The sequence below is a fragment of the Myiozetetes cayanensis genome, unplaced genomic scaffold (assembly GCF_022539395.1).
Source record: "Myiozetetes cayanensis isolate MyiCay16 unplaced genomic scaffold, myiCay2020 scf2-11, whole genome shotgun sequence".
Taxonomy (NCBI): domain Eukaryota; kingdom Metazoa; phylum Chordata; class Aves; order Passeriformes; family Tyrannidae; genus Myiozetetes; species Myiozetetes cayanensis.
This window is the reverse complement of record NW_026087411.1, coordinates 51,554,534-51,698,712: the sequence shown is the minus strand read 5'-3', so window position 1 is coordinate 51,698,712 and position 144,179 is coordinate 51,554,534. Positions and strand designations below refer to the sequence as shown.

At 36.6% G+C, this 144,179-nt stretch overlaps 1 long non-coding RNA gene across 1 annotated transcript; it reads right to left on the bottom strand.

Annotated features, from left to right (window-relative positions):
* Positions 1–55,758: 55,758 nt before the first annotated feature.
* On the bottom strand, positions 55,759–128,874 carry LOC126639734 (uncharacterized). The gene is made up of 5 exons (XR_007628876.1): positions 128,718–128,874; positions 121,214–121,248; positions 110,479–110,541; positions 78,750–78,878; positions 55,759–55,853 (listed from the first exon to the last, which is right to left on the bottom strand). It is a non-coding gene; the product is annotated as an uncharacterized LOC126639734 (long non-coding RNA).
* Between the last annotated feature and the right edge of the window lie 15,305 nt (positions 128,875–144,179).

Sequence of the window (144,179 nt, the reverse complement as noted above, 5' to 3'; positions counted from 1 at the left end):
GTGCTTTGTTCCACAGGATCAGCATTCATGTTGGTTAAAACAACATAACTTACTTCAGAGCACAAAGGAGCTGAAGAGCTGGTGGCAGATGGTGGGGACAAGCCTGCCTAATCTCAGTTTGGTGTAGTTATCAGGAATATTTCATAATGTAAGGGTTTCAGCATAATTTAAAAAGGAATTTGTATAACGTACATTTGGGAAGCTAGCTATTGATATTATTTTTCATGCCAGTTGACATCTTGTTATCTATGAAATATCTGTGCATGTTTTTTGCCCCAAAATTTTATTTATGAGGAAGCACATATCCTAACATTTCTCATTAGTGAATGCAAAATTAGGGCTCAGTTGCTTTTTCCTTACAGCAAATTTCTTGACTGCCTGGAATCAGGTTGCCATAAAAACAGTAAAGGTGTATACCTCACAGGCTACATGATTGTGAGCTGTGAGGAGGGCCATCTTCCAAGATGTGTTGTCCTGTTTCTATATGCTGTCCAGTTTTAGTAGCAATCCTGCTCCTGCACAGTAGGAAAAATCCATGAAGCCGTGGTAGTCCAATGGATGAGAGGGATAGGGTTCAGTAGACTGTAAAAGATTTTTTTCTCTTTTGGCCAGGATAACTCCTTCCTTCTTGAGTCTGGCTGGAGAACTCTCCCCCAGTCCAAGTCTCCAGTATGAGGGCTGCTATGCCCCTTAGAAATGTCCAAAAGAACTTTCCACAAAAAAGAGGGTTGTCCAAAGAGCTTAGATGAGAGAAGGGTACTTTTTGGAGCCCCTTCTGAGCAGGCATAGTGCCTGCTGAGATCCTGCTGATGGAGGAGGCTTTTTTTTTCTGATGTCTAAGCTGGCACAGGCAGTGACTGAGGCTGGAGATCACATGCAGGAAGGAGCAGGAGAGTGGGCTTGGGGGCTCTCCCAGCTTCTGAGGAATTTTTGAGGATTGGATTCAAGTCATCCTGAGCTGGTCCAGTGCCATGGCATCCATGCTGCTTATAAGAGGAGAGTTTGAATTTGATGCAGGCCACGTCGCGTGCTTAAATGTCATTGGTGGCCAAGGCAACTGTGGCATTTCAGAAAAGCCAAGATGAGAAGTGCATGTAGGCAGTGTTGGATCCTGGGATTGATCAGGTAATACAGTGTCTGAGGCAATCCTTGGGAAACCACTGCAGCTGGAGTCATACAGAGAAGCTTACACTCATTTTAAGGATATTTTTACAGAGTCCATGGGATTATCAAAACAATATTTAAAACTAATAGTTCCTAGGCTGTATCTGAAGTATTGAGGTCAGAATTAGTATAACCAGACATTCAGCCAATGGGAAATTTTCCATTTGGCCATTTCCCAGCTGAATATGAGTAAGATGAGTAGCAAAATTTGCACTTCTCACTGTTGCTTACTCTTTTTTGTGACCATTAGGCAATGCAGTAGCACATCTGCTGAACAAATGGAAACCTTCAACTACTGTCAACTTCCTGAGCAGCACCATATGGGTTATATTTACTCAACTGGCTTATACTTGGCTTATAATTACTGCTAAGCATTTTATACAGATAGAAAGGTCACTCAAACTAGCTGGATTTTAATGGTAATAAGGATATCAACTTTGCAGTAACAAAATATAACAATTATGTGTGTGTGATCAGATACATTTTTTTCCAGTTACCCATAATAGTATTTTGTAAGCACCAATAAAAACAGTGATACGACTCACGTTCTTTTCATGCAGAGGAGATGTAGGGATTTCCAGCACTTTCAGGGCAATGTGGTCCCGAGCGCATTTTGAGATTGAGACAATTTGTGCCTGCAATTGGTTATTCAAGCATTATTACAAAGGAAATGGCATTTCAAGTATCTGCATGCTAACCATAACAGCCATTATTCACACTTCTTCAGAGAAATAAACATAAAATTGACTTCAGGAATAAAAATTCTTTGAGATAGCTTGTGAATTCTGTTAGTAGCTTGTGGTATAAACACCACTTATAATTCTGATAATGGATTTTGACAGGACTTGTTAAATGCAATGATAAGATCTCTTTGGTCCCCTCAGTGACTAGGTATTAAACTAGGGGGAGCTGGTGGAAGAGCTCGCCAAACCACTCTCCATCATTTACCAACAGTCCTGAATCTCTGGAGATCCCAGATGATTGGGCGTTGGGGAATGTCACATCGATCCACAAAAAGGGCTGCAAGGAGGACCCAGGAAACTACAGGCCTGTCAGCCTGACCTCACTGCCTGACAAGGTTATGGAGCAGATCATCCCAAGTGCAATCACCCAGTACCTACAGGATGGACAAGGCATCAGACCCAGGCAGCACAGGTTTAGGAAGGGCAGGTCCTGTCTGACCAACCTGATCTCCTTTTATGATCAGGTGACCCACCTGGTGGATGAGAGGAAGGCTGTGGATGTGGTCTATATGGACCTCAGATAGACAGTTTCCCATACCATACTCTGGAAAAAGCTGCAGCCCATGGCTTGGACAGGGGCACTCTGTGCTGGGTTAGGAACTGGCTGGAGGGCCGGGCACAGAGAGTGCTGGTGAATGGGACTGCATCCAGTTGGCAGTAGACCACCAGTGGTGTCCTGCAGGGATCAGTGTTGGGCCCAATACTGTTTTATATCTGTATTGATGATCTGGATGAGGGGATTACCATTAGCAAATTTACAGACACCAAGTTGATCTGCTTGAAGGTAGGAGGGCTCTGCAGAGGGACCTGGACAAGCTGGAGAGATGGCCTTGCTGAATCACATCCTGTTGGAATCAAACCAAGTGCCGGGTCCTGCACTTTGGCCACAACAACACCTGCAGAGCTATAGGATGGGCACAGAGTGGCTGGAGAGCAGTCAGGCAGAAAAGGACCTGGGAGTTTGGATTGACAGGAGGCTGAACATGAGCCAGCAGAGTGCCCAGGTGGCCAAGAAGGCCAATGGCATCCTGGCCTGGATCAGGAACAGTGTGGCCAGCAGGAGCAAGGGAAGTGATTCTTCTTCTGTACTCAGCACCGGTGAGGCCACATCTTGAGTGCTGTGTCCAGTTCTGGGCCCCTCAGTTCAGGAAGGATATTGAGGTGCTGGAGCAGGTCCAGAGAAGAGCAACCAGGCTGGTGAAGGAACTTGAACACAAGCCCTATGAGGAGAGGCTGAGGGAGCTGAGGTTGTTTAGTCTGGAGAAGAGGAGGCTCAGGGGAGACCTCATTACTCTGCAGCTACCTGAAAGGAGGTTGTAGCCAGGTGGGGTTGGTCTCTTCTCCCAGGCAACCAGCAGCAGGACAAGAGGGCATGGTCTTAAGCTGTGCCAGGGAGGTTTTGGTTGGATATTAGGAAAAAATATTTTACAGAGAGAGTAATCAGACATCGGAATGGGCTGCCCATGGATTCTGCCTTGCTGGAGGTAATTAAGATGAGACTGGATGTGGCACTTGGTGTCATGGTCTAGTAACCACTGCAGTGTTGGATCAAGGGTTGAACTTGATGATCTCAGAGGTCTTTTTCAAGTCAGTTGATTCTATGATTTTATGGCTTTTTGAGTCAGGAAAAAAGAGATAAACAGACAATTTAGTGAATGGGAACTTAGTTAATAAACTTGAAAAACAAACTGACTAGTTCATCCAGGATGTGCAGTGTCAGAAAAAAAAAAAAGTTAACATCTGCTACAAATTACATGGAAATTTATTAGAAATACATGTATTTGGTGAGAGTTTGTTTTGGTTTAGTTTGTTTGTTGGGGGCTTTTTTGGTTTTTTTTTTATTTGGTTTTGTTTTGGTTTTTTTAATGGAGAAAGAAAGAGAAGGATGACAGAGCAACCTGGGTTTCAAAGGAGCAGTAGAAAGGTAAAAGCTGTAGTGAGGGTAGAATCATTGAGATGGGAGCATCCATAGCTCCAGCAGACAAATGCACTCATCCACTGAGCACTGATAGGGAGTGTACAGGAGGAAAAACTGGCAGCCCAGAATTCCATTAATTTGCCTGAATATATCCTTTGCCAAATTAATAAGGAAGGTCGTCTCACTTTATAAACTGTAATGGATTCTGTGAGACAAGAAACAAACCTGCAGTTTTAAGATAAAAACAAGCTTGGAAAAAAAAGCAGGGGAACAGTCTGCAGTTCTCTGGAGTGTGGACTGAAAGGTCTGGTTCATACCTCAAAACTCAGACACATTCTTCACCGCAGCTTATTTATTTGTGAAAATAGTGCACCATGCAGTGAATTCAAAGAGGCTTTCCTAAATATCACTCTTCACAGACTTCACTTGGGAAAGCCAATGTCAAACATGGGATATTTTGCTCATTTAATCTTTACCGCAGAAAATTTCAAGGCATTGTCCCCAGTTTATAAGTTACAGCAGAAGAGTCACAATCTGATAAGAATTTATAAAAGTAAATATAACATATACCCTAGATAGGTAACCAATATGAAGGACAAGCTTGCAAAGCTTTGGAATCATTCTGCAATCTTATTAAATCAGTACAATGGGACATAGGCAGTGGGTCTTGAGATCTCAGCTGACGGATGCAGTCACTGCAGAGTGCTCAGTGGAGAGTCTCAAGGGAATTGCCTGCCATGTCTGTGAGCAATAACTTGAAGTTTTGAGACTTGGGGTTCACCTAAACTGAAAATTAAGGAATCAGATATTAAAAGTAAGAAAAAAAATGGAAAAAGATGAATGTGACAACTTTTAGATAGCTAAACAGATGCAATTATTTCTATAAAACAGCATAACTAGACATTAAAGGACACATTGTAATTGAAGAATAGAATAGATAAACTATTTTAAAATTGTGAAATTTACATAAGATATACCCGTCATAATAAAACTGCTTTGAGAACACTGTTTGCATTACTAAAAAAAAATCACATAAAAACCGCCCACATAAGTGAGCCCTAATAAGCTCATTTTGTTAGAAATCCCTTTACATTTTATTTATCTTATTTTAAATTCCCAGTGTTTTTGTATTCCATTATCTGCCAATATTATTATTATAAACTTGCCTGAATATTCTACTCAGTAGAGGAACTTTCTTAAGGTGGAAAAGGCCTATTTAGTTTTATTTCTACTGATATTCTCATGAATCAACAACAATGCTCTTTTAATCTAATTATTTGGAGTAATTTTCTATCTTTCTATGTTTTCTTATCTGAGAAATCCTTTAGTTATTTGCCTTAGTGGATTCCAATTGAGTTTTCTATTTGGTGACAAGAAAAGCACACTGTCAAATGTCATATTTGATGAAGATGTTACCATTTCTGTTGCTGAAGGATTTTTATTTTGTTTTACTCTAATTTAATTGAGAATACCTTCTCCCTTTGTACATCACCTATGAGATAAGGCTGACAGACAACCATGTCTTCAAAGAGATCTAGACACTTCACCAAGATTAAAATATATAGGATCATTCTGGACAGAACAGCAGTTCATTAACCTATCTCAATTTCTACTGTTTTCAGGTATTTGTGGGGCTCCATGGTATCTCTTTATATGCTGTCTCCAGGAATTTCAATAGAACTTGTCCTTTCCTATGACCTGACTTCATTTTAGCTTCAAGTGCTACTCCAGTTTGAGGATCTATTTGTGACTTTCTAATTACCAGCAAGGTTCAAAACCCTCACTGCCCTTCCTGTAAGCTTTCAATTTGCCTTTAGCAAGCCCAGAAGCTTATTTCTTTTTCAAATCCAGTTCCTCCATTAAGGACAACTGCCTTCTCTTCCTCTTAGTTTTCAGTTGCACAGATAAAGATTTGGATTAGTAATCTAAGTAAATCAACAGGAAAAATCTCACAGCAAAAGTTTGTGATTTTGCAATCTCTTTTTAGCATTTCTTTTCTAGGTATCTAAACTTGTGGAAACCTAACAAATATAGTAAATTCTTATTCTCCCTCCTTTCTTTCTTTCTTTCTTTCACTGAAAGAGGGCAACCAGTTCTATAGGTTTTCTGGTGCACTTTGGTAGAGCGTTAATGGAAGTAAATAGGAAGGAATGATATTTGGTGCTTTCAGAGCAGGAACACCTCTTTGGGAATTCTAATTGGGCATAGGGATGAAAAAGATTTCTTCACGAAAGATAATAGTGCAGCTAAATAGAGCAACCAGGGTGGAGGAGCTGTTATCACCAGCTGCATTCTCAGAAAACCTGGAATAGTTGCTGCATAATTGTTTCTGAAATCACAGCATTGAAAACATGTGACAAACCATGCTAAATATCCATTACTGCTCACTCAGTATCATATATTAGATTACTAAAAAATACCTCATTTATGTGATCATTGTGACCCTGACTCAGAAATACATCTACTGTTAAAAAGAGACACCTTAACACCAACCCTGGAATAGTTTAAACAATTCAGGGCACCAACAGAGAAGCATAGCAGAGTACCTCATCAGGCTGAAGTGTGAACATATTTCATGAACCACAGTGCAATAGGTAATTTAATCACACAATGCTAGGGAAACATGGGTACCAAAGTATACAGTAAAAAGTTCAGATGCTGCCTATTTCAATGTTACTTAACATAAAAAATCAAACATTTCATGAGAAGAGCAAAGGTAAACCAGAAAACTCAAAATCAACTTTTCTCACAAATGCTGCAGCATTGTATCAGTTATGTAAGTGTCCATCTAGCAAATGTTTGATCTACCAAAAATAAATAAATAAATAAATAACCCTATGGACGTCTTGTGTTGGCTTTGATATTTTTTTTTTTAATTAGTTTTTTCCTGATCTGAAATGTGTTATCAGAATGACTTTGAGTGCCTAATCAGACACATAAGTTAAGCACCTTCAAGCACTGTGCCTCCCCAAGTGTGGGTACCCCTTACTCAACAGCCAGCTGCAGTCAATTGCAAGCCCTTCAGAAGGAAAGATGCATGTGTAAAGGAAGAGGAGAATTTACAAGTCAAATTATGGCCCTGACTCTTACAACTGATCAGCTGAAGCCCTGAAGAATGAGATCTGATTATAATCACAGTCCTAATGAAAAGATGAAGTGTTTTGAGGGCATGCTGAGGGCAATGAAATCTATCCTGCGCTATTTGGACTTAGCAGATGAAAAAGGAAACAGGATGACTCAGTTCTCGTGGTTTTGGATGCAGACAGAATACCTCCCCAAAGTGAGGTTAAAGAATAATTCTGAACAAAATGTGGGCTTGCTTTATTTAAAGTTCTGATTTTAAAATACATGTTTTTCTGGAGATGGAAAAAGAGATAGGGACTTAATGTTAATTACATGATGACTTCCTTTAGTTTTTTCCCTTTAATTGGGAATGGGGACAGAGTGCCTGAGAGAGGGAAAGGAAGAGATATATTCAGTAACTTTGTTATATACTTGAGTTTGAAATACTTGGTATTTAAAAACAGGCTTATCCTTTCAATTTTGGGGTTTATTGTTATTTTAACACTGCATGTTTGAGTTGCTACTTCTCTGTGACTCTGCTCCTGACTTACTCTGTTTTTTACTTTTATTGAGATGCATCTCTCCTACTGGCACAGGAGAAAAAGAAGATTTTCCTCTAGGTAATTATTAATTAGACCATCATTATTTATGTTAGTGCAGTAAACTAAAGACATTAGGTCTAGACCAGCATCAGGAATTGAGGCACAACATATAAATTAGCCCTGCTCCAGAAAGTTTGTAGTCCAGTCACGAGACAAGAAACATACCATAGCAGATGGTATGTTTCCTAGTATTCATCTCAGTGATGACATTCATTTCTTTCATCAGCCTTTTGTCAGTCTGTTGTTCAGTATGTGCTAGGTGGATTTTAATGGCAACTGAAAACAATCTTTTGAAATTATTTATCCAGAAAAATGCACTGTTAAACACAGTGAGACATACTAGCAATCAGCCAGCCACCTACAATGTTAAGTTTATATCAAAACTATTAGGAACTGAGAGGAACCATTAGGAACTTAATAGCCTTTGCATTCTGCTACATGACTTCAGGTGAAGGATAACTGAGGATAATCACAAGCTTGTAAAAGTACAAGTCATATTAGGTCAAAAGTTGTATCTGAATAGCATTCTCTTTCTTCAAGAATGTAGCCTGAATATCCCAATGTGGTCTTAAGATAGTGATCAGTTTCTGTGAAGCTTCAAAATCTTTAACCATTCATGACATTTTTTTTTTTCTTTAAGCACAAACCTCAGGGAAAAACTCTCTAAAAAAGAATGCTTATATAGAAGAAGTAAAGAGATAGGATTTGTTGTTAATCTGTTAGATGAGGTAGTCTTCCTTCAGGAACAGACTGCTTCAGCCTGGTTTCACCACAAGCAGAGTCACAGGTCCTGCAAGCAAACCTGCTCCAGCACAGGCCTAACATGGGGTCACAGTCTCTTTTGGACATCCACCTGCTCCAGTGTGGGATCCTCCACGTGCTGCAAGCAGATGTCAGTTCCAGCATGGACCTCCATGGGCTCCAAGGGGACATCCTGCCTCACCATGGTCTTCACCATGGGCGGCAGGAGAATCTGTGCTCTGGCACCTGTGGTACTTCCTCCCTCTCCTTCACCGACCTCGGTGTCTGCAGAGTTGGTTCTCTCGCATATTCTCAATCCTGTCTCCTTCTGCAATTGCTCCCACACAGTAAGTTTCTCCCTACTTAAATATGATATCCCAGAGATTCCACCACCATAGTTAATGGGCTCAGACTTGGCCAGTGGTGGGTGGAAGCTTCTGGCAGCTTCTCACAGAAACCACCCATGTAGCCTCTCTCTACACCAACCCAATACAGCCTTGGACACAACAACTGGACACAGCAGTCCAACTGTGGCTTCACCAATGCTGAGGCATTCCAATACAGTCTAGACTTACCTCAGTACAAAAACTACTACTATATTCAAAATGCTGCTTCAAGGATTGTGCTCAGTTAAAAAAAATATTTTTCAGAAAATGATGGTAGCTTTCCTATTACTTGTTACTTCTTGAAAATAGTAAAATAATTCCACTGTGAAACCCAAGTAGAGTCTGTCTATACAACAATTACAGTGAATTTTGAAATTGAGACACCCATTTTACACCAGGTGTTCTGAGAAAAATCTATTTATTTATTTGATCATTTAGGTTCTATCAATCTATCCAGAGCAGTCCTATTTCCTATGTTTATTTTTGAAACTAAATATAAGAGAATGATCCATCTAGGTTTTGCTACATAAATTACCAGCAGGTTTTAACAGTTTGCGTTTTCCTTCAGGTAATGAGGCCACTGATTTGAAGTTAAAAAGATGCTTGTGCAGAAGTTCTAGATGTCCTGCAGCAAAGCTTAACCCACAGAAAGCCATAATTTGAACAGGAACAATCAGTAACTCAGTTTGGATAAATAACCCTATTCACAAAGCTTCTTTTCACCACTGTGCTCGGGGATGTCAGGCAATGTGGTCTTCTACAAAAGCCCTAGAAAATGCCAATTATAGTTGGAGTTGTCATAAGAACTGGTGAATCATTGTAAGACAGAAGATGTTTCTCAGTTTTGTTCCCACTCTCAGTGCCAAGGCAACCTAATAAAGAAGTGCACATAAAAATTGTGCCTTCATTTTCACTAAACCAGTGGATTTTATTGATTTTTTTTTTTAAATTTCCCCATGATGCTGCAGATATGGCTCTGGCTATAGCTTTGGCCTGTCTATGCTGCCTGGTAGGAAAGGTGAAGAGTAGGTTCTGCTGCCCTCTTTATCATCATCTGCTTCTGAAATGGAAGATTTTTGTAAATCCTTTGTCAGTCCCTTTGCTGTCAGAAAACTGGTTTACTATCTCAAGCTTTTAAAATCTATATGCATACCCACTATGTCATGGTCTTTGCCTATTCATGGTGTGTTGGTTGAGGAAGTGCAGTTGGTCTGCTACATTAATTTTTAGAAATATTGATTTAAAACACAGGACCATGAAGGTTAGTAGAGACTGCAGTGTGCTCGTGTGTTTTGCCAATTGATGTGAGATAGAGAGGACACCAACAGAGGGAATGGTCTTACTTCACCAGCAAAATTAAGGCAACACAAAACCAAAAGAATGAATTTAATATGGCAATAAGCAGTAAGTTTTGGCAACACAAACTGAGCAAGGTAATGTATCTAATCATTACTATAGAAGAAAAGAATGGTGATTAGAAAAGATATACCACCAGTTACCCTGCTAATAATACATTATCATCATCTAGACTGCTTTGTTTGTTGGGGAGCCCAGATCACAGCAAAGGGTTGGAGAATCACTCCTGGTAACTGGGAAATCCTACACAGTGCATCCACTCGTAGGTGAGGTCTCCATCTTTACTGTAAGGGTGTCCAGCTTTTATAGGGCCAAATTGACACGTCAGAATGACTTACCTATTTTGTCATGCAAAAAACGTCTGGTGACAGTCTTCTCGACCATCTGAGATCAGGGCTTGGCCAGAGCCCAGGTTTTGGCTGGGAGAGGTTCCTGGGTGAGGTTCCTAAAGGTCCCTAAAATATCTTGCAGACAGTCACAAGAATATACCTCAATTTCTTAAGCATCCAGTTTAACAGACAAGATTTAGCAAAAGATATGGTTTGACATAATAATGCTTAGCATAAGCAGTTTAGCTAACCTATGTACAAGGTTCATACTTAGCACAGGTAATCTAACTGAGCTATATGTGAGGTTTGCCCATTTTCCTATATCAAGTAGGCACAGTACAGGATTCACCTGTAAGTCAGTTCTGGCCTGTCTCAGGCCCTACCACTTCATCAGGACACTTCAGTCAAGAAATTCTTTTTAACAAACGCTGAAAGAATGTCTCATAGATAAGATTTCCAATTTACTAGGCCAAAAGTACGACAAGATAAGATTCTGGACTGGAAATTTGAGAAAGACCTTTTCCTTGGTTTTGTGTTTTGAAAACTGAAAGTTGTTTGAAGCATAAAAGACTCAATACAAGTGAAGTAAAAAGGATAGGACCACTATAAGTGCAGCACTCTTCTTGAGAAAGGTTTTCTTTCAGAACTGTGAAGTACAAGGAACATGAGTTATTCTTTCCTTATCTGATTTTCAAATCTTTAAATGCCGAGATTTGCCATGGTGTAATGTTGATTTAATGGAGGTTGTTTCTACTTACGGGGAATAAGATCAAACTACATCTGGTAATAAAATAGATTCAGGTGATTTCACCAATAACTGAGTTGTAAAAAAAAAAAAAAAAAAAAAAAAAAAAAAAAAAGAAAAAACCCCAACCTGTCAAATTTGAACATAAATTATATTTGCAGACTCAATAAAAATAATGATGCTTCGGTTAACTAACTTTGCAGAAAAGAATAGAACGTCATTAAGCTGACCTTTTAATGAAAACCAAGTGTTGCATCAAATATGTTGTATCACATTAAAATATTACACTAAATTTCAAACAAGTAGCTGTTTGAAAGAGAATTAAAATTGTGAAACGTAAGATATCAAATGATAAGCAATGCCAGTAAAATATGTAGTTTAAGCCTTTGTGCATATCTCAGATAAGCAGTTCAGTACTAACAGGTTGATAAACTGACTTCTCATAGGCATGTGGTAGAGCACACCTGCAGATGAGCTGCTTTATCTGTAGGAAAGCTGTTGCTGTGACATCCTCACCTACAATGCTGATAGCAGAGAATTATTTAGGAAAGGAAAGAATTTTTTTAGGAAGATGAAGTATGATCTCAGGATGAAATAATTCGATACTGCCCTAGATTATATAGCCTGTATAGTTGTATAACCATTGCACAATTGAGGATTTTGGAACCAGAATAGTTTTTTGCAACTCTCTTAAATCCATGTCTGTGATTCTCTAAGAATTTGATATTACATACTTAGATATTTGCAGTGGAATGGTTTTATATTTTGCAAAAATATAGATGGAGAGAGAAAGAAAATATGCACAAAAAGAGAGTTCGAAATTGCTGTAGTAAATAAGGCATAAGAACATAAGCTAATGACTGAATATAAAGCAGAACCGTGTAAAGACATTAAGTCACTCACAGCCTGAAGTCCCTAATATGCAAACTGGAGCAAAGTGAAGCCTAATTCATAATTCTGATAAGTCATAGTTTATTAAATATCATAGTTTCTGCTGCTGCTGCATTAGAGTCAATATTATGAGAAAGTGAAAAATGTCAGTTTCCTAAGATATAATCAGCTAAACTTGAAAAGGCGTGCAACCATTTCAGACTTGCTTCCTAATACCTTTGAAGTCACAGAAATGCACTATTTTTCCAGCTACTTTTAAAGCAGATAAGAGAAATAAACAAACATTCATTTAAATACTTATTTCCCATTAGTTTTTGTGGGTTTTTCATGTGTCAAGGCACATTCAACATATCAATAAAGTGTCTTACTGTGACACAAAACAGTTCTTGGATTCTTAATTTGAGAGAAAGATGAGGAAAAAAATTGTTTTTAAAAACTCCTTTGAAGAAAAGAGCTGGAACAGGAGATGATCCTACTTTCATTAAATATAGTAAAAACTATATGCAGAGTCTGTCAGGGAGATGTATAATTAGATGATGGGGCTGCCTGTGGATTGAAGGCAATACAGTCCTTGAATTGGAGTTAAATTACAGACCTTACCACTCAAAGAAAAAAAAAAATAAATAAAAAGGAAAGAGTAAACTTGAAAGTCGTTCAGTATAGAAGGTGAATCTCTATGCTTCCCTCTTCAATCACATTTCATGTATTTATGTATTCATGTATTTCATGTATTCATTGCAAAAATCACAAACACTGTCTAGAAGACCAGACTAGATAGACTAGACTAGATTATTTCAGTGTAATTCCTCTGTAAAGAAATATCCTGAACACCTGCAGTAAAGACAGCTCTTGTGGCACTTGGGAAGATATTTAATTACAAAATGGCTGCCAGTAATAAAATAGTCATCAGTATCACCTTATGGACATTTCAGAGGTGATCCCTTAGCAAATATTTTTCATCTTAGAAAGTATATTGTAAAACTTGAATCTGACAGTATAGCTGTCTCGTATCAGACACTCAAAGTTACCATTGCTGCTATTCAGATTATGAAATTAATGTATCAGAGGTGATTCATCCATCACTCAGAGATAGTAATATTTTTCCATTATGCTTGGAAACTAGTGCAGTTACTTCTGGTTGTACTACTGTAGGTTTTACCTGTTGGTGCCCGTGTAGTGCTTACTCCTCATTTAATATCTTTTGCATCAATCTCAAAAGTGAAGCCCACAGATCTGGCTTTCTTGGAATGTGAAGAGCCCTATAAAGTCCTGGGACTTTTGTGTGTTTCTTTTTTTGTTGTTTTTGGTTGTTTGGCTTTTGCGGTTTTTTGTTTTGTGATTTTTTAAATGTTAATATAGATGGCAGATGTTCTCCTATGACAAACGATGTTTTAGTGACAACAGAGTACATGGGAGTAGGAAAAGGATCCTTTAGCAAATTTTGCTGTGGCAGCAACCACCATACTATTATCACCATCTAGTCAAATGAGGTATTTAATTTACAGCACCTTCAACAGTATAATATGTTAAGACACTGATGAAGTGAAATTATACTCTTCTATAATTTTCCTACAACCATTTAGGTGACTTCAGTTATAAGTATCACACAAATTCTGCTTTAGAACAATTTCATATTAAGCTATAGACCCTAATCCTTGAACTAGAGAGACCCCTTAAATTTCATAAAATGCTGCTGTCCTTCCTTGAAAACTATTGCACTTTCTTGCCAATGGGTTTAGATTTTCATGGAAATACATTTTTCACTTTAGAGTAACTGCTACATCCAATAAAATAAGGTGTTTTCAGTTTCTTCCAGCCAATTTATGCTCAAATATCAAATACGTAGATAAGCAATGAATCATACTTTCTGTTATTGCATACACATATATGCAAAGTCAATTTAAAAATTACATTCAGTCCCTAATACTTTATCTTTAAATGTGTTTCTTATAACTCCAAAACAAAACAGAAAGGCATCCATTAGAAATGTAGGCTCTTAATCCATAAGATACTCAGAAGCACATGCTTTTACCACCCATGCAGGAAGCTCATCTGAGACACGAGGTTAAGCACTGTCTTTAGAATATGTATCATCATATGGTGTTTACCACTTACAAAAGAGATTCTTGCAAATAAATCACTACTAGATGAAAGAGAAGACAAATGCAAGACAAAAGTTTATAATAACTTAAAGTCAAAGATAAAGTTTGGCATCTATATGAAAGGAGAAAAGGGAAAACAGTAAAACAGTAGGCAGATTCACAACAGTATGCATACTCTAAAAACGAGTATACAGCTTTGGTGTCAGATCTGGTCTCAGGTTCTTTAATATAGAAATTTAAATCTGCAATTATTTTGTTCTGCAGTACAGCACAGTCCATAGAGGTTAATACATGTAAATTTTCCAGATATACAAGCTCAGTAAAACCCTACTAAAATATTGAAGATTCATATAGCAACTTCTCTCTCTGTGTTTTCCTATTAATTTATTTTTTACCCAATCCTCAACTAATGAAATATATGAAGAGTTTGCCTATTAAACAAAAAGAACCACTAGTGGCTTGAAAACTTCTTAGCTTACACTGTCATTTTTTTCTTTTTTTCTTCAGTTAATATCAAATTTGTAACATGACAGAATAAACCTGTCAACCATCTTAGTCAATTTAAGAAAGTAATGAGACAAGAAGAAACATAAATATATGCATACACTGCATCATATTAAGAAACCAAAAAAAAATGTATCAGTGGAAAGTTCATGTTAAGCTCATATTTTCAATTAAATTACTAAATTTAGATGATTAAATCATTATCTCAGCATAGAATAATTCTATTAAATTTGATTTTGAAACTTGAAGGGGAATTATTTTGTGTTTATTTTTAATTTAAAAACACACAAACCCCCTCAAACATCAAAGAATTGAGGAAGAACAAATTTTCTTTCCATCCAATACATCCGTTAAAATACCTTTCAGCAAATTTTAGGAAATTACTTTTGAAAAATCATGTAAACACAGGCAGATGCAGAACTAATTAGTCTGATGTGTGATGCAATGGTCCTGAACACATAGTGGATGTACAAAACATCTGGGATTAAAAGGTTTAGATCACATAAATAACTCTGGACTCATACAAGCAACTCTGGCCAGTTCAATTTCCATAATAAAGAAATATTTAATATTGCTGTATAAAAATGAGAATAACAAGTTGAAGCAATGTAGAAATCCCATAATGACAGGTTGAGAAAGGGTCATTAGGCTAGCTGAAAGAAAGTCTTCAAACTTTGATGTTAAAACAAAGTAACTGATTGAAGAAAACTATTTATTTTCACATATGAAAAATGAGATTTTGTCAGTATATGTAGCTGAGCTTTTGGGAAGTCTCATATTGATGGAGAACATTGGTAATTTCACTATTATGAAAGAGGTAAACTTACTGAAAAGTTGATCAACTTAGTACATGCTACATAAATTGCAAACATTCAGACCTACTTGAACTGCCAAGACTTCAGTGCAAGGAATTCAGTTTTGTTCATTAGCCCCAAAGCTGAAATGGCAGCACATAATTTCGGTTTAAAAGAGATTTTATTTATTATGAGGAAAAGCTCTGGTGTGGAAAGAAACCACTATGTCCAGTTGCTGAAATGAAGATTAAGCAGTCTACACAACTAGCTTAAAAAAATCCATGTTGTTGGGAAAGGGGAGTTCCATGCTCATTTTTGGCATCAAATTGAACTCACTTCCATAAAGCATATAAAAAGTTTTTTCCAGCCACTCCTGGCGTCTCTACTGAAAATGTCATATGCCACAAGCAATTATTGTGGCAATCTACATTTGAAAAGAGATCCTGACAAACAAATTACTCTTCAAAACTTTTAATTGGTTTTTAATACTTTGGTAATAAGCTAAATCCAAATCACTGAAAGAAGATTTTCCAGTTGTGTAAATAGCTGTATGATTCATTCTGCAAATAAAACAGTGGTAAATGGGAAAGTCTAACTTTCATTATTTTCTCTTCAAGTAATTAAGCAATTCTATATAGTTAAATGTGACAAACACTTGGAAGAATTTTTATAGACACTCAACAACAGCATGAAATAATTTCTAGAAATCTATAGCATTGTAATTTCCTTAAACTCCTAAACGTAACATAGCTGTTGTTCATCTTGTAAATATTGTTCATACAATATTTAATATAGTCAAGAGATTCAGGCATGCAGTGTGCTGCTGTGAAGGATAGCTCAATGGGCCCTAGGGTGTCCACAATTTATGGACTAATGTGATTGATTTCTATTCATATTTGCATATCAGCCATATTTCAGTTGGCCTATGCTCAACTAGAACTCAGCAAGATTTATCATCCTTAGCTAATGTATGTTATCTGTCTTCCCAGAGACCAACTGCAGCCAGATGGAGCAATCAGGACCATCACTGGTGTCTACTGCTTAAGCAGAACAAGGGCAGGGGGGAGACACACCATCACACGAGGTGTGAAAACAATTAAAGCCTTCCTCACTTCATTTCTCTGCCAGGTTCAGGGATGAAACAAATACTTTGCATACGTATGTACTATATTAGTATTGCCAAACTGGTACTGAAACTTTGATAATGCCCAATACAACTTTATATTTTGATAACTTGCCTGCATATCAAAATTTTATTGCTGTTGATCAATAAATACTGGTGTCAGCTGCTGTGCTTTTAATACAAAACGCCTGCATTCCCTAAAGTGCCTTTTGCCTATGAAAACATCAAGACATTCAAAGTAAGGTGTCTTACCCAAAGATAAATCATGTTATATCATATATTTACTGATACAATTTCACGTTACAAAAAATATGACTTAGAGGCAGAATTTTGAGGCAAAAATAAAAATACATATAATCTTAATCTGTTTATTATAAGTCATTGTAGCATTTACAAATATGCGATCTTCAGATATTGAATTAATATTTTTGTATGTAGTGAGTTTTATTTTTTTCCCATTTTGCAGAGTCAAAATTCAACAATTCCCATAATAAATATTGCTGAGCATTTTGTTTCTTAGATTAGATACATATGTTAACTTTGGCATATACAAGAAATAATTCATCTGTGTATATGAATACTTGCTGTTAAAAGCAAGAACAATTTTTGCAGTTTTTTTGTCTTTTACAAGACAAGAAATATATATAACAACTATTAACGTTGTTTGCTGTTTGACCTGAATCATAGAAGCGATGTTGCAGAAGTGGGAGAGGTAGTCTTTAAACCAGATTGTTGTGCAACCATTGAGAATGACCTTCAAAAGATGGAGAAATGGACTGACAGAAGCCTCATGAATTTCAGCAAGTAGAAATGCTGAGTCTTAGCCTTAGGGACAAATAACTCCAATCACCAGTACGGGCTGAGACTGGTTGTAGAGCACTTCATCAGAGAAGCTTGTGGTGGTGCTGGTGGACACCAAGCAGAATTGAAGCCAGCAACGTGCCCTCACAATTAAAAATGACAACAACCTGCTGGGCTGCAACAGGAGGAGTGCTGCCAACAGGTCAAGGGAGGTAATCCTTCCCTCTACCCTGCTCCACTGATATACATCAATGAAATGGGTTTCTGAAAAAAAGCTGAGCTCACTGATGAGATCCTTGTTTCAAGGCAGCAGTGACCATGCTGGAGTGAGTCCAGTTAAAGGCTATGAAGATGAATAAGCAACTGGAGTATATGTGTTAAGAGGAGAGACTGAAAGAGTTGGAGCCGTTCAGCCTGGAGAGGAGTGATCTTATTAATGTGTATAAATGCCTGATCAGGGGGAATAAAGAGGAGAGAAACAGAAACATTGAACATCTCAAGTTGGAAGGGACTATAAGGATGTCCAACTCCCTGCTTATTGCAATGACTACCTAAAATTAAACCATATGACTATAAGCACTATCCAGATATTCCTTGAACTCTGACAGGCTTGGTACTATGACCACTTCTCTGGAGAGCCTATTCCAGTGGCCAACCAACCCGTCAGTGAAAAATTTTTTCCTAATGTCACATCTGAACTTCCTCTGAGGTAGCTTTATTCCATTTCCTTGTATCCTATTGCTCATCATTAGAGAGAAGAGATCAGCACTCTCTTCCTCTGCTGTCCCCCTTGAGAAAGTTGTAGATTGTGATGATGTTACACTTCAGCCTTCTTTTCTCCAAACTGAACAAGCCAAGTGACCTCAGTCATTCCTCATAAGTCTTGTCCTTGAAAATTTTCACCATCTTGGTTGTTGTCATTTGGACACATTCTAATAGTTTGATGTCCCTCTTATACTGAAGTGCCCAAAACTGCACCCAGCAGTCGGGGTAGGGCTGCACCAGCACAGTGCAGAGCAAGGTGAAACAATCACCTTCCTCAACCAGATGGCAATGCTATGCCTGATACACCTGAAGACATGATTGGTCCTTTTGAATGTCAGGGCATAGTGTTGACTCATGTTCAATGTGACATTGAACTGGACTCGCAGATCTCTTTCCGTGGGGCTGTTCTTCAGCTTCTTGTCCCACAATTTGTACATATAACCAGAACTGCCCCATTTCAGGAGGAGAATCCAGCATTTGATCTTGTCAAATTTCATAGGGTTGGTGATTGTCCAGCTCCCTAGTCTATCCAGATATCTCCATAAGGCCTCTCTACCCTCAAAGGAGTCCACAGTCCGAAGCTCCTCCCAGTTTAGTACTGTCAGAAAAATTACTTAATGTACATTTGATTAAATGTATGTGATTCTTCTCAGTGACAGGATAAGAGGCAATGGGCACAAACTGAAACATAGAAAAAATTTCCAGTTAAGTGTAAGAAAATACTTTTTACTATGAGAGTGATGAAACACTAGCAAAGGTTACCTGAAGATATTGTTGGGTCTTCACATTTGGTTATATTCAAAATCCAGTGGGACATAACTGTGAGTGTCCTGCTGTAGGTGATGACCCTGGTTTGTGCAGGAGGTTGTATTAGGTGATCTTTAGAGGTCTCTTCCCACTTCAATCATTCTGCAATTCCAACTTTATGACAAGAGGTGAAATTAAGAGTTTCTAAGTGTGTTATGGATAGTAACCAAAAAAATTACAACAAAGGTTAAAAAAGCTTCTGTTGGACATTAAGGAGGTTCTTTTGCCCTTATACATTAAAGCACCTTATTGCAAAGATGTTTCAGGGCTTGCAGTTTAAATGATGAATGGAGTTTATCAATTTAAGGAATGTTTCTTTAGTTGGACTTTCAAAGCTTTATAAATGTTTAGAGATCATTATAGTTTTTGAATGGACCTCATCCAGTATCCCACCATCTGTAAGTTTTGCCTTGATTTAAGGATTATGTGTGTAAAAATACTGCTATGTGCAATAACAGTTCTCTGAGCAGCTGAAATTACAGTCACCATTGTCCATCCAGCTCTGCACTAGATATTAAATAAACAACTAAAAGACTCAGAGGAAAAATTGCAAAAAACCAAAATTCACTTTATTAGTCAAAAAATTTTAAATAATGTCTCTCTCTCTTCATCTATGAGCTGACAAAAAATCAACATACATTCTGAAATTAGGGGTTTGGAATAAATTGATCAGAAAATAATTTTCTTATGTAGATATCTGCACAGTCATTCTTATTTAGTGTGCAAATTATCTACATGATCTGTGATGAGGTTTGGGAAGCTGGTCAGTGCCTGAACCAGGTAATTCCTACCTTGTCAGGTGTAGCAAGAGGGGTTTATTAAAATTCCTATTTTGTCAGGTGCAGTGAGCAGGGTTTATTAAAAAAATAAATAGAAAACCAAAAAATACTGGGGAGTGGGAGAATTGGCAAGAAAGATTCAGCATTATAAGACAGAAAGTAGAAGAAAACAGAGAGCAGAAGGTGAACAGCAAATGGAATAGCTTTAAATAGTCCAGAGATAAAGGAAGATCAGTATTTTCAATGTGCTGCTAAAAGAAAGTTGAAAGAAGTTTATCGATAAGCATATGATGAAGTGTTTTCCTGACAAGACGTTGTCCTAGTTAATAAAAGTTCAGAATATCCCACTTGTGAGAAGGTTACCATGATATTCACCACAACACAAGAAAATCTGTGCATGGCAGAATGCTCTGTGATTAACAACGCTTTTTGTAAAGGTGTCTGGAGACAGACAGCTATGTGTCTGCACTACTCTAAGCTGTAATAAGGGAGTAGCTGTATTCAAAGAACAAAGCTTGACATTTATCTTCTCTGAAAAATAGAAAGATTGAAAGCAAACAGAGTTTTGGTTTGTTGGTTTTTTGTTTTATTCTGACAGCACTGAAACTCCTTCGTGATTAGCTAGAGAAAAATATTAAATATCACTAAAAGGTCATAAGAACTTACATGGTCTGAAAACTAGGGGGAGCACAAATTGATAAAGAGCTTTGGAGAAAAATATTTTTAAAATAATACAGTAACAAATTACATTCTTTTTTTGAAAGAAGAAACTGGTAGAGATGAGGAAGCATAAATTGCCTTTCATTTTATTTTGAAAAAATCTTTGTATAGAAAAGGAAAAAAATTGCCATAAAACCTCAAGTACTTTTACAGTAATATAAATAGTTGGTATGAATAGAAAATCAACCTTCATTTTGTTACAAAAAGTGACATTTCTCAAATAGTAAATCAACACTTTATAAAACCTCCATCCCCTTTAGTCAGTCACAAATTACAGAATAGAAATAAATATTTTAAACTTTCTAATGATAATTTCATGGGGTTTGCACTGCACAAACATTCTTTGTATAAGTATGAGCTCAACAACTTCATATTTTCATTGTAGATATAAAGATGTTTTGACATTTTATTCTCTACAATTTAATTCATGTTCATCTAAAAAAAAATAAAAAGGGAATTTTTATTTTTTCAGAGATTCCTAGACCTTTCTGCTTTATTGAAGAATTCTTCTTTCAGAGACAGGGGAAATATCTTTCTTTTTCTGAACTTAACAGTCAGAGATTTTAACTCTAAGCATGGTCAGTTGCTGCAGTTCAAAACCTTTAAATTAAGTACCATTAATACAGAGAATAAGTTAAAAGCAGCTTGATTCAAGTTGGAAGGGTTATTTTATTGAAATAAATGTATTAAGTCAGAATTTATAAAACTATCAGATTAAAAAAAAGTATCAAAAGTCACAATATAACTTTTTAAACATTTTTGCCAATGGATTTCCCAAGAAAATGGGAAGCATGAAGAAACTTGTATAAGTCTGTAATAAATAAGATTACAAAACTTCTTCATGGCAAGGGTTTTTAAAGCTTTGAACTCAAGACCTTCTCAAACATTTTCCTTTCATTTTGCTTTAGCAAAAAGTCCAGCAGTTCTTCATAAATATCAGCTCATATCTTCATTAAAACAAAAAGTGAAGAAGATCAGAAGAGCAAATTATTGAACCACTAGATTCTTTGCTGTCCATAAATTTGTTTAGCTCCTTTTTGAACCTCAAAATACTTCCTCTTTTAATGAACTCCTGTGGCAGCAAGCTTCAGATATTCATGACCTGCTGTATAAAACCATACTTTCTTTTGTCTCTTTTGGAATTACTATCTATCAGTTTTACCAATTGTCCCCAAGTTCCAGAACTGTAAGAAATGGTGAGTAAAAGTTCCAATGTCATGTCATACAATACCTTCACGGGTCTGTAAATCTGTTATCATATATCTCTTCAGGGTTTTCCTCTGTAAACCAGAAAACCTAAGGTATTTGTTCATTCATGACTGGTGAAGATTCCTCCAAAGTGTGTTAAACTGATCATGACTTGAAAATACTAATTCACAATGGTCTTTAACTGGTCTCTCCATAGATTAAAACCCATTTTGCTAAATCATTTTTGCAGAAATGGTTGACTCCTATTTGCTTTTGCATAAAATTGATAAGACATGAATTAATTCAAAGGACTCCTGCTACCTAGATAGGAAAATGTTATCTCTATTTTTCAGATGGAGAAACTGAAAAGAGGCTTCCTAAGGCCACAGGGTAAGGTAAGGACAGAGCTGGTGCTTCAGCTCCCCAATGCCTCCAATATAGAATTATAAATGTCAAACATCCTGCATAGTTAATGCACAGTTAATAGATAGGATAATAGTAGATAGATTTTGCCCACGTGGAAAATATAGAATAAATACAAAATTTTATATCAATCAGTTACCATGTCTGGCATTTTCAACAGATATTCAGAGTGTGGGAGGAGAAGTGAAAGGGTAGTTTTTATCTTCCTGGCAGCCTATACTCAAACAGACTTTTTCACTGACTGCAAGCTTACTTCCTTTACAGAGTTCAAATTTGAAGGAACTTTGCTTCCTGACTACTTCTTATTCATATTCAAAGATTTTCATTCTGTGGTTATAGTTCTCAAGTATGAACTTACATGTTATTAAGAAGTATCAAACTAACAACTCTGGAGAATAAAGTTTCATATTTATACCTAGACTAGATACTGTACAGCTTTTTCAAAAGGTTGTTAGCTATAGGTGTAAAAATGACCCAGATCAAGCAGCAAAGTAGTGATCAAAGTACTGATTCTGTCCCCGACTTCCTACAGGTACTGCACAGCAAGTATCCGGACTTTCTTCTCAGTTTAAAAGTGTGATGCCAAAGATTATTTCCCCTGTAATACTTATGTTTAAAAGCATTACTTTTCAGGAAAGACATAAAGTAACAAAATGCAGCTGAAGTACCTAGAACGTCCTCTTTGTAGAATATGAGGAATCGCAAGAGTCACTTAATCACTGCTTTCACAGATGGTAGGCTTACTGTCACACCAAAGCCAACCAAATTTCCCATAGGAAAATCCTTAATCATTGGTAATCTTAATAACAATTAGCAATTATGATAGTATACTATACAATGATTACCCCAATATGGAAACCTGAGCACTATTCTTTGTTTAAATGTAATTAATTCCAATATGAGAATGAAACAAAGTGAAAAAACACCACCCATAGGAAACAAGTACTGGCATAAATGAGTGCAAAGAGAAAAAAATTACCATCTCTAGAACCAGATAGAAATTGAAGGACTGTATTTTAAGAATAATATTAAAAAAAAAAAAAAGAATAGAGGAAAAAAATTGGAAAAGTAAAAGAAATGAAGTTATTGCTGTTCAGCTTCTGGTCAGTGGAAAATGAACATCTTGTTGTGTCACTTTTTGTGAAACAGGGAGTTGCATGTTTGTATACACAAACCAAATAGGTGATGGAAAAACATGGTTCTACTTTGATAGTTTCAGCTATTGAAAGGTCATATTGAAAGAGAAAGAAACAATTCTATGCCAGATGCTCAAGCTTTGGTAGAAATATTGCAAATATGGAAGTGCTGCATACAATTTAACAAGTACTGAAATAGAAGCTGGATGGTTCTTTCTCCTATCTACTGATCACCCTGAGGAGGCTTTGTCCTTTGAAGTATTTGAAAGAATTGACTTTACAGAAGAGTGTGTTTATATTTTTCTTAAGGAGTCTAAAAAGCCATGACTTAAACAACCTTGCATAACTGGCACAAATTATAACAACATTGACCTTTGCAGAGCATTATACAAGCTTTCCACATGGACACCTGTTCAATGCTAGGTGACACATATTCAAAGACTGGATTTTCCTTTTAATTATTTTCCTGAGGATAAAGTGGTTATTATGGCCAGTCACTGAACAGTTTTTCAAAGAGGCAGGTCAGAGACAGAAGCAACTGTTGCTTTAGCGGCCCCACTGCATCCTCATTGTGCCTGAGGCTGGGTAGGGCAGAACAGGCTCCCCAGGTGTGCTCCTGTGCCCTGCCTTATATGGTGTTTGTAGAGCTACATGGGGGCCAAACTGCTCCTCAGCATCCAGAGATGCCGTGCAAGAGTTTGGAAGAAGAAAAAAATCAAGGTTAGTAATGAAAAAGTAGATACAGTGCAACTGTGCAGTAGATAATGACTCACATTCTAAAAACTGCACCACAGGAAATTGCCTCTGTTGCTGAATTATGGCAACAACACATGATATCATTAAGAATTTCTCATTAAAGACTTCTCTATGAGCATGAGTGGAACTTGATCTTGCTTAGTCTGTGGTATTTAATGACATACTCATTTATTGTACCAGAGTCTGTTAAGAAAGAAAAATAAAGTGCTGAAGGTCTAAATTGCACTGACCTATATAGGAAACCTCAGGCACCTACAGTCAGAATGGATTTATGGCCATTGGTTACGCTGGCAACAGCTTTCTCCTTGTTTTTACCATGTGATATGTTCTTCCTGAATATACCACATCATCATTCACGGGCTTACTGTGAATGTCCTATTAATGTAATAAGTATTTTTTCCTCTTATTGACTAAAGCTATTTATTTTGTCTCCTTCTAAACCATGCCATACATATGCATCTTCATCCTGTATTTACAGACACCTTCTCCTCCTGATGAAAAATACTTTTGTGTTCCTGAAACCATAGCTTCAACAGAGAGGAATAACAATTCAATCACCCTTCATAGGTGTCAATAAAAACAGAATTTATCATGAGCAGAGTTTCTTTTGTTTAAAGTAGGTACTGTATATTGAGCACATGGTTTTCCATAGGGTATTCCACATAGTTTTTGCAGGATATTATAAAGCAAACTGAGAGCAATTACTGATGATGAAAAATACTGCTAATACAAAATTATCTGCATGCAATCACGAAATATCACTTTGTTGAACTTGATGTTCTGTTGGCACAACATCTCTGTTCAGGTCACCAACACTGGAAGGCTCTTGCCCACCACTGACATTTACTTAATGCTATGTCGGTCAGTTCAAAGCAATATCTGATCTTTAATTAAGACATAAATTATGGAAGACATAATTCATGTCAAGACAAATTAGAGTCTTTTCAGTACACAGTACATAACATGTTCTAATAATATTAACATTTTGATCTATTCATTAGAGGCATGAATCTCAGAATTAATTATTCTACTTAAACAGTGAAAAAGACCTTAAGATCAGAGAATACAGAGAGATTCAGAATTATATTTTGTATCAACAACATATATAATTCTGTGTTTAATACTTATCTTTTGGGGGGTTGATACTTCAATTTAAAATTATTTTGGTATTACAGTAGATGTTACTGCTTTCCTGGTTTAATTTTACATACATTTCTTAAAACCTTCCTGTGTTTGCTTTCTTTATTGCTATTTGCTTTCAAGGTGACACTGAATTTTTTAAAAGATAAAATCTATTACAGACCTTCAAAAATGTTTTCTGCTGACCCAATGCCAAAAAACACAGAATCTCCCTAGGGATTCATCAAACACCTTCAAATAGCGTGAAACATTAAAAGCGTTAGGATGGTTTGCTTTTGGTCATGCAGCTGAATTGCTTGGGGTTTATTCACTATTTAAAACAAATAAAATCCATCTAACAGACATGGGCTAATATTTTCTGGTACTATGCTGTAAGCTGTGCTGTACAGATAAGCTTTAGAAAATACTGAAAAATAAATTTAGCCCAAATAGTTTTTGCTGTACATACTTCTCTGTCACCCTCTGAATGTCAACGCAATTGCTATTACTTTGTCAGAAATTAACTTATGTACTGTCCATCTTTGTTGTCTGCTGTCATCCTCATCTTTCTTTTACTTGGAATTCAATTAGTCTCATTTTAGTGGTAAAGGAATCATTCATTGGCAAGTTCAGCTAAGTAAATTTTCCTTTCCTAAAACAAAACTTGAAAATGCCTCAGAACAATTTACTGTTATATTATTCCCACAGAATAAATGTCATCACATCATCTTCATGATCATAAGACTTTGACTAGACAGCAATCCTTAATCCTATCTAGATATTCAGAGGACATCTGCTAAACTGAAGGGTTTTCTGCAGTCATTTCATATGGCTACATAGTATCTGGATTTTGTAACATACTAAGGTTGTGTATTTATTCTTCAATCATCATAATCCATCCCAGGGATAACTGTATGCTAAGTTAGGGCCTTTTGATGGTTTGAGCATGTCATGTCATTAGTAGATGAGTGGTATGTTGTTTAAACATTGACTGTTTTAATGCTGTAGGAGCTGGAGGCATTAGGTAGCGCAGGTTGTAGTAAATCAGAAATGAAACAGAAGATATAATTTCCTTGGTCTTTGGATTCTCAGTCCCAGAATTAAGTATCTGCCAGAGGATTTGGAATAGGTTGGAGGACATTTTCTGCTTGGCATACTGCAGAACTGATGACAAGCAGCCTGCATTTCTTCTCAGAAAATGCCAAAGGAAGGTAGAAGCTACAAAAAACACCAGTGGAATAATAAAGGCAAGTGATTAGAAAAGGCAGATCAGGGGTAAGTCAGGCTGGGGAAGACAACTCCTAGAGAATTTTAATTAAAGCCCTTGAGATCAAAGTTATGTCAGGTTTTCAAAATATTTATTAAATGGATTTACCTCCAAACCAATAACTTTCATGATTTTTTTTTCTTTTGTATCCAGGTCAACTACTCAGTATAAAAATTAAGCAAGTATGATACTCAAGATGATCAGAAATGAAAAAGTTTACAGACTCCATGCCTTTGTATTCCAATGTGTATTGTACTGTCTAGGAAAGACCTATGTCTGGAAATACACTTTCTCTCCTTTATTTCTTTCCAGACTATTTACTGTGAACAGCCAGTGCCAAAAGTATAATTAGCCTTACTTGGAAAGTGGAGGCTACAATGGCAGTTGTCCATGTGTATAATCAAAATGCTTTTTAGGGGAAAATATAAGACTAGTAAAATAATCCAACAGTGTTTTAGGAAAATAATGGAGTTCTTATGTATTATACAACACCACTAAACTCAAAGAATGGAAAATATGGTTTACGGTTTTAAAGAACTATTTATATTATTGAGTATATAAATCTCAAATAACATTATTTTGCTATCACTGAGTTTAAGATTAATAAGTAACAAATATCAAAGACCATTATCTTGCTGTAATTTAAAATCTCTATTACTTTAGAGTTTCTAAGATGGACTTGAATGGAGATCTCAGGATAGCAATTTAGCTGCTCTTAAGATCTTTCCCTTTATGTTAAATATATGGTTCTGACTATTGTCTAAGGAATTTTTTAAGCCCTTAAATTACATGAGATACTATGCAGTATGAAGAAGATGGACTTCTTTGCAGTATTTTAATACTGATTCATCGAAAAATAATTCAATTTTAAAAAAAAGGAGAGCCTATAGTCTTTCATTATTAGAACACTAAATTGCACAGACTCACATGACTTCCTTCTAGGGCCTTTTGTTTGGTCCTCCTTCTCTGTTCCAAATGCAATATAATTGAATTCATAGTAAATACGTTTGCGTGAGGAGGAATGGTAAACTAGCCAAAATAAAACTATGTCTAAACTAAAATGTTCATAGAATGATTCAGAACCAATGGGCAAAAAAGAGTACAGGTTATATATTGGGCTGAAGTGGTGTTATGACATAGTTTCAAGCAGTTCTAAGAGGTAAAACTATAGAATGTTTGCTCATTTAGACATCCAGAAAAAATGACACAGTTTGGCAGTGCAACAAAGCAGTCTTTGGGACTCTTTTTGCTGTATCAAATACATGGCAATCACAACAGCGGGTGCTGGTTAAAAGTCACCCAAGGGCCAGCAGATCAGTTCATAAGATCAAGCTTTTTAAAATGTCAGGTAACATCTGTCCACAGCAAGGAATCTGCTTCAGATCAGGTTTCGAATGTCTTTCTACTACCATATAAAACTGACAGACTTTGAAGGGGGATAGGGAGGAGGACTCCAAGTTAGAGGCTTTTCCCTTTACCTCTAGTCCTGGAGTGGGAGGTGCTCCCTCCCCTCCCAACCACCACAAGGTCCCCATGGCCCCTGCAGAGACCACAGGACACAGCAGCAGCGAGGAGAGAGGCAGAGAGAGTTTATTGTCTTGGGTAGCAACTTAAATAGCTCTTGGGGGGATTGCAAAGTGACCACTGGGAGTCCAGGAGGTCTTACAAAAAACCAATGATAACAAAGGGTTAACAACCAATAGGGAGACTTTCAACTATCTCTCGGGACATTCCAAGGTAGAGATAAGGACAGAGGAACCTTGGGAAGAAGAAGGATGAGTTTACAAAAAGACTGTAAAAGCCGTTTTGAAAACATGTTCACTTAAACAACATTAAAAACTTCTGCATCCTTTTATATATTGCACAACTTTCACAACATAAAACCATCATAAATTTTGATTTGTGTGCTTTAGTATACACCAATGCAGTCACGTGTACCCAATTGTTTTGTATCTCATTGGCTCTATTGAAGAGTTACTTGTGACTGTGCAGGTGCCATTTTATGGTTGTGTAACATGTTGGTATGATAATTTAGAAAATCAACCCACTGCAGTCAAGAAGACAAAAGATGATGCTACCTTTTCAATCTTGTTCCTGCTTTCGTATTCAGTCCTTTCAGTGTATTCTTTCTTCATATATGACTTTATTACTTGTCCTGAGTCCTGTAGACTAACCAGTTCAAGATCTAAATAATACCATTCTCTTCAGTTTTATATCGTCATTCTGAACTTGAATTTTGTCCAGAAGCTCATATAATCAATAACCAGTGTTGTTTGAACAAGATTCACTTCTATTTAAAAAAAAAAAAAAAAGTGAAAAAAAAAAAGTAGAGGAATGAAGTAAAATGAAGTAAAAGATCCTGCACCTCTTGTTGGTCTTGTAATTATAAATGCTCTACTGAGAATTATTATAGACTCGCCAGTTGTCCTTGGCCCTATAAGATACACAAAAATGGAACCATTCTAACCTATTCTTTCACTTCAACCAAATATTTGAACTGATGAAGAGAGAAAAAATGTATTTCAGAGTGGAAACTGATTATTGGGAAATGGTTAACAAATGCCTTGAAAGTCTTGAAGGTCCAGGGACATGACATCAACCTTTTGTGTCCAATGACGGACAGATCAATGTGGCTGCTCTTCTAATTCACATCCCTCTCTCTTCAGCTGCTAGACTAATCCTGGTAAATTTACCAGAGAAAAGACTTTAGCATGCACCTATAATAATAGAAGTATCCACATCTGAATGTTTAAACACTGGATCTTTACAAAGCAAATTACACAATGTGCCATAGTTACCTTTCATTTACTAATGTCGTTTCAGTCTGTGACCAATATACCAACTATGCTACCAAAAATGTATATGCACTAAATTAGCACTGAAATACCATGGTAACCACTATTCTCTGTCAGCTGTTTCCCTGACCACAGAGTCTAACAATTCTATGGATACTATTTTCTTCTTGCACCCTGTTGTGTTTTTCACATTCATTAATTTCATACGTGTTTTCTCTTCTGGGGACACTGTTTTTTTATCTTGAGTATAAGATTATATAGTCAGCATAAATATTACTGGTTTACTGTGTGCTGTGTTTATTCTAAGTCCACTAGAGAGCCACTTTATTGATTTTAATTGTCCCTCTCAGGGTGAATTTTGGTTTCTTTGAAAACCTTAAAAGAAATTAAAAAACCCAACGCTTCAGTTTTTCAGCTATAGGCTATCTCATTTCAGCAACCTAATATGCTGGTATTCTGTTTTATTGAGAAATTCCAGGACAAAAAGATAAGTCAAAGTTTCCTGAAGCCATAAGAAGTTGCACTTGTTGAGTTTTCCATGCTAAAATTAACATTGGTATAAAACAATGCCAAGGTAACTAACTTCCATGTCAAGTAACTAACTTCATGTAAGAATACAAGTTTTAGTTTATTAGTCTTGTGACCTTCAACCTCCCTTGAAGGAGCAAATTTTCTCTGAATATATATTCCATTAAATGCTTCTAGTTAAATGTAAGAAATCACTTTCCTATTGTGTGGGTGGTGAAACACAATCATGAGTTACCAGGAGAGGTTGTGGAGTCTCAGACCTTGGAGGTACTAAAAATCCGACTGGATGCAGATTTTGTGCAAACTTCTGTAAGTGACTATACTTTGTGAAGGGGAATTGGATTAGGGGATCTCCTGAGGGCATTCCCACCTCAGCTAGTCTGTGATTTTCTGAACTGCAAATTCTCTGGAAGTGCTCTGATTCCAAGCACCATAGGACAGAACAATACTACATTGCCTCAGGGGCACCTCTCTGCACAGTCTTGGTGTTGACCAAGTTGAAGAGAATCATTGCTCAAAAGCAGCCAGCTTTTCTCAAGTATAAGCCACCTATCCAAAGGGAGAAAAGTTAGACTAAAAGGGATGTAAAAAAACCAATAAGTAAGATTTAGATTAACTCTTGACCTTTTTTACTGCTTCAAACTGCATCTCTTTTTCCCATTAGTTCTTCTATTTTCTCCTTTTCCTGGAAAATAATGTTTTTGTCATTTAGATAGGCTTAATGAAGGAAATCCACAGATAAGCCTGCAGAAACAGAAAAGAGGCGACAAAATAGATTGCTTAAGTGGAAAACAACCTTTGTTTCCTAAGTTCTTGTTTTTCTACTTATCTCTCTTTGTCAGGCTTTGTACAGTACAAAGCTCACCTGAATTCTGGCTCAGTTAGAGTAGAAAGGCAGAGATGATGAGATTGTCCAGACTTGAAGGATGCCCCTAAATAACAGCATGTGCTACTTTCAGGAGTAATAAGCTTGGGCTATTCAAGCTCAGTACACTATAACACAAAATATTTTGGAGATTTGCTGACCAGATGGAGGTTCACCTTTCCATACCTTATAGCTAATACAGATCAGAAAAAAAAGTGTTCTAAAGAAGCTGTCAAAATTTCAGGAAATGCAGAAGAAAAAGATACAGAGGAAACCCATAATATTTTACCTGCTAAAGTGAGAACATCATGTCAGTGAGAAATCAGTCTTGTATTAGAAATTTACTCTGATCTCCTGTAATCACATTCTTCACTCTGCTTTTCCTAATCAAATTTTGCCATCATCCCAATGATACAAGTGAACAAAAATTAGCTAAATGTTACCTACACAGACGGGAAAAAAATTTGCACTGTCTGCATGGAACAGGTAGGTGCTACCTCCTTTTTGCAAGTTTGAAAAGAAATAGATTCTGTCTCATTTATTATCTATGTAAGTGGGATAAGAAAAAAATCTGAGTGACTTTTTTGACTTGGGCTGGTATATTATACCCTGATATAATTCTCAATAAAAGGCTATATAGATTCCTCAAATTCTGCATGGTACAGTAGGATTTAGTGTAGAAACAGCGAAAGGTTAAGTACAAAGGAGCAGTGTGAGGCTGTTCTCACCTACACTAGTATTTACTTGAGCTCATTGTACAGGGCTTGAATGTATTTGCAGTTTCAACTTGACAGGACTTGGGACTGAAAGTGGGGAGAGAGGTGATCATAAGCTGAACACAATATAGAAGAAGAGAACAGAAAGTACCTTAGTTAAAGCTTTATTTAGGTAGTAGGAGGAACAGGGGAACAAGAGATGAAAAAGAAGAGTAATCCTTCATCTGTTCTATATATGACAGAGAGACATTCCTCTTCAAAATTGTGCTGGGACTTATACTATCAGACAATTTTCTTTCTACTCAAAATAAAACCAAACAAGAAAGAACTTTTAATGAGTACCTTCAGTCTACATCCATTTAAATTATGCTTCAGAAAGTTCTTAAGGCAAACAAAACAATTCAGGTGAAAATCTCCCAATTTAATCATGGGTATTTGAACAACAAATAAATTGCACTTACCTTGGTAGACACTGAATCAGCTTAGCAACAAACACTGCAATATTAACTATTCTGATCCAACCTTCTCCTAATTCAGACAGAGAGACACGAGGGCAGAGCTGATAATACAAATGCAGCATAATAACACTTCAAGTATTTATCCTCTGAGATTCTGAGGTGTTTCTCTTTAACATACACACATTTTTTCCATGCCCATTACAAGTTTTGACAGAAATGTTCTCTGCTGACTTAAAAGCATTCTTCTGAAGGCAAGGAGTACTTTATCCCCTGCATCCAACTTAGACTGTGTCTCATGTAACTGTTCTACCTCATTTCTACCAGCTTAATTTTTCAGAAATTAGGCACCAGTAAGCTTGTATTGTATTCTTTTGCTTATTCTTGCAAAAAGTAATTAGGTGTAATTACATGGAAAAAGTGTTGATTGAAAAATGTATATTTGCAAACCTGACTTTTGAATTACATTTAAAACATAGATTCTCTGATCCCTTTATTCTCCAAACACAGCATGAAATTACAGTGCATACTATTTTGTTCAGTGCAACAGATCTTAGGATAGCTGTAAAAAGGGTTGTGTTCTATGCAGTCACATTCAACTTTGAATAGGGCGTTTTTAATAGGGCATTCAAAAATAGAGGCATTCACTGCATAGAGAAACTGACTTGCAGGTTCTAGAAATAGAATGATGCAACTATAAAATCATAATTTCCTGTGTGCATTCTTTGTTTCAGCTTAGTTACTCTGTTTCGGAAGTCACTTACTGAGGAATTTTACTGTGCCACAGGGACAAAATTACTTCTACAGCATATTTCTCTGTGTAGACAATTACTTATGCTTTATTCTTTCAATGAAAATGCAGACTTTCAATATGAACTTAGGTATCTATTTCACTATCTTGCACAAAAACTAAGAAACAGCCTATCTAAACTGTAGAATATGTAAGAAAACATCTTATGTGTGATATTTAAAAAGTTTATGTTTTACTGTTACAGTAGAAACAACACAAAATATAAAAATGACAGTAATTGCATGTTATGATTAAATAGGAAGTCCACATACAACTAAAAACTAAAGGATTTTGTCTACTCCCTTGATGTCGCCTTTGAGATTTTGATAAAATAACAATGGACAAAAGTGCAAATGTTCAGAACTTATTTCTTTATAGCTTCTCTGAACCCTTTCTGCTCTTTAAGGAACTGAAGAAGAAAAAGAAAATTTTTTTAGAATTTTTTCTGTACTATACAAAAAATTCAATATAACCATGAAGCACCTCTTTCTATTGTGTAATTAAATCCATTTCAAGAAGGAAATAATAAGTTTGTTTTTGCTCTAGGGAAATATAATTTTAATATTTCCATCTCAGATCTTTGTTTCACAGATAAAAAAGACAATTTGTTCTAGCTGAGGATAAAGTTAAAGAACATTTATTACAAATTAACAGAATCATCTTACAGATTCTAAATATAATCCTACACATAATGAACATTATAACTCAACATATGATAAATGAAATTAATTCTGATTAAAGATGTGGAAGCACAAAAAAACCCACTTGGAATATCACTAGCAGTAGCATACTTATTCATGTTTGTATAACATTCCAACAAGCTATTGTTTGTTGCTGTAAGCTATCTCTTGTGTGCCAATAAAAGTGGCTATTTAGTTCAGCCCAGTGCTGGGAACATCTTCAGCTGGGAGTTAGCTTGTGATCAAAGTTTTCAAACATGCATCATTTAAATATCAGATTCTTAAATCCATAAGGTATTAACTTTGAGCGTCTCTGTGAACCACTACAAATAATGCAAAACAGTGCAAATTGTCTTCAACTCATTTAGCAACTTTATATTTAACTCCAAATTAGAAAATTTAATCAAATCTGGTCTTGGTTCTTCTATTTTCAAAATAGTATATTGTCCATAACTACTGTCACATGGAAGGCTGAAGTTTAGGTTTTTGCCTGACAGTACCCCCAGGAAAGTTGAGACCCCAGTGTCCAACAGTCAGCATCTCGTAATGAGACTCTTCACCAACAGATTCACAAGGTTGGAGGGTACCTCAACCACCCTTGTTAGGGGGGACTCAACAGTGGAAAAAGTGCTCAGCAGGTCCTGCCAAGGTGTTGTCTACTGCCAGTAACTGCAAGGACTCACTTTAACAGTTTACGGAATAACACTTTTTATTGATATAATTTGTGACGGGTTAATAAGGTTCGAAGGTTGTGGGTGAAAGTGCCTACTGCAAAAATACGATTTAAAGCAATCTACTGATAAATATATTAAGCAAGCACAAGCTCTGATATGAAGCAATCTACTATTATGCTATGGAGTAAGCACAAGCAATAGCTCTAGTCCTAAAAGCCACATTTAATGCATGTAGAGCGTATTTCTCACCCAAGGCATCCCTCTGGGGGAAGGGAGAAGATAAACACAGCCTGTTGACTGATCCCAGCAGTTTCGGTGGAGATCTTCTCCCAGTTTCCCTCTGTCCCCAAATTACTTTTATTCTCTTTTCTTTATGTTTGGGTGAAGTTTGGGTGGCTGTAGTCATAAATCCCTTTTATTTCTGATTGGTGTACCTAAAGGGAGGGGGGGTGGTTGTGGCTTGGCACCTGAGGAGGGGATTCAACAGGCTTGTTGGCTTCAGCAGCAAAACATCTTGATTCCCCTTTGTCATACAGGTGCTCTATGATCTCAATACCACAGTGTTGTCCCATTCTGCTGGGATTACAGTGGAGTGGGGGAGCACATGGTCTCCACTTCATTCCCCACTCCGTTCTGTTTCTCTGAGCAGATGTTTATCATTTTATTGGGGAGCATGTCGACTTTGGTCCATCCAGGGATTTGCAGCTGCTTTTTACTCTAAAATTCTGAATCCCCCCTAGGTTTAACTCTCTCCATCATCCCACAACTAATACAAGATTTTATGAATTTCATCATATATGGTAAATGATTTTGGAAGAGTATTAGAAAATTGCATATATGGTGAGAAAAGAAAAATTTTTATGCACTTTTTCTGTCTTGAAGCAGAGTTTTGTTATCTGACACAAAGAAATCTCTGCCAAAGCATGTGGACACTCAAGTCTGGACAAAGCAGAGTGTGTGTAGAGAACTTTACATGCTAAACTACACACAGTGAATACTAACTATCTGTAATGAAGGAAGATCAATTAGAGAGCACTGAAGCAATGGGCATGGAACCTAATGCATCTAAGCTGAAGCTTTATCAATATCACTGGAAGGTTGCTCTTTGGTCCTTGTCAGCCCAAAGCACAAAAGACTGAGTAGAGATGCTGTTGCTGTATAAAGCTACCTAATAATGGACTGTCACTTGAAATAATGGAGAGAAGACTTTTCTTGGAATTGAACGGTTAAAAGCAAAGGGGCTATGAACACAAATTGCAGTATGACAAGTTCATGTTAGGCATTAGTAAAAGAGGGTCATCAAACATTGAAACTGGTTTCTCAGAGAGATTGTGGAATCACCTACATTGGAGACAGCTGACTCAACTTCACATGAACTGGAGCAATCTGATAAAACCTTGGAATTATTCCTAATTTTTAAACTGGCCCTGCCTTGACTTGGGGATTGGACTTTGTGATTCCCAGAGACTCCTTCCAACTTGAAACATTCTAGTATTTTGTGATAAATCTTGGAGTCAGGTTTTGAGACATAGCTCATACAGGCATGTAGCTTGAGATATAGAGAATTTGAAGCAGAGGGCAACACTAAACAACTAAGCAGCATTTACTCGTATAAAACAAGATGCCCTGTGTAATGTTAGAATATTTCTCAAGAAATTGTCTGCTGCCATTATGGATGAAAGAGTGAATCAGTATTAGAATAATTTGAGGGTGGAACTGTGATTAGCAATAGAGTGGTTTCTTCACTTGTTTTGTAATGCTTACAGACCTATGTTCTTTCATGCTAAAATAGAGGTTTATCTACATGCCCTTAGGTTACTCTGAGTACTGGATTTGTACCTTGTTGACACGATCTATAAATGTTTGATTATACTTGCAACTAGCTGATGGAAAGAAGTATTTCCTAAGCAACATCTCATCACTTCATATTTGTGATTTGTGGTAAAAAATAGGCTCAACCTATTTAAGCTCTTTGACAGTAAACATTATCATATGTTTTTCCCTGAGGGTTTCATTATTTCAAGTGACAGATTTTGGCATTAAGAGTGCACTCAAAGGGGGTTTGAAAAGTCCAGGTAAGTTAAAAAGCTGTTTTGCATAATGAGAAATCTTAGAGGATTTTGAATAAGATAATTTTCAAACCTATGTGAGAATCTTTGAGAATCAACTATGAACGACAGTGACAGCAAAGAGAAAGGTGAAAGTAATTAATTTCCACATGTTCTTACAGAACAGCTTTTTCTATGCTGTTTGTCATTATGGTATCTGAAGTACTTGGACATATCAGAGGCAGAGGTGACTAATAGAATAATAAGTGCTCTAGCATGGAATAGCCACCAGCCTAGCTAAGGTCAGAAACAAATGTAAAAAACCTGAGAGAGTAGGAGAGGTGATTTTTTGAAATATCTGGGGAAAGCTCTTCAGTGTAGATCTGAAGGCTGATCTTGGGTGATACATGTTTACTTTATGTTATAGGAACAGCCCATGTGCAACAAAAAGCATTTACAGAATTCCTCTGCAATGTACTCTCACAGAATGTACTGCAAAAAGGCAGGGTATGAATGCCAGATACATGAGAAACTCACACATAAATGTGTTCAGATCTGAGGGAAGGGTTACAACTCATTTTGTATTTAGGGAAAGTAGTGTCATTGGTATTCCATTCCCTCTTCTTCTGAGTCTCACTGAGGATATGTCTCCAATGGTAAATTCAGGGCTGCAGTTCTACCCTCCTCAAATAAATATATCTGAAAATATAACCATTTATCTGTTTGTAAAGGTCTTAATCACTTTGACTGAGTTCTCTGTACTAATTGAAAACCCTTTAGGATATAAGCAAAACATTTATATATCTGTTCCATTTTTTTTTTATGTTCCTTAAAGAAACATCTGTTTTATAAAGACAAATCTGTTTGCTGAGTAACTTGATAAAAGAATAGCTGTGAGGGCATTTCTCAGAAATATTATGCATGCAGTTTAGTTTGTCCGTACTGAATAAATACAATAATGTTTTTATATTTGATGCTACTGCTACTGCTAAAAGCAGCAGTATAATGTTTATTTTCAGTGCTATGGAATATTCGGCCAGTTACCAAGGAATTAAAGAATAGCTATGAAATAGTCAACTACCTCATGTCAATTGCACAAAATTATTACCTAAACTCTTAGAAAGAACTTTTCTAAAAAATTTATTGAAATCTATAGGTGATAGCTGCCTTACCTGGAACATATGTTTAGACCAAGATAATGTGAATGATACATGTTAATGTGCATGCTGATCATTGTAAGAAGACATTGAGAGGCAGTATATCTTATATCTGAAATGGTGACAAAACTTTTTTTTCTTCAATAATCAGAATTACACTGTCTGCAATGGAAATGGGGTGAGCATTATAAAATTATTTTGAGTCTTACTTTATACAATCCAGCCTAAGCAATCAGATGAAAGTACTTCAAACCCTTTGATAGACACATTTAGGTAAGTGGAACATAATCAGCACTGCTGTTAAAGTAGTTTGAAGCACCTCTTCTGAGTCTTATAATTTCTGATTACTACAGGGGTCAGACTTTTACAGACACATTTTTGCTTTTCCTTTTTACTGTGACTATGAGGATTGATGACTGCAGACACACAATTGCAAACACACTTGCAAACTGTCCAACACTTGCAAATAAAAGTATATCCTTTTCTTGACAGTGTTACCTGCTTTACTTTCACTGTAGCTCCACTTATCTTCGCATCCATCTTTATCACTCAGCAGAAAAGTTGTGTTGCTAAATAGTGCATAGCTTTGACACTCAATCTGTGTACAGTCAATAAATTTCTCTATAATGGACATTTCTTTATTTTAATCAAGGGAAAGAAGACTCTACATCAAAAATGCCTGAGTTGACAGTGGAAAGGATCCTGTATACACATGCTGGGATGAACAATGTGGGTGAAGCTGCGTTCCCACAAGCTCAGGATTTGGCAAGAGAAGATATTAAGACAAAAATGCAATAAATGTGTGTCCTGGTTTCAGCTGAGATACTTTCTTCTGAGTAGGTGGTACACTGTTGTGTTTTAGATTCAGTATGAAAATAATGTTGATAACACACTGATGTTTTGGTTGTTGCTAAGCAGTGTTTGTCCTCAGTCAAGGACATTATTGTCTCATGCTCTGCCAGTGAGGAGGTGAATGAAAGAGATGGGAAGTGGCACAACCAAGACAGTTGACCTGAACTGGCCAAAGAGATATTCCACACCAAAAAACGTCGTGTCCGATACATAAAATTTTGGTGTTACCCACAAGTGGGGCCAATCAGGGTTTGGGGACAGGGTCTGCCATCAGTCACTGTGTGGTGAGCAATTGTATTGTGTGTCAATTGTTATTTTCCTTGGGATTTTTTTTTATTATTATAATTGTTATGGTTTACTATGATTATGGTATTTTATTTTGTTTCAGTTATTAAACTGTTCTTACCTCAAATGAGAGGTCTGACTTTTGATTCTTCTCCCCATTCCACCTGAGGTTGGGGAGGTGAATGAGCAGCTGCGTGGTGCTTAGCTCTGCCAGCTGGGCTTAAACCACTACAATGGAAAAAAGAACATGGATAATTTTTAGGGAAAAAATGGAAATATGGCAAGAAAGCAGTGTAACTAGGTGGTTGGACTGACTTAGGCAACATTTTATAAACAGCGTCAAGCTGTAAAAACATCCAAAGGTTTTGGTTAACAGAGCAAAAATTTGCCTACAAGTGTTTAAGCCCTTGGAATCACAATATTCCAAAAACAATTTAATATAATATCCATAAATATAATAAAATTTATATAATATTACTTGGGACTCTGCTTGTCATAAGTTAAACATATTCATAGTCCAAGACTGAGGGGAACTGGGAAGAGTCATGAACTTGCTATGTGAATATAGAGAAGAAAAATCTCTTCCACTTCAGTGAAGTACATGCAATGTTAAAGGTGCTGATTACTCTGTTTGATGTGACACAGAAAGGCAATAGGATGCTATGGCTAAGAGGATGATGCAAGACCAATACAGATTGATTTGAAAGGAACCAGTGCTTTTCTTCAAAGTCGAAGTACAGAATTTACAGTTCAGGCAAACTGTCTGCATAACAAAAGCCTTTAGTGTGATATTCAATTCCTCTGAAGACGAACTGCAAAGGATTAAGCTGATAGTAACTTATTTGTCCTTTGTAGTTCAAACATAAAAGTAATGTTAACTCTGACTAATCTAATATTTTGTGTACAGGCATCCCTAAATCTTTTCCAGCACATTAAGTCTTACAGGTCCTTAGACAAGCATATTCAGTCCCAGAATAAATTGAAATAACCTGTGAGACTTTATTACTTATTCAGACTAAATTAATTTTCCCATGCACAGAATTGCAAATGCCTAACTTTTTCACCTGTCAAGGTAAGCTGTTATTGTGTATGGCAGAAAATGAAGAAAGCAAAGAAAGCTTTGTTGACAGAAGATGTTTCTGAAGGTTGTTTTGGTTTTGTTTGCGTTTTTTTTTTACTGTCTAAAAGTATAGGTCTTTGAAAATTCGTGTTGTTCTTAAAAGGCATTTGAATGACAGCTATGACAAGGACAGGGGTTAAGACCATGGGGGCACCAACAGCCTTGATTGTCCCTGCCCTTCCCTTTGGGACTGCTCCTGAGGAGCCACTGGCCTTGACAGTGCCCTAACAGTTCATTCTGGCAGACCCAATAGACATGAATTGTCCTCCTTTTCAAAGAAAGACAGCAGTGGTAAAAACCTGTTTACAGAAGATATTCAGATATCTGATGGGAAATGATGCTCTGGAAACCACATTGCTATGCTGTGTACTGATGAAATGATTTTAAGAGGAAATCCATTCACAATTTTATTTACGTTAGGAAAACATAAGGAACCAAGAAAAAAACCCAAGAAAACAGTAGGAGTTCTTGTGATTTTGTAACACTTTTATCCTAATTTGCCTTGAGAAATAGTAACTGAATAAGAAAACTGGCTGCCAGTAAGAAGGTTTCTTTTTTTCTGTTAAGGTCTTGAAAAAAATATTTCAGGCATACTCTTAAGTTCTAATTTCTTCTATTTCTGTAGAGGAAGGAGAGTATCTCTCTGGTTTTCATTCAGCTTATACCATGCTTCTTTCTTGACTCTCTTTCTTACCCTTCTTCAATTGCATGAGCAAGAGCAAGGCCATCCTTACAGTATCCTAACACAGGAAAGAAATAAATAGGGTTGTGTGACTAGTGAAGTTCCATTCCTCACCTGGTTTAGTATATAGTGTTGCTGCATGTGCAGGATCTTCGAAGACATCATGAGTAGGACTTGGGATTTTTTTAGACCATTATCAAGTCACTGCAGTGGTCATCATCATGAAAGGTGTATCTATGTCAGCAAATGCAGAATTATCTGCATTATTTTGTCTTGAAGTAATGGAATTATGAGGTTTGGTGTACATGTTTCTAAACTAAAATATCTGTCTTCAAATCCTAGGTTGGGATTCAGAGAATTACTGTGTTTAAGAATATTTGAAAACAATGTGTGTGAGGATTTGAGTACCAGCATTTTAGGTTCATTGACATTACCAAGTCTCGTTAAAACATGTCTGTCTAGGAAAGATGATATTTGAATAACAAATCAACTGCCCAAGCAGATGTCTAGAGCCATCTGAGAAACAGGTGAGATATTTTAGTGTTTAAAAAATTACATTGGACAGGTGTATTATCAGTGTTGCTGCACTTGATATAATGAATTAGTCATCATGTTAATGTAGCTAATAAAATTTATCATAAGTGAGTGTAGTAAAATGGAATGGAATATAAATATTACTTAATGATTCCTTGAAATACTAAGATTCAGTTCTTACCATCAGAAGGAAATGTATTTTGCTCAGTACATGATCATTCTAAACTTTTTCTTTATCATAAATGGTAAGGAATGAATCCTGGTTAAATTTCAAGATGCAGTAGTTTAAAAAAGCATTTGGACATATTGTCAAAAGAATGCAAATTTGCAAATTTTTTTAAAAGTTCAGGATTCCTAAAAATATCACTTTCTGTTTAAACTACAGTATTACTGTTTTTTCCCCTAAAAGAAAGACAGTTTTGTTTTTCATTAGTATTCTAATTAAAATGGGAGTTTGTTCCCCAAATTACCTTTCAAGAATAATAAACTGATTCAAAACCTAAATTTAAAGAAAAACCTCGGGGGCAAACATTATATTTCTTTGACAATATACAAGATCAATGCACTATTTTCATAGTTTTCAAGTATGGTATATTATTGAAAATACAATCAGTTTAGAATTTATATAAAATAACACTTTACAGGAAAATACTACTATTCTTCAAAGTTTTAACTACATAAAAGGCTATAATTTACATTCCTCATCTTACACATATACTTAACATATTGAAAATAATTTGTTGGGGGAAAAAACCAAAACAACTAGGGAATAAAAAGTGGCAAAGGTTGGATGATTACCTATCAGCTTAAGGCACTAACATGAAGTCTATAAGACAACAGAGAAACATTTGAGAACAGAGTCATCAGGAAGGGCAACCCACACCTTTTATGAGCTATTTATCTCTCTTTAATGCCTTATTTAAGTGATTACAACTGGATTGTATGAAACCAAGACTGAGAACTAAGAAAGAGAGTCATGTATGCTCTTCCTTTGGAGTGAACAGAACAGTCCTTTCAGGAAAGCAAAACTATTCATAGTTCAGTCTGAAGATCCATACAACTTCTGGAAAATCAGGCTACCTTTACAGGATTCTCTCACTGGGAGTCAGCATTTTCCAGGAAGTTACTCGGTGCAATTGACATACATTCATGCAGGTGTAAGAACTCTTCCAAGGTAAGAAATGAGAAATAATTGGTATCTTGATTTCTTCCTAATTTTCTATTTTTGTGTGGTTACTTACAACTGTAGTTCCCATAAAGTCGTATACACTGGAAAGAGCAAGAATTTTTAAATGAAAATAAATCAATAGGCTATTTCTGTGTCTTTTTTATCTGACTCTGTTGTTGCTTAATGAATCCTCTCCTCAATTAAATATTCAAAAAAAAGTCATTTTAGTTTTTTCTTTCTCTGACAGCACTGAAACTACTAGTAAGCTTTTGTTTCATGTAAAACATCATTTTACTATGAATATTTGGACCATATCTGTCAAAGGCAGGATCAAAAGAGAAAAAGGAACATAAAATGCTTTTTAAAAACTAGGATACTGCTCAAGAAATGTTGCAAGTTCAATTAATGATGGCAGTTATTTTTCTAAGAAGCCATTCAAGGATATTGGAGTATACATTCTCATATTGTGAGGCACAGATGAAAGTTATTTCACTACTGGTATCTGAATTTTAATACATCTCAAAGAGAAGTATTAAATGTTTGAGAGCCCAAACCAATCCATAGACACAGAAATCAGCTGAGTCATCAGAAAATGTTGAATTCAGCTGAGTGCTCGGAAAATGTTAATTTATTCAAATCTCTTCATTTACTATTAGGTCTTAAATTCAGTACATAATTCTATTTCTACAAATATATGTCAGGGGTTTACTCCACATGTTAGAACTTTTAAAAAAGTTTAATTTCAGTGAAAGTCATATATTAGGTGATATATTAGTTTTTATTTTTTGGATGAGCACAAAATATATTTCCATTTAAAAAAAAAAAAAAAGACATGAAATTTCAAAACATAGTTTTCTGGGAACATTTTATTTCTATACAAAACAGGTAGAAATAATCATTCTGAAACCTCAAAATAGCATCAATACAGAAAAGATGTATAGCTACAGGGGAAATAAGGATTGAACCTGAATGTCTTTGCAGTTGCCCAGTATTATTCCAGGTCCATTGATCAGCAGATATGGTAGCAAGAGGAGAAAAAAATTAAACTGAAATCAAAGACAAAAAATCCTCAAGGTTTTTGTTATCTTCAGCTATAACTTTATAGAAAAAATAGTAAATATAGTTGCTATTATGAATATAATAGGGTAATTTGACATTAATGCCGTCTTATGCATTTTGCAAAAGGTAGTGCAGGAAAAAATATTTTCCTCTTAAAGTTAGTCTGTTTGTTTGTCAGAATAGTGTCTCTAAACATAAACATTGTATGTATATGGCTGTTTCTAAAGAACATTTACACATTTTGGTTTTGTACCCAGGAAATCAGATGTTCTTGCGTTTTCTCTTCTGCTGTTGTACTCTTCAGCTATTACTTTTATCAGGTAAAATCTAGGTTTAGCTTTCTCTCTTCAGTAACTATTTTTATAATTTCTGAGCTCTGATGTCGCAATTGGCACCCTAAGTGGTTACTCTTCCAGTAAATCTAGCTCAGAGTTTCCTAGCACTGCAGTCAAACCCCTGCCCTAAGGCTGCATAGGCAGGGTTAGGTCATGGCCTCAGGGCTGATCCCAGCGCTGCAGTAGAGCATGGAAAGCAAAGGAGCTCAGATGCATGAAGGGGTGGGTTTGCTCTACCACCACAGGCAGACTTGAGCTGCCAGGCAGAGGCAGCCCTCCCTGAACAACCACGGCACTTCCCGTGAACAGCTCCTCTTCCCAGTGTGGTAGCCAGAGAGGCTTGCTGGGTTCTGTTGTAGGTGAAGTACACAGAGGTTTGTAGCTATTGGCTGTAATACAGTAACGAGATTCCCTTGGAAGCTGTCCATTTTAGCAATCTCTAGAACTGATCATGCTTCCTACTACTTAAAAGCAGTTTTAGCACTGTTACTAAATGTCTAGAGCAACGTAAGGCTTCTCAGAAATGGGTAGAATTCAAATCCATTCTGATACTGCACTAAACATTAAAGTAGATATAACATGTCAATCTTTTCAATCATTTTAATATACAGTCCTTAAACTAGTCCAGCCACAGATGATAGCCACAAGTCTGGTACTTCAAGATAGTATCTACAGAATGAAAGTCTTCTATAAAACAAATTATTAGTTTATAAAATAAGCATTAAAACACATTTTCCTTTTGAAGATAGCTTGTTCAGCCGCATTTTAGAATTAAAAATTAATAATGAAGAAAATTACTTATCCACCCACTAGACTAAGAAAAAATTAAGTCATAGCACAAATTCACTGAAGTGCTCTTTATATTCCATTTCAGTTTCACAGCAGAAGTTAGAAGTAAACATTTGGGGAATGTGGTTTTCCATTTTAATTCTACTTATAACAGAGAGCAATAGAAGAACTGCATTCAGTTACCTCAGGCTTGTGTTTACAGGCAATTTACAGTGCAGAGTATTGCACTATCAATGAGTCAAGGATATGTGTCTGTTACAGTTTATTAACTAAATAAAATCAAGAGCACACAAATCCTGAAGAGACGGTCTTACATTCCCAAAAACTTATATTTTTTTTTTCCAATTCATTTTACTTCACCAAACAGAAGATATTGCTTTTTCCAGTGAACCTTGTGTCATTGCAATATGACAAGGATGCCTCAGTTACCAAACGTGGGATCACTGTGGTAGCACTAAAATTATGAACTTGTACATTTGGGCCTGATGAAATGAGTCCAGAGGAGGCCACAGAGAGGATCAGAGGACTGGAGCATATCTCCTATGAAGACAAGCTGATAGTGTTGGGCTTGTTCAGTTTGCAAAAGAGAAGGCTTCAGTGAGACCTTACAGAAACCTTCCAGTACCTAAAGGGGCCTCCAAGAAAGCTGGAGAGGAACTTTTTACAGGGGTATGTAGTGATACCAAAAAGAGCAATGTCTTTACACTGAAAAAGGTAGATTTAGATTAAATATATGGAAGAAATTCGTTATGGTGTGGATGCTGAAGCACCGAAACAAGTTGCTCCTAGAAGATGTAGATGCCCCATCCTTGATGATGTTCAAGGAGAGGATTTGAGCAACCTGACATAGTGGAAGGTTCCCTGGCTATGGCAGGGGGTTTGGAATAAAATGATTTAAAACCCAGTTCCAGGCTCTTTTAGAAAATAGAAATGGAAGGGATCAATATACTCATACAACCACTCACCCGGTAAACTCATACAATCTTTCACCCTCTAGTGTTTTCCAAAATATTTGAAGATAAAGGACAGTGTACATATTTCCATTCAGTAACCATCCAGTTGCTGCATTCTGGACATCATAAATCTTAAGGCTAAGAATTCCTCCTTAAAAATACAAAAATACATTGAAAGAAAAAAGTATGTTGATGCTATGTTAGGAGTACTGTCTATCGCCCTGGAAAAAGAGGTTGAAATGGATAATAAAACAGAAAGGGCATAGTTCAGAAATGCTTTGCTTCACAGACAGCTATACATGAAGATGGAGAATACATTTTTTGAACAATAAACTTTTATTTCTATTCAAATTCATTTGGCTTCAAATTCCAACTACTGGTTCCTACCAGAATGAACAGACTTTGAGGACTTCATAATTTCTCACAGTGAAGAAAGGAGTAAGCTGTAGTTGTTAGGCTTCTGTTTGCTAATCTAAAGTATACAAAACTCATTAATATTTTATGTAAAAAATTTTTAAGGATTTTCGTCTCTTCTTCTTTTCAATTTCTTTTTAAAAATGTGAACATCCATGCTGAATGCACCATTGCAGAATTAATCTCATCAACACAATAAACACAAGCCATGCATGCTTTTGTACAAAACTTTCCTTTTTTTATAGAGAAAAATAATATTTTTCTTTTTCATCTGAAGCTGAAGTGGTTTGTCTTCTATGAACCCAGAGTCCTGATCAAAGTCACTGCTTTCCAGTTTTTTGTTTTATTTCATTGTTCTGATTTATGTTTCTTGTTCCTAAATGCATAACTTTCTAATTTGCGGAACTAAACCAGTTACAGCTTCATATTTTTATGTAAAATGACCTGTGTAACTGACTCATCATAATCACTATTCATGTTCTGGTAATTTCACGTCACTAATAGTGACATTTCTGCAGGAATTTCTGCTAGTATAATTATTCTTTATAATCAAAGAACATAACACTTTCATGGCACGCTTTATGTCTTCTAGGTTAATCTTTTTTTTTTCATGTCCTTATTTCCACTCTTACCTCCTTTACAGTCAGGAATTGTGAATCACAGAAAAAAACAGTTGCTGAAAGATCAGAGAAAAAACAATGTTTAATGAAAACAAGATCAAGACAGTGCTCATCCTGGTAAATAGTGTGGGGCTTTGGATTGAAGTTCAGGCATTCAATTCTAACTGAGCCTATTACAACTGTAGATATTACCAAAAGGGGGATTAAAAGTAGGAGAGTACTGCTGAAGCAATTAAAGAAAGGACTTGGGGATGAGACAGCAGTAAAACATATTTGATGGTTCAGGGATTCACTGAAAGAATATATCCCTCCACTTCATAAAACTATCCAGTGATATGTTTGTTCTAGTCATCAGTGTGGTCAGCCATCTAGACACACAGCTGTTAAATCTTATTGGAGAGGCATTTGGCATGGCTCATTGTTAGTGTGATAGTTCTGATAACACTCACATAACTGCAACTGCTACACTATTTCCAGCCACATGTGCCCTTTCTGCTGGCTCACCACACAAAATGAACCACATGCAATGGAGCAAAAGGCAAAAAAGTGATGAAGCAATTGTGGGGCTGATTTCCTTGACAAATTCTTTATTTTTCTTTCTCCTTTTATTCATATTAAGTCTTCAGCTTTCTGTGAGACAATTTCTTTTTTCCAGACATCTCATTACTTTGTGTTCAGTGCTGATAGATTTTAAAATTGAAAACAGACCCTGATTCTGAAGAAATACGAGTTTTAGATCAGCAACTAAATCAAGTATTTGGACAAAAAAACTATCTACTAGTTTACAGATGTAACAAAATAAATGTATAATGGCATAGGAAGAAGGCTGAAACCCACTATATTTCCCCTTTATATTCTATTTCTATTATATGGAAGACCAAACTGAGAAAGCAGAAGAAGACATGGTTCCCTTCAGTTGTGCTATTTGACAGGGAAACACCCACCTGTAAACTTGAGTGTCACATTTTGGTGCAAAGGAACCACATCTTTTGACAATGTTTTAGTGAATTGGCTTCCAATACATACATGGAATAAAATAGATGTCTTCTCTTATTTTAAAATCTTGCCTAGTGATAATGCCTCTGAATTACCTGACAAACCCAGAGGAATTCATGCTTGGGGGAGTGACATTTGCTCAATGGGCTTCCTTAGCAAACACATGAACTGTGTATTCCTCCAAATCTAAGGCATGTGTTTTCCAATGGGCCATGAAAACTGGGGTCCTGAATAATGGTATCAGATGTCAGCAAGCATCCTGAGATGTCTCTCAGAGTAAGCTTTAGCAATGCTTCTTCAGAATGCTGTAAGAAGAACATAAAATATTAACAGATGCTCTCTTTTCACACTGTTGGACCTGTTGAACTCTGATTTTTAGCTGTTCTACTCTCCAGATAGGAGTGATTTAGACACAGCAGTTCTAATCATAGTCATAGCTTCCTCTGACCTGCCTGTGCTTCTGAATGCAAATAATTGAAGCAGGAATATTTCCTCTATTATATTCTCTCTGGTTACAGGAGGCAAACAATCATTAGGGAGCAGCAACAAACCCTCTCTTTCCTATCACTACAGCATTGACAGCAAGACTTCAGGTTTCAGGGAGATCAGATCAAAAAAAAGCAACATCAATGTTCCTAAGATGTAATCCTTGCATCAAGTCCTATATTCCAGCAATCAGAGCACTTAATAAAATAACATTCAATTCTAAAGCATGTAAAATGCAAAAAAAAAAATTTAAAAACAAATTAAAAAAATCTGAACTTTCAGCATGAGACATGATATGTAGCAAAAATCTTTAAGTCTAATTACTCAGTCTATAGATGTAGGTACATCTTGTTAATTTATTAGAAGTTACAAGGTTACCTGGGTTCATCTGCTCTCATTCCTTCCATTTTCCAGAATTTACGTTCCTAGCCTTCAGTGTGTCTTTAGAGATGCAGTATTCTATTTTTCTTCTTCTGCAGAAGACAAGCCAACTAAAGTTCTTGCAGCAAGCAAGCAGAGAAAAATTCTTCTGTAAATCAGAGGAGCATTGAAATGGGGAATAGAACAGCAAGGTGTATTTTCAATTTTAAGAGCAGTCTAAGAGAGGATCTTCTTACTATTTAATATTACTTACTGTGCTACAGACAAGTTTCAGAGAAACCTTTTGGACATGACCAGCAAAAGTATGAGAGGCATTGGAGATTCAACAATGGAAATTCAGTAGATATTTTTTCACACCTTGAAAATGACCTTAACTTTGCAATTAGTCCTCCATATGGTCAAATTGCTTCCAGACTTCCAAACTATTCTATTCAACCTATACAACTATCAAATTTATTCCATTATTTTCTTTTGTTAAAAAGAATTATTTTATGTTCTGGAAGGTATTCCTGGTGCTATAATAAAGAAAACTATATAATGTTCTTATCCTTCATCATATATACTTCAAGAGCTGTATCTTTTTTTGAAAACAAATAAGCTCTAATTAATATCATTAAAAACTTTTCAAAACACAAAAAAAGCAAAAGAGATTTACTTAAAGCACATGGTTAGAATGAAAAACCTTTATTTTAGGAAGTTGGTACATTGGAGGGTGAATATTTCCTAGAACAGGTAACCATTGATTTGTTTCTGAAAAATGGAATAGAAAAAAAGTTCTTAAAAATGGAACTGTCAAATGACTTCTTGGAAAATATTACCAGAATATGATTGGATAATTTGTATAGTACACAGAGCTGACTCAGAATAAAAATACATAGAAAGATGTACCTCTTTCTATCCAACAGCTGAGCCAATTCTAGAACTCTAAATAGGTGCCTAAAATCACCTTTTGTTCAGAGGTAAAAGTCTCATAATGTTAAGTTACAAGTTCTGCTCAGGAAACTGTGGGTCAGAACCTAACATTAGAGCTCTGACACCCCCTAAGAGTCATGTCAAAATAAAATACAGGTAGTACTCAAGACATGACTAGTAGTATCTCTTGATTATCTTTATTCATGTGAAAATCAGATAGGCCAATAGCTACTGTCAGTTTTTTCTCATGGGCAATAAATTAACTGTGAGAAAATATCTTCCATTTCCACCCTACTTACCCCCTCTAAACCCTAAAATCATCAAAACCAAAGAATAAACCACCAATGAAGTTGCATTCAGCAGGGTGATGCATTCCAGAAAATTCTCCACCTGAATTCTGGACACCTGACAGATTTATGTGTGAGTTAGAAAGGGATGAAAAATGGATTATTCACAGAAGCATATTTTGGGCTCCCTGAACAGGCTTAAGACTTAATGAACATGAAGGCTGAACAAAAATTCACAATGGTTGATAATTCCAAGGTACTGACTTCAGTCATCCAGTGAGATATCTGTATAGACATCAGTCAGAGTGTTTATGTGTACAGCCTGAAAAATGCAAATTATTAACAGCAAGAAACTCTGAAATACTGTGAAATATTAGCCAATCCATACTGCAGGATAGAGTAATTCAATTGTTGTAGTGCTACAACTGTAAAAAGAAGGGTTGTAACTCAGTGTGCTAAAAAGTATCTTAAGTATTTTCCTTAACTATAGTGAAAAATTGGTGTGGTATTTTTTTTATCCCATGTCCCCAACAAAGATAGAGTTAATAAAACGAAGAATTTCTCTCCAGCATTTCTCACAAAATTTTTGTGTTTATCAGGTTGTGCATAAAAATGTGCAGGTTTTTTTCTTCATATATTCAAGTAATTTTTAAAAGCAATAGTAAAAATTTATACTCAAGGCAAGGCTCCATTTTACCAACTTTTAGGACTGTGATGCAGTCTGGAAAATCCTTTCATGGCAAAAGGGATCTTCCTTTCTACTAAATGTAGGATTTAAAGCAGTATTTTTTATAGAAGAAAGCACATCTATTATTCTGTGGATTTTTAAATGAACTATTCTGCACATTTTATTCCCCAATGCATGTGTCGATACTTCATTTCTGTAAAATCACAGTCTTGTAAAGAAGCAAAAAAATGTCATCGATTAATGAGAACTCTCAGGTAAAGCATTGTACTTCCACAGTATTCAGAAAGACAGGACATGTATTCTCTTATCTGCTAATTTTTGACATCTTTATTGGTAGATCAAACCATTCAATCTCCACACAGGCAAATTCTCAACCCAGCTCTTGTGAACCTTCCAAAATGTGACACAAAAGTAGCTGTGGCAGAGGTATCCTTTACAAACCTCTTATTTCATAGACCATTTTCCTGCGAAACCAGTGAAACCACTTCTCAGCTCTGTCCAGCTCAACTCTGGGCTCAGCCATGGTGCTGGACACTCCTGAAGGGAAGGTAGCAGGTTAGAGCAGCAGGAAACCTGTGGCTAGCTCTCCATACTCTTCCTTCCAAGCTCACAATCCAGCCAGCTGTGTCCACGGTGGTGGTAGTGGGAGCTCTGCCAACGTGCCCCCTTCTGCTGTTGCTGAGCTTGGTTTCAGCAGCCTAGGGATCGAAGCAGTGCCTGCCTGTCCCTGTTAATGCTGTATTTTTCTCCTATCTATCCTATCCTCAAGCTGAGCGCCTATCAACTCACACTGTGCTGATTACCACTCCTAAATCACGAATCACCAGGAATCCATTTCACCATTAACTCGATGTATTATTAGGCTAATTTCAGGCCATCTGGCTTCTTAATATACGGGGAGTTGGTAGAAAAGTTGCCAGTGTGGTAAGTAAATTCAAACTGATTTGAATTTTATTGTCTCTGAGCAAACAGGTTGCTGAGATGAATTAACTGGAATCAATCTGGCAGAACAGTGGCTTCCTGTCTCATTGTACATCCTGGTGTATATCCACAACCTGCCCATACTAAGCTTAGTCAACTGCTGGGAGCATGTGCCTAAAATATGAGAGATGTCACGTCTGTTTAAGTCTGTCTCCCTTCTTGCACTCTGGACTCTAATGATTTGGAAGAATTGTGGTAGCAGGCCTCGTTCTTGTTGCTTTTGAAATGAAGCAAATCAATAAAGGCTTTAGTTCCCTTGCATCCCACTGAGACCAGGATCTACCACAAAGTTCAAAAAGTGTAATTGACTGGTTCATATTTTAATAGCCTTGCAGCAGTAACAATAAAATTCCATATAATTTCAAATAGCCACCTTAGAATAGAGGCTGGAACTTGTTATGAAATTTGGAAAGAGCGCTTCTTTTCTGTTTAAATTAATATCCCCCTCCCATCATAATGATAAACATTTAGATAAGGTAAATCAAAATAGTTAATTCAGACAAGTTTTAAAATTTTTCTGTTGGTTTCTGAATACTTTTGTTAAAATCTCCATTTTAATTACTTTTTTAGCATAATGCTTAAGTTATTTTTAAATTAAGATAAATTAAACTAAAAACCACACAGAAGTTTTTCAAAACAAAAATTAGAAAATAACGCTACTCCAAGAAAACAATCAGTTTGAAAAGTTCTTACTCAGCTTTATTTTCAATACTTCAGTTTTATTTCTCTACATTTTTAGCATGGTAAAAATAAGCCATTCTATTTCATACAGGAATGCTCTGGTACAAGCTTAAAAATTACAATCTGGTATTATTTCTGTTTTCAATCTCTTGACATAATAAGTCTTATTTTAATGATATATGATATTCTGCTATTAATACAACTGTCAGATGTTACAGAATTATTCATTTTCAAAATTCATTTTAACTATTTAACAACTATTTTAACAGACAGGAAAAAAATATCATTTTTCAAGAAAAAAATATTTCCAGGTTAGAAGGCTTCAACTTTGCTTCATTACCTCGGTTTTTATACCTGAAAACCCATTAAATCTTTGTAACAATATTAGAGACTCTATCAAAAACTAATTTTTTTTGGATGAGTATCTGCATGTGTAACAGTATTAACAAAGTAAGAGCATGTTTGAGCAGAAAGGGTTTTATTTAAGATAAAGGGATATCTTCTTGTTAAATTACTTTCTCTTGTAAAGATTTTCATATATTGAGTGATTTTTACATTTTCTGACTAATTTTTCCTTCAGCTATATTTAGTTTTGTTAGTTATAAAGTAAGGTTGGTTGCCATCCATTCATTTTCTCAAGTCTAAAGGTTTGCTGCATTGAGGTTGTTACAATCCCATCAGTCTGCCTCTCTGGAAGAGCCTGGCTTAAAGAGATATTGCCCACCTCATATACCACAATTGTACTGGTTTCTTTAATAGGGATCTCTGTCATAAGCTGATGCTTCTAGCGACAAGAACATTCAATTATTATGACAATCATTTCCTAAAGTGGAATTTTGAGACACCTAAACAAGTGAATTACACTAAATACAATTTATTTGCACACATAAAAATGATTACTGCTGCACAAGAAAATGAGAAATATAATACATGAGAAGGAGAATGGATTGTTGACTTTTGTTTGCCCATTTCAGATTTTGCAGTCATTAGTCTTTGCATGCTTACTCTGAATAGAAAGAGCCTCATTATTTTATTTTGATAGCGTGGTAAACTGTGATATATAGAGGTAAAATAACATCATTCTGTGAGGATAAAAGTTACTTAAATGTTTTCAGACAAACATTTTAATCACACAACTATAAGTAGACATTTATAAACCAACTAACTAATTGGTATAAGCAAAATGTTAACAGATGAAATTTTGATACACAATCTGAGGTGCCATGTTTTTAAAAGGTACCATTCATCTTCAGCAATTTCATCGTATAGAACAGGCTCTCCAGGGAAGTGATTCCAGCACCAAGCCTGACAAAGGTCAAGGAGAGTTTGGAAGCACTCTCAGGGACATGGTGCGACTCTTGGGGATGGTCCTGTGCAGGGCCAGGAGTTGGACTTTGATGATCCAAGTAAGTCCCTTCCAAATCAGGATATTCTGTGATTCTAATGATTCTATGGGCATATGAGAGGCAGGAATGGAATTTTCTAAGCTGTATTTCCACATGGCAAAACTTAGAACCTATAAAAAAAGTAGAGTTAGGAAAAAACAACTAATTAGGCTTATTTAAAATAAGACAGTACAGCATTTCCATGTAATTTTGTGAATTATTAAATTCAGGGACTAATTATGTTACTTCTTTGTAGTTCCAGTTGCACCCTCATTAATGTCTAGATTATGTCTAGCTATTAATTGCACAGTAATGATGAAAGACCTCCATAAGTCCCTTCCACTTATTCAGGCAGTCATCACAGTGTTTTTTTTCCTGTCAAGTGCCCACGCTTTGCAGAGACTGTCTGTCTCTCAATGAGCTCCTGCAGCCTTGAAGAGTGAACAAACTGCATCTCTAAATTGTTCAGACTATTAGTTTTCCCTCGGTCTGCTAAAAGTCAAGGAGCAATAAACTGTACCCACTGGCTGCAGTACCAGCAGACTTGAAAAACTTCTACATTCATTCGCTAAAAGCCTGGCCTATCACTGGGATCATGGGACTCCTAAAAAAAATCTGGTTTGGGATTGTCTTATTTGTGAACTCACGCCTCAGTCTCTCTGATTCTTGTAATGGTAACAGTGAATAAATCAATGTTTAAGAGTTGCCAGGGTGGGTGCTCTGTAGTATAGATATCGGTGATGAAGGAATGGGACTGCACACACACGATTCCATTTTCAGGATTCTCCACAAATCTGTCTCTGCATTCCTGTTCTATTAACCTCTTTGGGTAAACAGCACCTGGTGTTGCCACTCAGTTAACTAGAATTCCCAAGACTTCGGTGACCTGATGTTTTGATTTCACACATTCACACACTATCATTATGTCATTGTTTTCAATCACAGTCTAAACCATACATGCTATCATACAGACCATTAAATGGTCTTCCACTTTGAGAACAGAGCACTATCTTTTTCAAAACATAGTCAAGGCCAAAACTCTCCTTTTTGATTCTGTTTAACTGAGTCTGCAGGTGCAGGTTGGCTCAGCTTGTTCCTGCCTATAGAGGTTATCACAGCATCACAGAATCTTACGTGATGGAAAAGAACTTTACAATGATCTTCTAGTTCCATATCCCTTGCCATAGGCAGGGACATCCCTCAATAGACCACTGGTCTAGTACCTTTTTCTGTGGGGCTCAAAGTCCCTACAGCTGGACCTTGAACTCTTCCAGGAGTCAGGCATCCAACTTCTCTGGGTAACTTACTCCAGCCTCTCTCCACCATCACTGTATAAATTTCTTTCTTAAAAGAAGTTGTCTAACTGAAAGTCAGGGAGATAACTCAAAGTTATAAAATGAAAATTTGATTTTAGGATCTAATCTAAAATGACACTGAGGTCATTTTGATGACACTTTGGTCCTCACGCCTGAAATATACCCCCACATGCCTATAAGAGTCACCTTTTGAATTGCCAAAGAAACAGACAAAACAAAAAAGTTCAGACAATCCCCAAATCTTCTACTATTTATTAAAAAAAAAAAAAAAATACTTGGGGTAATGTTTTCATGCATTGGTTAACCATTTCCTTTTTAAATATGATTCCTTCTAATTGTTTTATGCCACATTGCATCTGCTTAGGTATAGTTAGAACAGAGTTGTGTTTACAATCTCAGCAGCATTTCTCAAACTCTCATAGAATCACAGAATCATAGAATAGATTGGGTTGGAAAAGACCTCCAAGATCATCAAGTCCAACCCCTGATCCAACTCTAATTACTATATCATGGCACTAAGGGCCATGTCCAATCTCTTTTTAAAAACTTCCAGGGATGGTGAATCCACCACCTCTCTGGGCAGGCCGTTCCAATGCCTGATCACCCTCTCTGTAAAGAATTTCTTCCTAACATCTAACCTAAACTTCCCCTGGCAGAGCTTGAGCCCATGTCCCCTTGTCCTGTTGTTGGTTGCCTGGGAGAAGAGACCAACCCCCACCTGGCTATAATTTCCCTTCAGGTAGTTGAAGAGAGTGATGAGGTCACCTCTAAGCCTTCTCTTCTCTATGTCTATCCCAGCAAACTCAAATGTGTGGAGGAATATTTCTAGGCCTCCCAAACATGACTACCCATATTCTAGGAAGCTTCTGAGACCTAACAGAAAGCTTAATGCAGCATTCTTCTTGGTGTATGTCTCAGGAATCTCAGGAAGACACATCTCTGGAAGAAAGCACATCTGAAAGGCCTATCTTCCCACTACCCTCTGTGCATCAAGAGACATCATCCTAAAGCTGGTGGAGAAAGCTCTTTCTTTTGCTGTCTCCCAAGGCAAAGGATTAGGAAGATTATAGAATTCTGTCTTCCCTGCCTTTTCCTCCCTCTTTTTCGGTTATCTCACTGTCCATTGGACGTGGGCAGCAGCAAATCTGTGCACTTCTCACTTCTTTATAAAATCTTTGATCTCACAGGAAACAAAGCAAAATACTTTTGCAAGTTCTTGAGAGACAAAGAATAAACACAGTCTGAAATTACACAAATTTTCCAGGGGTTTCACACTTTTTAAAATGTGCAAGTATCCCCTGATTTGCCAGTGGCACATTCCACTATTCTATCTCCTTGGAAAATGTTATTTCTACTTGAAAAAAATTGTTTTGCTGAAACCATTCCCATTTAGAAATGTTGCATTTCTCAGCTGTAAGTAACTGCACAAATCCTTTGCATCCTCGATATCATCCATTTGACTGCCAGGATACAGAATATCAAAGTATTTATTAAATAAGAAAAGACTTTCAGAAAGATTAGTAAATGATGGAATTGCTAAGATTTATAAACATGAAGAGAAGCTGCCATCATTCTGGCTTTTTACACTTTTGTGCACTGATACATTACATAATACAGCTCTATGTGTTTACTTCAGTCTCTGCTTTTCTGGCTACGAATGATTCCACACAGTCATGCCATAGATAATAATAAACTGTATGCACTTTCTCCCCATGCAAACAGTCTAAAAGTTAGTGATCAGAAAGAAATTACTTAAGCCATAAGAATCACGAAGAAAAATACCACATACTTTTCAGTAATTACTATGCAGGATTGTACTGGGAAAAATTGGTTAGCAGGAGCTCTACCTGGGATTTAACATAACCTGGCTCCTCAATAAAGGTATACTTACCAGTAATAAGCTGCAGATCCATAAATTTTAATCTTCAGCATCCACCCGTGTAAATGATTTGAGGCTGACTCATCTCAACACTGAATTGCCCAACAGAGTCTAGCATCCCTGGCAGGAAAGGTATGAGGAAGAAGTCAGAGGACAGAAAATAAACAGGGGCCCTGGGTTTGTATATTGACTACCCTGGAAACCAGGAAATATATTTCTAAATAATGAGAAAAATTAAACACAGGAGCATTTAATCAATGCTTGTGAATGAGTCTATGTTACTCTTTATAATTAAATAGAGATTCAGTGCCTTGGTAGTGCATATATACACTCCATTGCAAACCTCAGTCACTGGTTTCAGCCACTGATCTGTATATTATTTGTTCAGTGTTAAGTTACAATAGTATCCCCTTCTTTTTCAAGAAGTATAGCTTTTTCAAAGAAAGCATAGAATTGTGTATATTTAATGAATTATTAAATTTGTGCTTATTTTAATTTCAATTGTTGTCAGTGTCACTGATGGCAAACTGGTTTATAATAAAGAAAATTAAAGGTAATTCCAAGCTATTTTACCAGTCTTTCTTGTTCATATCAAGTAATCGTTAAATGCAGGACCTCAGAGCGTGTTGGCCCTGGAAAAAGTCAGACTTATTATCTTTCAGCTGTGAAAATGTAGGATCATCTCTTTTCTGCATTCCAGTAGTGTAGAATCCTGTTAGACTGACACCGATACCAGATAAATCAAGGGAGGAAGATTATGTGGGAGTCAAGTAGTACATACTGCCAGTCCAGATCATTTTAGATCAATAAGTCCTTGTAAAACTTAATACTATAAACTGGGCTGCCAAAAATATACATAATACGTAAACCTAATAGACATTTGTTAGAATCTGACTTGGAACTAAATCATACTCTAATAGGAGTTATATCCTGTAAAATGGATGCAAATATTAAACGTGTTTATTACAGATGGAGAAGCAGTCATCTGTTGCGGAATGTCTAACAGGATTTCACACAGATTTATGACTTAAGTTCTCTAAAAGAGCTGTAAAATAAATGGAGAGATAAGTAAGATTATGATTCAGCAAATTATGTGGCTCAGTGGAACATCTAAGACACCTAAAATGTCTATAAATATATAAGTATTAATAATCATATAAATTTAATATGAAACAACAACATACAAAGCATGAATGCAAAGAATGAAAAAAATATAGCTTGTATGCATTAGATAGGAAAATGTATCCTTTATAGCCCCTCAAAAACATTCCAAAGCAAAACGAAAACCAAAAAAACAGCAACCCTATAAATGGTGGTCATAGTATGTGTGGTAGGAACATAAAAAAATGCAATTACCTAGAGTTCACTTATCTACCAAAAAGAAATTAGGCAAAATATAAGCAAGGCAAAAAGAAAGATACAAATTATCTCAGATCCACCAAAAATTTATGATGTTATGAGGATTTTTTTTTCATTCCAGATAGTAATGTTAGGCTTTGATATCCAGTATGTAGAATAAGAAAATTAATAAAAACTATTGTTCCGAAATTTTATTTGGCCATTTCTCCACTTTTCTTGACATCCCATACTTTGGATAATTTTTCATTTGATTCAAGTGAAAAGTTACTTTAAATATACACAATTTGTCAGGTAATTTAGAAGAATTCTCCGGGAAATAGGAAATGTAAAAATGTACTTCTTTATTAGCACGGTAATTTTTCTAGTTATATTAATTTCATGAAATTCAGTGAAAGGACTGTATCCTGATTTTTTTACCTAGTGAAAGATTAACTGAATGCTAATGGACTTAGTCACACATATTTTTAAAAGACAGAAAGTTTAGGACTTTTTGTTACCAACAAGTTTCTAGTCCTCTTCAGTTTGCAGAATCACAAAATATTCTGTCGGAAGGGACCCGTAAGGATCATCAAGTCTTTAAATAAATGGCCTATACAGGGATCAAACCTTGATGTTATTAGCACCATGCTCCAGCCAACTGAGCTAATCTTGAGGTCATTCCACAAATTTAGGAGTTATCAAAAAAAAAACAAACAAACAAGTGTCAAGGTTTCAAATATCTGAAAAACAGCTTTGGTTTCTTGAATTATATTTTGTGGAGAGTTGAAAAACAGAGTAAAAAGACAAATACAACAAAATGGGTTGCTTAGGACTGAATTTTAACTTAATTTTTTGGGTATGTTTGAGAGTAAAGGTATTGCTTTCTGAACAATCTGAGTTTAATTTCAGTTCATCTGAGATGGTGAGACTTAACTACAGTGAAAGCAATTTTAACCACTCAGATTTTTTCCAGAGTAAACTGTAGAAGTTAAGTGCTGACAAAGCCTTATTGCATCACAGAGTACAGTGAATTAATAATCTTAGAGCCACATTCTTTCATTTCTGAGATACAGATGAGGCAAGAAAATGTACTTTCAGGCTTCTACACAAATACAAGTAGCTGCTTACCCTTCCTGTTTAATCATGAAAGTACTTTAGTACTGAGACGTTTATGTTCATTATTTCTGCTGTAAAAAACACAACACTGGCATGTCTATACTAGTGAGAAGCAAATAAATCTGAGCAGCAGCAACAATCTGACTACAATAGCAAATCCAAGCTAATTTGGTCTCATTTTGGAGCTGTGCGCTCTTCCTTCCAGAGTTCGAATTCTATTAGTAAATTGCTTTGTGTACTCTGATAAATTCCAGCATGGTTTGGTGATCCCTCTTTTGTAATGCAGTGATCAGCATAACAACACTAAGAAGAAAACGCTAATTGAAATAGGCAATGGTTACTATTTTAACTAGGTTCCTGTTTCTTGCACATGTTTCTGAGAGAATGTAATGGTTTTAGTATCTCATTATCAGCAGCTTGTGCAGAGCATGCTCTCTCATTATTCTGAAACAGGGCTCCAGGTTTATCATAAAGTTACCAAGCATCTGAAGTCATCTGTAAGGGATTTATTTGAGGGCATGTAGACTTAATTAAGCACAAATTCTTTCATACAGTTATTCTTGTCTCATTAAACAGCAACTGTGGGGTCATTAAATGATGGTCATTCAAGAATGTCCTAAAATTCCAAAATGTAGCAATCTTAAAAATGCCAGGAGCATAGTCCTGTGACTGTGGTACCCAAAACAACTGGCTCATTTGTAATAATGCTGATGTTCAAGACCGGGTTTTAAGACAAGCTACCTAGAATGTGGAGATCTGTACCTAGTAACCTCTACATATAGAAAAACAGCAAAAGGGGACATATGGGTACTCTGACCTCAGAAATGCTTTTCAAGGCACCCAACACTGCCGAAGCTTCTTGTTGCACAACGATAAGCAGAGCGAAAAAAATACAGACATAGTTTTTGATATGAGATCTGGATGAAACTTCACGGGATGATTTATAAGAGAGTATTTGTTCTACATTAAAATAAAATCTCATATCTAATATATGATCAGGTGGAAAGACTGAGAAGATCCAGAATTTTATCTGCATCACAGAGTGTAAATGAAAACTTAGTAACAGTTTTTTGTGAAATTTCAATATCTCACTGTTCAGGGTATGACTTGAACTAGAACAAACAGAACTGATATAGAGTGAGAGAAACAAAGAAGTTTCTAAATTCATTTTGTTTTCTTAAAAATATGCATGATTGAGTGCCAGAAAAAAAGAACAACAACAAAAAGAAACATTTGTTTGCTTTTGAGTATTTTTTCAATAAAAGCAAATTGACTTGTCATTTTGAAATTTGCTTATTCATTTCATTTCTTTGTTCCTTTGTAAATACTTGGAATCAAAAGAACATATGATTTATGATTAAGCAAAATATTTTATATTCTTAGAGCTGTCATATCGAAAGCTACCTCTAGGCTGAGATAGCTGGATCTGTTATCAGCAGCTACATGTAAGGAGTCATAACTCTGAATAAAGAGATTTTCTGGAGGGTTTTCCTCCTACTTAATTTTCTTTTTTAATTCACAGTCCTTCTCAAACAGGAATAAAGCAGAATAATCACAAAAATAATCAGCAACTTCTCCAAGCAAGTAGATCAAATAAAAAGTCTAGAACTCTATTAAACGCTTTGAAAAGGAAATATTTAGTCTTCATTTTCCCAAAAAATTAAAGCAGATGTTTTAAAGATGGGTGTGGATTAACTACCTCAATTTTCAGATATTAAATACCACTCATAAATGAGGAAATTAAGAAATTTAATCTTATTCTGATTCTCTGATATTTTGAAGATTAGGTCTGTGAGGCTTTACCCTGAATGCTGCCATAGGTGAGAGCTCAGGTACAGCAGAGACTTGCTGAGATGTGACCTTCTCTCATGATCTTGCCTCTGACAGTGTCCAGCATTAACAAATTAATGGTTGGTGTCTCAGCTCTGCAAGCCATAAACTGATTTCCAAATAGAAAAACAATTCTCTACTGCATATCTCCAGTCTATTTCAATTCATTTTATGCAACTCAGTTTTATCTAACAGATTAGTTACTGCAGTTTATACCCTCCCATACTGCACAGGAGCAGCACTACAGTATCTTTTTGGGAAGGGATGGGCCAGGATTTTTTTCTCACAGATGTCTTAGATGAAGAATATTTTTTATAATGCAGACTTTGATTATTTTAAATACTGCTTTTTCTTACCCATACAAAAAAGAAATACCTAATTCTTGTTTATTTAGCAGGGAAGGTAGTCACTGGGACATAGACCACAGGTTGTTGAATGCCGCATGTGCTTTCCTGATGTGCAAGCCTTTTGTTTCCTTTAGAGGAAGTAAAGACAGTGTTATCTTCCAACTCCTCTAAAAATTCTGTGGGCTACCTGCTAAGTAAGTTCCAGCATGGCCTTTGATAAAATCAACAATTTCTCTACTTCCTCTGGGAAGATATTATAATTTTAATTATATTTAGCAGGCATAAGTAAAAAAATCCAAGATTTTGTATTGACACAGAGATAAATGGGCTACACAAGTTCTAATGTATCACATAAATTTCTGAGAAGAAGTTGCAAAGTGTTTGAAGTGATCCTAAACAGGGATTAATCTCTGACAAAGTTCAAGGCAAGTAAGAGCTTCTCTTTCGCAAACAGATCGTCTGTAAACCAGCAGCCAATTGGCTGATCCAGCTGGGCAATAGGAGTAAACTCCTGGATCAATGCAATAATCTCACACTTTGACTTATCAGCTGTCTTTAATTTCATAGGCCATTTCTACCTAGGAAATTTATACAGAGCTTCTATCGTGCCAACGTCATGCTTTTCTCAACAGAACTCCTGCTACCAACCTACCAAGGAAATTGTTTGCAATTCCCAAGCACCAAGAACGATCAAGAAGCTGTTGACCTAAATACAGAAAAATCCCAGTACTGCTTTAACTGCAGTGCCACTCCTATAGATCTGAAACTGCTCTCCTATATTGGGGCCAGTCACATGTTGGTCCTGTAGTGTGGACCAGACTGAACAAATTGTCCACCACAGTCGTTCTGCTGTTCAGAAAATTCTGCAGTCCCAGAGAAGACTGCAGCATTCTCTAAGCCCTATTGCATGTCTATATTGTTGGTACCTGAATTGGCTGCCATTAAACATGTGTACACTATCCTACAATGGACATCATTATCCAATTCCAGGCATTTCTAACAAAGGCATAAGAAAACTATTGTCCATACAGGCCTATACTAGATTAAATATCTTTTTTATTTTCTTTTAAGAAGAGTTTGATCAGGTATCCTGCTACTGTAGGTATTTTCATGTTGTAAATGTTCTAAAAAGAAGGGGGTTTTTCTGAACATTGTTTTTCTTCAGTCTCTGGACCTGGACACACTACCTTTCTCATCTAAACTGTGTGGCAAATTGCAACTCACTGTAAGACCAAAGAACTCCGTTTTCTTTTTTGTAGAAGACCCCTTCACTCCTAAAACTCAGTATGAAAATACAGGCCAAAAAGCCGTTTAAATGAGTCAAATTCAGTTTGAAATTGTTCCTGTGGTAAATAATACCCCTCCTATAAAGACAGATTATAAGAGGAAAATCAAAAGGAGGAAACAATGTAAATGACATATAGAAACTCACCTGTTAAACCTGGTTTACTGGTAGTTGCTATATGGCACAACCTCTTCCAGTCTGAGCAACCAGCATAAAAGGTTAGGAGAGAGTTTATCTGGCAATGAAGAATGTTATCTAAGAATATCGAATGTGAGTAATTATTCAAGTACTCTGTTTAACTGTCTGGATTTTTTTCTTTAAATTTATGATTTAGTGACTTCCACATTTGCTAGGTCTCCATTCAGTTGAATGTACAGCAAGTACTCATGAGTGGTTGTAATACGCCATTTGTGGAACTGCTCACCAAGATAATGGAAGAGTTCCTAAAGTTCCTAAACTGCATGATCCTAAAACACATTGCTGTTTCCCTGTATGAGTAAAGGTGACTTTTACTGCACCCAAGACAATTGTGAAAACAAAATTGAAACTGCAGTAGAAGGAATTGCAGATCTGTTGTAAGGGGAAAAGAAGGTTTGTGATCATCCATGGAGTTTGAAAAGCCTGTAAAGAATTAGACATGTTTTGGGATAAGGTTCTGGCTATGGGATGAAGCTGGGTGTCTTCAAACAGATTAGGGGTGGAAATAGTTTGAACCCCTACCTCCTGATGCTAAACTCCTCTTTGGATCTGTCCTACCTCTGTTGCTTGTCTGATAGAAGATCCTCCACAGTCCTGGGACCCTTATTCACCTTAACCACTCTATTCAAGCACCTAACCACAATTACAGCTTCCCTTGCAAGGAGTGCTTTTTGCCTCCTACAATTATACCTACTAAACCAGTCAGGCTGGAGTAAAAGAGGAGAAAGGTAGTAGAGTTCAGGGGATTTTTTTCTGCTACTTGTCCTCATTGCAGGACCGCTAGCTGCTACTGAATTTTGTATTACGGCCCCTGGCTGTAGGAAACACACCACACAAACACAGCTACCTGTGTCTCAGGTGACTTTCCTGCATAGTTAACAGATGCATAAAGGGAGACTGTTAACACTGGAAGAAATGATCCCCATCCGTGCTAAAATAAACAACGCATACTTTTTCAGACAATTAGCCATTCAGTGAGCCTGAGTTTTTAGTCATTTTAAATAGAAAAGTAATTTTCTTGCAGAAGAATCACAGAATGGTTGGGACTCTGGAGTTCATCTAGTCCAACCTCCCTGCTCAAGCAGGTTCACCTATAGGAGGTTGCACAGGATAGGGTTAAAACAGGTTTTGAATAATGTTGCACAAGATACGGTTAAAACAGGTCTCTGAATCTCCAGAGAAGAGTCCACAATGTCTCTGGGCAGCCTGTTCCAGTGCTCTGTCACCCGCAAAGTAAAAAAGCTTTGCCTCATATTCAGACAGAACTTTTGTGTTTCTGTTTGTGTCTATTTCCCCTTGTCCTGTCACTGGGCACCACTCAAAAGTGTCTGATTCTATACTCTTGACACCTGCCCTTAAGGTATTTGTACGCATTGCTAAGATCATTCTCAGTTGTCTCTTCTCCAGGCTAAAGAGACCCAGCTTTCTCAGCGATTCCCAAGAAAAGAGATGCTCCAGATCCCTAATCATCTTCATTCCCCTCTGCTGGGCAAACTCCAGGAGCTCCATGTCTCTCTCGTACTGAGGAGCCCAGAACCTGACATAGCACACCAGAAGTGGCCTCACTAGGTCTGAATAGAGGGGAAGGATCACCTCCCTTGACCTGCTGGCAAGGCTTTTCCTAGAGCACCCAACTGGCCTTTTTGGCCAAAAGGACACACTACTGTCTCATGGACAGTTTGTTGTCCACCAGGACCCCTAGGTCCTTCTCCACAGGACTGATTTCCAGTAGGTCAACCTCTAAACTGTACTGGTGTCAGAGGTTATTCCACCTAGCTGTAGGACCCTACATTAGCTTTTGTTGAACTTCATTAGGTTCTTCTCCATCCAATTTTCCAGCCTGTCCAGGTCTCGCCGAATGGCAGCAGAGCCTTCTGTTTTATCAGCCACTCCTCCCAGTCTTGTATCATTAGCAAACTTGTGGTACACTCTGTACATTCAGCCAGGTCATTCATGAATAATGATGATAGGTCTCCAACTCGATTTAGCACTGCTGATCACAACCGTGAGCTCTGCCATTCAGACAGTTCTCAGTCCACCTCACTGTCAACTCATCTAACCCACACATACGATGTTGAAACTCAGCAGGTAGTCCAGTCTTACACCTCAGTGGAAGTAGGTTTTCGAAAGAGGCTGAGATTAAGCATTAGGTTTTGCAGAGTTCTGTCACCTTGAAAATCCTGCTTGAAAACTACTGGAAAAGCTGTCTGTAATCTTTCTTACCTGAGACAACTGAAAGGATGCAAATCATAGTGCTTGAATGCCCATATGAAAATTGTTCAGTTGGTTCACAGTGGCAGCAATACAATATGAGCATGTTGTTTTGATGTTACTTATTTGAATTATATTAAAATAAAATGAATATAACTAGAAGTATAACGTTACTGAATTAAAGATGAAATGAGTAACATAATTCCTGTCAGTAGTATTACATTTAAAAAAAAGGGAAATATTTTTAAAAATAAAAAAATAAATTGATTAATAATGAGCAGCATAAGAGTAAAATGCTTACAGGTAGCAAAGGCGATGTCTGGATACTCAAAGTGAACATGTACAGTGTATGAAAAGGTCTATAGAATGGGTCAAAGGTAGTTATTGAAACAAGAAAAGATATTTTTCAGAAAGTAGAAACTGTGTCTACCTAAGCAAAATAGAGGAGGATTAAGAATATTTTCAGGTTATTTCAATAATTGTAGTAAATCAGGTAGAAGGAGATTGCAATGATCAATTTTCTAAACTCATAAGAAGTACTAATGACATGTTTTTAAATGCGTGTGTGGCTGGGAGCCTGTCTCTAAGTAAGACAGGTAACATTTTAATTGTGACATAAAGCATCAAATTCAGTGGTGATAAACAGAAAGCAGAAAACCAAGATGAACTATTTGGAATAGTGTTCCCAATTGAGGAACAAAAGGATCTTTCCAGACCCAAGCCATTTTTCATTCAGGATGAGTCAGAGGCACCATCTCAAACATAAGTGTCATTAGGGAAAGCTTTAGAACACACTGGCAAAGAGAATAGCAGCAAACTGCCAAGAGCAAATCATATTTGCCTAGAAGTTCCAAGGAAACTCATACAAAATTGCCATCTTATGATTTGTGCTCTGCAACCTCATTGTCATATATATCTATATCTATATCTATGTATATCAACATGTGAGCAATAGAAGTCAGTAAATATGTTATTTTCTGTATAGGGTACCATAAAAAACTACAAGTGAATAAGTTTGATTTACAGACCAGTCAGACTTTGAACCATAGGAAAGAATATAATTAATGAATGAAAACATGACAGTATATCAGGGGAAGAGGATTTCCCCCCCCCTCCCCCCCACAAATCCATTATAATATTGTGTGGAACTTACAGATATGTAGGAAAGTATGATTCATCCAACACAACACACTTCAACTACCAAAATCATTTACCAAAAACTTTAAAGAAAATAAGATTGACAAAGAATAAGACAAGCTATCTGAAGCAACTGAAAGAAATAGATTTCTGATTGGGCCTTTCTGTCCTCCCTTTCTTCTTAAAAGAAGATTTTGTAAGAGCAAAGAAGGCATCAAAAAAATGAGCAAAACATAATGTGTTACCTACAAAAGAAGAGGTCTCTAGAGCTTTCTGAAAAGCAACAACTGTGGGAAATGGTAGTGCTGTATGAAGTCTTGAAAGTGAGTAATGTGTCTGAAGAGAAAGCATTTGAAAAGTTTAAACAAGTCAAGTATTTCTTTGCATAATGCATTAGCAGAGGTCATTAGGAATTGCAGATGTCAAAATATTAGATGGGATTAAAAAGGAGCTAATAAATTAACAAAAGAAAAAAGCTAATAATACTGCAAATTCTGACTTCCAGTCAATGGATTGTCAGAATTTAGGAAAAGATAACAGATAACGTAATAGCACATGCATACCTTGCATATATTTAACATTTCAGCATCTCTAGTATTACTAGAGCAAAGACAGGCAGTTGCATTCAAAACACTATAAAATACTGAAAGCAATCAGAAAGCCACCCGAAATATTCAGAAGTGAAGTTGACATATTACAGTCATCTAATAAAAATTAATAGAAGAGTCAACAACCACCGATCCTTCTATTACCATTAGCTGAGGGAAATGTAGCTATACTCAGTTGTGATGTTCTAGATAAAACAGTAAGTATAGGAAAATAATAGTTGGCATCTTCCCGTGGTCTATTGACTTATGTGTTCCTGTGCTTTTTGATTCTTCTCTTCCAGTGACTGTAAAGGGGTTTAATTTCCAGAAGAAGCTGAATGTAATTCTGAGATTTGCCTTTGAGTCTGGCCACTGAACTCAGCAGCTTCTGAAAAGTTATGCTTCTCAGTTTTATTGTAAAATAGGGAAAAAGAAATAACATTTCCTCAGCTTGTTATCATGTTTTATGCCGTACTTCTAGAAACTTTCACACTTCTCAGACTAAAACAAACCCTATCTTGCAGGAACTGCTCATAACTTCACCAAAATACACACCTAATGAACTGCCTACGCACTCAAAAGAGTAAATAATGCACCCTGAATATCAAATACTCAGGAACTTGTTCTAAAAATTTGTATTAAATAATTTCTGAAAGCTATTCACTGGGAAATTTATGAACAAATAATTTTCAGAGGGACTGTAGTAAACAGTTCTGCATTTGATTTTACTTTGTGTTAAGTCCTCTTGAGGGCAGGTTGAGAGGTAAGACATGACTAATACAAATCACAGTATCAGCGTGGTCATGTTTTTTGAGTAGATGAACAGGATATGACTAGAAGAACCTGAACAATCTACAGGTCAAATACATTATTTGCTCCCAGCCAGGTTGCAATGTACCCAACCAACAGTATTCAGTTACAGAACAGTTTTCATAAATAGGGCTAATCAGTATATGGTATTGGCCTTCTTCTAGATATTTTTTAGCTTTTTATTTTAAAAATTATCCCTCCAAAACAGAAATTCTGTGTTTTCTTTTTCTGCTCTGTATTTTGTTTAAGCATAATTTGGAAAATCTTTAGAAGGCAGATACTGTCCACATGCAATGCTCCAGTCAAAACTAATTTTCAAAAAAACAATATGATGTAATCTTTCAACTGGCCTTGCTTACAGAGCCTTCCCTTGAAGGTATCAGGCAAAATTAGATTCCCAAATATCATACATAGTAGGAACATCAGTGTCAGTTTCCCATATTGCAAAATAAGCCAAACAAAATTCTCAGGGAAAGGAACTCAAAGCCTCTAATATAAAAGATCTGCCAAGGATGTCTGCCAAAAGACCAGATGCCCTGGCTGGGAAACAGATATAATTTACAGTACTTGCCAGTGTTTTCTGGCTTATTTTTTTTTCCACCCGATGGTGAAGAGTGAGATTTTAAATATTTGCTTTTTTAAGAACAGAAACTTAAAATAATTATAAAAATATTTAGAACACAATGTTTTCTTAGTAGAAAAACCTTAATAGAAATGTATTTTAAGATTCCTGTCAGCGGAAAAATACTTGGATGAAAATGTTTTGCTAGAAACACTAAACATTCCCAGCAAATTAGCTTTACTGTACAGTTAAAATTGTAACAATTGGCAAATCCTGTGTGATTTATATACACAAATGTCATAAGGACAAAGATGTTCATGTTTTCAAAGTAGTGACCTTTTGGTCAAACCCTTTATGAAACATCAAAAAGTATGCTTATTTGGCTTTTATACACGAACACTCCCTGTATTCTCTAATCCTGGCTCTTGATTTAAAACAAAAAAAATCATTACTTGAATATAATCCTTGCAAGGCATAATGATTAAATGTAGGGCAGAATCCTATTATGTTTAATTTTCCTCATTCAAAAGTTTCTCTGAGAGGAGTTCTGTGTAGACATATGCTATGCACAATTCTATCATAGGGAAAATTATTTTACAGGAAAATGTGCCTGCATAAAGATTGCAGAAACCAATAGTATAAACAGAGTATGCATTTCCTTTTATTCAAATTTCTGACACTGCAAATCAAATGCTATTCAAATTAAGAGCAAAGATTATTAGAGTAGGCATGTAAATAGAAATTTTTCAGTATGTCCAATGTGATAAATTCATCCCATTGATTTATCAGAGAATACAATTTCATAGGCAACCCAGTTAACATTGCCATAACAACACAATAGAATAACTCATACCATAAAGTCAAATGTAATAAATTAGAAACAAACCCTTCAAGTATTTGGAAGTTCTGTGTTTGGCATATTTTCTCCTGAAGTGCAATTAAAAACAGTAATTTGCCTGTTAAACTCAGTAAAGATATTTCGCCTTAAGGAGAGGTCATGCAATTTCTAATCCAGAAAAAAATGCCTGAAATAGTTTCATCCTTAGTGCATTCTTTAAAATTATCAAGAAATAAATAAGTGATTCATACTCAGTAGAAAAAAAGCTACCTCATGTAAATTGCTTCTCATCCCTGGAAAAGCATAAGATCCTTCTCATTTTAGAATGCCTGAGAAACAGGAGTAGTTAATTAAGGAGAAATAAAACCAATTCCAGTGGAACTGCCAAGAACATGATAAACTGCTAGTCCAGAAAAAGTTTGTACAGGCTGTCTTTTCTTAAAGTAAGTTCAGTAAATTACTGAAACATTTTTGATACCCCATGTATGTGAGCTTATGGGATATAGTACACCTAAGTTTCCCTTAAAATTCCATATCCATTGTATGCATTGTATGGGACGAAAGAGTGTAACTGGAGTGGGAGTGTCTCATCACCTTGCTGCCTACAAGGAAGCACGGCTTTAGCCTCCTCAAAATCACTTTGCAACATAAAAACACATGCTGTTACACTTCTGCCCTTAATCTAGCTCATTTCTTTCTTACATACAGTAATTAATGCATAGCACCTATTCCAGGAGCCTTTGGCCTGTCACCAAGAGTGTGCTGGCTTTCACCCCATTCAGACTTTTAAAGGGGTTTTCCTCCATTTCGGAGCCAGCAGGCACAACACAGTGCTTCGCCTGCCTCAGGCCTATATGTCTTACTAGACAGCAGGACCTCTAGCAGAGGGTTTTCAGTCTCTGTACACTGTTGGCAGATGTGCATCTCACCAATCTCAGGGTAAATACTCAGGCAAATCTCTCTGACATATGTCTGAGGCTTTTAGGTACCAGGCAGCCTCTGTGCATAATCTACGTATGCCTGAGTGGTGTCCCGTGCTTTCCCTGATTTCTTTATCAGCACCCCTTCATCTTGAAGAGAAGCAGGAGCTGTAACAAAATAGTCGATAACATCTCTAAGTGACCAAAATTTTGTGCTCAGTTGGAGATTCAGCCTGAATAAATTCCCTTAGGTATCTTTTGAAGAACAGCAGTTAGCAAGATGTAACCTCTTGCAATTATTTTTTTTATTTCAGTAATTATAGACATTTTTCTTGATCATAAAGTGACTACTAAATTAATAAACCCTTTGAAGAAAACAAGCTCTTATGAATAATAGCACAGTTCAGTATTTATGAAGAGTGGATCTTCTGAAAGTAAAGAAATATGATAATCAGTAAAAACATCTGTCATCACTCAACCACTAATGAGTTATGAATTTTTTAAGAATGAGAATATTCTTTTAAATTGAAAGACATCCACACTATACACAAAAGCAAATTAACCAGGAATTGAATGAGGAAGTCTTACTGTTAAATTCTGGGTGACAGAAAAAAGCCTAAGCTTCAAGTTTACAAGTAAAGAATGTTCCCTATCTAAAGACATGTTCCAGGGCAAAGGACTGCAAGATAACTGTTACTGATGAGAGGAAGAAAACCTTTTAGTCATCTGATTACACTAGAAAAGCCCACAAAATTTAAATGGGAAAACCAACAAAGTGACTAAGACTAAGAAACTAATTTTGCAGGTCCCAAAAACATCATTGTATCATGACTGAAAGATCACATCACAGTCTACTATTTATATATAATTCCTCTTGCATTTTTTAATAGACAGATATCTAGTAGAAATTTTACAATCTTTATTCCAAAATGTTGTTCTCTCAGTCCACGTTTCAAACACTGAAGAATTTTCCTTTTCTTTTTAAAGAAAGAGAAGAGTTCACAAATATCTAAAATTGCAGCCTCAAATACTCTCTCTGATTTCTAAGGTAAACTTTTGGCTGTAGTAATCAGGGAATTGTCTGTTAGAGGCATCTATACTAATAAAATGAGCATGCCAAGCAATGCCACTCTTGGTCACTGAGGTTGAAACACGCCCTGAGTCCATATGACTTAATCTAAGAAGTCCTTCAAAACAGCTTAATTTCAGGCAGGTTTTTTTTATGGATTTGCCTCATGCAGTTCCAATTTCCATAGAAAAATTCTAGTTGAAATAAATTGAAGTAATAACATGGACTATTTCAGCAATTTTTCTGTACAAGAAATGTAGTTTCTGCACTGGAAGACATTTCTTGACATGGTTTGCTTTTCTGGTCTGGATGAAGCCCATCAGTCTGTGATCCATGACGTCACTTTGCCATCTGTTTGTTCTTTTTAAATTGGACAAAGTGAAGTGGTTTATCAGGGCAACCCATCATGTTCAAGCAGCTTTAAATTTACTCTTCTATCATACTAATTTTGAGGAGGTTCTCTGATTCAGACAAAGGGAAGGTCATGGCTTTTGACGTCTAACCACTTCTACCAATATTTTTTCATCATTTGTTTTTCACTGATAGAAGACTGTGGAAATCTTTCAGTGCTGTGCATTGCATGTTTGGTGCTTTACAGCTAGTCACCCCCCTGATAAAGACACTTGCCTTCTGCAAACTGGAATGAGTAGATAAAAGATAACCCCCATTTTGATTTTAGGGGTTAATCCGCTCACTTTGGGTGTTGACAGGCTTCAGAACTTTCCCTGCATTCAGCCCCTTTGCCATGAACAGTTTCATTCTCCAGCTTAGAGCATGCCTTATGGATTTTGGACTTTCAGGAGAGAACAGCAAAAACTCATATACTTCAAAGGTCTTGACTGACTGAAGGTGTTCAGGTTCCTTGCCTTTTCTAGGTGGGAGTAATTCAGGGAAAGATCAAAGGTAGACTTCGAACTGCTAAACAAAAATTTCTTCTGGAAGAAACCTTAATGTCCACTGAAGCAAAAAACTCCATTTAGTCTCAGTGTTGAGTTTGAAATAAAGATTTTCTTACTAGGTCAATAGCCCCACATCTGAACTTTGCTAGTTTTACACTATTAGTTTCTTTTTTTCTTTTGGTGTCACAAAATTAATCACTTAACTCCTGGGGCTCAGCATGGAAACTCGGTGCTGCACAGGCGTCAGCAGGAAGAGGGACTTACCAGTCCCCCAACCACATAACGCTTCTGCACCAACACCCCAGTAAACGACCTGAAGTGCAGTTCATTATGAACTATGGGGCATCTTGATTTTGATAGTGGCTCTCTAGGAGGAAAATGAGCTGAAGGAATGCTGTGTAGGACTAACTTTTTTATACTTACTTAGATATTTTTGAGAAATTTTTAATGCGACAGGTTTTAACACTAGTAAGTGTTTAGGTTCATCATAACTTTCCTCATCAAAAATAAGAATAAATTGAAAATCCCAATTAATTTATTTCAAGTTGCTTTCAAATTGTGTACTGGATGAATTGATAAATTTTTCATCAAATAAATTCCACCACCTTAATTATTTTCAGCATAATTTTTACTAGAAGGTTCCCTTTGAGTATAAACTGTTTCTGTTAATTGTCTTCATTAGCACAGCAGCATTTCAGCTGCAAAACTTTTACTTGTCAATATGTAGCATAGAAAGATTTAATAAGCTGCTTGCAATTTCATTGGAGTTGGGGCAATTAATTGCATCTAATAATCAACATTTCATAAATGAAAAAATAATCTAAGTATTTCATAATGTGTCAATAATGTAAAGAAATCATTCAACATTGCACTAAGAAAAGAATTTCTTGAAATGTTTTATTTAACTGATTACAGCAATAGTGTAAACATTAAAACCTATGGGTTTTCAGAGTATAGCATGACAATATTACAGGTTGTGTAGACATTTTCATTGTTCAACTTACTGTAAGAAGATTGCTGTCATAAGGGCCAGGATTTAATGATGCCAGCTGGTTATATGGCAGAGACCACAGTAAAAAGTCAATCTCATTCTTAGTGACTGCAAAACTTCTTTGGCAAGAAAAATATCTGATGTCTTCCAGATAGCAGAATACAACACACAGTCTGCTTGCCCCAGACTGTTGATTTACAAGACAATAATTGAATGACATAGCAGCCTTACATTCTGCAACAGCACTTCCTGCTATTTCACTTTACTCTGTGAAGAATGGAAGTTAAAGAGCTGTAATGAGCCAAGCTTCAGAATTACAGGCTGTATCTCGTTTTTTATCAAAATAAAAATATGCAGTTTTCATTAGTCCTGACAGGAACACAATGGTTTTCCTTCTATACACTGTAAATAATACACTCAGTGAAGATCTGAAAAATATCTGCTACTTAGGAGTTTGAAAACTGCTCCATATGGTACCCTGAGATTCAACTGCTGTATTTGGTGCCTTGCATGTCTTTTGCATGCATTTGTGGAATATATAGGGCATTTAAAAAGTTGATCCTTCAAAGGTACACCCATGCAGCTGCCTTTGTAGATCTCAAGCCGATGAGAATAACTACTCTGTGCTTAAAGTGTGACTGTACACACATTTTAGATTGACATTTTTGTACAGATTTTAAAATCTTGCTATATTATTTGGAATATATTAAGCAGAGCTCATGTGAGTGAAGTTGCTTTAGTTTAGCCTTAAGAAAAATGTTTTGCCTTTTAACTATTATACCTAGAAACAGACACTTTGATGAAGCCAGAAATATTTAAGTATGTGCAATTGATTTTAAAGGACCTTTTTTTCTTAGCAGAAAACTGTCTTAATACTAGTCATCAGCACCTGGATCCTGAAACCTTTCAGAAGATTCCAATGTATTAATGTTCACAGACAGTTTACCTACACTTCATCTTGGTATTTTTCAAACTGCATACATCATTTCCATGGAACTAATGTTTATATTAGAAATCTCCACCAAAAAACCACAAAAAATCTGCCAGATCATGGGATGAACTTGTTCCTTCACAACTTACCTTTACAAAATAGATAATTCCTATACATGCCCTGGAGATTCAGCTTAACCTACTGAAAACAGAGCAAAGGAAGATAAGAGCAAATGTTGAAATCCAAAAATGGCAGGCTCTATCAGATTCAGTTGGACACATTTTCTGCATCATGTGGTGGGGAGAAAGAATACCACTAGGTATGTTTTACGTGTGAAAATTGCAAAGAGAGGAAGGCAGGCTTAAAATGGTTTATGCTGTCAGAGGAGTACAAATAACAAGAAGAGGGGAGCACTGCAGAGTGAAACACCTCTTGATGGAAGCAGAGATCAGAGATGAAAGTCATAATAGCAAATATATATAGCATAGTAGCAAATTGCAGGATATAGATTGCTTGAATTTCTAGGCCTCAAAATCACTACTTACAATAAAGGAAAGGAACATGTCAGGCTGGTGTCTTTTGGAGGCTTGGACTTAAAAGAAGTACTCTTCTCTGTGGATATGGAAAGCAGGACTCTATGCATGCTTGATCTATCTTTTAGAGAGAAAGGGGGATTCTATGGAATAATTAATAAAACTATTAAGAAAGCAAGGTGTTGCTCAACATAGTTTAGGTTTGTATCTCCAGTGTTCCTGACTCTGTATTCATACTTATAATCCAAAAACTAGAATACAATTTTATGGGAAGTTTTGTCTATCTAGTGTTGGAGGGAAAGCAATTTGAAAAGAACCTATTTAGAGTCATCTTTCTCTTGCAGGTAACAAATAATCCAAATAAAACCACATGAATAAGCTGGAATAACTGAATAAACCCAACCCCAAGGTCCTCTGGTGGATCCAGAAAAGTAACATGATCTCTAGACTCCACTGGAGTAGGTGATGCCAGTCATTATGATTTTCAGTCATTTAAAATACTCCTGCATAATCATAATGTTTTCAAGCAATCTGGGGCAGGAATTTTCTCTACTCGATGCTCTGTGGGCTTAAAGTAGTGACATTTCAGTGGTGAAAAGCAGTTCAGGCATTTTTATTTACATTATATTTATGTGGATACAAAACGAATCATGAAAAAGAATCAGAGAACTTATTTTCTTTCTTCACAGAAGAATGGATATCTGTAATTTGCCTTAAAGCCTCATTGGAGAGCTTCAGCAGAGAGATGCTCTTTCAGAAAGAAGCTAACAGCTTATACCAAATGTGCCGGCACAAAAGTGGTGCTGGCAGTGGTGGGGGCTGTTCTCCCAAAGAGCACTGTGCCAAAGCTTCTCTGCACTAGGTTTGGTGAAACACATTTTCTCAGATGCTCACTTAGTATGATCCTCCTACTTCTGTAGAAGTATATGAAAAATGGTTTTAGTTTCCTGCCCAGCCTTGGCTCAGAACAGGTTGAGACAACCTGGACTTCCGAGCACAGAGAGCAAGGACCGAAAGCTGTCTTTTCAGCACAGGGTTCTAGTTGAAAGAAAGTACGTGGTGTGCACTTTACATTAAGTGCTTCTTTTGATCTGGAGAGAGACATTTTGACACAGCCTGCTTTTGGGAACTCATTGCAAATTCAACGTATTTAATGGTGTCAGAAAATGATCTATTCAAACCTCTAGTCAAGCTTCTGTCATTCTACTTTGACCTGTTTCATTCAGATTAAATTTTTGAACACATAATTCCAGGAGAGCAGAAAAGTATAATAAATGCTTCTCAGTATATGGCATCTTGTTCAGCATCATTATGCTGTATACTGTTTTTTTGGTTTTTTTTCATGATGAATTTTATGTGTCTTATTTCTTTGTGGTATGACTTAAATTAAAATAAAAGACAATATTAGAAAGAAAAACCATATTAACTCTTTTGACAGCATCTAAGATCTCTGATTTACCCAAATATTTTATCAGAGCATTGAAAAGGGTCCATTTTTGGTTCTTCACAATGCTGAAGTCCTAACCTGTTCTAATTATAGAACTTGGCATGTGCCAGCCAACACATACTATTAATATTTATTTAGGTACTTATCTGTGTTTATTTTCCTTTACTTCACCTATTTCTTTACTTTTAAAGATCTGCCCATTGCCTAGCCCTAGCAGCCATGGATCTGATTCTCTTAAAATACTTTCTTGCCTCTGACATTTTTCGTGACCTTGTCTAGTTACTTATCCAGTAAATTCTTTGTTTAAAAATCTTAAAAACTGCTGTAGCAACTTACCACAGTGAGTTAACACGTTGTTTGTAAGGAGTATTAGACTTCCATACTTAATAGACACTGTTTAAGTGCTATCACTGTCTGTGCAGAACAGCCCTTTGAGGGAGTTTTTTCAGACTTTGGAAGTATCATGTATGTAAATAATACCTATGAAATAACCCTAACATGTTAAAAAGATAACTTAGCATTTAAAACTGTAAAATTTTTATTTATTCTGTGTTATTCCTTTTGTCTTTGTTCATTTTCCCAAATTTTTGTCCACTGAAGTTGCATAACTGACATACCTTGAAATGTCTGTTGGAAGAAAGACTTGAAACACTAAAAAATCTGGAGGAGTTCTTTTTAAATTGTATACTCCGATAAGAAATTTGGATACATAAATCAGATTTGTATTCAGCAGGTTTGTAGTATGTATTACTACTTGTTTATTACAGTTTGGTTTATGAAATTTCATTTCCTTCTTAGACAATTCATGTCTCTAAGTACCTGTAAGAAGTCTTCCAGAGACCTTGAGGTACATACTTTTTCCTCACATTCTTCCTAATTTATAAGAAGCTTCAGAAAGAAATCATATAGGAACAGATTCATGTAAACTTTTATGATTGTTGAGGGTTTGACTCCAGTATATATTTCACTTGCTGGTTTACATTTACAGGCTTTTTCTAAAGTTCTAGCATGGATACTCCTTCTCAGAACTGACACCTCTTCTGTAATTTCTCATGCTATTTTAAGCATAACAAAAACAAGGGTCCACAGGCATGTATGAAATTTGTCTTGTTTTAAACATTATCCTTCATAGAAAACTTGCCTTTCAAGTATTGGATAATGTGATTGCTGTCAGATTTGGAAGAGTGTTTGCTGGGATTTATTCTTTGTATTATGAGTACTATATTCAACAATTTAATTAAGCTTAAGTAATTTCTTTAGTTAAGAGTGTTCCCTGAATAGGGAAAAATGAGTTATAGTTGTTACAGGAAAATGTATTTGAATAAACCAAACACGTTACAAACACACTAAATGTATTAATTCCTCAAAGTTAGCACTCAGAAAATCAGATTTTAATAAGTTAGGAAATAGAGGAATAGTGAAATTGATATAATGTAATTTTGGGGAATGGTTGTGAAAAGTCATCTTACTAATATGCATATTCATTGCTAACTACATATGCAGTATATCAAATGCATCACTCACAGTAACCTCAAGATGCTATAGCCTCTTGGTTGCTCTAACTTCATTAAGATAGCAGAATTGAATCCTATTTTCTTAACCTTAATGCTAATACGTCCTTCTCTTCATGTAAATGAAGTATATATTTTGATCTCCTATCTGAACTACAACTTCGCAACATCTCATCTCTGAAAACATGCAAAGTTCCTTTTATCATCTCAGACAAGTTCTCAGTTGACTTACAGCCTTGCACCCTACACCCTTTGTTTTTTATGATTCTTATCTTATTTCTTGGCTAATAGAAGTAATTCACCTATTTATTCCTTGTAAAAGATCCTGAATAAGCAATAGTTTGTCATTGCCTCCATTTTCATCAAGTCTTCTAGAGAAAAGCAACCAAATGATTCCTTCACAAACAATACTTTATCACAGATCTCAATTTGTAGTGATACACACATGCTGTATGAAAATTAAGATAAAAAAAGAAAGGTTTCTGAAGAAAGAATGCTGACACTTTATCTTTCCATTCGTCAATATATGCTCATTTCATCACAAAATACATTTAAATATATTTATATTGTTACACTACCATTATATTGATTCTAAGTGATGAAACTCGTTTATATTTTCAAAGGGATTTATGTCATTAGAGTCACTCATTTCAGTTGGGAAACTGTTCTCACCTACTTTAAAAATGACATTTGGGTGACATTTAAAGTTATTGAGTCAATAGAGCAGACTTCTTTTTTGTTTTCCCGAGAATGGAAGTTCAAAAACACCTGGGGGGGTGGTGGGGGTGGGGGTGTGGACAGGGGAAAGAGGAAAAGGAGGAATAGACTTTGTCCAGTTCGGTTGCAAAAATTCTACTGATAAGGCTTAATTACTAATCCTAACCAGATACAACAGGGTATTACTGTCACACTATCACCAACAAATTTGAATGCCAACACTTTAAAGCACTTTTAGTTTAATCTGCTCAGGTTACCTGACATAACACCCAATGCACTTTTTAATGGAATTGAGAGAGGAAATATTTGCTAGGTAGGAGGTAAGTGGCACAACACTTCCATAGGCACAGTCCTAAAAGGTCAGGTTTTAGCATATATGACCTTCTGTGGAATTATATCCTAGCTAGCTGCCTTCTGGATGCCCAGGTCCACGCTTCCAAAAGCGTCTGCTTAACACTTAAGTCTTCACTTGTTCAATTATTTGAACAATGACACTCATCTTTTTTCACACACTCAACCACCCATTGCCTTCTTTCTGTGATTATAGCCCCACTGGGACTCTTGCAGCACACTAGGCTGGGTGAAACCTCACTGAGCAGGGCTCTTCTTCCTGCACTACTGTCCATGAGACCTATGACACTGGAGGTCTACTTCATTCCGTCTCCTGGGAAGGACCAAAAACTGTAACTCCAGCTTCCTCAGGATTGTTTCAACCACTGGATGTACTGGGATTGTAATGCATCTTTTCTTGTAATTGAATCATTTGAATCTGTTCATAAAGTACAAATCTTCAGTCCACTTCCCTCCCATTCTTTGGAGGGGAGGGCCTCACTCCAGTTAAAAAGCTCAAGAGATGCAACACCAGTATCAAACCTGTCTTAATCTTCTTCAACGAGAAAGAACAAAGCAAATGCGTACAGAGCACTAAATTAGGATGTCACTGCACATTGAATGAAAATCATGCCAGTGTCACTTGGAATGCCGGTCTCTTAAAGGACTTGTTAACAAACTGTTCTTCTAACCACAAATTCCAAATCCAGCTACAGCTTAAGAGAGGAGACTTTCTCATTTCGTTTTTTTCTCTATCCCCCTACTTCTTGAGTTTTTTTGGGCCACAATGCTAGTATTTTCTAGGTTGACATTCTCTTATTTTAGTGTTGAAGAAATGCTCTCTCTTCCACTTTACAATACAGTTTCTTCAGCAGACTTATCTTTTTAGCAGCAACTATGTAGTTGTTGCTAAAAAGATAAGTCTGCTGAAGAAGCATTATTGAGATTCAAAAGAATGAGGAACTGCATGCTTACTTTTGTTTTCCACTTCTATTAAATGCTGGGAATGTCAAGCCGTGGATAGGAAAATATGTTATCATTTACACAGCTTGGTTTTCCTGCATTTAAGTGGACATCGTGTTTGACATATCTTCAGACGCTACTTTCAGTTATTTTATATTTTAATGCACATTTAAAATTTATAATATTTATTAAGTTTATTGCCCTAAGAAATGGATCATTGTATCTACAGGTTAAGTTGCTAAGCAAAATAATTTCTCTTGCTGTTGGACTCCAATTATAAAATAGATATGCATACAAAATGTGTTATAGATACGACGACCGAGATTATGGCACAGGTGGGAGGGAGATAGAACTCAGCATATATAAAATCCACTCTGAATTCTCTGAGATTACTAAAACAGAAACAATGAATAAAGTACCCTCAAAGTTAGTACCAAGATACTTACCATCCTCTCAGTCACAACTATCTCAATATCCTCAATGTCATCTCCAGTCCCCACCATCGATCATTTGGACACTGCTCCTCCTACTTGTTTGAAACAATGAAGCAATAGATATATGGCAGTAATTATAGTCTAAAAAGTGAACAACAAGAGAGTTAGATGAAACACACTGGGGAAAACCGAGCTTTGAAAATTATGTGGTTACCAGAACCTTGTTATTTGCTACAGTAATTGTCTGTGTGTCGAAAGACTCTATATCAAAACAAGACTTTAATTTTCCAACAAATTGCCTGTACCCACTCTGTCATATATATGCATTCACACAGACACATTTTATATATAAATATATTTCTCTAGATTAAAACACAGAGGTTTATTTAAGCAGAAAAGAAACTGATAAGTTTTCACTTTAAAACAGTTTATTTCAGTTTTGTACAAATTGACATTTTTAAAAGGCAGAAAAATTAAAAAATTCAACCTTCCTACAATTCCACCATTTTCAAGATGCAAACTAGTAATTAGGGACCAACCCTGGGCAGGAATGAATGACAGACAATGTACACGTTAAAAGGCATTTCAAGAAATCAAAATTATCTTCAGAAACCATGACCTCCTCTCTTTCTGTGTTTTCCTTTCCTCAGAAGTGGATGAGGCCTGGATAGACTGCAGGGTAGCTGAAATCTTTGACAAATTCTGACCTAAGTAAGAAAGGCAAGAACAAAATGAGAACCAAACCTGATTCTAACTCCAAAGGCAAAGTAGGAGCCTTGTTGAATAATGAACCTTTCGGAGAATCACAGGGTTGTTAAGGTTGGAAGGGACCTCTGGGCTATTACCTAGTCACACCCACCTGCCAAGGTAGGGTCACCCAGAGCAAGATACACAGGAACATGTTCAGGTGGGTTTTGATTGTCTCCAGAGAGGGAGACTCCATGACCTCCCTGGGCAGTCTGTTCCAGTGCTCTGCCACTCTCAGTGTAAAGAAGTTTTTCCTCATGTTGAGGTGGAACTTCTTGAATTTTTGTTTATGGCCACTGCTCCTTGTTCTGTCACTGGTCACCACTGAAAATAGTCTGGCACCATCTCTTGACACCTACCTTTGAGATATTTATTTACATTACCTTTCCAAACTTCATCAAAAGAGTAACACATTTTACCGCTAAGGATCGTTGCTGCAAAATGAAGATGCCAGACTGTATGCTAAACAAAAAAAAGGTTTTAATGCCATTAATATCCCATAAATAGTGAGCAGTGGAAATTTATGAATTATTTGGGATTTAGGAACAGCTTTCTCCAACTATAACCTCATAGGTATGTCTAAGCCAATAGTGGAGCTATCTTCTTTCCACACACCAATTTCTGAAAGACAAAAGTCTTTGTACAGAAGATCGAGTTATAATCCTAATTAAAAGAATATTTATTTTTCCTGAGTTTCCCATAAAGAAATTGCAAGAAAGAAGACTGGCTTGTTGAGTTGAGTAACAAGAAATTAATGTAATTCCATGTGAGATAGAAGCAGAACAGAGCTTTAGAAATTAGGTTAACTAAATAACCTCTACCTCAGAAATTTTTAGTAGCTTCTATCCAACAGGGCATGGGACTAGGTGACCATAATCATCCAAAGGTAACCTTGAAACATTGATTTTAATTAGTGACTTAGAAAGATTCTTAATCTCAGATCTAAACCTCTTATTTATTGAAAGCCTTTTAGAGTCCTCACGTTGTACATAAAAACTACCCTCTGTTTTCACTATAGGAAACTTTTCGATATCAAAAAATATTATACTCCCTTTCTGGACTATCCATGTCTTTTGACTTTTCTTCTTGGGTCAAGCATTTTAAAACTTCTGTATTTGGCTTTGTCTCCAAACATCTCTTCTAAGCAAATTACAGAATTTACCACCATGATGTCTAGGAGGCAATGAGTGACCACGAGGAATATAAAAGTACTAAAGAAGGGGGAAACTTGAAGCCCAGAAACCGATGATTAAAGGACTGAAGGAAAGCCCCTGGATCCTGTCCAAAGGAAAAAGTCATTTTTAAACCTATCAACAAAGATATGGACTGATGACCTAACTGTGGAACATCTTGATAAATGACAGTAAAAAAAAAAAAAGCAGAGTGAGGCTACTGCCTATAGGAGTAGCTTAGTCTAGAGAAGGGAATATGAGGCATAATCAACATACAGGACTTCAGCCTGATATTTTAACAGCTAGTTGACTTCGGTAGCTACAGGAAAAAAGTGATACAAAATGTAACCATACAGTGTATAAAATCTGGCTACAAGTTCTAATAACATTGCAAGTTCTATTCTCTCTTGCTGGTGTTAGATAAGAAGAAAATTCTGGATATCTTGAACAGCCATCAGAAAGAAATGTGATCGTGGGATGTCTCATTGAAATACGTTTAGGAGCAACTGGGAAACATTAATGTCAAAGACATTGTAACTCTGCACCTGCTTGGGTTTACATAGCACACCAGCACAGTCCCTGTGGTGGGGGGCAGTTCCCTTAGGTACATCAGTCAAGTAAAGACCTAATCATTTCTACTTCAGTGGTTTAGTTCCCCCATATGTGTTATGCACCAATGCTAAGCAGTCTCCTTACTTCCTGAGCGCATTCCCTTTTTAAAATCCTGGTTTTTCACTCTTATGGGGCAGATTTTTTAATTTGTTTCTCCAGCTGTCAGAAAGACTCTTTTCCCCAACAGCAGGGGATCAATCAGCGATAAACAACATATATTTATTGGGAATATCATCTTCAGTACAAATTCATTATTTAGAAGAATATCCTGTCTGAGGGTGTTGGGAAGGTATACTCAGGTCTAGGATTGTCTTCTTGTCCTGAACAACCAAATTGCAGCCTGTCTTTATCTCTCAGGAGATCTGTGGAAGTTAATTGGAAGGTAGATTCTACTGTCCATTAACCATTCAAATATCCCTTAACCTCCTGATTATAAAGGTAAATAGCATCCTTTGTTTCCTAGGTTACTTGATTTGAAATAATGAAAAACGTATTAGATGTCTGATCTGCACATTCAGTCTTTTTACATAAAATGTAGAGTGGGTTTATGCAATAATGATAAGGTAATTAAAAAATATGGAAATAACTTTATTACAAGCTCAGTTTTTCTGAGTTGTATGGAAAAAAATGCAACAACTAGATGTATTTGGGCCCTCCAGGGTAAACATTCTGCAAAAATAATTGCTCTCTTTCAACTGCAGCTAAAACCAAGACAAGTAGTAATGTCCACAGTAATTATCAGTGGTTTAGTCATCCACAAACACCTCAGGCACTCAGAGCTTAAATTCCTAAGAAATACTTTGAAGCTCCCTTGACTTCCTGCTTCTAGTTAGAGAAGCAGCTGCTCCAACTGCTCAAACATCTTGGTAGATCCACTGATAAGTGAACAGGAGCTACTGCTGCTTCCAATGCTGGAAAAAATGATGGGGACGACTTGATCTTCCCCAAGGATAAACTTGGCAGCTATGTTTAATCACTTTCAGTTGCTTTGGAGCAAATCAGAACAGAATCTCTTCCTACCCCTATCTGAAAACACAGGGTCCTTCCCAGTCATGTCCCTGTCTGCTTTCCAGAAGACATGAGATTTAACCTGTACTGAGCTCAGTTTGAGTTCACTGACCCTTTAAACAAAGCCCAAAGTGACCCCTTAAACAAAGTTCGTGCTCTGGAGTACTGTGTATTCTTGTCTAGAGTTAAAAGTGATTCTTTGTGACAGATTAATAAAACATTTATACTAAATTGATTACACTCATCTCAGTGCCAAACACCTACCTCATACAACAGCAAAGATTATTCACACATAAAGTGCATTTCAGCTTCAGCTGCAGAACACCAGTAGGCTTGATATACAAAACATAGGATGAGAACACCCATTAATCACAGGAAAACAAGCCTTTGGGAAATCATTCATATTTGGCCATATGTCTTTTTTTTTTTTTTTCCTATTAGCTGTGACAAATCCTATACTCAAAAAAAGAACTAGTTAAATATTTTAACTGCTTCTTAACTTATTGCCTTGACAATGACTAAAGCTTAAACAGCTGATAGGATGAACCAAATCTTTACTGACAGGTTTTATATTAAGATCAAAACTTACAACAGAAACTGATGCTTTCAAGGCACTGAATAGGAAAAAATTAAAACTTTTCATTTTTAATTTTCTTGTTTTACGTGCTCACATAAATATATGACATTTACATATAAAGTGACACTCTGAAAGATCAATATAAAGATTTTTTCAGAAAGGCTATTACACAGGAAATATCGGCTTCCCACTCTGTTTTGAATCGCCTCCCAGAATAAAACTTTCTCAAACTCCTCAGCTACCACTGGTTTTAGCTGCAATCACAACAACAAACACAACACTTTTTAAAATACTGGTTAACCATTTATGGACATGATGATTTGAAATATTCAATAAATATTTTTTACACAAATTACATGTAAGTAGACCTGTGCATCTGTATGAAACTTCTTCTTTCAACTAAAGTGTGCTGTTGAAGACAGCAGCACTGACCACCTGTGATAGAACTATCTTCTGGAAACCTTGACACTGACATACTAAACAACATCAGAACCCACTTAAGCAGTAAGCCAACTGACTCCTCTACTAGAATTGAACACCAGAGTCCAGCTTTGCAAGGGCTATGTTTTTAAATTCATGGTACATAACTGGAACTTTTGTTTCTGAGTCTTGAATTACAGATCTCCAATACCTGCTTATCATATATCCAGCACTTGAAGTTAAGTTTGTCATAAGTTCTTGGATCTGGCTTCAAACGTCCACATTTTAGAGCAGAAGACTGGAGTGATAAAAGCAAGTAACAGACCTTCTCTGGGGACCTGCATCTGCCCTGTTCCTGGAAAGCCTTCCTGCTCATATCCTAGCTTTCCCATAGTGCTTCAAGCCTAATCATTGCTATATGCTGAGAGACTGAAAAAAATATGTTTCTGAAGCTGGAATCATCAGTGCTCTTTTAAAGACATTAGATTATTTAAGCAAAAGAAACTGCTAACTTTATTAATTTCTTCCATGTAAGGCTTTTGACAGATATTTGTTTGTGTAGGAGCAGAAGAAGATACAGTATGAAGATACAGATTCACTTCATACAGTAAATTAATTTTTTCCATGATGTTCAAAACAAGATATGTGGTCTGAGGCTCATGAGAAAACACAGCCTAACAAAAGAAAAGCCACTTAAAAAAAAAAAAAGCTTGAAAATTCCCAATATGGGGAAAAAAACAACCAAAAATAATCCCTGTGACAATTTTCTCTGTGAGAGGAACACATCAAAAAAAAAGAGGTTAGCTTTCTATTCTCCTGAAAGATACAGAAATCTCATCTTTGTCAGTATTATGCGCAGGAACAAGGTCACTATGGTCAGAGAAAATTGACTTCTGACGTCTCCTGAGCAGGGTGTCCTTCTGTGCACAGTTGCCAGCAGTGCATGCCAGCTGCAGATTGAGAACTTGCTGAGATCCAGCAATAATCATTAGCTATTAGTTTCTTGAGATCCTGATTTAGAAACCATTTTTGGAAAATGTTTCAGAAGTCATCCTTGATGACAACAGAAACAGCTTTTATGTTTCTGAGAATACATAGACCTTAATCTGAAATAATAAACCTTGATCTTTATCTAAGTTTAATTACATTATGCACCAAAAGTTCATACGGTTAGTTTTCATATATTTCATATATTTTTTCACTTCATGCATTCTTAAGATTTCTCCCTTAGACTATTAATATCTTAATGGACAAAAAAATGTTAATCTTTTCTCTGTCATTCATATGAACACAGTTATTTTCATGAAATCATAGAATCATAAAATGGCCTAGGTTGGAAAGGACCTTAAAGATAATTTTGTTCAAACCCTCCAGCCATGGGCAGGAACATGTTCCACTAGATGACAGAATATCTAGACCAGGTTGCTCCGACCTCCACCTAACCTGACCTAGAACACTTCCAGGGATGGGACATCCACCACTTCTTTGGACAACCTGTTCCTGTGCCTCAGTACCCTCACAGTAAATATTTTCTTCCTAATATCTGATCTAAACCTAATCTCTTTCAGTTTGAAACCGTTACTCCCTGTCCTGTCACTACTTGCTCTTATAAAAAGTCCCTCTCCAGCTTTCTTATAGGGTCCCTTCAGGTACTGGAAGACCACAGTTGGATCAACCCAAACCTTTACTTCTCCAGGTTGAACAATCCGAATTCTCTCAGCCTTTCCTCATAAGAGAGAGGCTTCATCCTTCCATCCATCTTGGTGGTCCTCCTCTGGACTCACTCCAACAGGTTGATGTCCTTCCTGTGCTGAGGACCCCAGAGCTGGATGCAACACTCCAGGTGGACCCTTTTTTTCCTAATGCAGGGTGTTAATTTTTGTTTGGTTGGTTTTTAATTTTTGTTACTTTTTAAAATGCTTCTTAAAGATGGAAAAAAGCAAATGATTGAATTATTTTCAGCAGTGTTATCAACTCTCCAACCTGGCATTAAGCAACTATGAACAAAGATTAAAATAATCTTCACATCTACCAGAAAAGTAAGTGTTTCAGTCTTGAGCGAATAAGCTCAGTCATCCTCTTTTTAAAAGATAATGAATATCAAAACAATGCAAGGTTTGTGTTTTTGGTTTTTGGTGTTTTTTTTATTCACAGCTATTTTTAAAAAGGCCTTGTACAATTATAAGTGAACCAATGATCTGAAACTAGTCACTAGCTCAAGTCGTGGCATTAAGTAATTGAGACAAATTTTGAGTAAAATAGTCCAAAGGGAAGAAATTTAAAAAAAAAAACAGGGGTGAGACTATAGCACATATTATATTTTCTGAGTTAAACAGTGTGGCATTTCAGAAGCAGATGAATGCTAATCAAGCATCTGGCCCATAGGATCTAGAGGAGAAGCAAATCCTCATCAACCTGCCATGACTCTGATATTATAATCTCTCTCAATTTGAAAGACAGGGAAAATATTCCTGACACAGGGATGTTTTTGTGTAATTGCCTCTACCAGGACTTTTACAATTTCTGAGACATCTGTTACTGTGTACAGCTGGGAATGAGAAGCTGTATTAGATGAGTGGTTACTCTGATCCAATGTTTATCCAAATATAAACCAATAAGGTTTATGTTTGTACTGCTGTTAAGCTTGTTACCTTCCAACAAATAGTGGACATGTGGAGCATGATACATACATATTATGTAAGAAATATGCAGTGCTGAGCTTCTGCAGAACTGACTAGATTTTCATGGAAAGAAGGACAAAATTAAAGTCACTTCTGGAAACACGGTGAAGTTGTTTTCACAGAGAGAGAAGTGAAATTACCATTAATTTTCAAATTCAGCTCTCAAAATGACACTACACAGTAATAGAAAACATATTTTCCTCAAGATAACCCTTAATTCCTTGCTGAATGCATCTAGCTCAATTCTGACCTCAGGTTCAATGCATTAAAATACTTGGATTCAAGGCAGTTATTTCTGATTTCGGCTGTAATATAGAAATTTTCACACAGAGCTCAGGAAAACTACCAGTTTTCACACAAGTTTTCCAGTTGCAGATGTGCCTGCTGGAGCTACAGCCCCCAACTGTTCTAAACTCCCTGATAGAGACAGAGCTTCTCACCAGCTGGCCATCTATGCGTTATTGAACTGAAGGACATTAATCTGATCCCAATAAGGTGTTTGCATGTCTGACTCTTCACTGCTGATCTGGCTCATTTTGATGTATCTTAGGGAGTGTTTCCCATGAGTAGACCTAGTGGATGATCTGAGTGGAGAGCACCCACCAGTTAAGAAAGAAAAACAAGTTCCTTAGCAAGCACAGGGTTACATAGCTAGAACATAGAATTACAGTTTTAGCACAGCTGCTTCTTTAATGTTTTAGATGGTGATGATTTGTCTGTGGCAGTCTCAAAGCACTTGAAGTGTTCACTCTACATCTGATGGGATAGCATGGCATCTTTCTAACTGCATAACAAAGTGCAGTGGGAGAGTTATGAATAAAACACATGTAGTGCCTCATTTCTTCAAGTTGAACAGAAGTGAGGATTAAATTAACTCTGCCTCAGATAATCAATACATTGCAAACAACTGAGTTGGAAATCTATTTGTTAGGGATACATATAAAACAAAGAGAAAATCAGAAATTCTGCGTGGGTTTCACACAATTCAATATCATATAGGGAAGCTAAAGAAAAGTAGCAAAGCTTTGAGAGAAAACCAGTACTAATACCCACTCAAAAAAACACCTTTTTTTTAATCTCACTCTGGAACTTTCCAAAGAGTGTGTCTGCTGCTGCCTCAGGTAACTGAAACAGAAAATTTGGTCAGACAAAGAGCACTCGTGTTAGTTTTTTGCTGTGGAGAGTTTGCACAGTATTTGTGTCACACCCCATATATATATATATAGGTATATATATTGCACAGCAAAAAGCATAGTCTTAGAAAATCAGAGTCCCTTTAGAGACAGGCAGTTTAGTTCTAATTGCTCACGGTTAGCTCAGAAGCAGTAGGTCACTCATTTCTTCAGAACTTCTCTTGTTTTCTTAACTACGGCCTCCTGTTAACATTTTCAGAAACACATAATGTCTCTGGGTGTTGTATTTGACAGCTGTCAAAATCTTTGACAAAATATCTACTTTAGGTCTTGTTTACTGTGGAGTCAGAGTTGCAAAGATCTCAGCAAGGACATAGCATTGAATACTATGCAGCTTCCTGGGTCAGTCCTTCAGCACCTGGTCCATCCTGTGTTGGGGAGGCTCCCTTACTAGAGGTAATGAGTTAGGAAATATAAAATTTACATATGTCAGAATGAAGTGCAGTTATTTGACTGTTTTGAGTCTAGACTGACTAGAAGGTTTCATTTTTAAAGGTGATTTGGGTTTGGAGATCCTTCAGAACAAATTTCTGACTTTGCTTGCTGTTTTTCTCCTGCATTCCAATATAACCTGCTTTTCTGCCAAGGGTTCTAGTGCCCGTATTCGCACGATTTTGAAAAAATAGATTTGTGTGAAATTCTCACTCTTTGCTTAATTCCCCACCAAAAAAAGGGTTATACACCACATGAATGTGAAGAGTGGTAGAAAAGATGATCCCTGAAAATTCAGATCCCAGAAACTAAATATTTCACCTGTTGCACATGACACTACCTGGGCAAACACAGACACATGTATTTCTGGATTCTGCTTTCTACTGACACTCTCAAGAATGCTTTCATTTCAATTATTGGAATAGATTACGCTTTAAAGACGAAAGGGTATCAAATTTGTAACTCTCTAAATCCCATGATCTGGGGCACAAATCTGGTAACACAACACAAATTTTTAGAGCAGCTCTTCTCTTCATACTACCCTGGCACAGGTAAAATATATGACTTACTGGTAGCACTGTTATGCACTCTGTGAATCTGAGTGCAAGAAATCACAGACAGGGAGCGTTTCTGGAATCTTGGCTCCCACTCATGGAGTAATACCTGCTATCCCATATGGCTAAGGTCACCTGGTTCAGCTTAAACAGGGCACTCAGGACCATGCCCAGTCAAGATTTGGAACAACTTCAACAGCTTTGCATTCCTGTGGTGACACATTTGCCTGCTAAAGTAGTTTTCTCTTCATCTACAAACTGAGTAAACTTCTGTCAAAACATCAAAATATTCAAAACTTTGTGTTTTTAATCCCTATGTGACTGACAGCTTAAATTTTACATTTACCCTAAGACTCAAAACAAATGTCATAAAAATAAGAGTTGGATGTAGTTACTTTTTAATATATCTAAGATTTTTCACAGTAACAATTCTAATTCTGATTTCAGTTTCTCAGATAAAACAGCATCCTTCTTTGGTCTGTAACAAATGGCAGCTGCTGTGAGACTATAATGAGCAGTTTGGCACTGAGATGGAGTTGTCTGTGTTTGTTATGTGTAAGAAGTGGGTTTCCATCTCATTAAAACCAATAGGAGTCTTTAGAGAGACATCCAGCAGTGGGTTCAGGTCAGAGGCTTCAGAAAAGCGGCATTTGATTAAGCTAGAAATGGCAAGCTATCAAAAGTTGGAAGAAACTGGATAAAGGAGGTGAGAGAGACTACCGGTCTGTTTTCTGTATAGGACTGGTTTGCATTTATGAGCTTGGATTCAAACAGAATTCTGTTTGTATTGGTTTTAGAGTTAATGGTGGAAGATGTGGCATATGGTGGGGTGTAGGAACCAGTTAACAAAGATGTGACAGATTGCAAAGGTGAGGGTCTGTGCTAGGTTTTAAGAATATGTTATGTTTTTGGTTTGACTTTAATAATTATGACATTCTGAAACTACGATATATGTAAAAGGTACCATACTGAAAATAGCACTAATGGGCAATGATGTAATGCGATAAAAAAGCTGGGAAAAGGAGGATCTGTCTTTCTGTACTTGTACTCATCATCTCTCAACTTTGGCTTCTGACAGTTCTCCTTATAGAATGTAGCATATGTTGAAAAACGATGCAGGATACTCTACAAATGACAGAAAAGATGATGGGCTACAACAGGTTTTAGGGTTGCTAAAAAGGCTAAGGACTTGCTTTACACCTAGTGTCAAATTAAAGATATGCTACTCTCCACATATAAATTAAATTTTAAAAATATATTTTTTAGCAGACCAAATAGATAGACACTTTCTTATGAGAGTTGTATGTTGGTCTGGGGGGGAAGTTGATCTTGGTTTTTGTTTGTTTTTTGATTTAACATCACCATCAATGTGAATACAGTTTTTGTAGTACAGGTGAACATCTTGTTACCTAACAAAGGTGGTAAGAAGATAGCAGCAAATATTTGAAGAGTTATTTTAATGCCTAGCAATCTACAGCAAGAGCAGGCAGACACAGTAAAATTTCTCTCTGCAGTACTATACATTTTTGACCAGACATTAGGTGCTTAACCTTTAAAACATTTAACTGAGACAAGGGGCACCAGTAGCTGGCACTGATGTCCTTACAGCCTGCTGAGAAATCTTTTTCCTGCTTTACTGTATGCATTACACTTAGACTTTCTATTCTAGAGAATAGATAAAGCAGAATGATTTTATCTAAGTACCTGCCTTTAGTCTTGTATCACTGCACACATAAGATATCGGAAATAAATCACTTAATAAGATTATTAACTGGAGGGAACTACAATCCGTGTAGAAATGAGAAAGGGTAGGGAAGTCAAATCTCTCAACAGCAGAGGAAAGGAGCAATGCAGGAAACCTTCAGTACTATTGTATCTGTGCTCTCAAGGATTGACCAGTCATAGCTAGAATCTGCAATCCATTGTCTCCGGTACAATATGAAACATGATGGACCAGGAATCCTGGGAAGGCAGGATTGCTGCTAGTCAGCCAGGATACAGATTCTCAGTTCTGAGTCCTCCAATGGACAAGCAGACAGGGGAACAGCCGGTCACCAGGCTCTTCATGTAGTGCTGCTGGTTAGAAAGCAGCTCCCATGGAACCTGTCACACCTAGAGACAATCTTCACCAATGAACAAGCATCTATTTGTTCTCTACTTTGTAATTTTGCTGACCTGTATTTAGACTGGGCTTTGATACACTCTCCTAACTGATATTCATCTTGTAATATTGGACTTCTAGAAGCATGACTTCTATGAAAACGTGAATTACAGAAGCCATTTGTTTTCTTCTGAGAACAGCAAACTCCTGTACTGGATAGAGAGGCCTGAGTTGAATATATCTGTCAATTAAACACAAAAAAGGGAATTTTTTGCACTTAAAATGTGCAGATTATATTTTCCTGGCAAGCTGTGTCACAGAAGAGAGAGTTGTATTACGACTCCCCAAATCCTTCTAGATGCTTCTGATCTACACAGACCTGGCAGGTGCATCTTCTTTTGAAAATTAAACTCTAAAACATGGTTTAGAATAATGAATATAAGCTGCAGGACTATGCTCCCCCAATAAATTTAGAAATTAATAAAGATTTTATTATATATTATTTATATAAATACATGGAAATATAAGAATGGCTAAGGAAAAGATAGCTTGAAAAAAATTTAGTAAATCCTATGTTTTGTGAGATGAAGCACACTTAGGTCCTCCCCATATAATGGTAAAACTTACCCATAAAGACTGCTAGTGACCAGAATCACAGACTTTTCTGGATGTTTTTTTATCACTGCTTAATCTTCTTTATAGTTACACTATTTTCCCCTCTATGTAAACTAAATCTCTGTTACTTAAACTAATTGCATTTCATCCTGCCCTCTGAGGACCTGCCCAACAGGTGTTTATCAGCATGGATAATTAAATCCACCTCAGCCTATTCTTTCTAATTACATAAAGCAGTTCTTGTTTTTACTTAAATAAGACCTATGACAATTTTATTGTTGGCCACACCATTACTGACAGAGGACAATAAGTACAGTTTACATTAGATATTCCCTTGGTGTTTTCTACATTCTAGAATGACACTTTTTCTGCATTACTGTTTTATTACTTCACAGAATCACAGAATCAGTTAGGTTGGAAAAGACCTCTGAGATTATAGCGTCCAACCTATGACCCAACACCACCTTGTCAACCAGACCATAGCACTAAGTGCCACATCTAGTCTTTTCTTAAACACCTTCAGGGACAGTGACTCCACCACCTCCCTGGGCAGCCCATTTCAGTGCCCAGTTTTCTGTGAAAAACTTCTTCCTAATGTCCAACCTAAACCTCCCTTGGCACAGCTTAAGACTCTGCCCCCTCGTCCTAGTGCTGATTGCCTGGGAGAAGAGACTGACACTCATCTGGCTACAACCTCCTTTCAAGCAGTTACAGAAAGCCTCCTCCTCTCCAGGCTAAACAACACCAGCTCCCTCAGCTGCTCCTCGTAGGACTTGAGCTCCAGACCCTTCATCAGCCTCATTGCCCTTCTCCAGTCATGCTCCAGCCCCTCAATATCCTTCCTGAACTGAGGGTCCCAGAACTGGATGCAGTAGTCAAGGTGCGACCTAGCCAGTGCCAAGTACAGGGGAAGAATCACTTCCCTGCTCTTGATGGCCACACTGTTACAAATACAGGCCAGGATGCCACTGGCCTTCTTGGCAACCTGGGTACTCTTGGTTCATGTTCAGCTGCTGTCAATTAGTATCTCCAGGTACCTTTCTGGCCTCTGTCCAGCCACTCTATGCCCAGCCTGTAGTGCTGCATGGGGTTGTTATAGCCAAAGTGCAGGACTCGACACTTGGTCAAGTAGAACCTCATACCATTGGATTTGGCCCATCTATATCATACATATTCAGGTCATATACTACTATTATAGCTCCATATAGAAAAAATATTTCTGCTTATTCCTTAATTATACATTTTTCATGACAGCATTCAGTTTCCCCTAGGCATGGCATTTTCACCTTACCTTTTATCCACTGAATACTACTGACTGTAGGGTAATTCTTCAGTTTCCTAAACTCAGCTTGAATTATGAATTCACTGTCACCTCATAGTTCAGATGTCACTCAGGAATTCAACTAACTGTTCAAAACACCAGTTAGACTCTTTCACAGGATCCCATTTGAAATGCTCTAAAAAGTATCAGATCACAACTGCCTTTTCAGTCAGCATCATCTTTATGATGATTTCACATAGATATAGTTTTTGCCTATGTCTCCAAAAACACTAAGATGAATTTATATAGTCTGAAGTTTCCCCTTCCATGCACTGGGGCAGCTATCCCACTGAAGGAAGAAGTTAGTCATGTTGATGTGATCTACCCTGACAACTCCACATTGACTCCTTCTTATCACTTCAGAATCTCTACGGTTTATATCAACTCATTTTTAACCTGACCTGTCAAATCTAATGTCCTCACCCAAGATAAGCTCTTCGTTTCCCTTCTGCAGCTCCTGAGAACTCACCATGCTTTCTTAAATTGCTAGCTCCTGCAGAATTGCTTTGGCCAATCCTAGACTAAGCAAGGGCATATCATCATGAGCACACATCCTCCCAAAGTGCCCGTTCGTAGTCACTGTGGTGACACAGAAACCAAAAAGGGATATCCAACATTTTCATTATGTTCCCTTTGGCAGCACAAAGGGTAGCAGGATGTTTAATCCCCAAGTGAATCAAGCCACATAGATTGATTTCAGCTGAAACTGAGCAGGTAACCATGGCAACAGGAAAAGAGAACAAACTGTTGCATTGACAAACACATGGCCAGGCTCCCTGGTATTATTTCTCCTGACACTACATTTAGTGCAGAAGTGTCTCTCCTATGAAATCATAAGTTGAGATCTACATGGAGGCAGACCTGCCACAGTTTATTAGTACAACATTGTAAATGTCACTCTGAAACCTGTTATCAGACATTTTCACTCAGGTCCTGTTTTATCTGTCCTGTTTTCACCTTTTCAGATGAAACTTTCCAGGGAAGGTTTCTATCTCCCTAATCTTCATGGCTCACTCTCATGGAGTTTCCCTCTATCCTTAGGTGAAAAGAAGTGCTTCTGCTTTTGAAAGGAGCTATGACTTCTAAACACTTGAGGGAAAAAAAAGAGCTTCCAGAAACAAATTCCCTATCTGCAGGCTTACATTTTCCTTTTATTCTTAATGTTGCTGCAGATTGCTAGAAGCAGACAAGAAAGAAGGGAATAGAAATACCTCAGCCAAGAGATTCTCTAGTAATTGTCCCTGGAGAAAATTCTGGCTGTGCTTTACAATCAGTGAGTCTAAAGAAATAAATGGATAGAATATCAATCATTTGTAGCAGGGATAATTTGTGTTTCCCACATCTTCAGAGAGTAGAAAAACCATGGTCCTTCAAACTTTCTTTAAAAACAGAAGAGTAAATAACTAGTCTGTCCAAGGCAGGTAATCATCCCCACTGGATCATGCATCCCAGTAATACTTGCTCTGATTTTTCATTAAGAATAGGTCCCTGAAACTTAACAAGGAAAATGTCTCAATATCAACTATACAAAAGACATTAATGTACAGTTACTTCTTTATTTTTAGAGTTCTGTTTTGCAATTGGTGTTTCTGACAACATTTGTAGCCATTGTAAAGCCACTGAAAAGCTCCATTAATTCTGACAATGGGAAGGGGAAAGCTACTCCTTATCATGATCAGTGCTTATGGATATCTTTTATCTTGAAATATGCTCTAAAATTGCTGCTCTTCTAATATTAAACATTCAGTAGTCTTGGACATGTATCAAAACCTGCTATGATTTCAGGGGCCACTTGTGGGCAATAGTCACCATAAACAAGTCTGGATATATTCAATGGTGATTTTTCTGTGCACGTAAATCATGGTAGGATAAAGGACCAACATAATAAAATATCTGCCCTCTTTAATGCAAACTACCAGTTGCTCTCATTATGTATAACCGGAGAAAACCTGGATTCAGCAGCAGAAGGTCTTATACTTCAGGTGACTGCGACAAATCACTGGTAGTGCTTATCATTAACAAAGAGGATTGCCCTTATTGGAGCTTTTATCTGAGGAGCCTTTGCAACATGACTCCAAAACTGAATCACCGATCATATAGCCTCCTAAAGCTAGCCAAGCACACTTGTGGAGAATGTATTTCTTAGGACAAATTTTTCGTGACATTATAATAATTGGCTAGAAGGACCATGGTTAATTTTAAAGCTGACATTTTTATAGGCATCTCTTAGCTGGCTACAAGATATAAATGAAGAAAAGGAACTCTCCCTCCATCATTTGTCAGAGAATACATTTAGTATTCCATCTCAGCTATTTAATTTGCTCCTTCTTGCGAACAAGGAACAATTTGAAAAACAAAATCTCTTTTCCATATTCCTCTGGTTATTTCACCATCTGTGTGATAGCTGCAGTAGTGAGGAACTTAATGTAAAAATGTATCTTTCTTCAATATATCTTTTTCAAGAAAATGTTCTTAAAGCCTCAGTGTTTGACTTTTATTAGAATTGTAATGATCAAGCACAGAATTTAAAATCAGATGGATTATTAAAAGTTACAAATCAAGAGTACAAGCATTAAGGTCATCTGGTGTCATTGACTATAGCACCAAAATTACATTATGCTACTGCATATTCAGTGTAAACACTCCTGAAAGGTGAAATGAGGAGCTTTATACATCTTTTGAATAAAGATAGGTTATGTGTTGTAGTTCTTTAGCTCTAGACAACTTCTAAATCTTTAGCATGTATGATCTATACAGATAAATATTGATCTATACTCTGTGTGGAAGAGGTATAATTTGACAATTTACATTAATATATAATTTGTCACAATAGATCTTTCAAAGACATTCAAATGTGAAAACCCTTTTCCTGTAATCTCTGCTGAATTGCCTCAGAATAGCTTCCGTAAAGAATTACTTACATATTCTTTAGTTTAAATTTCTGAAGCAACTTTTCCATCTGCAATACTTGAACATTATTTTAAAATAAACCAGTTAATTCCAAATAAAGTCCAACAGACTAGTGATTCTTTGAAGAGCAGGCAGCTATTACCTTGACCTAGAAAAATTTTACAACCCTAATGTTTCATAGCTGGGCGATGTGAGCACATTTTTCTTATTTGCTGAGAAATCCAGACAGAAAAAGTACTAAGTAAAACAAGAATGTTAGAAATTGTCTTCTCTGGGTCTGTCGTATTGGGATCATCAGAAATACCAGCCTTCAAATATTTCCAGCAGAAAGTTTTCAACTCTCTTCTGTGAAGATACTATTCTTCTAGCAAAGAATTCCACAGTGGCAGATGGGACCACAGGAACTCCTGGAGCTTTACAGCAAGCAGGAACAGTCATAAAGATCAAACTTTAACAGTCTAAATCCCATTCAAAGTGTCAGTAGATTATCTGCTTTTACTTCTGTTCCTACCACCTTGAGGAAAGTAACAAAAGTCCATGGAATTCAGTGAAATGCATCAATGATACCTCTGCATACAGGATTCTGCATGTAATTATGAGTGCAGGTAGAACTATACTTTATTAACTGTTTCAATGTGCAAAACATCCTTGTAACTGTTTTCTGAGGAGAATTAGGTTAATTTTCTGAGGTTGTGCAACAAATAATTGAAAGGTTGAGAAAGATGGATGAAAAATTTAATAAATGTTAAAACCATATTTTCTGGCTAGTAATATCACTAATAGTCAACAAATCTTCTATTAATCATTACCTCAACCTATTGTTTTGAGTGCTCAATGAAAAGGAGTCTCTTTTGTATATTTTAAACTAAAAATATTCTAAAAATTTGATTTATTTATTTTAGTCCACTTCATATTCCATACTACTTTTCAGTTTCTGTATTCTCTCATTTCCAAATCTGAAAAAGCAAAAAGAACATTTTGTGCCTATAAAAAGGGACAATCTCACTTCCTAACTGATTGTGTCAGCTAATCAAACAAGAATTGCTCATCACTATCTCTTCTGGACTGACCACAAAAGAAGTACAGAATCTGTGCACTAGTAGCCTGAGTGAGAATGTGTTCAACAAAAGGATCTGTTTCTCATCAAGAGTAATGAAACTTGCAATATCAATTCAACAGGCATTATTAGAAAGATTTATTTAAATTATTTGCTTGCAAACTCAGCAGAATCTCCAAAGGGGAAATGAATGCAGGACAAAGGAATTGTTGAAGAATTAAAATTAAAATTGACTATACAAGTCAAGGACTAAGTTCTAAATAAATGTACCGAAGTTTCATTGGTTTGCTTGTTTCTTTGAAAAAAATTGTTTCACCTAGAGTTGCTGAAATAGACCAGAGTCTTTGAATGAATCTCAGGTGCAAAATTTTACAGTCACACAGAACTTTGAGCTGCTAGACTGAAGAGAAAACCTCTTAAAAATTGAATTTTATGCTTCAGTTTTTTTCTTTGGCCTAATGCTTTTCCTCATGAACAACTAAGGCTGGGCCATTTTGAAGTTGTACACAATCTATAGGTTCCTTATCACAGTGTAACCAACTGCATATTGTTTTAAGCTAATATATCACACTATACTATACCTGATCTTTGTGCATGAGTCAGTGCAGAAAGATCTAAAAATGAATGTGCTGATTATTAAATGACCCCCAAACTATTTTAAACATGATATTTGTAGTAAATTTCTGACTTTATGATTTGTTTTAATTCTGTCCTCTACCAATGGAAGTGCAGCTTCTGCCACCTCAATCTGCCACAATTTCTAGACCTTGCTGTTAAAAGATATTTAATTATATGCAATAAAATTCAATTAAAAATATTATAACTCTAAAAGGTTACGTACTCCAGCTTCAGGCCTGTATTTCCTACATTTATCTGTGCAGTAATAACTTGCCCACTTTGTACAAAACACCATTGTATTGAGGCCATATTTGCTTTGTACAGGTACCCTGGCCCATTTAGTGTAGTTTGAATATTTTTCATTGTTTTCCTTTGTCCATCATTTATCCCTACTGCTTGTTTGCTGCTACTTAAATACTGCTGTGAATGTTTAATTACAAATGTACTCATCAGCTTTTCTTTGCAGCTCATCCATGCAGCATTTTCTCTTCAAAAACAAACTTAACCTTTCTGGGATGTGATTTCTGTATGATGTGTTCACGTTTTCCAAAGAGGGCACTAATAGCAAAATGACACCAGTATCACAAGTGTACATTAAATTAAAATTGCCAGTTTGAGATGCTGCATCACTGGCTTTTCAGGTACCATTTTATTTTATATGCTCCGATTGCAGATCTCACTGACTGTATCTATAGGCTTACACATATTCTGCAAATTAGAAATGTACTAGTAACCTGTCAAGACTACATTCAATAGTGTCGTTTTCATTGTTTGTTTGATATCACCAACAGATTTGTGTGGCAGAAACAAGCATGGAAACCAGTTTGAAGCATAGTATTTAACTGTCAAAATTAAGATTATCCAAAACCCTCTATCTCCTTGATAACCACCCTTGTTTTCTGTATCTGTTGAGGCAGAGGTTCACTAGACAACAATGTTTTTGGCTATTAAGCAATGGTCAGTTGTCTAAGCACTCACTTCATGTATCCTTGGTAATTGGCATGCTAGCTTTTTCAAAGACTTGAAAGTTTGACTTTACATGTGCTACTACTAAAAACATACGGAAATAGCAAATAAACGTGAATTGAACTTCAGTAGACAGAAATTCACAAAATAAATTTGTGAGGCAAAAGACAACAAATTACTGTCTTTCACAGAATTTATCAAAAATTTTGTGATCAGGCCTCAGCTAACAAAAGAACTGCTAGCAAACAGGAGACTGCCATTTCTGTGAAACTCCACTTTCAGAAGATATAGTAAAAACTTTTACCTATAGGTTGCCTTCTGTTTAATGACAACAAAGCAATACTGATGCTCAAAAGCAGAGATTAGTTTCTATGAAAGATTGTATCATAGGGATTTCCTGGTTTCTTCCAGACTCTCCCTCTGCAATTTGAGATCTTTGTGCTCTATCTGGTCGAGAGAGAAGAAACTGGAAAGTAGAAAGGAAGAACAATAGCAGGAGACATGTAAATCTCCCACTTCAATACCTACATTCACCTTTACAGTGTATCTCTCAGTTAGGAGAAATCACATCAGGGACTGTATATCACAGGTACAAACAGTGCTTTGGTTCTAGTTTCCTGAAAACATCAGCTTAGAGCCAGCACGGAAAAAAAAATTATAAGGAGACTAAATTATATGTGGAGTTGGAATTTTTTTCTTTGTCAATCTTGTCAGAAAAAAAAAAAGAAAAGGATATTCATCAATCTGAAGCTCTTTGTGGGTTTTCATTCATGTTGATAATTTTAATGTTTGACGTAAAGGTAAACACATTCTCCTGAAATAGAAGAAAGACAAACCAAACTGCTTACACCAGCATAGATATAAGCCACATTCTGAATTCCAGTACACTTTGAAAATGTTGAGCAACTCATGAACAACTCTGTTTCTGACAGTATAATACTCATTTATGTATATTCTGAATTGAATGCCATCCAGCAATATGCTTTTTTTTTGTCCTCAGAAATATACTCTTTTGTTCATTGCAAGTAAACTATAACATGGCTTTGTACGATAATTTTATGTCTATTCAGTCCTGCATTTAGATTTTATACCTGAGGGTTTAGGCAGTTTTATTATTTTTCTCAATAGCTTTTCTTTTTCTGTTTTTAATGAATCACAAGTTCTCCTCCTTCAATTAGAGATATGAATATCTTTATCACAGAGTAGTTATATTCATAACATACTGTAAAATATTTTCCCTTGTACAGTAGTTGTCTGTTGCATGATGTAACTCGACATTTACTCAGTCAAGATAATTAATTTATATTTAAAGAGTGCTAAACATCTAATACACAAGATAAAATTAAGTAAAAAATAGATAAATGCAGTGAGCATTTGTATTTTAACAGAGATTTGTAGACTTATATTTGGCAAGAGCATTAAAAAGGAAGCACTGCATTTCTGTTGAGCATTGATATCATGGAAATGTATATTATGAAGTAAGAGTATATAGAGCAGGTGGGGTTTTCACTAGATACCGTCTCTTCCCATTTCCACAACCTCTCACAGTGCGAGGCTTTTTTCATCCATGAACTTGACAACTACTTCATTTATACTTTCATCTTTTCAAAATTTAAGTATTTGCTTTTCAAGTTATGTTCCAGGTTTTTTGGATCACCCATGTCTGCAAGTGACTGCTTATCTGAAACAAGTTCCTATGAAAAAACAGGTCAACATCAGTGACTTAACCCTCATATTCTTACATTCTACTGTTTTCTCTAAACTTCTAAAATTACTCTATACATTTAAGTAAGAAATATTTCAGTGTTACTGTACACTATGCTTACATAATATTGCTTGCTATGTCTCTCGTGCTTCCTCTTAGCTATTAGGAAAATGTGTCATTTTATCTCTCAGAGAGGTCCAGTGAGAGATGGTACTTGCAGTTAAAATTAAATATTTGATGCGCCAAAGCACTGTGAACATATTTGAAAAGAGATTAGGCACTGATTTTCCTGTATACTCTTTTGTTGTATGGTTGACTTAGGTTATTATTTACTTTATTCTTCATTTCTTCTTACAAGTCATTGTTATCCTACTGGACAGCAATAACATAGCTTTGTGTGAAGCTTATCAGTTAGCTAAAAGAAACAGTTGAAAATCTATTAGCACAAAAATTATTGATTTTGGAATTTGATCAGTTCCATCCAAATGCCACAGCCTGCTGGCTGTGCACACCTGCTCTCCTAAGTGCTGTGAATTTGCTACATTTGTTCTCTAAGGAAATAAAGCCTATACACCAATACAGATCCTTCAACAGATCACAGTTCACTTGATTTCCATTTGTAATACAACTATCCATGGCATTACCTTGTTAATATTAATGCCTCTGCATGCTGAGAGCTGATATAAGTAAATTGCTAATGGAACAGTTAGTCATCAGAAGCCAACTTTTCAATTTAAAGTGTTCACACAAGCAAAATGAGACAATAATTGTTGTGAAATACATGAAATAGGATTAAATCTGTAGCTGAATATTGTCAAAAGTTCCGGTCATCTCAGTTTCAAAAAGTACCAGTGGAAAGAGAAAAGTACAAAATAGCTCAATAAGGATAATCAGAGGTGTAAAATGACTTCTCTGCATGACAAGATTGAACAGGTTCTTCATCTAAGAAATTAAATAGTTGAGGGAGCATAAGATAACAGCATGGAAAATTGCAATTCAGCTGAAGAAGGGAAATAAGAAATTACTATTGACCTCAAAGAACTGAGGGAATCAGACAGTAATATAAGGTGAGAGATTTAAAACAATCAGGAAGGACTATTTTTTATGATGTGCATAATCACACAGTAGAGATGATTTTCCCAGGTTGGTTTGAGCGTGAAAAGTATAAATGGATTTGGAAAGCTCAGGGAGGTCCAAGACAAGAAAGAAGTGTTTACTAATGTCCAGTCGTTTGTGATAACAGGGAGCCTAACATTTCTCTAGAGGCCTTCGTTAGCTTTACATTCTCTTAAAATAAGATCTCAAGAGTCTACAAACAGAGAGATTTTGGAACCTGACATTTTTTCACATTCAGTAAGTACAGTAAGGGAAAATAATTGTCATAGTTGCTGTCCTAGAGATGAGTCAGTTGAACAGAATCAGCAGAGTTGTGAAGATCTCCCATGACTGGAGGAGAGAATTCTTTCTGCATGTGTAGGGGAGACAAATGAATGTGGATGTGATGGAGACACTGATATATATGCAAAAATAAAGAGGCCTTTAGCACCTACTTTCATTGGACACAAGACCTAGAGCAGAAGCTTTTTTCTGGAAGTCCTTTTCTGTCTTTTTACCCTGCACACATTGAGTGTCAAGTCTCAGGTTTCAAGCATTGGCCTGATTTTGCAAAAGGCAGAAGTTCAAGTTCTGGGACAGAAACCCTAAATTCCAGGGACAGTTGTGAACACAAGTATCTCTACAGCACCTTTTGAATTTCAAGAAGAGGCTTTGCTGTTTGAGCAGACATAAACCCCAAATCTTCAAACCTGTCATTGCACCATCCAGTTATAGCAGCAACACTGAGTATGATGTTCTACATTACCTTTTTTTTTTTTTTTTAAAATACAGATTGTAGTGAATATTCTTTAAAATTATCTGGATCAGTGCCTCAACTACTACAGCAGCCACCGGTAAAAATTAGTGCAAATCATCAACCTCTTTTACCCTTCTGCTGTTTCTGAGAATTCTTTTATACTTTTGGTAATATTGTTTCAACAGAACCTTTAATGAACTGTAGTTTGGCTTACTAGCTGTTCTGAAGTTTAGCTACCTTTTTATTGAAAAATTCCTGCTGCCACTGGAAATCCAGTAAGCACCCTGGGAGTTTACACCCATGGAAATGGAAAACTTACTGAATCAATTGCAGTAACATTATTCAAGGCCTACTTTGAAAGTAGAAATAATGGTTTTCAGGTGATACCAAATAATTTCTGATTATAATATTTCAAAGGAGGATATTTTTAAGATTTTTCTTATGCATATAGGTAAGCATGACCACCAAATCTAAAAGACTAAACAGACAGGGATATTAACAACAGTAACTTCAATAAATATGCACTTGGATGATAGAATTAATTTAATTTATTTTTATTTACAATTGTATAAACATCAACAACAGTTCTTTTAATTTCCACATTCAGACATTATGTATATACACATCTTGCCCTTATTATCAGGGGGCAAAAAGGCTTTTTTATGGGTTCTTTGACTTGCGTTTAAGTGCTAAACTTTTTAAATATTATGTGCTTCCATATTATCTGTCTTCTGTTTTCTCTCATCATTCTATTCTTAACTTACCCAAGTTTCACTGCTGCTAACAAGCTACATAAGCTAATTAAAAATTAATAAACCAATAAAAGCTCCCACAAGGACAAAAGAAACAGCTAAGTAGCCATCCTCAAGCCATGAAATAATTTTAACAATACACTGAGCTATAACCAACCATATGAGCAAATAAAAAATTATTCAGGCACAAGGGAAAAATGAGTGTTCTATTTACAAAACCAGTGTAATAAGCCAGGATTAAGATATAAAGCCTGGAAAAGAGAGGGAGGAAGAACAACAGTGACTGCTAACTGGGAATTAACTCCAGAACATGACAGTACAGCTGGAAAAAACTCTATCCTTCAGTAACTTTGCAGTACAAAAGTGACCACCTGTGTAAAGCCATCTCATCCTGAAAAAGTAGGGTTTTGACTCTGCTTTTAGTGATGTCTTACCCTTGAACTGAGGACTTTGTAGAATACACTAGTAACTTCATCTTGGTGGCATGCTGTGATCGACATGGATCATGGATCCATTTCAGTGGATAACGTTTTAGGTGCCCAGATACTTATTTTTACAGCAAAAAAAAAAGAATCATATCTTCAAAAGACAATGTCATACTGGCACTGAGAACAGTGAGAACAAAAGAAATCATGTGCTCAAAGGTATGTGGATGTGTCAATTGTCCCATTAAGAAAAATCAGCTGACCTTCAAATATGGACAAAGCTTTACAGGAGTCAAATGTCTCAGGTCCACAGAACTGACACTTTGCAGTGAGATACAGAAGCAACATTGCTGCTGAGATTCTCTGGCTAAACCTGTCTGCACTTCAGTTGGGTGAATGCATTGTTACATGTCACTGACTCAAAGGAGTTGAAATTCAACACAAATGCTCGTAGGGGCTTTTTAGTATGATCAGCTAGATGTAAAAGGTCTAAATCATTATATTTTGCTCTACAGGAAATGCAGGTTATGATACTTTCTCATTTCATGCCCTGGTATTTTCCATGAAGGAAACAGTATAATCCAAATAATGTATTGTTTTTCCTTTCTAGGCTTCTTTTTGTCAGTCTTGCAAATATGGACCTCTTCAATGAGAATGTATCTGATACAATCTGTACAATAACAAAATCCAGTATATCTAGATGATCTAAGTAAGTGGGGAATGTAAAACTTTTATAACTTTTAGATATGGGTAATTACTATTCATCTGCAACATTAGAGGCTTCATTCTTCCCTCCCTGATTGTGTAGAAACTCATTATGGAAATAGAGCTATACATTTCAGTGGATTTTTCATTTCATAAAACAATAAACTGCACAAATACAGAAATACAGTCTAGTCTTTGGAGAAATCCTAATTCAACCAGAAATAAAAATGCACTCAAAACTTCCCCTAAACAAATCTTAGGTCAAGGTACTCATGCAAGTTTTCAATATTAGTGACAGGAAAATAGTATCAACTGAAGATTTTGAAATAAAGTATTCTGTTCATTTCTTCACAATAAAAACTTTCCCTTTTTTCTTATTAACTTGACAGCAAGGTTTGAAATTTTAAAACTCTTCAGAAAATGACAATTCTATTCCATAAATAGAATTTCCAAATTTAGCTTTATTTCAGGCTGGAACAAAGCATTTAAAAAACCCTTCAGCTACCTGACTATACCTGGAGGTTATTAAGGTTAGTGAGCTTCAGAACCCTGTGTCTACATACTGTCACAGTCATTTTTATCAGTTAAATTCATGATTCCAGACAATACAGGAATTGTTCATGAAAATTTTACATATTTTACAAAACCATAAAGGCCGCTCTTAGCTATATGACACTAATTGTCCTTATTTTTGAATTCTCTTCTGACTGAATACCAATCTTTTGCAGATCTTTCACAGAATCAGTGTATGAACAAATAGTCTGATACCACCTTATTTGCCTATTTGCTCTCTCAATATTTGCATGATACTGTTTGGTTTTTTTCCAGAGCTCCCATGTCTTTGTGATATACAGATATGTTTCAAAATCAATACTTACATTAGAGAAAATTTTTCAAATTCTTACAGTACTGTTAAGTGCAATTTCTTTGACACTGTACATTCAGAAACATTTAATAATTGCTGGATTATATAACATGTTGGTAGTGATATGCTGGCATATAATTAATGCTGCAAAATATCCATATATCATCTTTATAGATAAGTATATAATCCTTCTGCTTTCCAGGGAGGACAGAGTTTTCAACAGAGAAAATAAATACACATTCTTTAGAAGTCTATGTTTTCTAGTACATCAGTGAAAGGGTTAAGATTTCATGTGTTCTTGGTATATATAAGAAAAAAAATAATTTACTTCAGGATGTACATTTCTCAAGTTATACCTCTTAAGAAATTTCTGTTGCTTTTTTGTACACACAACTAATATTTCTTTCAATATGTATAATTTTTTAGGCTTCTAATTGACTCAGGAGGCTTTTATTCAAAGAAGGGACATAAGAGTTGTTAAAAACAACTATACACTAGTGAACAGTTCTTATCTATGATAGCCTATGAAATTAATCTGAATAACCTGTAATATAATTGTTCTATTAAACAATTTCTTTAAAATCTCAATGAACATGTGGATGGATTAGGTTTTTGGACATCTGAGCCCTGCTGAGAAATGATACCCCTAGAGAGTGGTCTACATCCACTGTTTTCTGATGCTGAGAGAGAAATCCCCATATACTTGGAGAAAATTTGGACAAGAATATTTCTGAACAAGCTTTAACAAAGAAATAAACCATGTTTGGAAGGTTTGGCAGCCTCTCTGGAGCTTCCCTTCTTCTTCTTCATTCAAGGAGCTCTGCAATGTGCCCGGGTTAGACAGAGCCCAGACCAGAAAATAGCCCCAGATCTGCTCCCAAATGTGTGTTCTTTCTCGAGCCATATTCAAACAAGCCTTGACTAGCTTGTCAAAACCACTCCAGCATACTGATTAGACAGATGACTTGAACCCCAAATCTGCAAAACTTTCTATAGGGCGATGAAGTAATTTTTCCTCCTAAGCCCTCTGAGACTCACTCTTCATAACTTAAGAAAAATAAATTAATTTTAAAATGAGATGACTAATAACCACAGCAAGTCAAAAGGTGACCTGAGGAAATGTCCCATTTGTATTGGCTATATAAGCTAGCTGACAGTACAGACAGCTACTTCAGAGATAAGAGGCTGTTTTCCATTCCAGAATGAGAAATAATAAACCCTACTCTTTGATCGGACTTCCTCTGAGTCAGATTCTTTCACCTGAGTTCTAATCTTCCCTGTCCTGGAATAATAAATATTAGTCACCACTCACTGCTTAGGAAAAAATACCATTTTTATTTTGAAAAGAATTTTTTTAAATCTTTCTAACTTTCTGTTCTGCACAGATGAAAATTGCCTTATGAATGCAAATTTCATTCATTTATTCAATCATTTATCCAGCTCTAGCTTCTGATACTTGTGATAAGACTGGTCTCAGAGACGGCAGAGAGGCTGACTGATTCCATTTGAGATTTAATGGTTACTAAGAGATTTATGCAAAATTCTGCAGGCGTAAGCCCTTCAATAGAAAGGAAACACATCACTGTCAGTTCCAATCATGTTTTAACACTAGGCAATGTTTTTTATTGTAATATGTTACACAAGATCAGATTTTCATAACGTCTCTTTTACAAACACCCAAAAATATGTTTGTTTTTACATCTGCAATGGGATTTAGTCACAGAGAAGTCTTTATTTCCATTTCTTTTAATAAACTGCCATATAGGAATGATTTTTTTTTCCATCCAAAAAGCCACTGTCTTGTTTCACAGAAATATCTATTGATCAGTTTTGGTTTTAGTTTCAGCATTTTAATATAAAACAGTGCAAGAATATCAGTTATACACCATTTGGATATTTTCTTAAATGTCTCTATCCTGTTAAACCTTCATACTAGAGACTACTTTAACTCTGGTTTTGAAAGATTTCACTTGCATAGCCTCTAAATAAGACAAAGGCATTTCGGTATATGGATGATTAAAGAACAGGAAGTCAGGATCTTGCGCTGCTGTAATGACACAGAAGTGTAACTGACATGATTCTTTTTTGAGAGGTAGTGAAATGTTACTTGAGACTTGAAAAAAATACCTCATCCACATTTAAGCAGAAGGACAGCACCATTGCAGGACTTCTTTTTCCACCATCTGAAACATATATTTCACTTTTCAGGAAGAAAAGTGGGAAATATGCACATTAAAAAGACATCAGAATATTTTCAAATAATAAGGAAATCCAAATTCTACAAAATTTTAACAAGGAGTTATTTTGAAGATCTCACTTCAGGACTTGTTAAGAATAGGTTGGAAAAACATCTTTGCTGGACACACAAGTATACCTGCCTTTGGCTTTGCACAAACTGAATGAGAAATGAACTCTCAACATCACTTCTGTTTATATCTCTTATTGTTTCTGTGAAAATGTCAAACTTCTCATTTATTTATGAGCTCAGTCAAGTAACCAAGCACATTTGGTTGTTGCAATATTTTTCAAATACAATATAATGCTTCAAAGTTTGAAAATAAATGAAATATGACACATATCTGCCCACTATTTTTTTTTTTTTTACAAAATGACTAGAAGTTAATCTTTTCTTGTTTCCAAGCACAGACATAGATAAATTAATTAAAATAAATTTATATGGTAATATTTATAGGACATATCAGTGAAACACCCAACAAAAAAAAATAAGGGTGGAATAAAATTCCACATCTTCACAGAAAGTAACTTTTAGGTAAGTAAAATGTGTAGGAACATGGGTCACTTTCCACAGTGTATAGGATAAAACAACTGTCCCTTTTGGAAATTTAAATAAGTCATGAGACACTTTTTCTCTTTTCTGATTTATTTCAGTAACATTTTTAAAAAACACTCAAACGAACTCTGCTTAATTTATCTTGCCTATATTAGCACTGAAAGTGCTCAAATAAGAATAAAAGAATGTGATGTGATGACATCCAAAATTCTATGTGTTTAGAGGAAACATGAGTGTTAAAAGAAATGCTTTCTCCTTTCTTATTAGTATTGATTTCACCTGTTAGTGGGCTCCACCTGATGTGAACTGTCAGGCTCTTCCCGATTCAGCTATTGAATCTATTTTAAAACTTTTGTTTTTTACATCCACAAGGGAAAAATATTCAGGGAAAATTGTGTGTCTACTCAAATAAAGGGTAATTTGTGTTGCTGTGCATGCAAAAAAACCCACATGTTTTCCAGCAAAGAATACTGACATTCTGACCTCAGTATATGACCTATGGGTAGGCATGTCTCCATGGTACTTATGCCTTGATTTGTCTTGTAGCTCAAGTATTTCACTGGAAGTATTGTCAGTGCTCCATTTTTTCTCAACAGCACATCTTTATCTGTTTAAATGTGTTTTATTTTACTATAAGGTTGTTTCTTATGCTTTAAAAACTTGAACCAGGTAGTGTTAGTCTATCGGAATAACTGTTTTTCAAAAACAGTAGAGAGAACAAGCTTTCCTTATGTTATTACTTAATAAATATTTAATCATAATCATGCACAAAAGCAATATGCATATCAAGGAGACCTAATTTGGGTAGTGGTGATTTTCTGGCTCTTAGCTCTATTAGCTTTAACTTCTGAGGACTATTTACCAACCTTCTTTAAAGGACTTGATGTTTCTTATGTCTGTTTCACGGAGGTTATGCTTGTCTTTGTATATTGAAAAAGCCATTTCTAATGTTAATATTTTAGTAATTTCTTCAAGCATCTCTGCATTCATTAGCATCTCCAGGAATCCCCTCCAAAGTAGATTTCCAGAACTTTACTCTAAAACACTAACTGGTATTGTAAATGTAAATCTGTAACAGAGAAAATTTTAAAAACCTCAAACTCTTCCTTTTCAAAAGTTTCTATTAACATCATCTAGAACTATGTAAAACCCATCCATAAGCAAAAAGACGTCAGTTAGAATGTTCTGCTACAGCTAAAAAAGCCCATCAAATCCTTAGAGAAAACATCTTAGATTCAGGTTTCACAGCTATCTTAAGTACAAGAAGAATTAATTCCATTATGGAAGACTGAACTTCTGTCTTGGTTTTGGTCAGAACTGAAATATTTTCTTTTTACCATAATCTTTTCCTTCATTTAATTCTCTGTTGATTTCAATGAAGTTCTCACCAGGTTTGCATCTCCAACTGAGGGGTTTTTTCCCCTAGCCAATTTGTTTTTTAGACTGTTTTTCAAGGTTTCAAATCCAATGAAAACCCAAGAGAGGAACAACAGAAAACTGGCAATGTGCTAGGAACTGAACTACATATAATCTGTCACTGTGAAATTCCTTTAAATTCTCTTTCTTCACTGATGGGCAACAGTGAATCTAAAAGCTAGTTAACAATTCCTAAGAAATGCTTTACATTCAGTATTTTTTTGAATGGTTGATTAAAAGAGGTATTCTTCTCTAGAAAGGCAGCAGAGAGAAAATATCAGTTTATGGGTAAGGAACTGTTCTGCAGTATCAGGTATGTATGCATGTCTAACTTCTACCACAGATTCCCTAGGAGATCCTAAGCAAGACAACTGCTTAATCTTTCTCCTATCTGTAAATGTATGACAAGGCCTGTCCTGTTTCCCATGGTTTAGCACAAATCGATTTATTAGAACAGTATTGGTGAACACCAGGAAAGGCCTGAAAACACACAGTAAGGCAGCTATGCTAATTTACCTAGCTACTCTCTAAATAAGCACTATTTCTAATTGTGAAAATAAGTAGAAAATCTTTGTTCACATAATTTACATCTACTTTCAAAATAAGGTGTTGGGTTTTTTTACTTTTAGATGTTTGTTTTATTGCAAAATTACATAATCAGAAGCATTTATACCACCTCAGAAATCTTGAAAGTAGTGACATTCAACTCAATCAGATAATATGAAAATCCCATCTTATTTCCTGCTCCTATACCAACTGAATATTTAACTCCAGTAGCTCTTATGCCACATGTTAAAGTTAAACAGCTTCTTTAATTGGAGGAAGACTTGTAGAGGGGAGAACAGGGTAGAGTCCAACAAAAGATCCCAAAGAAGGCTGTTTAAGTAGGACAGAGAAACTGTCCCAGCAGATTTCTTTTTTGATTAGGTAAATTCTGTACAGCTGGAAGTCAGAAGTAGCTGAAGTGTTTTATGTAAAATCATACAGAAAAACAAATGTGAAATACAGTTAGTAAAATGTCTCCATACAACCAGACACTTTCCTAAAATGCAGCCTCTCATACAGTCTAGAGTGTCTGCATGTGCTTTTCATGACTACTATTAATATTTTCAAGTCAAAAGGAAAAGATTTTGTAGATTTAAAAAAAAAAAAAAGAAAACCCTTTTGATTTTTCTAATATACACCACTCCATCTTTCTACATAAAATATCTTCAGCAGAGGGTTTTCAAATGTGTAACTTTTTCAGACATGAACTGAAATACTTACTATGGCAACTTAGATCATTGCAATATTGCTCTTGAAAAAGAGCCTGCAAGGGTAATGAGTTTCCAAAGAAAAAATAATTTAAATGTAATGAAGACTCTTAAAAAAAATCTTTTTTCTCATTCCTTTCAACTCACACTCTCTAAAGGGTAAAGTTTTTGTTATTATGAACAAGTTTTAATTTGTATGTGTGTTCTGCTAGTCGTTGCCCAGGGTGACCATTAGCGTTTTTGTTCTTTTAACTACAGTCTCAAAGGTTTGCCCAGTTTCTTTCTGGCACAAGACTTCACTGTACAGCATCTTAGCTAAGGGGCTTTGAAAGGCTGCTAAAAATTGGGGGGAAAAAAGAAAGACATTGAACTTCAGAGTTACTGCTATCTCAGCAGTATTTTACAGTCTGCCTGTGTACAAATCCCAATATTCCCAAGTATCCAGGCAGGAAAGCTGCTCAAGGGATATTCTCTGAAACATTCTGAGTTCAGTGAGAGCTGTGCTGTCTATGTCTAACAGCCTACTAGTATTTCAGGAATTTTTTTCATTGCCTTTATTCTAGCTGAGACCCACTGACTGATTCATTACATTTACCCCTTGCATATGTTCAGTGTGAAACTGCATAAAAGTATTTCATAACTTTATGAAATATTAATGGGAGCAAGAATGGGCAGACAAGAGTCATCAATTTATAGTCAAAACCTGCTGGAGTTTGCAGAAATGTGACTGCTACTTTTGAATCTCGAGCACCAGAATGAATGCTAGATTACCTGAAGTGTTTCAATTATCTGAAAGTACAGAAAATACATATATGAGCTCTAATCTCACTTTGTTGAAAAATACTATACTTATATCAAAGTTTCCTTATAAAAAGTACAAGGAAATATAAATAAATAAATAATGTGCCTCTATGCCCTTTTTCAGTTTAAAATTTTTTGTTCCTTTAGAGTTCTGAAACATCACATATCTTAAAAGAACCATGAAGTACTCACTGGAAATTCATGAACTGCATTTGTAAGTAAATCAGGTCTGGCAGAGCTGGCATTTGCTTGAAGCTAGGAGAATAAGGAGAAAGTAATCACCAAAAAGCAATTTTACCAAGAATCATGTAGAAAAGGTATATCCTCTTAAAAAAGCATGCTGTCTTATGTGCTTATATATGTGTGTGTAACACACAGGAGCTTTTTCTACAATCACAATTTACTTGTTATTGTTACTTGTTAAATGTTACTTGTTAAATGTTATTCTTATATGAAGTTAGTGTATCAAAAGGCGTGTTAAGGCATGCTTTGTGTAGAGTGCCTTTACATATGTATGCTAAAGCATGCAAAGTAACTAACTAATACATCAAAATATACATTTATGCCTTCATTTATTTATTTGTGTTGTAACCTCAAATGACTGATTACAAAGCCTTCATGTCTTGATATTTTTCTTTATTATCTGCCTTTCCTTATATGATTGTGATCTCTGCTTAGTTAGGGTCAGCATGTTTGTACATGATATTCTCTTATATTCCCTGCAAGTATTCCTTCTCTTAGGACAGTCTGACCTTCCATGACTGAGAACCAGTAGAGAAATTAATTAACTCCTATGCTGCAAGACCGTTTATTAAGATTCTGATAAGAAATTGGAAAGCATACTGGGAAGCTAAGCAGAATTTAAGTCTTTCTCCAAACTCAGATGAAACCTACAGGGACTGTGACTGGCTGCAGCAGGAATCAGCTTCAGTGACAGGAAGTTTCGCTAAAGCACTGCAGTCAGGGTGGGACTACGTATCTCCACTTCCTCAGAGTGTCTCACCTACTACCCAGGTACCTAATGGCTCACTGCGGGTGCCCAAGTCTCAGAGTGAGATGAACTCAGGCTGTCAGATGGAGTTTAGGTATTTTTATCTTATTTATTCCTTCATGGATTTACTTTATGCAAATAGTCTCACTGAACAAGGCCAAGTTGTATGAGAAGGCAGAAAGTCATCTGACAAACAAGACAATGTCATTAATGGTGTCTAAGCAAAGCTGTTTTCTTTCTTCATCTGTCTATTTTCAGCGCAGGTTGAAGAAGGAAAGTTTTCAAGAGGACAAGAATGACACAAATCTTCTCTGAAGAACTCTATTATATTTGACAAATCCAACAAACACAAAGTTCACTTTTTTCTATTCACTCTTAGGTAGTTACACAACCAGGGCTCACTTTTGCAAGCACAAGAGGTGCTAGCTCATATAACCTGCTCTAAAAGACTGGTAAAGGATGGTATGTGCAATAAGCTTTTCTGGGAAGTATGTATCTGCTTTCTGTTGCCAACTTGTTGAGGTCTGAATAGCACAGTTCCGGTAGTCAGATAGAAGGCAGAAGCCTAAACAATAAAACCATTAGACTGAAGTGTATGTGCTTCTGCAGTGCTCTCAGCCAAGAGGTACCAGGGAAATAACCAAAGGAAAAGTTTGTTAAAATGGCCAGAGGATTCAGAAAGCTCTGAATCTACTGCAGACAGGCAGACATTTTGGGGATAGCTGTGACATTGTTTCTGAAGATCCTTGCCCTGCCCCTAGAAGAAAGTTTTGCAAGGACAGTTCATGGAATTTCAATTGTCAGTGTGTTGTGGTTTAATCCCAGCTGGCAACCAAGCATCATACAGCTGCTCACCCTCCCACCTCCCCAGGTGAGACAGGGAGGAGAATCAGGGAAAAAAGAAATTTATGGGCTGAGATAAAAACAGTTTAATAATTGAAGCAAATTTAAAATGATAGTAGTAACAGCAACAATAACAATAAACAAAACCAATTACAGTAAAAAGGAGAAGGGGAAAGATAGAGGTAAAACACAAGAAAAAAATTGATGCACAATATAATTGCTCACCACATGCTGACAGATACCAAGCTTGTCCCTGAGCCACAGTCAACCCCTGTTCTGGGTAACACTCCCCAGATTATATATGAACATGACACTCTAGGGTATGGAATATCACTTTGGCCAGTTCAGGTCAGTTGTGCTGGCCATGTTCCCTCCCAGCTTCTTATGCACATTGACAGGGAAACTGAAAAGTGCTTGGCTTATGGTAAGCACTGCTCAGCAACAACCAAAGCATCAGTCTGTCATCAACATTATTCTCATCCTGAATCCAAAACAGAGTAGTGGACCACCAACTAAGAGGAAAATGAAATTTATCCCAGCCCAAAACAGTATACAGGGTCAAGGATGAACTCTGCCCACCTCCAACAACAGATCAGAGATCAGAGAGGAGAATGAAAATGTCCCTTGGGAGTATATATTCCCGTTCTGCACTCCTCCTTGGCACATCAGGTTTCTTCTAAATAATCAAACTCTCCAAAATGTTGCCATAAATCAAGAAACACTGTATTTGTTTTGCTTGAAACTGAGCAGGATGTCCGGTTTCAAACCAGTCAAATAAAGTCCTAGGAGTTTCATAGGCCTATGTATAGTGATCCTCCTGGCTTGCCATGGCTTCTCTGTTGTGTTCAAATAAAAGTGACAAATACAGTGTTACAGGAATATAGAAAATTATGAACTGCTGGCATAAGGAACTGCTACCTGACAGTTGGGATGGCACTCATACTGCAACCTGAATGAAAACTTAAGCCAGGGAAGTTGCATGCTGTTATTGTTTACAGGCAAGCCCCTTGTATTTCAGTCTTTAGATCTCATTTGCCTCTTCATACAAAACCTACATAAATTAAATAATTCTAAAGAATACAAGCATTTAGTTAAGAAGTTCTGCTGTCTGCTAACACTCAAAGTCCAAGACAAACATTAAGTAATGAAACCTTCAAGAACTCTACATGGATAGTATTTTGTCCAATTCTTAGTGTCATTAAAATGATAATGAAACAGTTCCATAATATTAAACTCCTGCCTTGCTGCTTGATGTGGTTTCTGCATTAATTCAATTCTTGGGCCGAAAGCTGTCCTCTCTAATATCACAACTTCTTCCAAGTGTTCTGGATCAGAAGAACATAAATTTCAAAGTTTTGAAATCCATATGGCAGTGGTCAGGGTCAGTAAAAATAGCCTTTAAAAGAACTAACATATCATAATGCCCCTTTGTTCCACATTAAACTGGGACAGGAAAAATCAATGGACAAACTTGTGAAATGGAGCATGACAAAAACATAGCCTTGGTTATAAAAAGATTTTACAACTTCAATCTATCCTCAAAAAGAACAGATCTGCTATTTCATGTTAGCCTGGAATGGGTCTTTCTAGTCATGTACAATAAATCACAAAGCTCAGGGGTACAAATCATAACAATTCACTGGCAAGATACTTCCAGCTGCAGCAAAATACGTTGGTTTTTTTTTTGACAGAATCATTTTGCCCTCCTTGAAGAAGCAAACTAATTAGACTTAGCATAAACAATGTTCTAAAGTAACACTATCCAAATATATGCAAGAGGGAAAAAAACAAGGCCAGCAGTAAAGCCCAAAGCAATTATTTTCTTTTGGAGTCGATCCACTGTATTTTAATAAGAGCCTTTACAATTACACAATGACCCTTCATGGTTAGCAGCAAACATTGCTGTCTTAATTATATAAAATTCAGTTCACTTCCCTAGAACTGCCCACACCTCTTGAGATAAAGACTGCAACATGATAAAGCACGCATGACAATTACAAATTGGTAAGCAAAGTGCACAGCAGAGCTGGCAGTATTTGTCCCGAAAAGAATACATTTCACTAGAGCAATTCTTAAACCACATATGTCAAATGTGTTATTAATGAGTACTCAATTCCACATAAAAATGCAAGCTGCAAGACACTGCCCAAGCCAGCCACAGAACCAGATGGGTTGGAGTGTGGTGACAAAAGGGGTAACTGGTCTCTATCCTCCCATTAACTGCAGTTTCTCTACCACAGTGTCAGCAGTGGATCCAGTTTCTTTCCAGCTCTTTCAGTTCACATGTTAGGTCTGGCTGATGGAGCCATCAAGACACAGCAGATGTGCCACAGAAGCAGTGGCAGTGAGGGTATACCTTGCCTAATTCAACCACTCAACCCCCTTTCCTGCTGTTGATGGGGAGAGGAAGAGCTCGCTTCTCACTCCCCCACACCATTTGCTCTGAGCCTGCACTTTCCCAAGTATAAGGTTTTCCCTCCCATTCCCTGTAAGAGTCTGTCTTATGGACAGCAGCAGATGTGTTGCAGCTTGGCTCCACACCAACTGATGTATCATGACTGCTGCTATCATGGTGCCAAGCCACAGCTAATGGGCTCTCCTGTGTGGCTGCACATATTAGCTCTGGGTGCTGTGGGAACCGTCACTGTGCAGCCCCTCTCAGAGGGTCTCAGCGTAGAAGGGCAACACAGCACTGTCCCTCAAAAGAAGTGAGGTAAATCTGATGGCATTTAAAAATCCAACCAGTCACACCCTGGCACTTGTTTCCCGCAAGTCTAGCAGTAGAGCAAATAGAGCAAATGCCGTTTTCTCCTGCAAACCTCTCTTACCTATTCATCCAGCTAGCAAAACAGTGCTATTTTCCTCCTGAGAAAAAATGCTGGTAGTTGAAGTACATGCTGTGACAGCATCTCTCAGTAAAGTGCTTTCAATCATCAATTCACTCCTTGAATCTTCTTCTAGATGTAGTTATCCAAAACATATCTATTATGCAGCATCATTTGCCTACAACCCTTCATCTCCATGGTTACTTGGTAATCACAAAAACAAGTACTGCTGATCAGTTTGCCAATATCCCAAGCTAGTCTTTCATTTAGAGTCATGAAGTCTAAAGCAATCAATTCTTCTACTTCATTTCAGTTCTCTTTCCCTTACCTCTCTTCTAAAAGATGAAAAACTAAGAATCACAGCTGGGTTTTTACTTCTGTTTTTTTAATAGATATTTAATTGCCTCATAGCCCCTATTATTCAGCCTGAGAAACTGCTTTGTTCAATTGTTTTCCATCAGAGTTAAAAACAATTGTTTCAATCATTTGAATGGAAAAGGTAATCTCTCTACTTGCACCCTGCAGCTCATACACCAGATTTGTTCTGAGTGATGGAGACCTGAGCTTGACTATGCAGTCAAATGGTTAAATCCTGGCTTCTAGAAAAACTCTCGGTAGCCATTTTAGGTAGTAAAATAATGTAGTGTTATGGGAGCAAAGTGTTCAGCAAAAGAATAAATTCCCTCCTATGCTTAATTTTTTATATCGCAACTTCTTATAATGTATATACTGTGTATATCTATATATATAGATAGATATAAAACAAGCTTGTTTTTAATAAAGTGAAGAAACAAAACAAACTATTAGGGATCTTCCAGAGAGTTACACTGCTCTTGATAATCCTTTTTCTTATTTTAATGGCAAGTTTTAGATATTCCTGAAAATATGCTATGAACCTGGAAGTTGTTTTCAGTCACTGTTGTATCCAAGTGCATTACTCCGTTACATCCCACCAGTACATGAAAGTAAGATCTGATCTCATGCTGTTCTGTCTTATCTTTCCACTTGTCATAATTGTTTATTGAAAAAACTTTTTGGAGGAGTTTTGTAGTCATAAAATAATACATCCTACAATATAAAGTTTTATTTCTACTCCAATGAAGTAGAACTGACTAGTTTCCTCCTAGAAAAGAGAGCAAGGAATTTGCTGTTGTATTGAAATTTATAATGATTATAATTATGCTCTTAAACTCAACAATGAGTAAAAAGGGATAGCTCAAGCACAGTTCTACAATTTCTCTAATTCTCAAGTATAATTTCTTACTAGCAATAATTCAGAAATACTTGAAGAAAAGATTCTCTTTTGTCCATTTGGGGAGCGACATATTTTCCTGTTGAATTTATTATTTATTGAAGTAACAGTATATTCCCAAATTCCATACCCTTACCTTGAACACATATTTTCTATCTATCCTCTTCCTTTAAGTGTTATTCACGTAGAAACTCAACAAACCTGGGTTACAGATAAGAGCAGTCATTCAAGGATGGTAGCAATCATAGCTATCCGTCTACCTATGCCAATAATGCTCTCATAGCTCTGCCTCTGAAACACAGAAATAAAGCTAATGCACCTGTGGCTTTCCTAAACAACATACTTCTACTTTAAAATTAAAGTGTCTCCATAGCAACTTTGAGGCATCCAAGAAGGACAACGTTTTGCAAAAAAAAAAAAATGTAGTGGATTTAAACTAGGTTGAACATGAGGGCCAGGCAGAAAGGGACCTGGGCGTTTGGATTGACAGGAAGCTGAACATGAGCCAGCAGTGTGCCCAGGTGGCCAAGAAGGCAAATGGCATCCTGGCCTGGATCAGGAACAGTGTGGCCAGCAGGAGCAGGGAAGTGATCCTTCCCCTGTACTCAGTACTGGCAAGGCCACACCAGTACTGTGGAGTACTGGGGTGCTGTGTTCAGTTCTGGGCCCCTCAGTTCAGGAAGGACATTGAGATGATGGACCAGGTCCAGAGAAGAGCAACGAGGCTAGTGAAGGGATTTGAGCACAAGTCCTGTGAGGAGAGGCTGAGGGAGCTGGGGTTGTTTAGCCTGGAGAAGAGGAGGCTCAGGGGTGACCTTATCACTCTGCAGCTACCTGAAAGGAGGTTGTAGCCAGGTGAGGGTTGGTCTCTTCTCCCAGGCAACCAGCAGTAAGACAAGAAGGCACAGTCTTAAGCTGTGCCAGGGGAGGTCCAGGTTAGATATTACGAAGAAATTCTTTATAGAGAGGGTAATCAGGCATTGGAATGGGCTGCCCAGGGAAGTGGTGGATTCTCTGTCCCTGGAGGTTTTTAAGATGTGACTGGATGTGGCACTGAGTGCCATCATCTAGTAACCACTGGGGTGTTGGATCAAGAGTTGGACTTGATGATCTCAGAGGTCCTTTCCAACCCAGCTGATTCTATGGTTCTATGATTCTATGACCAAAGACTAAGACCTCTTGGTAAGAGTATGAACATGTGTTTAGGCTGAGCTTGTAATGGACTGATATCCATCTCAGGAAAATGATTCTATAAGACTGCTTCTCTTTCTGATAGACTGTCAGGGACCCTCAGGAACAGCAGGGCAGCACCATGCCAAGAAAGGAGAGTCCACAGGGAGGCAAGCAGAGCTGGGAGAATGCAGAAGATCTTGCTCTGATGAAAGCCCAGGCTGCCAGACAAGTCTGCTGGAACAAGGCAGCTCCCAGCTCAAGCTGGAAAACCAGGTCAGAGTGTGGGGGTCAGGGAGGCATAGGAGCAGGTACAGGCATACCTGCCACATAACTCAGGCAAATACCAAGCCCAGGAGACTCAGCTTAAAAGCAGCTCTTGAGCAAAGGCAGGACAGGCATCTGCTGAGCTTCTCATGGCCTGATAGCTTCTTTATTGAAGTTGGCCTTGAGCCCAGGCAGTCAAAGTCTTTAGAGAAGAGGGAATGCCCTCGGGGCCCTGACAGTGTCCGCTTATAAAGTCTAGGAAAGCATATCTGCAACTACTTAAATCTTATGAGGGCCAGGGGAGAGATTGCAATGTTTTGTACCTTTGAAAGGAATGTGTCACGCTGCCTGACCGCTGGGGATGGGCAGTATTGATGGCTTACAAACAGCATAATGCCATCTGCTTCAGGGAGGCCACACTTGCTCCACTGTTGTCATCTTTTGCAAGCCAAAATTGCCATTCTGCCTGAAAATCTGTGTTTTGTTCTACATGTGGGAACAACAACTAATAATATAAATAATGACAGGTGCTTCCAAATGAAACATAATGTCTTTAATAAAATCATTCTAATAAAAGCTGTATTTCTCTCCACAATGTCTACTAGATGATGCATTATCCTCGTAACTAGAAAAGCCTGTAACTACCCCAAAGAGTAGTTTTGTTTCATAACATATTCCAGGATTGCACCATGACCCCTCTGCAGCCCACGTGCACAAGAGTTTCTTTCTCCCAGAAACCAGTGCACCTTAAGGAAGGCTGTTTCCCTGAGGTGGACTTAAGAACTACTAATGCCTCCAGCTCACACTGTTCCCATTGCCCAATGAATATGCAAGGTGTAAATCACTTCTTATTTCAGAAACAAATGACAAATTTTCTGTAGCAGAAAATTACCTTTAATACAGTTAGAACTGATTTATTAAGTGTGTCAATTGAGAATTAATATTATTCCAGTGGATTGCTCTTGCACTGATGAAGAATAGCTCACCTCCAAAGCATAATAACTACTTTATTTCTTATGACTACAGTATTTTATCCTTTCAATTTCCCTTTATTCTTAACAATTAAAGATCCACAGGTCAGCCTAATGAAGATAGAGTAAACATTACCCAATCTGCCTACAATAAAGGCAGCACTGAAAAAGGTGCTTTAACTCTCTTTTGAGGATAACTCTTCATTAGTAAAGTTAGTAGTACTCTTCACTGAGTTATTTTTTGTCTATACCTGGAATTCAGTTTCTTCTGTATGAGTGGACTAATAGCCCAGATACAGGAAAAGAAAAAGGAAAAGAAAAAGGAATTCTCAGAAAAGAAAAAAAAAAAAGCACAACTGTTGTAAAAGTGAACTATTTGTTCTTACTTTTATGCTGTCTTATTTTTAGCTATTACAGTTCAGAACGGGACAAGTACCTCTCAGTGTCATTGCCATTGCATTCAGATTCAGGCAATGTTGGCTGCTGTTTAGGAGAAAAGGAGTGGAGTTCTTTTCTGCTCCTAATTTCTTGGTCTGTCTTGAGGTGTGTCACTGAATAACATGTGATTTTCCTCCCCAGAAGAAAATAATAGTAACTTTTGGAAGCACTTGAGGGTTCTAGTTCATAAGGCGGGATATAATCACACTAGGTGATTGAAAAGTACTTTCAAGGAAGAGATGGTTGTCTGCTTGTACATAAAATATTTTCAGTCAAACAGAAGTAGCCTATGCTCTCAGACACAATAGTACTGCAGTTCTGCCACATCTAATTTCGTATTAGTGGGTGAAATTTTATGCTTATGTGATCCTTTACATATTTGATACAGGACCTGCTTTTGTGTTTTACCGTCATGCTTTGATCTTTTTAGTGACTTTATTCCCTCTAGACCAAAAAGAAAATGGCATTTTGGGTAGATTTTGCCCAAGGTAGATTTTTTTTCTCTCACAGGCCTTTTTTTGTTGCTTTTCATCTTCAGTAAAGTGATCTATTTCCCACAGTTTCACACAGATAACAGAATCTCTTATAGTCTGCATATGACCAATTATTTTATTCTTCTCTTCTCTTCTCTTCTCTTCTTTTCTCTTCTCTTCTCTTCTCTTCTCTTCTCTTCTCTTCTCTCTCTCTTCTCTTCTCTTCTCTTCTCTTCTCTTTCTCTCTTCTCTTCTCTCTTCTCTCTCTTCTCTTCTCTCTTCTCTTCTCTTCTCTCTTCTCTCTCTTCTCTTCTCTTCTCTTCTCTTCTCTTCTCTTCTCTTCTCTTCTCTTCTCTTCTCTTCTCTTCTCTCTCTTCTCTTCTCTTCTCTTCTCTTCTCTTCTCTTCTCTTCTCTTCTCTGTCCTCCTCAATAGCCTTATACAGTTCCCATGCAGGTTAGTGGGAATTTGAACTGGACTTCAGAACTGGAAGAACAAATCGTTTAAATATTTGCCTTTCAGATACCTAAAGCAAATTTAGACACAAAATTTTTATATTCACGGTTAAATAAAAAAACTTTTGATTAACTCAACTTTTAATTTAAACAGAATCTGGAATTATTTCCATATTATACATTGTCCATAGACAGTTAAAGCATTTGATGCTCAACAAGAGGTACAGACACTGCCCCTGTGACGGTGAAGAAGGGGCTGATCTGTCACCTGAACAGAACTGCAGAGGGCGTGGACAGGTCGGGGCTGTGTTGCCAAGAGCTGCTGACTTTTGCTGGTATAAAGAAAATGGAGGGCTCCTCTAGGGAAAACAAGTCATCAGCTGGAGGTAGGGTCCAGAAAACGGCAGTGAAGTGGGAAATACCTGGAAGAAACAAGAGACAGGTACATCCTCCAACAGAAAGGTTAGACATTCAGAAAAGTTTGCAGTATTTTGATGTCCATAACCAAACCCAAGCTTCCAGTAAGAGCAAGCCATAATCAAACATCACTAGAAGTTATGTGGATGTGTGGCATGTCTAATTTATGGGCCTTTTTTTCTGCTGGTAAACAGCCTCTGATCCATCTCAGCCTGCTCCCTCTACTCCAGTACGTCTTCTGTCCCTCTCTTTATATTCCTTTTCTGCCTCCTTCTTCATGCCTCTGTTTTTGTGTAGGTTATTTGAAGATGTATATTGTTGAAGAGGCAATCTGTACCCGTGAAAACACAATTATGGGCTGTCTGCTATGCTTCCAGCCCCAGAGTGACCTAGAGGTAGAGCGGAGGAAGGGGCTGCTGTGGGATGGGCAAAGCAAAATGGCTGTGCCAGGTAAGCTTGGGTAGCAGTTCTTAGTACACAGAAGTTTCTAGATCTGAGCTCCATGACAACCCATGGGCAAAGACAGGCCTAATATCCTTCCTCTCCATTATTTCTTCATCCTTCTCCCCTTCTCTTTGCAAATAGGGAAAGACAAAAAAAAAGCTATATGCAGTCAGAGCAGCAGAATAACTGGGTATGTGCTCAATAGGACAGACTGCCTTGGTAACAGGAGACAAAAGTACCTGCAGCTGGAAAATGGGAATACAGAGGCACAGAAAACAAACAAACAAAAAAATACATCTGAAAAAATAAACTTGCTGGAACAAGAAAATGTCAGGTCAAAACGTTTTGTCTCTTCATGTGAATAAGAGGAAAAAACACCTACCTTTCTGAACTAGGAGCTTCAGGGCAAATACAGTCCTAGGGGAATAAAACACATGTCAGAATTGACGGCAGAAACATCTTACTTCTGCAGGAAAGTGAAAGAATACTGAGAATACTGAAGTCAGGACCACCCACCCAAAGTTCTTGTATTCATGTATCTGTCTTGATGTGCTTTGTATACCACAGAATAGCATTTGCTGCAGTTATTTTTTCTGAATTACTGTAACTGACAATATCAAGGCACTAATTTCCTACTGAATAAAACAAAAGGAAGCATTAGAATAAAATGTCCCTTGACAACATCCATGTGCTATTAACATTAGAGTCACTGAAAAAAAAAAAAAAAAAAGATAAATTATTCAGGCTGGAAAATACTGAACAATATGTAAAGTTGTTATGCAAAACTAGCAAAGCGTGGAGAAACCTGAAAAAAAGTTAGCCAATGAACACTTTATGGTTACATTATACTTTTACTTTGTACTGCTAGAAAGAGAAATTTCCATTAGCCAGCACTCAGTCTGTGGTACAACAGCCCTGAAAACGTGTTCAAGCAATCTCAGGATTTCAACTCTCTGTTTTATCACTAATATTTTCTACCACAAGAATACAAATATCTCTGTATTTCACCTGCTTTTCTTTCTGTGAAGGGGATACTGGTGCTTATTTAGGCATTTTAAAAGTGGGCTGTGCTGTCCTGAACAAGAGGTTTGATGGTAAGTGTTCAGAAATGGGGATGAACAATGAAAGACTTGGGTTATTATTCAGCACACCTGCATCTTTCTTTTGTTAGCAGCTGATCCATGACAGCGACAGAAATAGAAATGCATTTGACTTCAGGTCTGTTCAGAAAGATGAGCTTTAAGCAAGCCAAAGGTGACCATTGTTGCTTGCTATCAATTAGAAAGAGTTAAAAGTAAGTCCATACAGGCAGCATAGGAAGGTGTAGTTTGATTATTACTCATCATCTGTCTGTCTGTACAATGTATGATGTGGGCTTTCAATATGAAAAAGAGCCTCAGCTAATACTTTTTCTGTTTTATCTCTTTTTTAGTTTATTGTTTTTACCTGGAATACATATTAAAGCATATAAAGACAAATAGAAACACTATGACTTTCAAAATTACTCCTATGAGTGACAGACATTCTCACGTAAAATGGTACCCACCCTCTCCTCTTTCTAAAATGCTATTAGTTCTTGCTTCTGACAGTACATGAGATTTTCAGCTTGAAGAGTTGACTTTTTGTCTGCAGTGTCTTCTCTGGTGGTCATAGAGACCTGAACAGATATCTCCCTTCTCCAAATAAATCTTTCATAGTCAAGACAACAAATATTTTCATTTGGAATCATGGGTAAACCATTAACTCTCAAAGTTATTTTCTGTAAAAGACAGAGGGTTGAACCCAGAAGAGAAAGCACTGGATCCCACTCAGGCTGGGGAAAAGTTTGAAAGCAAATGCATGTCTTTTATTTCCCATCTGGGTGCTCCCAGTCTCAAAAACACGTACTATTCCAGTATCTTGCAGCAGTGAAAGCTCTGCCACCAAAGGTCTCACCAGAATTATACATTCTTTTAAATAAATTCTTTATCAAAAAGTCAACCTTTTCCAGTGGAATGTAAAAAATCATCAGAAATTTCCCTGACCTAATTCAGCTAACATACTGGTGGCTCTTGGGAACATCTACTTTTCAGACCTCTTCCTATGCTGCTATACAACATGAAATCTCTTCAGTGCTGCCATGCATTTTTTTAAAATCTTCTGTGTAAGAATTGGACCAAAGGACTTTTTCAATTCTAAGAGAAAAAATAGAGTTCATTGCCAACATGCCTGGCACCACTGAGTTTTCTTCTGTTCCTTCTTGCTTTGCTTCTCCAAACTTCTTAGCCATCCTTGCACAAACGGACTTTGCCATTTTGACCCTTCCTTTAACAAAGCACAGATCAGTGGTCCCTGTTTTCACCCTTTCCTTCATCATGTCTTCCCAGCTCTCTTGAAGAGCTTCACAAATTCTAAAATTATCTTAGTTATTAGTCAGTTGTTAAATCTCTCATCTGGTTTGGTATAAGAAGCTAGGAGTAATTTAAGCTTTTCTTCTTCCTTTCTAGACACTTTGGGAGTGCATTCTCTCTTTGTTCAGCTGCCAAAGCTTTTTGTTTTCCTTTGATGAACAGGTGACTGAGATCTGTACAACTGATAATTTAGAGTAAATTAAGTCCTAGAGCATGAAAAATCTGTATGTCAGAAAACACGGTGATGCTTTTGGAAACCTGGTGGTAGGCATTTTCACCATATAGATCTGCTGTTCTTCTGGTTCCTTGTTTCACTTTCATCTCTGATCTCTCCTATTCGTGGAAAGAGAGCAGAAATCCTGAAGGATACCAAGTTTTCGAAAGGCACTGAGCATCAGTTGTCTTTGTCTCTTATGCTTAAAACATTCAATTTCAGTTTTAGCTACAGTTCTGAAATACTTCAACATGGTTCTAGATTTTTCTCCTACTTCATGGTGCAAACAAATCAAAGAATAAAAACAGAGATTATTTAAATGTATGGACCAACTATTTGAACAAACCCTATGACAAACTATTTGAGCAAACAACTATTGAAATATAAATATCTGACGCTGACATAATAAGCTGACAGAGCTGCAACTATCCCAGCATCCACTGGTACAAACAGGGTATACTTGGACAAAGAGATAAACTTCATTATTTTTACCACCATTTTTTCCCTCCCAATACGAGTCAGTTTCTTTCTAGATAAGCAAATGTTGTTTGGTGTCAAACTAAACCCAGCTTAAAGTATGCAGTTATCACACAAAGAACTTCTTCACCATGTCTTCTTATCCACTAAGTGAGAAAAATATTTGCAAATCATTGCAGGCCAAAAGGATGAGAATGGCTGTTTTGAGCTGTGCCAATGCACTTGCAGAACTTGGTAAGACTTGTTCAAACATATAAGGTTCAAACAAATAGTTCAGGAAGGCAAATAAACATGCAAGTCAACACGAAGAATGAAAATTCCTTCTCCTGATGCATCCAAATAGCAGTATTACAATAAGCCCATTAACCTGTCATACAAACAAATGTAATGGCTCATATTTGTTGTACACAGGCTTTGACTCTCTGTGACCCAATTCTTAATCATCAGAGACTCATCTGTCTGATCTTAGGGCACAAAAATATTATCCAGCCTGATTACACTTTTACCCTATTCTTATATTTCAGTTTTGGCTGATGTGTAGGGCAAAGCCAGCAGTATTCTCACCAACAACCTTAGCATATTCTATTTTACATGCCTCAAATCATACATTAAGTATGTCTTACTAATTGACTGGTCCTAGGCAAGTCATTTCTGAGAAGCCACTGTGCCAGATTAAGAGTATCAATGGAATTGAATGCAAGATAAAGAAAATTCCCTACAGTCCATTGAAAAGCCGCTTTTTATCTATGACAGTACTGTTTGATACCTTTCATTGTGACAGAATTTAGAGGATCCTTAATCCACCAGAAATACTGGGAAAAAAAAAAAAGTAGCATAACATACAGGAATGTAGTCATGTGTCTTTAGAGTATTATTCTGTTAGTAGGTTAGATTTGCCTTTTTTAATTATTAACCTTATTATTTAATTAGTTTTGTCCTTTTTCATCTCTAGAACTACGATGAAAAAAATTTTCAAGTAAAAACATAGTTGTTACATTTTGCTATAAATTATCAAGTGTAATATGTTTTGAAACATTCTGGCTAATTCTCAGGTGAATATTCTTACGAGGTTTAAAGAATGCAGTCTGCAATGTCCAGGCTTGGAGTGAGCCAAGTTGCTACAACTCTATGTTATTGATGTTACTGAATAAATACCTGCCACAAATAAAACAGCAAAAGAAGCCACTTAATAACCAATAAAATCACATCTGTGGTACTTTTTTTTTCTTGAAGAAGGGGAAATTTATGTTACTTGCAACATGAAGAACTATAGAGTAATTCCTTTTGGTCCTCGTTTATTGAAGAAATGAGGCAAAATTTGAGAGTGGGCAGAAGGTCAATAGCAATAACAGCAGGAACAGCCTCCTCCATTGTCATGGTTATGCAAGCAGGTTAGAAAAGTTAAAAGGGCAGGTCAGTCAGCCAGAAATACTTTGAACACTTTGATATAACTGTTTACATCTAGTGTGATAACACTGAAATATCCTTTTAATATCTATTGTAAGCTAAAGAATGTCAGAAGAACTGATTTTATTTTTAATTTCAGAATTATGTCTGCATTAATATTTCAGCCTGCAAGGAAAAAGGCTTCAGGTAGGAGAGAGGACCACAAAAGGGACACGCATACACTGAATATAGAACAGCTATGTGATCTGAAAGGGTCAAAGATTTACCATCACAAAACTGATGTAAAAAAACACCTACTAAACACAAAGACCAAAATCCCAACTTTCATTGCACAATTTACACATTAATTGCCCTTAGTCCTCCATTCTGGCAACTTTGTGATCACTTGCAGATCACATCTCAAGTCCTGATCCTGGACAGAGTGAGCTTGATGCTAATACCAAAAATTTCAATTTGATGCCTTTAAATTACAGAAAAGCAGTTAAAAGGTCCAAGACCACTCTTACCAGGCTTTAGACTCACTTACCCTTCAACTTACAAATAAAAATACTTTGGAGTTGTTGGGATAAAGAAGGGAACACACTTATCCCAACAATGCAGAGATCATTTTCTGTTCTTTTATTTTACTAACACATCACATGGTCTAGAAATGTTACTTACTTGTTTGCTTCCCTATTATCTTTTACTGTTCTATTTTTGTTCTTTGACTGCTACTACAAAAACATAGGACCTTCATTACCCAGTTTTCAAGTCTAGGATACAACACATAAACAGAAAAGAAAAGTCAGATGGTAATATGCAATTCAGCATTATTTTCAGGGATGAGGTACTAGAAAGAATTGAAACAAAACTCAAATTAAAAAAGAAATTTAATGCAAGCAAAAATATTTTGTGCAACACTGTTTCAGCTTTCAAAAAAAGACAATGTATGTTTAGGAAGGCTAGTGTATTGGTGATTGAAAACTTTCTGTAAGCATTAAAGAAGGTAGTGAACATTTTTAATAAGAATGAATAAAATATATTATAATTCAGAAGTCTTTGAAATATAAAAGCTAACATTCTCTGCCCCTTATTAAATAATATCTGACCTTGAATATGATTTACTACCTCTGCCCTCTGACTAAAGGAGTCAGTATTTGAAAAGACGACCACAGCTGTGACTATAGCAACAAGTATGGGCACAACAGAATCTCTATAGCTACACACACACAGAGGCCTGTACACCCCTCAAATCTGTGAAAACAGAAGTTAGATATGTTCAAAACTGCATGCATGACAAGCCATAATGCTAAGTTTAGCAATTAATTTTGTTATTATCCTTTAATAGCAGGACAGAAACTCTAGGGGAAAAAAATGGCTGTTTTGTCCTTTGCTCACAATTTTAAAATAAACAGTAAAATTCTACTTTAAAAAGTGTTTCAGTAACTAGCTTTAGTGGTATGATGTCATGACCAACTCATACAATGATCATAAAAACACAGTTCATATTTAAAAATAGTGAAGGAACTTGCACTTCCATCACTTGGCAGTGATGGAAAATGAGTGAAGCTCTTCTTTTGTATTACCCATTTTGGCTTGTCATAAGTGTCTAGGTGGAATTTACTTCTTGCTTTTGATTTTCTTGATCATTTAGAACTTTGGAGTTTTCAGATGGATAATCTTTTCATATAAGGATTTTTACCCAAACACTTCATGTATCTTCAATGACTTTGTTTACAGGAGTCTTGTGGCTGGAATCAATATCTGCCTGCATATTTGACTAAATGTGCAGATGCAGGCATCTAATTAACTGTAGTGTTTACCAGACATTTATACAGCCAAATCCTCCTCAGAAAACTAACAGATGATAACATGGGCTTCACTTTGGCACAGATCATAGCATTGCTTGGTATTTTTTAAGGCACGGCTCATCCATGAAACACAATCCTCCATATTAAGGACAAAGTTTCTCCTCCTGCGAGTGGCCTCCTCCGGGATGCAGACCCATGGCAGGGTAACCCAGTTACCTTTGGACCAATCTGCCCACCTTGTCTCAGACACACTATGTAGCAGTAGGAAAGCCTTGTCCCTTGGGAGTAAAACAAGTGTGCTGGTGTGGAGCCAAGTGCCTGGTGGAAACAGGTGAGCTATTCCACACTTACAATGGGGAAGGCAGTATTCACACAGGAAGGCTAGATGGACAATGTGCTCCGAGGCCCTTTGGCCACTGCACCATGCTGCTTTCTATCACGGGAAATTAGAATTAGCCAAAACAATATTCAACAACAGATCTACTGGCTCTGACATCTTGGAAAGTATAAAAACTGGGTAACTACATTCCAAGCTATCTAAATTCTCCCAAAGCCTCCATGAATAAAGCTTTCTTATTTTTTCATCTTAGCTAGTTGCATAGTATGATTCTATGACATGATTCAGTGAAGAGGTGACAGACCTTCAATTGTGAACAATGATTCAAATTTATACAGTGCTACTTTTGTGCAATTAGCAGAATAGATAAATACACTGGATATTCTGTTCTCCTTCTCTGATGAAAGCCCTACATAGGATTGCTATTTAGTGTTAAATGCACACATGACATCTGATTTTTTGAGAGATATCAACAAATTTGAAAAATCCAGAATGTTACTGGTCTGTTAAAAATAACAATGTTATCGTTGCTATAATATTACAGGCATCATCCTAGAGCTCCTTCAGTATATGTACATGTCTGATATTCAAGCTAGCCATCCTCCAGGCTCTAAACCATTAAAATTACATGCCAAAGTAAATGACCATAACAAAAGCAAACAGCTGACCTTGTGCTCATGACCTCCTGTGTCACTTACACAACACTAGAACAGCTTCATTAAATGGCCATGATGTTGCCTCTAGTAAAATCTGCATATATTCAAGGTTTTATTTTGAAATAAAAACAGCTACAGAGTGAAATGTACTCTGATTTTGAAAGTCTGGTGAGTACCTTGTTGCAACTAAAATCAAGTGAACCCAGAGCTGTCTTGGAAGATGTGTCACACCTTGGGTGATCAGGTCACATAACAGAGAACATGTCCTTTCCAAAAGAACATTAAATGAATCTGGGGAACAGCCACTATCACTGCACTCAAAGAGAATCGTACCACTACCTCTGTGCTCTTCTTCTCCCTTTCATTCCCTTAAATTAAATTGATGAAGTAATAATATATTTTTTAAAATGCTTGAGCACTCTTCTTCTGTCTCCTTCACTTAGGAAGAAAATGTCTTATCTACTTTGCCAAAGCTGTTGCTAAAGAACATTTGAAGAAATATTTGAAGTCAACACATAATACAAAATTGGTCTGCACTTCAGTTTCTGTGGTGCACTTTGTTCGGTGACTTGCCTAGTGCCCACTCTTAGGCATAACAAAAAGCTTCTAACTTACCTTTCACTTTCCAAGGTCCTCATCGCTCACCTTAAAGCTGACCAGGTCTTTGAGACATTCTGTTTTAAACTGATTTACCAGGCTATTGGGATGTAGTAGATCCCAGAGGCCACATCCAAACTTGATCTACTGGGAGTCCTGTTGGCTCACTAAAAGGCTATGCACCCACTCTTCCTTTTTGAGAAGCAGATTGAAGGAAGGGAATTCATCCCTGCCTGAGTGTCCTGCTGGTGTGGTGCCTATTGTACCATGGGATCTTGGTTATGGAACCTTGGAAGTGGTCCTGGATCCTGAGGGGCCAAAAAAGGACAGATGTAATCCTTTGTTCCCTGCTTTCTTCTCATAATAAAGGAATTCAAATGAATCTAATTTTGCTTGCAAAGTATCCAACCAGAGTTTGCAATGCCAAAATGCTACAACACTTTGCCAAGAACTGTATGAGTGGCGACTCACAGGAAAAAGCCCTATGTGGTTTCCTCTCATCAGGAAGAATAATACAGTCATTTGAAATTAACAGCTGTGTAAAATTAGGAAGGCCTTAAATGTCACTGAAATGCAGAGCTTCCTGGTAGTTCTTGACCTTTTAGTGATCCTAATGCCATGAAACTTAAAAGATTTCATTAAAAACTACCACAGCTATGACACACAGAAAATTGAGTAAGTCTGGTTTGTTCAACAACTAGATCTCAGAATCAGCAGCAAAGCAAAGCAAAGTAGCAAAGAAAAGCAAAGAAAGAAAAGTAGCTCAATGAAATAATGGAATGCAAAGAGTTCCTTGTGAAAAAAAAATTGTTCTGTGAGAAAAACAAATCAATTTATCGACTGAGAAATCAGAATGTTCTTCAGAAAGCAATTGTAACTTCTTTACTAACAACAGTGAACCATGGATTAAAGGGACTATTTAACTCCCACTTATGAAGACATTAAGACAAGACACTGCATCAATAGATAGATCCATCTCCTGGGTTTCCATACAACTCTCTGTGTTCATCAGTTATCAGCAGCTAATTGAGATTTGTATCACTCTAAAAAAGTTTATAACGTTTCCATCAAACCTCTTCCCTGATACTAGAGCTCAGATGTCCCCTATGACTAAGCATGTTGCCTTGGAGAAGTGTTGTCTCAGAAAGGACTTAACACTTATATTATCACAATTGCAATTACATGTTCCCAATCTATATATTGCCAAGATAAGTATTTTAACTGGACTGATATTATCTACAAATCCACAAAACTTCTACATTTGAGTCCTTGCAAAGTAAAGTGAGTGAGTACAAAAAGAAGCAAATAATAATAATTTTCCAGGTCACAGGCCCTTTAACAGTGAACTACTGTACTCCTTGTCTCAGCAAACACCTTAGCTGATGTCCCTTGCTACAAAAGGAGCCTGGTTGTGCAGTGAAGAAAGATGAATGAGGAAATGTTAAACTACCTCAGTAAAGTTGAGAATAAGGTTGATTGCCAAACTCAAAATCAGCAACCACTCAAAGCTTTTCTAGATAAATTTCCAGAAGGTGCTGAAGATTCAGGGAACTTATATTGCATAAAGTTAGGTGAATGGCTTCTTTGTGAAAAGAGAACAGTTCACCTTCACTAATGTATTTTAAGGTATACTTGGGTTTAACTGAAAAAAAATTATTTCAGGGTATATTACTTTGATTACTTTTCTAGAAGGTTTTTCTAATGTTCTAAGTCTCAACATGAATTAATTCATAGTGACTTATGACTCTGTTATTTCAGCATTGTCTTTTAGATTAAATATGGCTTTTCTGCTCTTATATTTTCCTTCCTTTCCTCTTCACCTCCAATTGCCCTCGTTGAACAAGATCATGAAACAGTAATCACAACTGAATCTCAGCTTTCATTTCCCTAGGAAAAACAATATAAACTCTTTAAAACCTCTCTTAGTAACAGCTATTCTGTTCTCTTCTTCATTACTGTAGACCTTAGGTGCTTCTACTGCAGTACTGATTTATGTACTACCATGTCTTAGCAGGACAGTGCTCATTCTCACCCTTTTATTGCATAACTCATATCACATTCACTTAATACAGTGCCAAATGTCTTTGTAGTATAGTACTTTGACTCTTTTACAGCTCTCTTGGTGTAACACGTAACAGTTGATAAATTTTCATTTTATAACAGACGTTCTTGTTCATCACAAAGGCTTGTAGACTGTATTACTGAATGAATTACATTTTTTTTACTCCAATTCTAGTTGCTATCCAATGTTCCCTCTATAAAGAATTTTGATTGTCATGTACTGATGGTATCTTCCATATTTGCATCAACATCATTCATTAGTGCCTTTCTCTTTTTAGCAGGTTACAGACAACATTTACAGTTAGATTCTCATTTAAATAAGTCCATTTTTCCTCTGTGCCTGCAAAAAGGAAATGTAGGGAAAGGCATGATCCACCATCTTCAATGTTTAAATTTCTCTCCTAAAAGACCAGGATTTAAATTCATATTTAGAGGTGAGCAAAGTATAGGGATCTGACTGGGTTTTTTGGGACTCTTTTTCTCTTTTTAATCCTACTTGTATTTATACAAATATATATATACACAAATGTCAGTATTTACTTTTATATGTAAAATTCAATTTAGGGTTTCTTCACACTGAAGCTCTTCTGCTCTGTCAGTAGATTTGGAAATTCCTCCCACAGTTTTTACTCCCATGAAAGATATCAAAAGAGTTGTTACAGTAAGAGCAAAGACCTGTGCTTCCTGATGAGTGTGACACAGTGTCTGTCAAAACAAGCATATGAAAATCATCCACTGAGAATGCAAAGTAAAATCTAGGAAACTCAGACACCAAAAGGATTAATCCTAAACAATGACTTGCAAGCTGAGCAATTCATTTATTAACAGGGCCCGAAATTTACATTCTAACTACAGTGCATCCATTATCAATCATGTAGATATTATCCTAAGGTATATTGGATCAAGGTTACAGCCCATTTCTTTAAATTCAACTCATCAGACAAAAGGTCTGAGATATTATTTTAAAAAATGACCTCTTAATATTATTTTATTATATCCTCTCCTTTGAATTAAGTAGTTGGAGCAAATAACGTTACAGTCTTCTCCAACAAGAATGGGAATCTCCAGACAAAGGACAGTATAATGGAGGGACACAGATTATCTTTTAAATGGTTGCTACTGTTTCATAAGTGCGCCTAAAGCCATGAAGCTGCGTTAGCCTATACAGTTGTGCTGAGAAAGGGTCTGACTGAAGGTTGATCACACTAATGCTCTCTGCTTTGTGGAAAATCTAAAGTGGCATTGGCTGTAAAAAGGCATTTTAGCATCAATCAATATATTTGTGAAGAGCACTCCACACACTTACAGTCTACAAGCAGTTTACAGTTTGTGGTTTTTTTCCCCCAGTAAATTACAATTAGGATATAAACATGCACAAAAGACAGTAATTTAAAATCTTGTTCCCAAAGTATATAGCTTGACAAAAATCTTGACAACAGAGAATTTTAAATAAAAGTGGAAAAAACAGGATAGAAAGTTTGTTTTCCATTAGATCTGAGGAAATGTCTTGGATTTTGTGACATTTACTATAATCCTTGGCTGTTTGAATCTCTAGGGTTACATTTTAACATAAACTCTTGCTTAAACTAGTTTTCTTCATTTGTCAGTATAGTTTTGCCTCTCTAATTCTAAACTATGGGAAGGAAGGAAGGAAAGAAGGAATTGATTTATGTCATAGAATTATACAACCATAGAATGGTTTGGATTGGAAGGGACTTTAAAGATCATCTGGTTTTAACCTCGCCAATATGGGCAGGGGCACCTTCCACTAAACCAGGTTACTCAAAGCTCCATCCAACTTGGCCTTGAACACTTCCAGGAGTGGGACATCCACCATGTCTCTGGGTAACCTGCTCTTGTGCCTCACTATTCTCATAGTAAAAGAATTTCTTCCTAATATCTAATCTAAACCTACTCTCAGTTTGAAGCCATCCTTTCTTGTCCTATCACAATATGCTCTTGTAAAAAGTCCATCTCCAACTTTCCTATAGGCCCCTTTCAGGTGCTCAAAGGACACAATAAGGTCATGTCAGAGCCTTTTCCTCTTCAGGCAGAACAACATCAACTCTCTCAGCCTTTACTTTGCAGGAGAGGTGCTCCATCCCTCTAATAAACTTGCTGGTACTCCTCTAGACTCACTCCAACAAAAAGGTCTGTGTCCTTCTTATGTTGAGGACCTCAGAGAAGGACACAATACTCCAGGTGGGATCTCAAAAAAGTGGAGTAGAGGGGCAGAATCACCTCCCTTGACATACTGGATGCATTTCATTTAATGCAGCCCATTAAATTATTGGTTTTCTGGGCTGCAGGTGCACATTGCCAAATCATGTTCAGCATCTCATCAGCCAACACCAAGTCCTTCTCCTCAGGGCTGCTCTCAATCTGTTAATCCCCCAACCTGTTTTGATACCAGGAGTTGCCCCAACCTTGCAACTTGCACTTGGCCTTGTTAAACATCCTAAGGTGTTCATGGGCCCACTTCTTGGGCCTGTCCACGTCCCTCTGGATGGCATCCTGTCCTTCAGGTGTGTCAACTGCACCAGCAAACTTGATGTCATCTGAAAACTTTCTGAGAAAAAAATAGAATAGCATTATATATCTGTATGGATATGGATATAATTTAATGTTATCTGTATAAAATGTAATCAGATGTATAAGGGATGGTTGGGTGGTGGGGGTGCCATCTGAAGTGCTTCGGAAGCCTATAATTGGGTAATCTGAATCCCTCATGAATAATGCTTGGCTGTGTCACTGAATTAATAGAGGTAGCAATCATGTTTTTGCTAGCTGGTGATTTAATGTATCCCTTACAGAAATAGGTCATGTGTCCCAACCCAAGCAATGCGAGTCTGACCTCTCAATTCTAGAATACTTGTCAATTCAAAATCAAGATGTCAGGGTTTTCTGTCTTTGCAAAATAAAAGAACATAGTAAGAGAAAGAGACTGAGTAGAGAAGGAAATGTCAAATCATTTGATAAGACTAATTGCACTTCCCTTCTATAATTAATTCTGCATTTTAAATAAAAAGAAGGTATTTTGTGAAAACTCTCAAAAGTACAACTGGTTTGCTCTTCTCTTGGAGCAAGGTGTGCATCGCTGCTAGCAAAATGACCAAAAATAATTCTCTGCATATTTTTCTGTGCCCTGGCCACAGTAAAAAACTGTAGGAGCCATCAGGCAAACTCAGAGCACAAGACATATTTCAGTGGCATGACAGATGTGCAGTACACTCTGGTTATTTCCTACTTCATTGAAAATGCAAAGAGAAAACACTGGAATATTCATTGCAATGCTCTTACTCATGCACACTCCCAAGGCTTAGCAGCCTTCCCTCTACACAATACAAAGAATTAAAAAATAATTTAAAATCAGCTTTGTTCTCCCATTCTAATTTCAAGATTAATAGCAAAGGAGAATCAGACAAAGCCATAGGTACTTATCATAGCCTCTTTACCTGAGTATCAAGAATCTCCTGGTGTTAAAGGATCAGTCTGGGAGAAAAAAGGTTTGAGTGTTCAGTGTATTGTCATGAAATTGTAAATGAGTGACAGCTTTTCCAAGGAATTAACTTCAGCCATTTCTGAATGCCAGTCCGTGTCTTGCCTAATATAAGTCAGCAGTAGTTTATCATTGACTTCTGAATGATATCTCAAAAATGTGAGATCAGCTGTAACTCAACAACCACCACACAATTTGATCAGTTAGCACTGTATATATTTTTGTGTCTTATTTTATAGAATGTATTTCTTGAGTACAGCCATTGTGATCTACCTTTGGGTCATAATTATAGACCATTTGGAGACCATTTTCTCTCTGCTTCACAGTTGAGAAAGTCTCAAAAATATATTGAATTCTTAATATCATATCTAAATACAGTTTATCTATATTTAAATTCATATTAAATGAAATTTTTAAAAAATTATCTTGTCCTTTATTACAAGTTTTTATCATTTCTTGTAATATCTATATTAAATGATTGTTTCCAAGGATTAATAACTGCACAGAGACCCCTTCCAAAAGTCACTTTATTGCTCACTGACTTTCTGTATCAATTGTTAATGTCAAATTTTTTATGGTTTCTACCTTGCTTTCAAATATTTTGTTGTTGAAGTTTTTCTACAGATTTTTTGCATTGGGTTTTTTTACTAAAAGAGTAGACCTTTCGCATTTGTTTCCTTTTTACAATCTTGTCAGATTAACACAGATCATAAAGACTCTGTACCATGTTCCGATTCAAATGTCTTTTGCCACATACATAACTCCCCAACAAAATCCTTTCTGTGCTGACTACCGAGATATTTTTATCACAGGCTTCACATTTGCAATGGTTCCTCTTTATACATCATGGCATTTGAACCTCTTTGGGTGGTTTTTTACTTATTACATGGTCTGTCTTGAACAGCTGTTCAGGGTCTGCTGCAGCTGCATGAAAACGCAAAGGGAAAGGTCATTGTTTATACTGAAATTGGAGGTGAAAAATGTACATAAATCCACTGGGCTTTTGTTTCCAATGATGTTAAATTTTATAAAACACCTTTAGGACAGCTGGTACCACACCAGCCTGGTAGCATTCATACTGTCTAGAAAAGACCATGCAGAAAAATATTTCAGAGTCAACCATGATTTATTCAGCTGTTGCTTAAATCCACCTTAAAAAAAAAAAAAAAAAAAAAGGCAAACTTTCATGAATTATTTCAGCAATGACTGTGCCTACTTTCTAACCTACCAAGGCATCTCCAATAACTCTCAGAGGCTGAGCAATCTCTATTACCGTTGAATATTACAGACCCATCACAAATTGATGATGTGTCCTGTCTTTGGAGTCTTTGAGGAATCCAAAACCAGGTTAGTGAAAACGAAGATGGAAAGATCCTATTTTCAGGAGTAAGGAATCATAAGAGAATAAAACATTCTAAGTTTTATTCTTTATTCTTAACATTTCTTCAGTTTCTTCAATAAAGTCTGCAGTCTCAGTGAAGAAAAGCAAAGTAAGGCACCTTCCCAGTACTGTCAAAGAACTGGACTATCATAAGGATGCAAGGAAAAAACCCAAAACTAGTGTAAAAGTTTGAAATTCAGGACCTCTACAAGGGCATTTGTAGGATATAAGGTAAGAAGGGACTTCTGGACGGGGGCAATACAACAGCGTTATTGAGCGTTCCTAAGCATACCAAAAAATGAGAACTGGATATTAATGATGGGCAGAAGAGAACAGATTATTTTTGCCAGTTCCATTCCCATAAAAATGAAGGAGGAGTGGATGAAAAGACACCCAAGAAAAGTGGTGTTTCCTTGAGGAACATGTGACACTGCATGAGAGCATTCATAAGTCAGAGAAAAGGAAATAGATGGTAAATTGTGGTAAAAGCAGGTGAGTCCCCAGTTTCACTTTCTATGCCTATCTCAGTTTTGATGCATGTATCTTAATACACTGGGCTGGCAATCACCATGGCCAACAGATTCAGAAACTCACCAAGAGCCTTTGTCCACCCTGATAAATATATGGTGTTTTCATTCAAATATCTATTATATTTTTTTAATTTTCTGAGTTTATTGACATCAGTTGTTGACTTTTTTTTTTCTTTTTATTGCTGATGGAAAGTTCAGCAGTCCTAAAAAACAGGTCTAAGATTTTAGTCTTTTTTCTTCCTAGCATCGATGAGACTTCTTAGGATAAAAATTCTATTAACATATATACACATCCATGTGTATAAATGGTTGCGATAGCAATGTCTAAATATGAAAATAAAGGATGCATATCAATTTTCTATCTACTGACTTTCAGTGCCTTCTGGGATACCATGCCTCGCCCACAGTGTGGCTCCACAAGAGCCTTATTTTCTTCTGGTCATATCTGACAGCTCTGTGCTGATATCTTGAGTATCCAAAGATGCTTTGTTGGCTTTGGCTAGAATAGATAGTTATAATATAACACTATAAATTATATAACACTATATCACACTATAATAAAGTGTGGATAATACAGGGATCGTTTTTGTCATTGCTGAGCAGTGCTTGGAGCCCATTTTTCTCAAGAGTCTGATTTATCTCCATTAACTAATAACTATCTTGTTTCACCACTGATGAATTCCAATTTTAGTTTAGTGTAGTCATCCATGGAATATCCAAAACATGTTTTTATTTTGTTTTGTTAAACAACAAACAGGAAGACAAGACAAAACAAAAAGTTGTATTATAAATAAGTCACAGAAAAATATTTTTGTCTTCTTTCATGTTTTTAAAGCTTCGTTAAAGATACCACCTTTCAATTTTCTGCCCCATTCTCCTATACTCACAGCACTCATACTCTGGCAGGAGCTAGATTAGCATTGCTTCCTATCCTTTTAGATTACCTTTAAACATCAGCATGTGCAGCCTTTGTGCCTTGACATTTCATACCAGTTCATACCTAATGATTTTTTACTGCCTCAGGCTTCAAATCTTCCCATGCTGATAAATAATGCATTTCTTTTCATTTCATATTTTGGGTGCTGTAGTTGATCACAAACCTCTTTGTAACAGAATTAGTTCTCTCTCCATGGGCACAATTTCCATTGCAGAGATAAGCGAGATGATGTCAGACTACAGAGAATTAAAGGATGATGCACACTCCTCTAGACAGAGAAGCAGTACCGAAACAGAGGCTAAGACTTTGACTGTGTAATGAGCTTTCTGAAGCTGGACTTTTCTCAGCCTTGGCTGCATGATCTTGCTTTGGACATTGGTTATTTTTGGGTGTAAGGATGTGTTCTAATGTCAGATCCTAAACAAGTCCTTGTAGGTGATACATTTAAGCACACACACCAAATCAGTTTGAACTCCAAGAGGAAGATGGTGTCTATAACCTCTGCATTTATCTAAAGCCTCTAAAACAGTGTGAAAGCCATACCCTTCGGCAGATAACACAAAAGAACCCTTTCTGTAAAGAGCAGATCTAGAACTGTAGCTAGTTGATTCCGTTTCAAACATGTCATCCAAAGCTTGCAAACATTTATGCATGCCTTAATGAAAGCGCTGATAACTCTATGTTTCAGAGTATCAAATAATTGTACAACTGAAATATATCCAGGCCACACAATTAATCATAACTACAGCACAAAATAAGCTAACAGTGAGCCAGACTTAAGTAATATCCTTACTCTGATTGTGATAGGGAACAGAAAGCACTGATTTACCTCATTCTACCTATATTCCTATTCTATATGAGCAGGAAAAATAATTGTTACTGAAGCTTCACTCCCTCTTTAAATGGACTTACTGTTTGGTTTTCTGAAGGAAAGAGAGGAGACGAAGAAAAGCTACCTGCCTTTCAAGCTTTACCTAAATGCCATTACTATTTCTATTTTGTTTTCATATCAAGATTACAATGACTCATGCTTTCTGTTTGACCCTAATGTCACTTTACCTCTCCTTATCTTTCTTATAATACTTTACATTATGTATAAAGAGCTATGTCCTAAAAAGTTGTGGTCTGCCTTTGTTCAATATGCTGGTTTTTCAAATAGGGAAGACTAATGAGGTTTTTCCACCCACCTTGTTACACACTGAAAAATAGAATGTGAGAGATGCTTGAACAACCCCAGTCTCTGGTAGAGTGAGTCAGTGACTATAAAGTTCTTGGTATCACTCCATACAATGGATATAGCTTTCTAAAATGAAAGCTATTACTGATAGCTTTTGAATGGCTATTTCAGAAAATACTGTCAAGCTGTCAAATGGACATCCAAAATAGATCTGAAAGAGTGTACTTGTAGGTCAGAAGTTCTGCTCCCACCTCTTCAGGAGGTGACAAAGCCTCAGGTCCAAATCTGTACGTGTACATTGAGTTTAGACAGAATCTTAACACTAAATTTGAATTCACAGTGATCAAAACTCTCATACATCTGGTATCACTACACAGTGGCACCACCATAGCTAAAGTTCCCAGGCACTCTAAGATCTGTACGATTTTGTTTCAGAAGTACAAACACCTTGGCACTTTTTCAACTCCTTGGTCCCACCAAAAATGGAGGTATTCTTCACAATATTTCCCTGGGGGTCAGATTGAAGATAGCACTCTTAAATGACATCTCATGAGGCAAGTACAATATATAGCAGCATCTTTCTTTCATTGCAGCTCTTCACAGTCTGACAGGAAGTCCATAAGGAAGATTGGCAACCAACCCCATCCTGAGTTGCAAGGTGACTCTCATTGCCAAGCAGATAGCTTAATGGTGCATTTATTTGAGAGTTTGTGGAGTGAGAAACTCTTCCTTCCAAATATTTCTTCTAATATATAGCATGTATCCGAGCATCACTAAATAAAATATTTGACTGTTGAAGTCCCAAAAAGTTTCAAGTGACAGAGGTTTGAGGTGTGTAATTGGCATTTGCCCCAGTTTGGAACAATCCATAGACCAGTACCTGTGGCATTGTCATGGGAGATGGGGCTCAGTCAGGCTTCAAGGGTAGTTGAGCAAAGTGAACCCCAGAATCCGACTGTCTGAGAAAGGAATGAAGGGGGACTCCTTTTCTCTTCCCCTATGTATGAAAACAGAAGGATTGTCCCTCTCTTTCATGTATGCTGGATTTTGGCTTTTGGGGTTGGATGGGGTTTTTTTGAATGAACAGGTTCAGGCCTATAAGTGGTCTGAAGAGTGCATGTACATCTAAGGTTGAATAGGACTGGTATTCATTCACCCCTGCACCCCAGGGTAGCTGCTGATTCATTTAATATCCCCTTCCTGAGGCTTCCTGGATTTCCTGCAGGATTGTGTCCCTGGATTGCTTTGGCAGGGAGAGAGTTGTGAAGTAGCACAGTCCATTTCACTCAGGGAGCCTAGGCTCCCTCCAGTCACATCCAGCAGCACAGGATAGGGTGGTAGTGCTTTCACCATGTTGTTGATGTAGGTCAGAAAGCTGTTCAGCATCACATCCCCAGGGAGAGAAAGGCCACCTGTGGCTTCTGAAATGCAAAGTATTAAGCCTTGATTTTACAGGCTTAAGCACAGATGCCCTGCATCTGTCCACTCACAAAAAACAGGCCCCTGAGAGAGAAGTGCCTCAGGATGAAACAGGATGATTGAACATGCAGTTTGACATTTTATTTCATCTATAACTGTTTCCATGAACAACTCTATGAAACTGATAGTGACATTTGTTTCAAAAGGATTATCAACTTGATTATACTGAGTAGAGAATTAATTAATCACAGACATTTGTCAAAAGAAAGTAATCAAAATTCTATTACTTCATTATTAGCATAATGAAGAGATTGTGTTTGCCCTCTCTGGCAATCAATCAAGCATCTGGGATCACTCCAGTGTCAAGAAACTGAACATAAAACTAGAAAGTATTCGATTTTCAAAATGAGTGTCTGTTTGATGGGTGCCACATACTATTTTTTCAACAGTTGAGTATTTGTTTGTGTCTTTCAGATGGTAACTGTTAAAAGTCAAAGATCCCAGAAGGCAAAGTAAAATGACTTACCTACACTAAGATAGTAATTTGAACTAGATATATGTCTGGTAAAACTAATAATTTCCTCCATGACTTTTTATCAGTAGATCTCAGGTTATTATCATCCCTGTTTATCAGTGGCAAAAGTGACAAGAGAAGTGCAATGATGTTGCCTTAGTCAACAAAGTCAAGACCTGAAATCAGCACTTCTGAGTTCACTGCTCTGTCATCCAAGTAATCTGAATTCATTAAGCTAGTCTTGACTTTAATGCTGTTTTCAGAATTAAGGGGTAAATTTGACTCACTCACTACTGAAGCAAAAAAATATTCTTTAATCACAGCATGCAGTACCATAAGCATAGAAACCAGTATCTCATGAACATGTTGCTTGGCTGTTGGCAAAGCTGAGTATCTGCAGTCAGAAACGAGGCAAGATCAGCAGGTTAATTTGTTCTCTTTCTGTCTGGATGCAGACACAGTTACCATCTGCTGCTTTTTCTACTTGAATCATAGTGTCGCATGCACCTAAGGCATAAGCAGTCAACAAGTCCTACAACCTGAGGTCAGGAGTTCCTTCATCTACTGAACGGCAAAGGCCCAGCTGAGCCTGTTGAACAGCATTCCCTGAATATCCAATTGAAAATGTTTTCCAAATATTGGTGTTTCAGTAGTACCTTATAATTTTCACATAGCAGTAAAATATGCTTTATTTTTCCAGTCCCTCAGACACATGGAAAATCAGTGAAAACTTAAACAGTAAATAGCTGCTGGAAGTAAGTGTGACCACTCATATTAGTCACAGGGCTGTTGGCTGTTTTCTTTTTTTTTGCAATCTATAGTGACTGTCATGGCAGCAAAGATTTATAGTTTATATATGTTGCTGCTTCAGCTGCTATATTGAGGTGTAATTCAGGTAGTAGACAGGATAACAAACCTCCAATAAAAGAGGATAAAATAGATTAAATTTTAGACCTGGACCAATTTTTGCTTAAAATCAGGTAATTTATGACTCAGCATGACTAAAAATGACAAACTCTCAGATTCTTTTAGAGCATAGAGTAACCAGCTTCTAGTACCGACAGGGTCCAGAGGATTCAAACCTAAGTTTACATATATATGTGTGTATAGGTATGCATTCTATATAAGATATGAAATCTGCAGAAAGAAAGAGCAGTGCTACATCATTAAGAGGAATTTTGCTCATTTCTTCCTGAGATATACTTGGATTTTTATGTATGTATATATATATGTATATTTTCTCCTAAAACTTTTGCCAAGATTTCTGGAGCTTTTTGCACATAGCAAAAATATGCATGGCCTTCTGGATGGCTTTGACCAAAACTCTTTTTTTTTTTTTGCTTCTGTGTTTCCCATTTAAATATAGGGGAAATACTATTGTCCTTGTTTGCAAAGCATGTGTGTGTGTACATCTGCTAAGGTAGAAAATATTTGTATCACTGGGATAAACAATTTACCAACTCATAACTTTACCAGCTCTAGCTAATAAAGCCATTTCTGCCTCACATTGGCAGAAGCATATCACATTGCACTAACAATACTGCACACATGCATTCACATGCCTGCACAGAAGTCTGCAGGAAGAGATTATGACAATTGTGTGGCTAAGCAGGAAAAGCTGGAACAAATCCTGCATGATGCCCATGCAAGCATTCAAGCAGAAACAGAGCCCAAGAAACAATCCTGGGGATTTCAAGTTCCATTTCAGCAGTTCCTGGCAGGAGAGATCTCAGGCATCCTGGGTGGATGTCAGAGCTGTCTCTCTCTGAGGAAGTGTTGAAGCTGCTACAGCACCCATAGCTGAGCACCACTCTGGAGGAGCACCTGGCCAGCTGGACCAGCAGTGTGGACAGCAGGTACAGCAGCTGGTGTGGCATGTCCCAGAGCAAGACTTTCATTTCAGGGAAAACTGGCAAATTATGACTATCAATGGGATGTTTGCTACTGCAGTGATGTGCTGAATACTTACCAGTCCTCATTTCCTTGTGTAACCTCTCTGCTGACTCTCACTCATTCCCACTCTGGCTCTTGGCATAGTATTTGATGTAGGTTGTCCTCTCTCCTTATGATCTTTTTGCCCCTCTTCTCCTTTGAGCACAGGCAAGGCTTAACCCTTCACTGAGTTTCCCAGGTTGCTTTAGCATCATTTTCACTTCCACAGTTTCATGACAACCATAGGTCATTGTAGCTTGGTGGTGAAAAGGATTTTTTATTATCTTTTACCATTGCAGTTCCATCAGAAAACATAAATACACCCTGCAGAAGCTAAAAAGTGAGGAAAAGATGAGGTGGAGACCTAGTATAAATTAATTATAGTGTTAGAGTACATATTATTGAAGTGTTTCACATTTGGTTAAGCCTTTCCTTTGAATTTTAATTTTGCATTTCAATTTCAAGCCATGGAAAATTATTTTTATAATGTATTCAAAGGCAAATAATTGAAGAAATAAGCTTTGGAGGTCAGGTCAGTGCAATGAAAGCAAGAAAAAGTAGTCTTTTTGTATGTATTTCAAACTTCTCACTGAAAATGGATCATTTCACATTCAACAGAGTTCAATTTTTAGAGCTTGTATGTTTTAGAAAATAAAATGTCACTTCTTAAAAAAATATATTCCAAAATGCCTTCCAAAACGGAGTGATCACAATAGTAATAAAAGTGATGAGAGGAATGTTGCACATAACAAAGGCCAGAGTTAACTACCCGCTCATTAGAATCGGAACAAAGTTTTCTGTGGATATGCTGTGGTTACTCTGTGGTTATTGTTATCACTGCAATCCAACATCCCTATTTAACCCCATCTACCTGCTCTGCAGAATGGTCAGTGGTGGTAATATCTGTTACGCAGATAAACTTGAACCACAAAGACCATTGTTATTTTTGGAGGAGATTTTGAATTTGCGTCTGCAGAGGCTCAAAGGCTCTCCTTGTATGCCTCTTCTCCTATTCCTACAAAGGGTCATTAAAAATTTTATTTCATGCTTTTTTTTTTTTAAAATACATGTTTATTTCTTCTTTTTATTTAATATTAGTGTTATTGGCAGTGGGTTTCATACTGCAGGATATCTATTTTAGAAAATCATTGGGAAGACACTGGTGCCATCAGGAATGGGTGTGAGATATAGTTTTCTAGGCAAGACTCAGCTCTCTGATGGGTCCCCAACACCAGTTTTCAGTTCCTGTGGTTTGGCTGTTTCTCACATAACTCCCCTGAGCCACTATTCAGAAACCTCTGCTCTTTAGCTTCCTTTAGCTTTTCTTTTTGTTTATGGCTTGTGGGTTTGTTCACACCTTCTAAGGGTTTCAAAGAGAAAACTTGACCCCATGACATGCTCTAAAAATTGAGACAGCCATAGCTAATTTTGTATCAATGAAGTTATTTTCTTTCCTCTTAAAATCTGAGCTTCTCTCTGGAAAAAAATGAAGAACCCACTCTGTGAAAGAAAGGTTTTCCAAAAATGAATATTTGCTTCATATATGATTCTTTTCTTTTTAATTTGTACTTTGAAGGATTATTTGTAAAGTCAATGTATACCTCCAAGGTAGCCTTTACTAAATAAGGTAGAATATTTTAGCTTTCAAACTCTAGTCTTTGGTGTATCAGTGATATTTAGGCTTTATTCATACATGCAATATTCTAAGTCTTTAATTCAGAAAATTATCTTCTGTTCTGGAGACAAATAGGGATCATTTTACCCATCTTTAACTTATTATCCCAGCTATTTTATTTTTTTCCCTGTATAGCACAGTCATTGCTAGGCAAAGAAAAGCAACTTTGACTATTTTATATGGAGAATTAAAAAAGAAAAAAAAAAAGCTTTTAGTTAAGTCAAGAGTACAGGCAGCATTTTCCCTCATTTTCTTGTATTAGAAAGTTAAGTGCTTGGCTCTTCCCAAGGTAGATATTTTTCCCCCAGAAATACTTAAATATCACAAAATTATAGAATTATTTACGTCAAAAAAT